Source organism: Lepisma saccharinum, chromosome 1, assembly GCF_977018435.1.
Source record: "Lepisma saccharinum chromosome 1, izLepSacc3.1, whole genome shotgun sequence".
Taxonomy (NCBI): domain Eukaryota; kingdom Metazoa; phylum Arthropoda; class Insecta; order Zygentoma; family Lepismatidae; genus Lepisma; species Lepisma saccharinum.
Window position 1 is genome coordinate 118,094,683 of NC_139229.1, and position 144,179 is coordinate 118,238,861.

A 144,179-nucleotide genomic window follows, 5' to 3' on the forward strand; every position below is an offset into this window, starting at 1 on the left:
AAATGGTAATTTGGTAATTACAAAATAATTATTATCCACCTTTACAATTCCAGTGCCCCCAGAAAAAATCCTGCGTATGGTAGTGATTTGACACGTAGTTGTCGAATACCCTTAGAGATGGGATTTGGGGTTGGCAAGGAACGAGAAAATTGGTCACCGCCAAGTTATGAGAAAATACGGTAAATAATTTACATGAGAATCACTATATTCGTAGCACATAGTAATCCGGAACTCAAAACATATTTCTTTCGATAAATCATGCGTGCATTTTTAGAACGAGCAGTTTGTAAAAAAATGTAACGAGACAGAGAACGAGATCAACTTTCTCATTCCCGAGACAAGACGACCACCATCCCTAATTTTAATGAGAAACGATGAAAGCTTCGTTGTTGTTACACCTCAACAAAAAGGCAATAGTATGTGAAACGGTTTCTGTAGTAACAACCAAATGGGATACTAAAGGTTAAATTGGAAATTGCTAAAAATTGTTAGCTCCAAAACAAAAGAATTAATGAAATTGAAAGTTGTGAAAATTTGAGTTTCTGCGTTTACTTGTGGAAAGGGAAGCTGAATTCGTTGAAAGATAAGGAAGCCATGTTAAGCTCTAGTGGTCCAAACTGCTCATCATCGGATGACTCCCTACAGGTTCTTGTCGAAGAGTCAGGAGGAAAAGGCAAACGTAAAGGTGAGATAAACTGCAATGTATAACAAAGAACTACTATAGTTCACGAGGTAGAACTATACCTTTTCCATCATAGGTGCCGACTTTGTGTGTGTGTGATCAGGCACGTAGTCGGGGGGAGGGGGAGGGGGATGTAGACCCCCGAAATCCTACAAATATCTAATTTAAATGTATAGTGATAACTAATTTTACTTCCTTAGCAGAATTAAACATCTAATGTAATAAGTTGTAGCATACAAATAAACTCATCTTGAGGGCCTCTACCCCCCCTTTTTTATTTTTAAATGGTGGCTACTGATAAAGGATGAGCCACTCGCGAAATAAAATCCTGGCTACGGGCCTGTATGTGATTGAATGTCTATATACGGTGCTCCAAGTGTTGTGGATGCACGAAAGAATGCTATCATATCAACCCCAGTTAGAAAAATGTATGTGTAGCTTCATCCCCCACAAAACTATCTAACTGTCACCATATAAAACTACATACCCAACAGGTTTTAATAAAAAGTGTGCATTTTCTATGTAAAAGTACGGAAAATGGTAAGCTTGTTATTAATAGCTAATTAGTGGTTTTAAGCTATGTAGACATCGGCAGAATGCACTTTGAACCACCATATAGGAAAATGGTGGCCACAAGCTGTTTTTAGACCATGACTTTAGAATGGATGATCGGAATTTATTTTTTCTCTTTTGGTTTTAAAGCTCTTTTTAAGACAATATTTCCTTGTCATCTACAAACTTTTTCTAAATGGTAAGGACTGTACACAATTTCCAGAAATTAAACTATGTAGTGTATGTAACATTCATAACCTTTGACACATTTTAAGGACTTAATACGACTTAATATTTTGTGCATGCGCACATACACAAGTAAATTCGTTCTCATGAATTCCGCAAAAGGGAGTTACTGCTTCCTCTTTTAGTGGCTAGCGTGATTCGAATAATGGAGGAAGCCACGAAATTTCTACCCTTCTCTGAAATTCCTTTTCCCAGCGTCTACAGTTCTAACAAAAATTCCCAACCGGTAGAAATAAATCTTCGTCTCCTCTGAGAATAAACACTACAATAGTTATATTTTATTATTTATCAACAATTTTCAGCATGAACTTAATTTTAAAATGGGAAAATTGTATTGCTGGTGTGTAGAGCTTAACCTATACCCACACCAATGAATCGGTATCGAACAGTATCAGTTTAGATTTATTCACCGAGAGTGGATGGAATTTTTCCCGAGACCAGGAATCTCGCGGGTCAGCAAAAATTCCACGCTACGTTTTCTCGGAGCTTGTCCTGCATAATTTTCATTACTTTGGACACATCATTGTGGGGAGGACATTGATTTTGGAGTTAAATAATTATAGATTACGTGAAATTATGAATATTTTAAAAGCAAAACATTGGCACTTTTTATATGGTATAGTTCCAATTAAAAACTATATTTAAACATTTTTATATCTTCTGAAATACTATAACTTGTTTCAATTTTATATATTCTGAAATACTATAACTTGTTTGTTTCAATTTCTAAGTATCCGCGTCGGTATGGTGTTAATAGGTGGGCATTAGTATCGTTATCGGTTTGGTTTATTTTACTTCGCTCTTGTGTCAATTTTGGCTAATTGATTGATGATATGATGAAATTAATGAAGAACACCCATGCCCTTGCCGGGGTTAGAACCCGGGAGCCATGGCATCGTGGCGCTCTATGCTAACCACTCCGCCACGGAGGTCGGCTGTGTTAGGTGGTCAATCTTTTATCTCGCCTCCAGAGTTCCCGAGTTCGAGTTCCGACATGAGAGTTCTTTCCGAGTGCATTATCTCATCGTCGCGATTAATAAAAAAGGCAGGGAAACGACATAAAATAACAAAAATGCAAATACAAATATTGGCACATTTAAATATCTTAGTACTATGTTTAGCTATTGGACCACAAATATAGTGGTACCTCCATGAGCAAGAATTTGAATCTTAGGAGATATTAGGCGCATCCAGAAAGTAAGTTTCCCTGAGGTCGTGCACAAAAAGGAAACATTATTTCATTCAATTATTTATTGCCATAGATACAGCACTTGTCCAGTTACTTGTCAACATAATTCCCCCCGGAATTCGCGGACTTGTCATAGCGTGGGACCAACTTCTGTATACCTGCGTCGTAGAAGTCCGCCGCCTGGGCGCCAGTACATGTACAGCCGTTCTCAACGGTGCATAGCCATGGGAGGGGACTACTTCGAAGGACAGTAAGGTAGGTTTCATTCAGAATTCGTCTACTTTCGATATTCAGGATCATTCACCGAACTTTATTGTCAGAGGTTGTATTTTACCATCCTTGTATGTCTCTGATGCTCTATTTTTCAGGGCGTGCAAGGTGGTAGAGGGTTAGAGAACGTAGGAAAGGGTGATTGTACTTCTTGTGCAAAGGAAAAAGTATGTACACTATGTACACTGTAAGGGGGCTCTGGAGGCAGAAGCCCTCCCCGAAAACCTACAAATATCTAATTTAAATAGTGTATAGTGGTAATTAATTTTATTTCCATAGCAGGATTCAACATCATGCATAATAAGATATAATATACTGAAAAATTGTTAAATGCACCTTTAGATGGCTGCCGATAAGGGATGAGTCCCCCGAAATAAAACTCTGGCTAAGGGCCTGTACACTGCCAATAAATTGTTTATGTTTATTTTCCAGGGATCGTACCAAAGTGTGTGTGCAAAACTCAAAGTAGGCTGAGACTACAATTTCGGAAAATAGAAGAGTCAAAACTCGACGAAGATTCGAAACGATGTGGTCCGGTTCTGAAAATGACAACCATGCACCATCCGTTTGCCACTTTTGATTACACACCACAGGAATCAAACAACAAATGTCAAGGCAATGAAAGAGTGTCATTACGTGGAGTCGCATTACGAGAAGTCGCATCAGTTATCATACCTAAGGTCCACAATAACGTGGAAAGAAAAGCAGTACGAGAAAGTTCAAAAAAATTCGGAATCAACGCTGCCCCCAGCTTAGGAAACGTACCAGTGGGCAAAGAAGAATCTGCAGGTAAGTTTCATTTTGAAACTGTATCTGTCTTCATTTGTATTGTAGACATTTGAGGGGTTCAGAGCACAAGCGCCGTAACTCCAATCAAGACAGTTTTGAGAAATAGGCACATTTAGATAGCTTAGTACTACGTTTAGTTATTGGAGCAAGAATTTGAAACTTAGGAGATACTTACTTCTAGCCCTGAAATGTTGATACTTCACACTTCTAAGTTAAACCTGTAACTCAATTTTCATGAAAAGTGGAGTTACACCACTTATGCTCTGAACCCCTCATTTATCATTAAGCAAATTTGACAGCTACTTTCTGCGTTCAAGAACGTTAAACAATTTTAATGTTGTTGATTTCGATTGTTTTTTTGTTGAAACCAATGCAATTCATCTAATGCAGTGGATGATGTTAATGCAAATTGCATTTTGTACAGAATATTAATTTCAAAGAAATTGTGCTGCAAGAAGCATTTATTGTGTTTTAATATGGCAAAATCCAGTTGAGCGCTAAAATGTATATTTTACGTGTATATGGAAAGAAAATTCTGCTCATCATTACGTGTAGTGAATTAGAACAGAACCGGCGTTAAGAGGTGCGAGGGTGGCCACCTGAAGAATTCAAGGAATAGGTATTTATGAATATCCGTAGGCTTTACTAAAGCAGTGTATGAAGCTGGTCTTAACTCCATGTATATTTTACTTACACTAGAAATGTTCCCAAATTATCTTGTGGCTTTACATTTGTTTCTGAATAAGTTGAAAAAAAATTCCTGGTCCTTAATAACTACTTCTTCAAGCTTCCTTATCATAGCAACTGCATATGACTGATTGGTTTTTGTTTTATTTTACGTTTAGTAAGGAAAAAATATAATGAAAGACAAACTTAAGCCTGGAGGAGAGGGAAAGAGATAAGGGGGAGTTATAACAAAAGCAGACAGAGAAAAAAACGTAGAAAAAGGCAGGTAGGAAGGCATGGCGCATGAACAAACAAAAATATTGAAGGAAGAGAAAGGAGAATGAGTTAACAAGGAAGTCGGAGTAAAAAGTGAGAGGGGATACATGTTTATAAAACTCATGTGTACTCCATCACTTATCCATGTATGCACCATTGTTTATCCTGTTCATTTACTCGTTATTGTTTTTGATAAGAAGAGCATACAACTTCCTCATTGTGATCGTAACCGCTGCCTTTGCTGAATTCTATTGTTCACTTTGATGTCTAATAATTGTACGGATAATAATTAGTTTACCTAAAGTGCTGAGTCATACTCATTTTTTAAACAAAATTTTAAAATACTTCAACTCGTAAAACATAATTAACAATATTTAATCGCTACTTACACTGGACCCCTCCCACACAGCACACAAAAGACTCACATATTGCACACCAATCGATGAACTCTGGAACTGACGTAGCATTTGCATTATATACAACCTTGGTGACAATGAAGTTCGACCAGAAAGAAATACGTGATTAAATGCACAGAGGCATAGGCGGTGGAATGGGTGACCCGCAGAAGTGACGCATGTGTGTAAGAGGAGGCGTGTGAGCAGGCAAGAATCGTGATCCCAGCATGTTGCACCCAAGGTCACGTAAAAGAACGAAAACGGGGAACTATACGCGTGACATTGAACTTCGACCAGGCACCAGACCCATACGGAAAAATTCCAGATAGTGGCGCATTCGACGGAAGCATGACGATAAGGCAGTCCGCCGTATATAAGCGCGTGCTGTGCACCGAGGAACCGCAGTGCATCATCACCATGGCCAGGGGCAAACCTATTGACAACACCGTGAGGAGAAGAGTGGTGGAGTTGCAACGGGATGGACTCAGTGAACGGGAAATAGGGCGCCAACTGAACTTACCCAAGTCAACCGTCCACTGCATCATCAAACACCACCAAAATATGGTTACTACAGAGCCAGGTAAGGCCCCCGGTCGAAAACGCCTGCTGAGCGTGCGTGACCTACGGATATTTAGGCGCTATATCCAGACCAACAATCATGTTTCTGTGGCCGAATTACGACTGTGGACTCGAGAACGCTTTCACATTGAAGTGTCAACCAGAACCATTCGCCGTTACCTACAGCGATGCGGTTACCGAGTGTACAAGGCGAAACGTAAACCCTTCCTTTCCATGTTGAACAAAGGCAATCGGCAGTGGAACAGGGTTTTGTGGACGGACGAATCCATTTTCAATGATGTGTACGGGAAAATACGGAAAACAGTCATTTGTCGGAAGGAGGAACAGAATGAAGCAAAATGTTATGCACGTCGGGTACAGAAACCTGCGTCAGTGATGGTATGGGGATGCATGACGGCATCTGGGGTTGGCCCACTACACGTCTGTGAGGGCATTGTGAATGCACACGCCTATACCCGCATACTGGAGCGGCGTCTTCCCACAGTGCGAAGGCACCTGTTCCACAGGCGGCGTCTCATCTTTCAACACGACAATGCCAGGCCTCATACAGCGCGGCTGACAAGAGAATGGTTGACTCGCCATCACGTGCGAACTCTGCCATGGCCACCATCGAGTCCCGACCTCTCGCCCATTGAGAATGTGTGGCGTGTTCTTAAGCGACGTGTGCAACAGAGGGGACCCACGACAGTGGCTGCTCTTATCGTCTGCCTGCAGGAGGAATGGCACCGCATCGATGTGGAATTCCTTGAACGACTCGTCCGCAGCATGCCCCGACGCATTGCCACAGTTATTCGCCGACGGGGCGGCGTCACACCATGGTAAACAGGATCCCCTCTAACAGTGGTCGAACTTCAATGTCACGTGTAGATGGACGAAAATGTTTTATTTTGTGTGGACACCATACATTGCTGCGTTGCAGCGGAAATTTATGTTTTCCTTTGTTCCATGTAGCCTGCTGAATAAAATATGTTCAGCATATGCATGTGTTCTCCTTCTTTCACAACGCACTCCTATATTTGTGACTGGTCGAACTTCATTGTCACTACGGTTGTACTTGCTATATTACTCTAATTCTGAGTAATGTACAGTGCAATGTGTTATATTTGGAAGATGATTTCGTCATTGCGCGTGAATATACGTATTGAAATAAATTAGTTAAGAATTGCTTTTTGCTTTATTGAATATTTTTTATGATATTAACAAGAAATGTCCTTTCTTACAGTTGACGAGGAAAGAGGCAAGCTGCTTTACCCAGTAAGTAGCCTATTAGTTCCTGTAGATACAAATAAACAAAGAAAGTCAGAAACATTCAAGTATGCATGCTAAGAAAGGCAGCATCCTTGTCTGCAGGTCATACAGGAATTTCACAAAAATATTCATAAATTCATCCTGTATCCGTTTGTGACACATAACAGTTGGGCTGAAAAGTTCGTAGGTTAACATAGTAAAAAATATTTTTTTGACAAAATTCGATTTTATTATTCAATATAGTTGCCTTCGAGGGCGATACAACGATTATAGCGGTCATACAATTTTTCGATGCCATTTTTATAGTACGATTTCTCTTTAGCCTCAAAATAGGCCTCAGTTTCGGCGATTACCTCTTCATCAGTGCTAAATTTCTTTCCAGCGAGCATTCTTTTAAGGTCTGCAAACAGGAAAAAGTCACTGGGGGCCAGATCTGGAGAATATGGTGGATGGGGAAGCAATTTTATGACGGTTGAATATCGCTAAACATTGCTCCGAATCATCAAAACGTTGTTGCTTTTGATCGATTGTGAGCACGCGCGGCACCCATTTTGCACACAGCTTTCGCATGTTCAAATATTCATGCACAATATGTCCAACACGTTCCTTTGATATTTTTAAAGTCTCAGCTATCTCGATCAACTTCACTTTACGATCATTTAAAATTATTTTGTGGACTTTTTTGATGTTTTCGTCGGTAACAGCCTCTTTGGGGAGTCCACTGCGTGCATCGTCTTCGATGCTCATTTCGCCTCGTTTAAATTTAGCAAACCACTTCTCAACGGTTGATTTTTCTGGTGCAGAGTCCGAATAATGTTTATCAAGCCAAGCCTTGGCTTCAACAGTATTTCTTTTCGCCAAAAAGCAATGCTTTATTGACACACGAAATTCTTTTTTATCCATTTTTTCACAATAACAAAAGCTGCTTCACTCACAATGCTATATCTCACGAACTAATTATCCGCCAGCTGTGAAATTTATACACGTATCTTTTGAAGGTTAGTACTAAGTAAAAATCACATGGATTTAATTCTAGTAACGCCATCTATGAGTCAGCCTACGAACTTTTCAGCCCAACTGTTATTTAGTTGAGTTTTGTACATCATTTTTCTACCTTTCTAGATTAATGGCTGCGATGAGGATGAATAATGAATTGATGAATAAGATGAGGGTCAAACATAATTAACTTCCGAGGAGAGACGAAACGAGACTTGGCTTGGCAGTGTCACGGTATGAATGCAAGGACAAAAACTTGTTCCAAAAAAAAAAGGTAAAGTGTTCCCCTGTGCATAGCACCACGCCATGAAGGCATATAGGGGGTGTGGCGGTAACGCCCCACACTTTCTTGATCCGGTCGTGAGCGGGGGTGATGTGATCAGCATCACGCCCCTGACCGCCTTTACCCCCCAGGGTTTCCCCCAGGTACCCATGTTATTCGACGCTGGGTGGGCGCCGGGGCCGCTTCCACCGTTAGAAAAGTTCCCGGATTTGAACCGGCCGGGGATCGAACCCGGGACCTTTAGCATGGTAGTCAGACGCGTTACCGACTGAGCCACCGCGGCCAAATATAATACATTGGATTATACGAACTCGTCTTGAGTTGTAAATGCCTGGATCGTTCTCTTCTCATTGGCCTTCCGATGGCGCAGTGGTAGCGTCGACGCCTTGTAATCAAGAGGTCCCGGGTTCGATTCCAGGTGGATGCACTTGGTGGTTCGGATTCCACTTTTAACTGTAGTCCCAGTCCCGATTAGCTTTACTGTGCATAAAGTGGACTTAAAACATCAAATCAATCAATCGTTCTCGTCTCTGTCTCGAAGGACAAGTCTAGGTTTGGTTTGAGTTTCGTTTTCTAAGTTCACTTTTATGCACATATTGACTAATTGGGACTGGACCTACAGTTTAAACTGGGATCCGAACCACTGTGTGCTTCCACCGGCTATCGAATCCGGAACCTCTCAATTACAAGGAGATGGCGTTACCACTACGCCACCGGGGAGGCATTCTTTTTTTTTCAGTCTTACCAGAGAAGATGTAATAGGTTTTTTTTCATTTGCCAGTTATTGTTTACTACTATTTGTTTCATATTTCCAATTAAAAAAGGGAAAAAGGGACAAGAATGAATTTGTAAGAGAAAATTATTGCACACTGAGTAGTTTCAAGACTGTCAACTCTCTGCCAAACATGCATTCATTTATTTCAATCCATCATAAAGCAAATAAATCAGTTATGTTTAATTGACTCCTATATATCCGTTATGCATGGCCGCTTTCGGTACATATCCACTCTGTTTGAATGATCGAAAGCGAAGGAGAGAAGAGGAGATTCAGTACCAAAGATCTAGATGCCGTTCCCGGGATTACAGTCCCCAGTCCAGAAATCCCTAGATTATACATTCTACTCGGGACTGTGTTCCTTAGTTTTAACCTCATATCCTGGACTTGATAAAATGAAAGTTTCAAAGAAAAATTAATGTAAGTTAAAATATTAAATATTGGAGTCAACGTGAAAATATTCTACGTTCGCTACAATATTTGTGTCGTAACCTATCATTCCATTTCAAAGAATCTTAGCTAAGATCTGACACAGTGTCTTTGATTACAGGTTACTCTTTATGGACAACCCTCAGGAGGTGAAACCGGTGCCAAGAAGTCTAAATTCAAGTCACCAGATTCCGACACAACAAATGTCATCGGTTCCTTCCAAAAATGTAGAGTTACCAAGCCACGTAAGAAAGTAAATGACAAGAAACCAGCCTATACTGACACCGAAGATGACTTCTCAGATATGGGAAAAGTCTGGACAAACAAACTGAGGAAACTATCAACTGTCAATCCCCAGATGGCAACAATCGCCGAGAAGCTTATAAACGATATATTCTTTGAAGCTGACATGGGCACCCTGACCAGAAGTGCTTCCATAAGTATCCCCCAGGAAAAGGAAAAAACATTCGTGTTTGGAAGGAATTTCTAAAGAAATGGATTTGTAATTTGTACCCCCTTACAAAATACAGTTTGTTGGCAAGACCGTTGAACACATGTCGGGAATCAAAAACTCAGCAAAATTTCTCTTGTACATGATAGTACTTAACAGGTGTTATTTTCGTTTCGTGTACCTAATTTACTAGTAGCTATGTAGGAACAGTGTTCATCAATCACAAATTCTATTACCAATAAAGTATGGACAAATAATATTAGTTTTATTATTACCTTTCTTGGTGTAATTACAAGATTTTTTAGTATTAGTATTAGAAAAGTGATGTCAAATTGTTTGCAGAAAAGTTTTAAATTTGCAAGACTGAAGGTACTTTAGATATAATCTTCCACATAAATACAAGCGTGAAAATCCTAGCCGATGGGGAACATGTAATTACCCTTCGGAATTTGAACATAATCTACTTAATATTATCTACTGTGCTCAAACATCTGTGCCAAAACGCCGGGGTATTTACCGGTCAATCTTCATAAATGGCCACAATTGAACCTTTGGACCTCAAACGAGTCATTTTTTTCCTGCTGTTATTGCACACAGGTTGTGTCAAGGAGGCTATTATTAGGTATATCGTGATAAATCCTTTGAACTTATCAACAAAACCGAAATTTAGTCAATACGTAGTTGTGAGAGTCTTCTCTGTTTTCATTGCTCGAAGTTGGGGAAAGCACATTGCATAGTGGTTCGAACTCTGCTTTAAACTTAGGTCAAGTCACGATTATTCTGTGTATAAAATGAACCAAATGAGCTCTTGCGAGGGTGAAGACTTGAAACAGAACGTCAAGACTCTTGGTGACCTTCTAAAACTGTTAATTTTAGACGTCCCGGCAGATGGTGTAGCTGTGTATGTGCGTGTGTGTGTGTGGGGGGGGGGGTCAATCAATCATAGGCGTGCGCAACGAGGGAGCCTGGGGTGCCTGAGTACCGTTCTCAAAACAGGAAAGAATGTAGAAACCATAGAGAGCAGTGGCGACTCGTGGTTTTCTTGAAGTGTAGGAATAAGTTATGGTAAACTGAGGAAGGTTTGAAAAATGCATTCAATTACAGTCGCACAAATCGCTCGTACTATCCACTGCATTTAGGATATTACCTGCAGGCCCACGCACAAGATAGGGCAAGGGGCCCCTGCTCCCTTGAACTATGATTTTTTTAAATGTAAACCTATAAAAAAACAACGAAAATACATGACGATATTTCAGATTTTGCAAGAATTTCGATTTTGCCCCTCTCCCTGTCGTGTGGATTGAGGATAATAAAAAGTCCTGTTTAAACTCTGAAATTATGATAAATGCTTCTAAATTATGCTAGGATTTATTATTAATTACTTTTTTCTGATAACTACAGTTTTAAGTTCAATTATGCATATATTTTTCGAGTTTTGAACTTGCGTTACTTATTATTCACAACACAAAATTGTGTAGAATGGCTCAACAAACGAGATGGGTTGAGCATAGAACTTGAAACTGTTTGAGAAAATGGTTTGTTTACCGCCAACCTTCTATAGATTTACTGCCGTAAAATCTCCTCAGGAACAAAATCGACAGGATAAAAAAAGATAGAGGATGATGGATCGTCGCATGGTTGTAAAAAAAAAGCGTGTCGCTGTGTGTGTATACTCCCTTTTATTTGAAACAAGTCCGCTGGTGAAGTGTAAATAAGATTTGAACGTAATTTTATTTCTACTTCCTGAAAACCTATTCCTTTGAATTCGATTTCCTTCTCCAAGGGATTCGCGTTTGCAGGTATCACCAGGTCGTACTCGGGAAATTATTTACTAATGCGAGTTGTAACATGAAGGGTAGTAATCCTGGCGCCGCCGCTGGTGGGATGTAAATGACAATTATGTTGTACATACATACATCTAACCGCACCCACCCCTCCCCGCTCCCTAACAAGCTTCCGGTGAGTAGTGTTATGATTTTCAGTTATGAAATATAGGAACCCTAATTGTACCAAAAGTTGACCCCCCCCCCTTTACGTGAACTATATATACGCTCATGCTGTAGACACATAGCCTTGTAGTTTATTAAAATTGTTAGAGTTGGTTATTATGCACCAATATTGATTTTCAATTGTTTACTTTCATTATTTAAATAATATATAAATAGCGACGCAATGATAGGAAAGTCTATGCTAAAGTGATAACGAATATACAGAGACTACAATTGTGAAAAGGGAACATGAAGTTACGACAATTAGGCTTACATTGTCCGGATAGGCAATTGAAAATCCTCTTGAGGCACCCCCAAAATAAATTAATCTGTGCACGCCTATGGGGCCAGTTTAATTTACTCTTCATTTATAATTTGTTCTTAGTTTTGGACGCTTCTGAGGAGCGATTGGATCTCTTAATCGGCTAATAATAGCCTTGTATAATAACATTGTTTCACCGTCCCGTTACAGTAGGTAATGAAACTAATAATTAGTACTCATTAAGTTAGACGTAGGATACTGATGACCCACACAATCATCTTGAAAAGAGAGAAAGACGATAAAAACCAGTCCAGCACAACCGGATCTTGGCTAGTTTGTCCCGTGCTTCTTCCCTCGTTTTGTGCATTCTTTCGCAAGGTGGAAAGCATTAGCATCTTACTTGTGAACAATGTTGCCAAACGCAACAAAATTCTACTAGACGTGTACGTTTTTTTTATTTTGAGACTTCCCTTATGTTACATACTGGGTGCGTGACGGGGCCGAAGGGGGCAGAAGGGGTGAATAATCTCTCCGGTCTGCCCCAGTAAACAAGGGAAACCAGATAAATAAATATTCATATGAACCCAAAACGCATTTTTGCATGTTATACAGGTGTAGGGTGACCAGACATATAAATTCAAAAAGAGGACAGAGCACGGCGAAAAAGGCGGACAAAGTCATAGAAAAGAGGATACCAAAAAATTACGGCAACTCATTTTGCCATTACTCATGTAAAAACAAACTACCAACACTTTGCTCAATATAATTCTGATGATTTCTTCAATACTTTCCTCTTACCTTTAAGCAACGAAAGCAATCTACTAATCTAACACATGGCAATCATAACTAGGAATATACCTATATAGCCTCAAGTACAGAATTTTAATATTTTTCCAATTCTTGGAGATTAGAATGCAATATCCCCATAAGAAAATGCATATGTGAGAGTAAGGTTCGCTTTAACTATTTTCCAAAACCGAATTTAAATTTTAGGTAGTTTAGATTGGGTCAAGAAATATGATTTTAATGCCACGAACATTTCTAGCACTCTTTCAACAGCAGGGGAAAGTGACAGCCACATTACACTTTAACCTCATATTCGTTCCTTCCATCCTTTAAAAGCTGGATATTTTCTTGCAAGATCGCTGAATTGAACTGGCCGACATCTGTGGTTAGCACACCGATCCAGAACGCCAGAGGTCCCGGGTTCGAATCCCAGCCAGGGCATGGATGTTCTTTGTAAGTGTTCCTTCATCAAATCATTGCTCATCCTCATCTTCGAGATTAGCCAAAAGTGAATTAAAATACACCATATCAATCAATCGAAAAGGAAGTGCTCAGATTACATGGTATTTCGTAAGTCTCAGATTGCGAAGCAACGAGTTAGAATAATACGTAGATGACTACGGGTGTGCGCGACAGAACTTGTTTGGTTGGGACGGGAATTTTTTTTAAATACCGACGTTCGGGATGGGAAAAATTCGCAATTTCCCGACCAAGCTGGGAAAATTTCGGAACGAGAAATGTTAAAGATTTCCCAGTGCTGGGGAAATCACGAATTTTACACGTCATTTTTCCATAACTTTTTCCTCTGAAATTTCTGAAATAAAAGCTAACCATTTCTGAGAAGTCAAGACACTACAATGCAAAAAAACATCAAGAACTATCCACTTTTAAAAATGACTATTTGGAATTTTCGGACTGTTCGGGATCCCGAAAAATCTGGAAGTCATTTCCCGAAGTCGAGATCGGGACGGGAATCTTTTTGCCGATCTCGGTACCGACTCTTCTGGATCCTGCGCGCCCCTAATAATGACTCAGTCGGGAAAGTGATCGTTCAGCCCCCAGATGCTAGGCGAGCATTGCTCGAATACTTAACGCGCCCCCAAGTGATATGAAGATCGTTATGTGTGGAAGCATTCTCTATGCAGCACATTTGCTACGGTCGATGCTATACTCTTTCCAAAAAAGGAGGACATTTACCGATTTCTAAAAAATCCGCCCGGACGCCGGACAGACACCTAAAAAGAAGGACATGTCCGGATAAAAGAGGACGTCTGGTCACCCTATACAGGTGTATACTAAATTGACTCCCCTCGAAAATATTCCCGACCTCTTTCCTTCCAACTGCCGACCTCCGTGGTGAAGTGGTTAGTACAGCGCGCTACGACGCCAGGGGTCTCGGATTCGAATCCTGGCCTGGACATGGGTGTTCCTTGTGAGTATCCCTTCATCAATTTCATATCATCACTCCTCCTCATCTTGGCATTTAGTCAAAAATCAAATAATTATTACAAATTTATTTATAAAAATACGAATTAATAAATATAAAATAGAAATTAATAAATTGTGTACGTAGAAAATTTCAGCGAAAAATGCAGGCTCGATCAGGGCTCGAACCCGGGTCTCTGCTCTAACCACTGAGCTACCGAACCGGCCTGGCCTCACCTGATTTTTCGCTATCGCTGTTTTACCTGCGTGGAATCGTCTCTGCTGAAAATTTCTACGTAGTACATCTCCTGTGTGTGCCTAATCTACAAAAAATAATAAATTGTGTATCAACTTGCAGCTCACTGCTCCACATGCAGTTTATTATATATGTAACATTACATTGACAAGGGTTAGGTGGCAGAGCAGCCTATAGGCTGAACCTCGCCTGCTTACCTAATAAAGAAATGTATTATTATTATTATTATTATTATTATTATTATTATTATTATTATTATTATTATTATTATTAACTTTCCACAACCACATCATTGTCTTTTTTCACTTTCACTCAATGAAGCGTAAGTTAAGCAATTTATTTTTAAATGCTTGAAATTATTATCACTTTATATATTTTATTTACATAAGATACAATTTACATAAAATCTACAAACAAATTTCAAATACACTCATATCTATATCAAACCTTAGAAATATAGTAAGAATTTACAATATAGAGAAAGTCTCCAATTTCGTTAATTTTCGGTATACTAACTAATTTTGGCCTCCTAATCACGAATCTGTTGTAAAAAACCGGGGTCACTTCTGGAAATTGTACATTTTGATGAAAAATTGTTCGTTAGCGCCAAAAACCATCCACGGGTAGTCCCACAAACCATTGACGTTAGCCCCAAAAACCATCCACGGGTAGCCCCACAAACCATTGACGTTAGCCCCAAAAACCATCCACGGGTAGCCCCACGAACCATTCACACGAGGTTAGGTTAGGCCTGTTAGGTTAGGTTCCATTAGCAGTTATTTCACCCCTAAATTCATCGAAAAAATAGGGATCGTACTAGAATTGAACATCATAAATCATTTTCTTGTAAAACAACGGCATGGTTGGACACAATGACAGGAGATTACATTTTTGTTTGTAAAACTACGCACATACACCTATATAGCTATAAAAAAATTCAATCGGCTTTTTTTCAAATTTTCAGACGTGACCCTCGGTTTTTTTTCAACAGATTCGTGATTAGGTCAAAATTAGTTATTATACCGAAAATTAACAAAATTGGAGACTTTCTCTATATTGTAAATTCGCTCCGAAATATACATTACCATGGTATATTATTTTGTCTAAAAAAAATGTAAGTAAAATATATTCAATGCGCATGCAAAGAATTTTCTTCTTTTTTTCTGACCCTATCAAGTGTTAGTCGATTTTAGTCATATTTCTGAGTTTTTTGCTTCACTATGCACTTATTTTTCACAAGAAAGAAAAAACAAACAAAAACACAGAGACACACACACACATATATACAAGGTGGTTATAATTAAAGTGACGGTGTTCAGAGTGGTATAGCACGGGCTGTAATGAGAGTAGCAGTCTGAAACTTCGTAGATATGCTAATGAAGCAATGCGCTCGCGAATTATGCAAAAAAAAAAAAAAAAAAAGTTCCAATTCTCGCCACCAGGGTAAAAAATGGCGCTGTAAGCAGTCAAAACGTGGTATAGTTACAGGAAAAACACTATAAATCGCAGAAAACAATACTCTTTGTAATAAAATATCGCTACAATTTCACTATTCGAATTACATGAACATTACTAAAGGAAAAGGCAACAAGCGTCACCAACCACAACCAGGGAGCTCACACAATGGTTAGTCAATGTCACCGACTTTGACGTCAGAGTTACGGAAAATTCCACGTTTTGACGTTCTACGAAGTTTCAGGCTGCTACTCTCATTACAGCCCGTGCTGTACCACTCTGAACACCGTCACTTTAATTATAACCACCTGGTATATATACTGTTTGTTAGATCGTCAAATTACATCTTCTTGCATATCCATAAAGAAGCCATATAGTGGGAGGAATGGGATCCGTGAGCAGGGCAATTAGAGATGTAGGGAATGGAACTCCATGGCGAGGCAAACCGTTATATAATTTATCTCGTTCTCTGCAAAAAAGAAGCCAAATTTATGGGAAATTATTACTGGTGCAAGGAGTTAACCATAAAGGTGAAGCAATAAGTACAAAGCATTGGGTTTAAAGTGAGACGTTATTTGCGGCAGCGTATCCCATACTACAAATTGGCCGTTGTTTTACCTTACGTAATGAATCCTGTAACAACACTGGATTTTCGTGTGGATTACCTATTTTACTTCTATGAATTTGCAATGCTTTCTGCATGCACGTGGTTTTGTTTACAGAAGGTCTCAGGGTTGGTGATTTACACTTTAGTTATTTGGTAGTTGGTAATACTGCTTCAAACTTTTTACTATTTTTATTATTATTAGTTGTGTTCAACAGAAGAGGTAATTGTGCTACTTCCGTGACTTGAAGCTGCGCAGTAAGATTCGTTAATAATGACAATTGATGATTTCACCACCTGTTCTTCCCAGCTTTTTTCTATACTTTGGCCATAATAGAGAAAAACCCGCAAGCGACTTTACGTAATTGTCGATAATGATAAGTTAAAGATAAAAATGAGTAGGGATTGTTTTCATGATACTAAAGGTGGGGAAATTTTGATGTAGCTGTCCACCAATGGAAAAACTGCATCACGGAAGCGCTTCCTGGCGAGATGATGACGTCAAAACAACACGATTTACCAGTACGTTGTCCCCTCCTGCGAACTAGCTTTATCCTCTACAGCATTACCGGCCTTCAACTCGGGCTAAAACCACAGATTACTAAAACTCTCATGCACTGGGCGTCCCTTATTTGACTTGCAGTTTCATTGCTCAAAGCTGAAGCCCCGGGTTATCTGGAGGTTGATAAGGTACCGAGGGTCATTCTGGTGTCAAAGACGAGTTAGGTTACCGCGCCGTCCAAAGTTACATGCGCATATGTTGCAGTGATTACAAAAAATGATGTCTTGAGGGTAAACAAACATTCTGAAAGACAGTTCTGCTAGGAACACTGTAGTTGACGGACAAGAAGTGAGGTTGCTTTCTAGTTAAACCCGTGGGGGGAAGGTGGAAGCGATTGTTTTGATTTCGGACTCGTGAACTTCAGGGTTTCTTCTGTACTAGATTTCCTTCCCATCGCTAGCGTGTGAGTGTGTGTGTTGTGTCACTATGGAGAAGTATATGCCTGTGGTATCAACATTCGATGATTTACGAAGGGAACTTCATTCTGTGTTTTCTGAGGACAAAGTGAACGTTGAGTATGTTCACGAACTCATGTCCGCCTATAAGAGTAACCCGATCGAATGGAGGAGGTATGCGAAATTTGATCGCTTCAGGTAAGTGTCCAAGGTTTCACTTGTTGACTTATTTACTCGTACACTAGCCTCATTTAGTTATACGGCACGCCTTGTAATCAAGAGTCACGGGTTCGATACCAGGTGGTCCAGTCCCGATTAGCCTTCTGTGCATAAAGTGAACTTAAAACAAGAATTCAATGAAAGTAATACGGCAGTTCATTTCTTTGTAAAGCATGCTTACAAAGAATGCAATTCAGCACAGATATTACTCTATTGTTTTTTAAACAAAATTCTCTATTTTGGAAAAGTACACTTTAATAACTTAGTCGGGACCATTGGCGCTGGGAACTTACCCAGGGCTACGCACCCCCAGAAAGGGGCACAAGCACAATAGGCCTATATTGTAACGATGCTCTGGCATTTGGACAGTATAATTCTCTGTAGGGCCTGTGTTTTGTGCTGTCCATCTACAGTGTGTTTGTGATTGTCCTTTCATCAATTTAATCTTATCACACTTCATCCTCGTGATTAGCAAATCAATTAATCAATCAAGCCCAATATATTGAATATAATGACTTAGTTTATCCTTTCTCCATTGAATATCGTAACTTTTACAACTACAGCTTATCCAAAATTGTTTACCATGATTTCGACTGTTTATAACTTATATTGAGTGAGCAGTCTTTACTTTTGGAAATCGACATGGCACCTCCAGTGATACGCAAAATGTCCAGCGGTATGCAATCTCCCGCCAAACATTGGTCAACATGGAGGGAGCGACAACTGTAACTGCAACAGCTTGCGAAAACATGAACGCAACGTATACACATCGGACACAGGTGAGGCATACACCATGTCCTTAACGTATCCCCAAAGGTAAAAAAAATCCAATGAGCAATGCCAAAAAGAACACACTGTGTATATATTTAGCTGTACCGACACTATGTATTTCACACACATTCAACAGCTACAGCGCTTCTAGCGGCGGATTGAAAACTGGAGCACACAACGGCCAAAACTTGAAGATAGCACTAACTTAACTGCAGGAGTGCGGAGGAAAATAACAATCAAGGGTTCGATATCCGGTGGAGGCACAAAGTTCAAATCACAATTTAAACTGTAGGCCAGTCCCGATTATCCTTTCTGTGCATAAAGTGGAATTCAAACAAACAAGCAGAGGAAAATAAAAAATCAACGACAACTGTGAAAAGCAATAACGATCTGAAATCAGGGCAATGATTTTTGGACACGCTGTACTTTATAACAATTCCGCATCGTGAGTTGAGTACTCTTTTAACCGCATGCTGAACAACAGGGGTAAGCATAGGAGGCGCCAGAAGGAGGCTACCTCCAATTTTCATCTCCACAAAAATAAATAAAAACATGGCATCATGTACATTACAGAACACATTACAACAAAACTATCTTCCACCAATTCTGGTGCTGATACCCATGTCCAAAATCTAATTCATATTGAACTATTTTCTGATCTGTTACAACTTTCTTTCATTATGCAGTATATATTATTTTAATTGCATTCTCGGCAAACATTTTATAGTTTTAAAAGATGCGAAAAATATATTCGAGCGTGAGAGTAACCTTACTGCAAACAAGAGACATTACTACTAATACACTAAAATAATAATAATCTGAATCGCTCTGTATAAAACCAAATAAATATATAAGTGGAGATGATTTTGACTAAGTAAGCATTACACCCCTCATTGCAAGCTCTGCATTCCGTGTGTACACCTATATTTCGTATCCTGAAAGGCATGGGCGTCCGGAAGAGGGGGCAAGGGGGGGCCGTGGCCCCACCCTGGAAAATTAAAGTCAACCAAAAATTATGTATTTCACACATATCATTTCATTTTGGCCACAATAATATGTGTTAATTATTGCATTAACACCATAAATTCAAATTTAAGCAATGTTTTTTTTTTAGGGAACTACACTCTTTTGGGGGAAAATGTGACTTGTTTTCCCTCCTTGGAAAAAAATACCTTCCTTGCCCCTCCCTGGAAAAAATCCTGCGGACGTCCATGCTGAAAGGTCTCACCGATAGGGTTGCCTCGTTTTCTGTCCAGTCTCGTTTTCGGAACGAGACGGCTCATGAAAAGTCTCGTCTCGTCTCGGAAGTCTCGAAAAAATACAAACAAAATAATTAATCAGTTGCAAATAATTATTTACTCGGAATAAAGTATGTTTTGTTTGAATCAGCTGTATTACATCCAAAAAAGGCTATCCTACTTATTTTTAACACTCTTTCGAAATCCATCATTACTTCCATTTTTCAATGTATTCAAGCTTAATAATTTTGTTTTAATAGTACTCCAGATTCAAGTACATGACTAAAATACCGATTCAGATATCTATTTGTAAAAATATTGTGATAAGAGAACTGTTCTCGATAATTTCTTTGAGTGAGAAATTTATGAATATATTGTAAACCTTACGAAGAAAATTGCGGGCTTTGTTTGCTTTTCCATACTAATGAAATTATTTGCTTATCCTTAAAACAGCTGGAATGTTTTTAACGCTTTCAAAGTAAAAAATACTACTGTTACAACGCCTAAGCTACAGTAAGGCAGGCATACAATAATTGTTATCGTCACAACACGATACCTATATTCCCACATAAAATCATGTCATCTAAGGAACTGACCAAAAGCAAGGTCTGTAATCTGCTTTGCTGTTTGTAATCCCTCCCCCACACCTCGCGGTCAGCAACTAAAGATGGAGCAAAAGAACACCTGAATCCAGTGAAGAGATATAATCAATTACTGTAAAAGTAACGGACTGGTTTGTGGCATAACTTCACTGGATGATCGATATCCTCTAATGCTTCTCGCGTCGCTTCTGTTCGAAAGATTGCATTCATTACTGTAGGTTCGTTTCCAAGCGACACTTCTCGCTTTTGCCTATTTCTTGTTGCATAGGTCAGACCGAAGTAAGAAGTGACCAGACCAAAGCAACAACCCATGTTGCTTAGAAATGAACCTTCGTTAAAAAAATACCACATTCCGAACCGAAGAAATACGACAAGCTGCACGTGTCGCTTGTCGCTTTCGTGTTGCTGAAAGCAGTTGTTCCCTATAAGCATTCTCTCATTTCTCTATCTCGTATTTCTGGATGTTCCAACATATCTTCGATTTTTTAGCAAGCTCTTGGTAGTTATATTCTGCAAGATTCCCCCTCGCAAATCCGAATTCGTCGCACGTTGTCCGTAACGAATCTGCCTCGTGTCCCAGCTATCTTTACTTCCAAAGATCACTATCTTCCTGCTGAAATTTCCTCCGAATACCTTAAATCTGCCAACCATCTGCTACCCCAGGCGCTTCTTTCCATTCATCCTTGCGCAAAACGATGTGGAGGTAGTCACTACCATTATTTACTGTAAGTCTTTGTCCAGCCATGCTGGGAACAATCGTCATAAAATTCTTGCTCGTACAAACAGTTATTTCATTGCGACCCCTCTTCTCAAAATCAACACACCCTCCTCGCCCCCCTCAAGTATACTGATTGCAAACTCCAAAGATTTCGCACTAACAAGCTAGAAATTGGCTCTTTGATTGGTTGATTCAATTGGTGTTTTAAGTCCACTTATGCACAGTAGGCTAATCGGGACTGGATCTACAGTTTAAAGTGGGATCCGAACCACTAGGTGCCTCCACCGGGTATGGAACCCGTGACTCCTTGATGAAAAAAGCGACGACGGTACCACCATGCCATCGGGGAGGACCTAGTAATAGACAAATAGCTAAGGCCGAATCACACGGAACTGGATATCCAGTTAGTTGGCGCTGAACTGGCTACCTGCCCGGATGTGATGGCTACCTCGCTGGCTGCTTGACTGGTTTCGAGGAATAGGACATGTTGTAATTGCTACTGGCTTTCCTCGACTGGATTCTGTGAAACAGCCAATCAGAGCAAAGTTTGGCCATATGAAGATAATCTGAGAGTTTGCAAAGATTTTTTTGTCTGTGGTTTTCGAGTGCTGGCTGTTTTTGTTAGTTCTCCGTTTCTCGAAAACGATAACGCCGTAGCCTTGTAAACAAAGGGTCCCGGGTTTGGTACCTGGTGAAGGCACAGGGATCTTACTTTAAACTGTAGACCAAGTCCCTATTGGCATATTTGTGCATAAAGTAGAGTTAAAAGAACAAAATCTCCAACTCCAAACATTGACGCAGCGCGTAGGTGTGCTAACATGATGCTCGAGATAGTGGATAAATGTGGATTTTATAGAATTAGCTTGTTAAGGAGCAAATTTCAGTTTATTCTGAAGAGAATTGCAGTTAACAACCTAAAATTCCATATCATCAGTCTCTTTTATCGTTCTCATGCCGTTCAGCGACCTTTGCCAATGCACGATAGCGCTGTCGAACATTATTTCGCAATAAACTACGATATTCTGGGAATTACAACGCCCATTTCTCAACAACTGACTTTCAGCATCAACTGCAAAATAAATTAGGAAGAGAAACAGAGAAAAGGCAGGGGAGCATAAAAAGGTTGCAGGATTACAGAATTGTTGTTAGTGACAGCTGATCAAATGTACCTTTGATATGTAATAATCTCCCACCGTAGTAAACATTTAAAATAATTCTGACTACAGTTTATATATTTAACTACACTTTCAGATTTGACTGAACCGTATTGATATGTCACCTTCGTAGGATTTGGTTCATATCATTTTCTGGAAAGACACACTAGGATCTGAATGTGGATGATAGCAAATACAAAACCATAAACACATAAAAATAACTCAATTTTGAGCTAGTTCGACAGCACTTACTTTTTATTAACGTCAAACAAGTTCGGAATATTTAAATCAAACAAGAATGTATGTAATCCATTCACATTTAGGACAGCGCCACTCTTTTAGAGGAAGGGAGGTGCTGCCCAAGTACTCTCTAAATATGAACTTGCTAACAGTGGGGGACGTAAAATGTTCGAAATTTTCCAACTGTGAAAATCTCGAATTCTACATCCTATTTCCCCTCTCAAGCATGGTCACAGGATTTTTTCCCCAAGAAGGGTCAGGTAAGGTACTCTTTTCGTGGGCGGGGCAAACGATATTCACCCCATAATAGTGTTGACCTCTCAAAAAACACTACTTAATGTTCCTGCAACACCCTTAATTGTTTGTTTTTTTCATTTCTGGAATAAATACTTCTATTTTAAAGAAATTTCAGAGATTTATAGTACAGAAAACATCTAGAATTAGCTAATTTTAAACACGATCATTTGGAATTTTCCGATCCCGCATGCCCCTAGTATCAGGTATAATACCAAAAACGGGCTTCGACCGAGAGCATACTTTGCCATTAACTTCGATTAATATCGAGAAGCGAACTAGTGGCATCATTACAAATTCTACCAGCCACCTCAATTTCTATCTCCCACTGTCGACCTTAGATTTCACACCGAAGTGAAAAGCGGCACATGTCACCCTGGAACGACAGCAACGTTTCACACTGTAGCGGCATGATACGTAACACAAGCCTTTCATTCGATTGATGAAAATCCTCGAGAGACACGCGACACGTGTCGTTTCTGGGTGAAATCTCTCTGAAAGCAGGACGCAGAGCGTACAATGCATTATCGTGATAAGGGGTACTGCATTCAACCTACCTGCTTGTTCGGTTTGTTATCGATTCGAACCTTCTCCCTCGGAAAGCAATTTTGTAAATATTTTGATATTATTCTATTTTTACTCCGATGTAATTCAAAGGCAACAAGGTCCGTTGAAGCTTGATAAATATTCTACTTCACTCACTTATATTTACTGGTTTTGATTATCAGTATTCTGGAAGTGCTCGGGCGATTTCGAGATTGTAGAAAAAGATGACGCCGATCGCTATTGACATTTTACCTATCACATGAAAACGCATGTACGTGACTTATTTACAAACAGGTTATATTTTAACGGCGCAAATTTGTATGCATCTCCATTACACGTCCTAGGTAATTATATGCGTAGTGCATTACAAAATAAGATTTCTTTGTCAACAAGTTATGATAAAACATTATACTTATTATTTGAGGGGCTTCTAGAATAGTTCTTCTTTAAATGCAGATCTATATATGCAAATTAAGCTTTTCATTTAGGCGAGTACTTCTGTAAAAAAAATATTAGTTTTACGAGTCAGCACTTACTCTCTCCCTGCATTTATGTGCTTGTCTCTGTTCTTATATTAATAAAAATATGATTTATATAGAAATGCTTGAAAGTACCCAGCGATCTCATTAAATGATCCCTTTTGTAAACATGCTTACTCTTCTCTGCAACACACAATTCTCGACTATGGTTCTTGAATCAAATGTAGATATTTTCGACACCTAGAAATGTTTACATGAATATGTTAATATATTAGCCAACATTAAAAATAATGATACATTGAAGAGAACAATTGGAAAGAGAAAAATCTTGTTTGATAGATTTGAAATTTTAAGAACGTGGGCAGATCGAAAAGTAACGCACAATAATTTTTTTCGCAAAAAGTTTAATATGTAACAAAAACCAAACAAATCACAAATGAACTGACATCTTTGACCTACTTTTCTACATAGTCAACAAGTTTCTCAATACATTTCTCCCATCGTGGTACCAGTTTCAATATGCCCTGTTCGTAGAAGTCCGTTTGGTTGGAGTTTAGCCATCTGCGGACTGCTGATTTCACTTCCGCCTCTGTCGCAAAGTGTTGGCCGGCCAGGAATTCCATCTTGGGACCAAACAGATGAAAGTCCGATGGTGCCAGGTCCGGACTGTATGGTGGATGCTGGAGCACCTCCCACCCAAATTCGATGAGTTTCTCACGAACAGGAGCAGCAACATGGGGACGGGCATTTTCACGAAGAAGTTTGACACCATCAGCATGAATGTTGCGGCGTTTGTCACGAAGGGCACGACGCAACTTAACCAAAGTTTTAATGTAGGCTGCAGCATTCACAGTGGTCCCGTGTTCAGCAAAGTCCACCAATAACACACAAAACATGTCCCAGAACACTGTCACAAGCACTTTCCTAGCAGATTGAGTCACTTTGAATTTTTTTCGTACTGGGGAACCAGCATGTTTCCACTCCATAGAGGCCTGCTGGTTTCGGGCGTGTAGTGGTACGCCCACGACTCATCACCAGTGACGATTCCTTTCAAAAAGTCATGCCCTTCTGCGGCGTAACGCGTTAAGTGATCCATGCTTGTCATCATTCGCTGGCCCTTGTGGTGGTCTGTCAGGATCTTAGGCACCCAGCGAGCACTAACTTTACGGAATTTCAACGTGTCATGAACAATATGGTACACCGCACTAGGAAATGTTGAATGTATGCGATAAGGTTCGCAGGTGCACACGCCGGTCGTTCACAATTGCTGCTTCAATGGCGCGGATATTCTGCGGAGTTGAAGCTGTAACCGGCCGCCCGGAGCGTGGCGAATCACTAAGGTTCACACGGCCCTCTTGAAAGAATGCACACCACCTGGAGACATTGCTACGGTCCAGACAGTCGCCCCCCCGCATGTCCCTGTGAATTTCACTCGGTGTATGGTCTTTGGATCACAAAAATGGAACCACACTTTGCTGCTCTTCACACGTGGACGACAGTAACATGCGCGCCATGTTTGTTTCGTAGTTCAGGCTTCTCTCGCTAGAGCTGCAGAGGGAAAAAAATACCCTCTGTGGTGCAAACTTCAAACTCTCTCGTCGTACAATTTCAGCATTCCAGCTGCAATATCTGGGGAGAAAAAAAATATTGTGCGTTACTTTCCGATCTGCCTAGTATAAGGAATTTTGTAGGATGAGAGAAACATAAGAATACTGTATTTGAAAATAAAATCCTTAGAAAAATATTTGGACCTAAAAGGGATGAGGAGACAGGTGTCTGGAGAAAGTTACATAAATTAGAACTGCACAATTTGTATTCATGTCCAGATATTATTAGAATGATTAAATCAAGAAGACCTAGGTGGGCAGGCCATGTGGCACGAATGGGAGAGGAAAGAAAAGTTTACAGATTCTTGTTGGGAAACCTGATGGTGAGAGACCAGTAGGAAGGGCAAGACGAAGTTGGAGAGATAAGTTGAGATGAACCTAAAGGAAATCGGTAGGGATGGAAAATAATGGATAGATCTTGCTCAAGATAGGGACAGATGGAAGGCCTGCAGGGGCGTAACTTGGCTGGGGCAGCCGGGGCGGGCCCAGAAACGCCGAAAAACTGTAATTGATTTTCCTGACTTATCTTTTTGTCAGATTGGCTCACTGCAGGCAAGTTATGCTGACGTGTAAGCCCCAAGTGGTGGTTTCGTATGGATGCACGCCTGCAGTAATTATTCCACGATTTCAAACTATGCTAACGGGGTAAAATTATGAAAAATTTAACACAAGAAAAGATTGCAACCCTGGCCTCTATATCGGTGTTCCTACAAAAAAGAACCCAACATATTGCACATTAATCCCCTAGCATACGCAGTTTTTTTTATTTTCGGAAGGACCTGGAATTGTAAAGTCGGATAATACGTACGCGTTGTAGAGAAGGCGAGATACGATACGAAATACACTTCATACGAGTGTATGAATTACGTAATTACGACTTTTGACGTTGGTTTCAAAACTTGTTCCAAGTAAAAGATGGCAAACAGGGTTCTTTTTAAGGGGGGTTCATTTAGCACTTCGGTTTTCCCAAGTTCTTTACTGCTTGCTTTTGAAAATTTTGATTTTCTAAAAAATTCGGGAGGGACTCTAGCCCCAACAGGTCCCCTCTGCGTAAGCCAGTTCCTTAATCTTATTACGTACATTTCGATAGTCATAATTGAAATTTTGTTCTTAAAGATGCTGTAGAAGGCAAGGAAATAGCCCTGTTCACAATGTCTATATTTTTTTGGTAAAATCCGTGAACAAGAAAAACCAAATATGCCGCAAGAGCTGGTTCAATGTATCAATATTTTACCCGATGATAGACACAATTTGCTAACAACTGGATAATCGTATTAAAGGCATGAAAGCAGTTGTAGACACATAGAAAGTGAACCTTCTTTTTTTGTGCATAAATATTTCCAAACGTTTATTTCAGCCACAAAAATTATCATTTGGAAGTACGAAAACAATGACTTTTCGATTTGCCCTCGTAATTTCAAACACATAATGAAGGATATGAATTATGTGAAAGAGCTTGCTGATCTAATTGTGATACAAAATAGTCCATTGACTTTCAGTTATTCTGATGTGTACACGGCTTATTTCATGTTCCTTACCGTCGCTGTCTCAGTAGCAAAGGCAGAGAGATCTTTTTCTAAATCGAAAATTATAAAAACCTATTTACGCAGTAAGAAAACAGGAACGCTTTAGTGGTTTGGCTTCTCTGAGAGCTAAAAAATTGCATTTAAGAAAGTAATCGATGCTTCTCCAGACAGAAATCAAGAAAGAAATTATTTAAGTCTAAAGTCTAACTTTGTAAATTATAATCAATTAATCAATAACGCAAGCATTGTAATTAATCATTACTCTTAATTTGTTAGAGTAAAGAATGTATATTGTATTTAACAATATCTATTTTATTAGTTATTTGCTACAATTCTTATTATTTGATTCTAAAATTTGTCAAAAACACACACATCTTTAATCATAATCAGGAGAATTATACCAACCCGTTGTATACCAGCCCATATTCTAAACTTACGCATATCTTGTACTCATAGATCCTCCCACTATATTAGCTGTTAATGGGGTCCCCACCTAGGTAGTCTGCCCTGGGGCCCCATAAATCTCGCTACGCCCCTGAGCCTGTGTTGCTGCAGCCATAAACCTTCGGGTTTTAGAAGGTTGGAGAGTTAGTTAATTAAGAACTGAACGTAGAATATTTACTGTGTTAATCTCATATTGTTAATGTTAGTATAGTAGCCAAACGAATACAGATATCCTATAGGATCTAGTCCTCGATACCTAAGGCATTGACTTTGACGTGTCATTGTGATTGTTCCTTCAATTTTCGGCTACCCCGATGGCGTAGTGATAACTTTATAGCATTGTAATCAATAGATCTAGGGTTCGATCCCGATGGAGGTATGTTGCAAGTTCAATTAGTCTATTCAAGCATAAAATGGAATTGAAAGAAACTTGGCCAAAGTTTTTACCCTCACCTCTTTTGTTAACTCCTCATCCTTCTTGCTTGTTGTCACAATTTACCTAGAGCGGTCGAAAAACGAATAAAATAACTAAAGTTAAGAAAGAAAAGGAAAATGCAAAAGCAAATATCCATTCTCTTTGACGAAAAGAATTAAGTCCAATTCTGTGCTCCGATAAGCGGAACTGGGTCTACAGTAGATCTGAAGTACTGCACTCATATTCCCTTGGAATATGCATGCCGAGGTGTTCATAAAGCATAAACCCCGATCTTTGGTACAATCTGACCTTTGTCTCCTCAAACCAAAAACGTTGGCTACATGAAAAATTGACAAAATATAGAAGTCTTCTTTGACATCTAAAAAAGGCAGATTTTCTCTCATTGACGTCTAAAAAGGTGATTGTCTTTGACATACATAAAATTAAGCAATTACTCGCTCGAGTCGTTTAGATAAATCATAGATTAAGAGTAAGAGTATACGGCGACCATCTCTTGATGTCTAAACTTAAGTGTTCACGTTAGCAGACTATGTCGAGAACCACTGATGCACCATAGGGGTGCTCCCAAAATCTTGAATGTAAATCAATTGTACGGTGGGGGCAAACATTGACGTACGTAAGAAGAAAGGCAATTGGGGAGAATTTGAAATTTACGGACTGCTCAAACGTAAAATTGAATAAGAAATTTATTAATCTTGTTGGCGGAACGTTTCCTCACAAATCCAATAAATATTTTGGAAAGGAACCACGTCGAAGTGAAGAGTTTTGATTTTTACAAAAATACTTGTAGCTATTTTATTCATATTTGATCGGTAAGAAACATGGAGATTGTTGAAACCGCACCCCCAGATAAAAATTTAAGGTGGTTGCGCCTCTGTTTAGAACTAACAATAAAACATCAATGAATGAGCGACAACTAAAACGTAATGCACTTCTTGAGAGAGAAAAAGCAGCAAATCCATCACTGATCTCTGGCAAGTCACCGCTTCGTTCTCAGACACTAAACCGTTGCCATGAGGCGGTTTGGAATTGTCTACGCGTAGAACATCCAGCAATGGAAAGAGCCGGACGCACAGGGAGATAACGAATCACAAAGTCGAGATGATTAATTTATGTTGTATATTTTCATCCAAGTCTGAAAATTTCCCTTCGGCATTTGCTTACTCAGTCGCGCGGCTATCAATGTCACTTTTGTGTAAGTTAAGATAACCCGGTGACCGAAAATGCGATGTTGAAATGTTTTAAGTTGTTATCAGTTGTGAACGAGGAACAAAAATGCACTGCAAGTGGCTAAGTTTATCTGAAAAACAGTATGCTTTACATGTTGGAATGTGCAAACCGGAATTAATTGGATTGGGAAAAAAAAGCTGAAAGAGTTTGTTTAGCGTTCTTCATTAAATCAAATCAGCACAAAGGTACTGGGGGCGGGTGTTCTCTAGTCTCCCCTGACAGACATAGAAGAAAAAGAAAAGGTTCGGTTTTAAGTCCATTTTATGCTCTGATAGACAAATTGAGACTGGTCATACACCTTTAAGTGGGATCACAATCACCGTAATATCTTGCAGACAATTAAAACATGATAATTAATATCGAAAAATATAAACTTGTACTGTATCAAACAACCAGACATACAGACTTATGGCCGCGAATGTTCTTCACGTTGGGACCTTATTTTCAGGCTATGAGTGCTCGAAAAAAAAAAGAAAAAGAAAAAGAGGGGTATTCTATATCCTACACGTATGCAATTTCGAGGAAGAGATTCGTGGATTTCACATATAGTATTTTTCTTTCGTAATCTACGAAAAGGCATAGTACATACAGCAGAAGGTAAGGGTAATAGTAGGCGAATTGTCCGTCACCATGTTAATTTATTTCGTTTTCTGCAATACCGGGGGTGGGGGGATTATGGCGCAGGTTGCGTCATCGAGATTTTTGAGGGGGATTTTTTCCCTTCAAATATTCAACATTTATATATTTTTCCAAAATATATGTAACATTTTCACACCATATTTAATCCATTAGATGAAGAAAATAAAGTGTGTAGGGTATTATTCTGGGGGGTAGAAATATCCAACTCTTACATAGTAGGCCTTAATTAACACATGGATTCTGGGGGGGGGGGATTCTGAATTAAACGTAGGGTGGGTGGGCAGTATCCAACTCTAGGTCTTAGATTATAGCGGGTATTTTAGTTAGGGGGGATTGAACATTAAATTGAGGGGGGTTATCCATTTCTTGTGTATTACTTTTGTCTTAGACTGTTGCGGAAATTCTGGTGTGGAGAATGAGAATATTTTTTTTGGAGGAGGCAATATCAACAGTGAGTCTAAAATTGGCATTGACATTTTGGTGGTATAGGATTGAATATGAACAAGTGGATGTAAATAAATCTATATCTATATTAAATTTAAAGGGGGAGATAGGAAGCTATTGATAAAGTGTTAAATCTTAGATTGTTAAGGGATTTCTGTAGTGGAGAGAGAGTTCGAACATTAAATTTTCGACCCCGAACGTGCCAAAAGAGAAGCTGGAAAAGTCTAAATATCTCTGGATCCTAAGAAAGTATTGACACCTCATTAAATTAATATTCTTGAAAGCGTGCAAAGAAATGGATGTAAAAATTTTCTTGCTCGCTTCGCTCGCATTCATTTGTTTCAAAAGTGCGTTGGCGTTTTTCTGGTGTGGATGTGAAGTTGTATTCTAGAGGCGCATTACAAGACATGAACTATATTCTCGATAGCACCACTTCTTAAAATATAATGCTTAATGTTGGTATACTGCTTAATTTGGAACAAAAATATATTGAATCCGCATTTCTAACTTCTTGTCACAGGAAAGTCTTACTTTAACAAGTTAAATTCGCACTGAAGATAAATCCACGTAACTGTTGTTATGGGTTACTAAAATAATTATATTTACCCCGAGAAAACGGGGGAGGATGAGTTATTTGAAAGAAGAACCGTATTACATTATTGCCCTGAACTTAAGAATTTCTAGCTAGGGTTCTGTAATGTCTTCTGAAACAATAATTGAATCGGTCATACTTCTGGGGCATGGCCGTATTTAGAGAGAGGGTTAGGATTCAACCCCCCGAAACTTCTGGCATGTTGGATTAATAGAAGTTCAGAAACCAAAATTTGTAACACACTTTCAAGAAATTATTCTCAGTTTTACAAAAATACAAAAGGGAGACCATGCTGAAATGATCGAGCTACAATTTTCAAACATTTTGATTTATTGATTTATTTATTTGGTGTTTTAAGTCCACTTTATGCACAGTAAGGCTAATCGGGACTGGACCTACAGTGTAAAGTGGAATCCGAACCACTATGTGCCTCCACCGGGTATCGAACCTCGGACCCCTTGATTACAAGGCGACGACGCAACCACTGCGCCATTGGGGAGGCCCCCTCAAACATTTTGAATTCTGAAATTTGAGGGAAACGGGTTTAATTCTTGCAGCTCACCTGAAACACCTTCATTTTCACTTCTGCTGTCCTCATTCCAGTGCTGTTCCTGGATCTGACTGAAAATTCTCAATGGTGACACTGTTAAGCCTTGTTTCCATGTTAATAAAACATTCAAATGCTGACCAAGGCAAATTTATTGTATAATAAAATATACACTAAAAAAGTAACGTTTCCACTCTCTAACAGGATCTTCTTCAGACAAAGATCTCTCTCAATTTATTGTGAATCTTTGTCTCAAGAAGATCCTGTTAGAGGGTGGAAACGTTACGTTTTTAGTGTATATTTTATTATACAATAAATTTGCTTTGGTCAGCATTTGAATGTTTTATTTTTTACGAAAATTCCAGTTCCAACTTTTTTAATTCCCTGTTCGATGTGGGTTTAAATCCTCCTTGATAAGAGTTCAAACCCAGGATATCCAGCTTCGTAGCGCGTTACATTCACTAACCTTCACCCAGCTGTCGATATAGTATATCTCTTATTTAACCTATAAAACACATACTTGTATAGTGCATAGTGGTTTTATATAATGCTGTTTCGTAAGCATAGGAACAATATGAGCGTCGGAAAGTGGGATCGAACTGGTCTATAGAACCTCCCCGAATTGAGATCGTTTATTGCAAGTTACAGAATAGCAGAACGTTTGTTAGTTTAATCGTTAATAATGGAAATAAAGTCCAGTTAGTTAGTTAGTTTGAGTTTGTGTTTTAAGTCCACTTTGTGCACAGTAAGGCTAATCGGGAGTGGACCTACAGTTTAAAGTGGAATCCGAACCACTATGGGCCTCCACCGGGTAACGAACCCGCGACCCCTTGATTACAAGGCTACAGTTAGTTACTATTTGAACAGAATAACCAAAGAAAAACAGCGTTAGAACGAAAAATTGAGGTTACAATACAGACACCAGGTTACGTTTTACCATTAAATCGAAAGAATAACTGGTTCCACACTTTTCAAAATTCCAAGAATTAAGAGCCCGTATCACCGCTGGTGACGATACCTAAAAAATAGGTTCTTGCGTCGACCTTCCGTGCTCGAACAGTCAAGTGTGTGGCATTTAAATTTTACTGAGTTAAAGATCAAATATGAAATTTGTTATGTTTTTTTAAAATTATTTATTACGTAGTTTTCCTTATCTCAATTTCGTAAAATTCACTTGCTCGCCAATTGTATGTAATAACTTAAATCAACATTTTGAAGCACAAGAAAGCTTCAACTGTTCTTCTACAGCAAAGAAATGAAACTGATCTTACAGAATTTTCTTTAGAATGTCTGTAGCTTTTCGCCGTACAGAGCAATGTATATAAATTTTAACTTCGACTTTTCTAAGCTGGTCGCGCTAGCCCTTTCCCCCTCTGTACCGCTGGCGCTCCTATTGAACCCCCCTCCTCACTCCTCGGCCGTCCCTTTTTTCTTTCACAATCGGCCAGTCTTCCCTCCCTCAAGTGACAAGAAAACCGCATGCTGAGAGCTAGGAAAAGAAAAAAGAAGGCAGGGAAAGGTTTTGGGGGAGAATCAATGGTTTGGGCTAGGGACGGCCAAACGGATCCGCATCCGAAAAATCCGGATCCAAAACTTACGGATCTGGATCCGGATCCGAAAGTTTCGTATCTCAATCCAATTATAATATTACCATACCTTAAATGGTATTATGATCTTCTATTACAAAGAAATTTTTCATTAGTTAGTCCTACAAGAATTTTTTTCAAGTGTTGTTCCTAAAGTACTTTGCTACGCATCGGCTAACACACTCGTGCACAAAAATAATCTTACTTGTTTAACATAAAATGTCAGAGGTGATTTGTAAATGCCATTGAAACGAATATGTATTCATTCGAATGTATTGGAAATGAAAACACACATAAATGTGAGACATTCCATTCCAGGTTGAAACCTTTAACACATATAACAAGATAGAAATGTTATACAAAAATTATATAATTGTTCTACAGTTACAGTTTTACAAATTAAAATAAAACATTATAATATATGCAGTGTTATATAATTACAAAGTGTAAGACTAACAAAAGTGTCCCCCTCCGATTTCCATGAAACTTGGCAGGTGTATAGAGGGGCCCAAAGGAAGAAACACGTGTTTTTTTTGTTTCAGCTAAAAACTGTTTTAGGGGGCAAAATCCCCTCAAATATCAAGATGAGGACAAATTGAAGTGGGGATCTGACCCCTGTGTCCCCCTTCGATTTCCATGAAACTTGGTAGGTGTGTGTATAAACGGGCCCAAATAAAGAAATACGTGTTTTCTTGTTTCGGCTAAAAATCTGTTCTAGGGGGCAAAACCCACTCAAATGTCAAGATGAGGACAAATTGAAGTGGGGATCTGACCCCTGTGTCCCCCTCCGATTTCCATGAAACTTGGCAGGTGTGTGTATAAACGGGCCCAAATGAAGAAATACGTGTTTTCTTGTTTCGGCTAAAAATCTGTTTTAGGGGGCAACCTCCTCTCAAATGTCAAGATGATGACAAATAGAAGTGAGGATCTGACGACCCCTGTGTCCCCCTCCGATTTCCATGATACTTGGCAGGTGTGTGTATAAACGAGCCCAAAGGAAGAAATACGTTTTTTTTTGTTTCGGCTAAAAAACTGTTTTAGGGGGCAACCCCCCTCAAATGTCAATATGAGGACAAATTTAAGTGGGCATTTGACCTATGTGTCCCCCTCCGATTTCCATGAAACTTGACAGGTGTATAGTGGGGCCCAAAGGAAGAAACACGTGTTTTTTTTGCTTCAGCTAAAAAACTGTTTTACGGGGCAAAACCCACTCAAATGTCAAGATGAGGACAAATTGAAGTGGGGATCTGACCCCTGTGTCCCCCTTCGATTTCCATGAAACTTGGTAGGTGTGTGTATAAACGGGCCCAAATAAAGAAATACGTGTTTTCTTGTTTCGGCTAAAAATCTGTTCTAGGGCGCAAAACCCCCTCAAATGTCAAGATGAGGACAAATTGAAGTGGGGATCTGACCCCTGTGTTCCCTTCCGATGTCCATGAAACGTGGCAGGTGTATAGAGGGGCCCAAAGGAAGAAATACGTTTTTTTTTGTTTCGGCTAAAAAAAACTGTTTTAGAAGGCAAAACCCGCCTCAAATGTCAAGATGAGGACAAATTGACGTGGGGATCATCTGACCCCTGTGTACTCCTCCGATTTCCATGAAATTTGGCAGGTGTATAGAGAGGCCCTATGCCATATTTGCGTGGTTTCGGGGTCAGATCCTTACTTCAATTTCTCCTCATCTTGACATTTGAGGGGGGGGCTCTATACACCTTTCAAGTTTCATGGAAATCGGAGGGGGAGACCTAGACCTCCCTTGCAAGTGTATTAATTAATTACAAATCGCGCACGCGCGCACACACACTATATATATATATATGTATGTATATTATATATATATATATATATATATATATATATGTATGTATATTATATATATATATGTATATTAGCAGGTAACAATATGTTATAAACATCCTTACTTTCCTAAAATTTTTCGGATCCGGATCCGGAATTTTCAGATCCGGATCCGAAAAATTTTAGGATCCGGATCTGGCCATCCCTAGTTTGAGCGATGCTTGTAATCAGTTCTTCACTACGCGATGTCCCCAGTATATTTTTCACAAATGGGAAGGGCTGATTGCACAGACTGAAGTACACCTTTACAAAAGGTTTGCCCGCGAAAGAAAAATTGTGCCAAATTATAACTTTTTTTGTGAGAACAAGATAGGGATTTTTTTAAGGGGGAAGGTGACTGTACCCAAAGTTTTTAGGTAAATATGTGTAAATTCTATCTGGCGGTGGATTATCAACCAGTCACGCAAATGAATGACTTTTTAGCTGTCGATCATAAATAAGTTCAATGAACGTTCAATGTCAGTTTGAGATATTTCTGAGTGTCGATGGTAAAAAATACTTGATGATCTGTTATGGAAATAGTGCTATTTTTAAACATTTTGAACGTCCGTTCAATTTAATTTCGATTTGACTCCTTTCATGATTTTTACTTTACTGCGTTATTTTTTCACCAATTACATATATATATAACAGTCAGACCCAAGGATAAATCACAACATAAGATAGTTCATATACAAAAGTACTTTTAGGCATAGGTCTTATGTAAAATAAAATACATTAATTATGTTGTTTTTTTCTTTTCCAAAGACATTATTTAGTGGAATAATATGACAGACTTAAAATTGATAATGACCATACAAAACACACCATAAAAATTTCATTCACTTTCAACTTTCTGGGTCCGGCCACCATGGGGGAGTGGTTAGCACATCGCGCTACGACGCCAGGGCTCCTGGGTTCGAATTCCGTCTTGGTCGCGGATGTCTGTGAGTGTCCATTCATCAATTTCATCATATCATCAATTCATCACTCATCCCCATCTTCGCAAATTGGCCAAAAGTGGCACAAAAAGCGAAGTAAAATTAAGCAAATCAATCAATCAATCAACTTTCTGGATATACGACAAATAACACTATGTAATGTAACACTATTTCTGTATAAGGAATTTTAGGCGTGCTCAGATCCTCCGATTATGGGGAGCAAGGGCCTTGATAAAAGTTTAACTGACGAAATAAAGCCCTCATTCCATCTCACTGTTTTTATTACATTGATGGGCACAAAACAGGGTCGTGTGTGTCCCGACGCACCTAAAATCACTTTATTAGATGAATTTCAACTTCAGTGGCACCATTGTTCTCTGCTGGCGCTTTATTTTCCATCTCTGTCGTTCAAAGACTAATTTACGTATAAACGTGGATTAGTACCGCAAATTCAAAACAACTACACATAATTTATTCATGTGCAATATGGACAATTTATTCTGCAGACACATACAGATAATACAACTAAAGAATAAAATATGGAGGTGTTAATAAGAAATTTGCTAGTGGGAGAGTCCAATTACATAGGAAGTAATACATTACCCTTCCCCTACGTAGTTACTTGGAACTTTCGTCGGTTTGAAAATAGTATTTACTTTTATTTCTATAAAAGCATAATGTTGTTTAAGAACGGTTATAAGATTCCTCTGCACTAAATTTCTAAGTGAGACTATTAAGCAACTTCTCCCTCACCCCCTCACTTACGCAGCGTATGCAAAGAGTGTGAATACTTTTTTGCTGAAAATGGAAAATGAACGACAGCAAGAAAATAATGAAATACGTCCGTTTTTATGAACAGCTGCAGAATTATCTACAAACTTGTTGAAATTCACAATTTTGCTAGCTTGTACTCATTGGACAAAATACATAGAGACAGGGACGGCCCTACAAAGACGTTAGGGGGGGATGAAACCCCCACAACAGATCTAAGCTCCCTATAGCTCCCAGATTTTTATAGTAGGCCTACGGTAGACGCCTTTCGATCGAGAATAAAAGAACTAGAAGCTACGTATCTTACGTAATATTTTCCATTATAAAACTTCCCTTAGGGCAAGGCCATTGCAATGTTCAAGTACATTTCCTGCTTTTATAAGATCGCAAGATTATTACAACGTGTTGTACGTAAAATCGTGGTTGGAGGTAGCAGCTGCAGATCTGCATGGATCAACAACGGACATTGATTATTTAATACGTACTAAGTGCCAAACTAACTTGCCAAAAAAATTTACACATACTCTGCTGCCTACCTGGTAGGTGGATGTGTTCAGTGGCTGTGGGATTGCTGTTTGGTTGTTGGAGGGTCAAACGATGATGATAATACGATGCCTACGAAGCTAAATGTGAACAATTATTATCCTAATCATATCACTATTTTTGGAACGAGCGTGAAAAATTATTTTTTATAAATTGGAGGATGTTACTAATTCTATTGCGAAGGCAACACTGAGAGAACAAACATATTTTCAGTGCAAATTCACCTACACTATGAGACAAAAGCATTGACTATCAATATCATTGACATAAATCAATGGATACAGTTGCAGCTCTCGCACTGAGTAGAAGTGATTAGTAGTGAAAATAACTACCAATAGTTTTATATGTGTTTCACATCTGATTCTTCTCCATGCAATAGTAATTGGCCACTCGGCATAAATTATTTTCCAACGTCATAAATAATAATTTATCAACATGTAGACCTAGGCTTTCAAGGAATAAAACTGACCAAGCTTGCTGATTTTTGCACTGAATTGCAATGTTTAGTTGCACAAAGGCTAATCGGGACAAAACCTACAGCCTATAGTGGAATTCGAGCCAGTTAATTAAATGTGCCTAACCGTGGATCGAACTCGTGACCCCTCGATTACAAAGCATCATTATTACCGCTAACCGAGGCGGGGAGGTTCACTTATAATCTTTCTAATTCTTAAGATTTAAGAGTTAGGTAGTTTCTGTAGTTTTTTAATTCCTTAAAGTCGTATTTTTGCCTCTCGGATGTTTTCAATAACGATGTAACGATGAAAGGATTGAGAAAACATCGCTGACAATTATGTTCATTGCAATACTCGAATGAGAAACTACAATCAGAAAAGCTGCCCCCCGTTGTGGAGTGGTTAGCACATCGCGATACGACGCCAGAGGTCCTGGGTTCAAATCCTAGCTTGGGTATGGGTGTCCCTTCATCAATTTCATCATATAATCACTCATCCCCCATCTTCGCAATTAGCCAAAAGTGACAGAAAAGCAGAAAAGCAATGTAAAGTAAACTAAATCAATCAATCACTACAAAGAGGAAAATAAACTTGACGGTTCTTGAGATGTTGAACGTCCTCCAACTTTCAAAAATTCATTTTTCACACCTATTCCGGAAATTGGAAACACTATTTGTAGAGGATAATGATTGTACACATTTAACTCTATATATAACCTATAGAACCAAATAACAATCTCACAGGCACTGAATAAATCCACCTACCAGGTAGGCAGCAAAATATCATGTCAATTTCGTGACAAGTTTGGCGACTCATGATTTAACAATTTCTTAGTATCAAATGATCAGTGGCCATTGTTGATCCAGGCAGATAAGCAGTTGCCCTGCCCTTTCAAGATTTTAGAACACATCGTAATAAAGTAACATCTTCCTGAAGTAGAAAATGTACTTGAGCATTGTAATGACCTTTTATGAAACTTTTATCGAAATGCGTCTACTGTACAATAAAACAATATTATACTCTAGAAGGAAATGGCGCAACCACAAGGAGACAGGGGGCATTGCCTTTTTGCCTTTTTCCAACCTTGGACGGAAATAAATTATAGGGGGGACATATATTGAAGTAAAAGAAAGCAAGACTAGCAGAATCTACTAGTAGCAGGACAAAAGGATACTCAAGACGGAATTAGTTTTCACGTCCATCTTGCATTATTTCTTCCAGACGGCCAGGATCACCTGCAGGGGGCACAGAGGGGCAATTGTCCCCTCGACTTTAAATTTTATAAAAAATAAAAATACATTTCGTAAAGTTTTCTTTTTCGTTTCGCTCGCCGTACCTGCTTTTCTTGCAGTCTTGTCAACTTCCGAGCCGAAGCTAGGAAGTAGCGGGAGTTGGCCCTGGGAGCCGAACAATCTGATTGAGAAAAAATGTAAAAGAGAATACCATGGCGTCCCATGACATGTTTTGTGCCCTATTAAATCAATAATGTTTAGAACTTTCAAAAAATTGAATCGAAAAATTTTCTTGCTCGCTTCGCTCGCAGTTTGCCAGTTGCTGCTATAACAGTTTGGTTTGGAGGAAAACGAACGCTCACATATCAGAGACAATTTATATAATTTTTGCTGTTGGTTTGTTAAGGGGCGGATGAATAGATTACGTAATGTATTTAAATACTATGTTAATACCTAGGTATATATATACTGTGTGTGTATATAATATATACGCGCGCGCGCGCGAACACACATATATCCAGTGGTGGTCCCTCCATGGAACAGAGGGGACAGGCTGTTCTCTCCTACTTATCGCCCATTGAAGCTATTTAAATTATCTATATTAACATAATAAGAACACTTCTTTCTCACGAAATCAACATTTCCAAAAGTAACGCCGAAGAAAAACTTTCACCGTGACTGGGCGTTTGTTTACTTCACGTACCCTCGTCGTTCCACCCTCTACGGCCTGATGCCGAGTATTTCCGACCACACGCGAAGGTAAACGATCCTCACCACGGAAGCTGAACTCTCTATATAGCTGTTCCCTGCGAGAGACATAGCGAATTCCTTTTCCTTCGAATTTTTGCTAAGTGCTAAAGTTTAATTGCGTCGTAGTGATAGTTTTGAGTGTAGTAAGTCCATATTTTCCTAATTTCATTGCAAAATTGCGTCTTGTCATTCATAACGAACTGGAAAATCTTCTACAGTCTAAGCGTCTGCTAAATGCCTTGGCTAACTAACTCCCTAGCCTTCTTAAACCCGAAGGTTCATGGCTGCAGCAACACAGGCCTTCCATCTTTCCCTATCTTGAGCAAGTTCTATATACTCTTTTCCATCCCTACCGATTTCCCTTAGGTCCATCTCAACGTTGTCCCTCCATCTTCGTCTTGGCCTTCCTACAGGTCTCTTACCATCAGGTTTACCAACAAGAATCCCGTAAACTCCTCATTCCTCTCCCATTCGTGCCACATGGCCTGCCCACCTAAGTCTTCTTGATTTAATTATTCTAATAATATCTGGACATGAATACAAATTATGTAGTTCTAAATTATGTAACCTTCTCCACTCACCTGTCTCCTCATCCCTTTTAGATCCAAAGATTTTCCTAAGGATCTTATTTTCAAATACTCTCAATTTATGTTCCTCTTTCAATGTAAGGGACCAAGTTTCACATCCATATAATACTACAGGCAAAATTACTGTTTTGTATATTTTAACTTTTAGTTTCTTAGATATTAAACGAGAAGACAAAAGTTTATGAAGAGAAAAGTAACATGCATTTCCTGAATTAAGCCTACTTTTTATTTCCTCTTTAATATAATTTTCATTTGTTAATATTACTCCTAGTGTTGCCCACGAGACGAGACTTTGGCCTGTCTCGTCTCGTGGAAATGCTGTGAAATGCTGTCTCGTCTCGAAAATATTCGTTTGTCTCGGGACACATGATCAATCTCGTCTCGTCTCGAATTTTTAAAAGCCTGTCCCGTCTCATCCCGTGGGCAACACTAATTACTCCTAAGTATTTGAATTTGGAAACTGGTTCAAACGAGTTGATATCAATAATTAGATTTTGATTATTACCTAACACTTGGTTTCGGCCTGTAAGCATATATTTAGTTTTCTCTTTGTTAACTTCCAAACTTATCTCTTTAGCGGTTTTGAGAAATATTTTAGCATTATTCTTAATTGTATTCACATCATCCCCCAGTAAGTCTACATCATCTGCATATGCTAACAACTGAGTCACACCATTTAATTTTAGTCCTTCTTTAGTTTCTTTTACCTTCCTAACAGCATATTCTAAGGCAAAATTAAAGAGCAATGGAGATAATGCATCTCCTTGCTATAACCCATCATGAATTGTAAATTTGTCTGACATATTAATACCCACACGAATTTTACTTTCTGTTTCACTGGTGCATATTTTTATCATAAATGGCTTGGCTAAATGCTGCGAAATAGCTTCCGAGGGAACAGCTCGCGTCCACCTGTTCCACCCAAGGAATCGAGAGTCCCAAGCCAAGACGCACACAGCGGCAGGACAAGAAAGCGAATGTTGCGAGCGTAGGGTTGCGAATGTTGTATGATCGACCGACTGAAGACGAAGACAAAAGCTTTTAGTTCATTGAACTGGACAGAAAAGACAGCAAACCAATACCTATCCTAACTGGATTAAAGACTAAGACGAAATCATACACAAGTAGGGTTACCAGACGTCCGGATTTTCCCGGACATGTCCTACATTTTAGCCTTATGTCCGGCGTCCGGGAGGAATTTGAAAAATATCATAAATGTCCTACATTTTGAGCGTCACATAATATTAATTAGGAAAATACGTAACAGAAAAAAAAATCATGCAAGTTACAAGTCTATGGACTGCGCTTCCAAACTTAATAGTGAAATTTATTTTGATTCAGTCATTGCCCAAAAAGAAAGAAAAAGTTTGTCCTGCTATTAAACAAACGGGAAAACGGAAGCAATTAATAAACAAAGTTTTGGGACCACTTTCTGATAACGTCACTGTTCAATGCCTGAGCAGAATTTCTTGCCTTAGGGTTTATACTGATGGAACAAGGTGTTGCCCATTCTTATTCACTATTCAATATAATTTGATTGTAAAGCAGGGGTATAGAGAACAAAGTTATTCAGGGTGCCTGCCAGTCAAGAAAGTCATGGTAGTCAAGAAGAAGTAAAGAAATCAACAAATAGGTCAAGAAGTCAATACAAAGGCAATAAATTATTCTTGTGGTCAAGAATTTTTGCTATCATAATGACTGATTGGTTGATTTAGTTTATTTTACTTAACTTTTTTCTGTCCGTTTGGTTAATCGCGAAAATGATAATGAATGGCGGTAAGGTAAGATGGATGAAGGGACAGTCACAAACATATAGGGACAACCGACACAAGCCCCACATAAGATTATACTGGCTTGAGTCCAGACGCCAAAGCCTTTGCTTGTCTGAAAAACACAGTTCAGGATGCAGTAATACGAGACAGAAGATCTCATTCTCTTCTTAAATTCAGCTTCAGTTTTCATCTTAACTGGCCCTTTGGTAGGGGTTTTCATTAAATAAATATTTATTTTCTTAATTACTAATTTCCAATTTTACCTAAGTAGGGGTCGGATAAATAAACGTTAAGAAAGACGGGGAAAAGGTCTAGAAAAGTCCAGAAAAAGTCAATAATTCTGGATGTGTTATTTTGGTAGACACCCTGTTATTGAACTAAAGACTACCCAAAATGAAACTTCTCGAATTTTAAATTACGGTAATTGCTGAATATTTGATTAACATTACAGGTCATAATTCAAATGTTCAGAGAGTACTTTTATTACCATCAGCTTAACAGACTAACGAGAGAAATTATTTTTTCATAAAGTCTGTAAAATGTTTGTTATGGTCCCTATAATTTCAAAGAGTTTGACTGTCCACTCTAACATAAATATAGTTTGACTAAACCTGAAATTTTGATAAAAATTGTCTCCTCAGAGAAGTACCACTTAAATCATGTAGTAAGAGGTGCATTGATTAGTATGATTGCAAGTCTTGAAATTTTGCATTCAAAAATTCATTAGGAATTCATTTATTTAAACTGAAAAGTGTAATTTTTCAACTACTTTCTAACGTGCTCTATAGAAATGTGTATTATTTATTGAGAATGTTTTGTGTCCTACATTTTGACTTAATGTCCTACATTTTGGGACAGCATGTCCTACATTTCCCTTACAGCGATCTGGTAACCCTATACACAAGGCATTTTCAAACAAGTTACTACAACTCTTTAAAATGATTAACTGGATACTCTTCCAGCGGCAAATTATTGTTGTCCTTGTTTGTTCCTGAGAAAGGAGTTTGGAACAGTTCGGGTTTTGTCACCATTTCTACAAATCTAGCGAACGTCATGAAAAAACTCAGCCATCTGAATGTAATTATTTCATTGAGGACGTTTGAATTACAAGAATACTCAACTCTACAAAAATTTTTTTAAAAAAATGCCAAAGTAATCTACAAATAGAGAGATGAAACAGGTTTCCACCAAACATTTATTTCCTCTGATCACTCATAAATTGCTTTCATTATTTTTTTCTTTGTTGTGCATCAACAATTTTGTTTTTAATGTTTTCTTTACATTATATCATATTTGCTTTAACAATGTTATTGTCATAATTTTAACGTGCTTCGTGTATGTCACTTCTGACAATTTGTAACATATGTATCGTATATTTATTTGGTTCATTTCAGTAAGGGTTGAATTTTACTTCGTCAACTGCATTATATTACGACAGGTATAGGAGCTGGGGGCAAGTGCAGGTCACCTGTTCCCCTGCCTGATTTAGCACCGCACGTCACTGCATATATCACATCAATGCAAAAAACTAAAACAGTGAGATAAAATGAGTTTTTTCTTTCCCGATCTGACATAATTTTCAAGGCTTTTGCCCCCCCCCCTATCAGAGGGTCTGCGCACGCCTATGATGTTGGTACCTTCTTCTAATAATAAAAACAAATTAAAATAACGGTAATATTAAATTAATAATATTAAAATATTAATTAATATTGTTATCACATATATGGGAAAAGACGGCATAAGAATAAGAATATAACAGCACGTATTCATTATCTAGCTCATGAATAGTTAAGATGGCTTCAATTCAACAACAGCCCTGGCAAGGTGATTGTGAAACAGATAAGGAATTGAATATTTATTGAATAACGGAAAAGGATGTTAGATCCATTTGACGAAAAGTAAAGCTCTTAATTTATTATTTAAGCATATTACTTAGGTAGTGGTGTGCATAAATCTTCTTTGATACAGTCATCCAAAGTTGTATGACCCCAATGTAATCCTTCCCTTACAATAAGTTTGACGGAAATACACCTCTCTCTATTATACGACAGATGCTAAACAAAACAAGCATATTTACATTATTTAATTTTAGTACTTCGTAAGTCTCTCGTGGAAGATTCGGACTCCCTGGACACCCCACCCCGCCTCCCCTAAATAGTCCTTGGCTCTATTACATGTAAGTTGTATTGCGATGTTCTACAATGTGTGTTTTTCTTCTTTCAGACACTCTGAAAAAGTGTTGTCTTGTCACAGAAACCCTCTCGGCGTTATAAATGTGAAGCTGAAAAGAAAGGTATGGTCAGACTCTGACCTGCATGAGTGGGGGGTAGAGTAGCGGGACAGGGAACCTTGTGGTCTGCTTCTTTCGACAGAGCAACCCTCCCTCCAGCAATGTCTCAATAGGTCTCCCATGCAATGGATTTGCGTTCGAAGGGGGAAAATGGAATCAATATTGGCAACACTAGGAAGATTAAATGACATCTGTCCTGTGCTTTTTTCGAGTGACGCTGATACGGGCTCTTAAGTTTTGTGAATGGTCAAACAACATAAACTTTATGACTAAAATTTCTCTTACTTTTAAAGATTTTTTCTGAAGGTATCTAAAATTTAATAACAAAATATAATAACTGTGCATTTCAGTACACACTGCATGAAACGTACAAAAAAGACAGGGACGGTGCCAGAAATTTTTCATCGGGTGGGCAGAAGCTGTATATTCATAGATTAGGGTGGACCGGTATAAATGTAAGGCCATATATATGTATGACATATACGTATGTATATATGTATATGTATCCCCTCCTCTCTTACACTCCCGATTTCCCTACACTTCTTTTCCCTTTACTTTTCATCTTTTCTTTTTTACCCTTTAATGCCTTTTTATTTCTTTTCTTTTTTAACTTGTTACCTCTTTCTCCCTTTCACTTTCTCTCGTTCAATTCTTCAAATGTTTCTCTTTCTTTTCTAATCTATTATCGCATCTTGTTCCACTTCTTTGTCTCCGATGGACACAATTATTTCAAGGAAGTGTTTGTGTCTGCGCAGCCATACGTTCTAATCACATTCTTTCATTCATGTCAATGTAGTGAAATAAATGTCAATCGGTTGCATCACATTTTGTCCTTCAAGTGCAAAAAATACAAGTCACATACTCAATTTTATATATCCGGCGACAGTGATAGAACGTGTGATGGTAGACCAGGGGCGATTCCTCCGTGTAGGAAGTGAGCAACTTCCTACAGTTCATTTATACTTGCTTCCAGTTCTCTACTTTTTAGGAGTTTAATAATAATGTGCGTTATAAAATTATGAGCGCAATGTACGTACAATTGACTAGGTTAGCTACAGTGAAGAGTCGATTGGTGCCGCTCCTTCCAGCCGCAGCCCAAAGACGATGGACACACAGGCTTGGCTGCCGCTCGCTGAGGAACATCGGCGGTCATCCTAAGCACCGAGGGGTTCCTCAACAGTGATGCCAACCCCATCAAAATGGTACTAAACGTAGCACAGTTTGATTTTCGTTGGCCCCTAGCATCCTGCTTTTGGCATAATGGTCAAATCTAGCATAATCTGCAAACGCGAGTCTCTGGGAGAGGGAAATCGAATTCAAAGGAAAAAGTTTTCAGGAACTAGAAATAAAATTACTTCAGTGTCTCATTTATACTTCACCAAGCGGACTTGTTTCAAATAAAAGGGAGTATGTATACACAGCGACACGCATGATTTTACAACCATGCGACGATCCAGCCTCGATCTTTTATTTATCCTCTCGATTTTGTTCCTGAGGAGATTTTACTGCAGTAAATCGATAGAAGGTTGGCGGTAAACAAACCATTTTCTCAAACCGTTTCAAGTTCTATGCTCAACCCATCTCGTTTGTTGAGCCATTCTACACAATTTTGTGTAGTGAATAATAAGTAACGCAAGTTCAAAACTCGAAAAGTATATGAGTAATTAAACTTAAACTTAAAACTTAAAGCAGCATTTTTATTATCCTCAATCCACACGACAGGGAGAGGGGACAAAATCTAAGTTCTTGAAAAATCTGAAATATCGTCAATACTATTTTCGTTGGTTTTTATAGGTTCATATTTAAAAAAATCATAGTTCAAGAGGGCAAGGGTCCCTTGCCCTACTTTGTGTGTGAGCCTGCACTTAATATTCTAAATGCAATGGATAGTACGAGCGATTTGTGTGACTGTAATTGAACTCATTTTTCAAACCTTCCTCAGTTTACCATAACTTCTAACTACACTCCAAAAAAGCTACGAGTCGCCACTGTGGTAGACAATGGTGAAGAAATAAATTACTTTCTCGTAATTTAAATGCATGTTCCTGATCATTTTATTTTCATCATATGAGTTTTTGACTGAAACTTGGGGGTTAATGTTCACTTTTCTTGGCTTACAAGGTTATTGCAACTGACAAATGTACTATCTGAATGTACATATGTTTGCAGAAACTGCGATCGGGTGCCAGAACTAGTGGTAGAAAAGTCTTAGCATTAAGAGGTCATAGTGCGGGTGCAACAAGTGGCAAAATGTGGCGAGGGGAAACGTTCCCCCCTTGCTCCTCCAAATCGCCGGCACTGAATATTTTGATTAAAATTAATGTCTTATTGGGAATGTACACACACACACGCGCGCGCGCGGAAACAAGACAATTCTTTCTTTATTCTGCATAAAGTAACCCAAGGCTTATGAAAGGCTATTTTGACAAAACATCGCTTAAAAGTAATAATCTGTTAAGAATTGAAGAGATTATTTGCTAAGTTGCTATTCGTTTTCTGAAGTTAGTCTTCGTTACTCATGCGGGAGAAGTAACACACGTATGGTTAGATGAACACATGCCATGAGGTAACAAATAGTTTACATTTTGTAGAATGTAATTTTGGACACAAGGAATTTATCGAAATTGATCACCATACCCGATAATTCATATCTTTTTCATAGATGACTTGGGTTGTATGCCGCGACCTTTTCGAAAGCGCTCAAATGTTAACCTCTATCCTGCCCAGTTTACCCTGGAAACTTTAATCTTGCAGGTGAACGAATCTCTGGCGCTGGAACCACAGTCAAAATAATAATTTAATTGTGTGGGGTTGTATTTTCAGTGTCTGCGTGTATTTGTTTTCGCCCTTCGTCACTTTCACCTAATCACCATCGAACCTCATCGTCGCCATCAGCCAAATTAGCAGAAAAGTTACTTCACATAGAACAAATCTGTTGAACCAGCAACAACTTACTCTTCCAAAAGTGGAGTTTCATTAGTTCATACCCCTTCGAAAGTTGAGGTGGTAGTTTCAATTTTACATTGTTTCATTCTTGGATCAAGGCAGCTAACTCCGTGAACAATAACGTTGTTTTCCGAAAGTCTCAAATATTTGTCTCTGGCAATACACGCTCGCTCTTAAATGAACGCATCTTCTGTGGTGATAAAATGACACGTTTCCTGTGAGTTCTTTCTGCATATTTTTTTCTCCAATGGTATAACGTTGTCGCCTTATAAATAATGAAGAGGGTCTGCTTCTTCTGCCCCCTCCCCGGGTGGAAGCACAATGCACACTGGTTCGGACTCCACTTTAAACTGTAGGTTTAGTCCCGATTAGCCTATCTGAGCATAAAAGTGGATTTAAAAACAAACAAACAAAGTTTTCTAATGGATACTTTGCGACACCTTTTTTCTTTACTTCATCTGCATCTACAGATTCTGTTGACCTTTTCGGTTGAACCTCTGATGCTTCTAAAGTTTATACCATTCTTATCGTGATTGATTAGTTCCCTGACGCCCCCAAAACAAAGCTTTCCTACCAACCCCTTTCTTATTTTAATTCTACGTAAGTTAATCAAGAAAAATTGCATGATTACATAACTGATAGGCTATTATCAATTCAATAATTCTGTAGCTTCTTCCAAACCCACATAACTGTTACATCAAAATTCATACACCTCGGTATTGTAGTGATTATTGTGATTACTTCTTATTAGTATTTATTAGTTTGGTTTGGTTTGATTTGGTGTTTTAAGTCCACTGTGTGCACAGTAAGGCTAATCGGTATTGGACCTACAGTTTATACTGGGATCCGACTCACTATGTGCCTCAACCGGGTATTGAACCCGGGACCCCTTGATTACAAGTCAACGACGCTACCAATGCGCCATCGGGGAGGCCCTAGTATTTATTAGTAGGACGAATACAAAGTCGTTGTTTGTATACCACGTAGATATTTGAAGATGACAAAAGTTGTAATGAAATAAAGAAAGAGACACTTCTGGAATTTCACTGTAGACCTAATTAAAAAGTCGAAATAATGTATTGTGTTGCTGGAGAACATTGTTTATTTAGAGATTACATGCGCAGGCCGGGATTTACAAAGATGCTAGGGTGACCAGACGTCCTCTTTTATCCGGACATGTCCTCCTTTTTAGGTGTGTGTCCGGTGTCCGGGCGGATTTTTTAGAAATCGGTAAATGTCCTCCTTTTTTGGAAAGAGTATAGCATCGACCGTAGCAAATGTGCTGCATAGAGAATGCTTTTACACTGGGTAGATCAATGATCTTGGAGAGACTGTCTTTGGTTAATTAATATATAATTTTACTTTAAAGTGAAAAGGCTTTGTTGAATACGATCACTTTGCCTGGGTGCAGATTTATAGGCACTAAAAACCTCTGAAATAGGCACCAAAATGATGAAAATATGCACTTAAAAAGACATGAAAATAGGCACTAAAAAGGCACCCTAAAATTTAAAAAAGACATTAAAATAGGCAATGAATGTGAACTTATTTCAATTTTCTTCTTACAATGCACAGTTATACTGTATTAAAAGGTGCGCTAACGATTAACAAACTATTAACACTCTTTAGATCGAAATTTACATTTGCTGGGAATCGTCAGTTAATTAATTCTCACAAAAAGAGCTTGTGCTAACGACTGAACAAATCATGAAAAAACAATCTGCACCATTGTAACAAAAAGAAATATATTTTAATGAATGTTCCAATTGAGACCCTCAAATCTGGCGAATACCAGATATCAGTCAGTAAAACATCAACAAAGCCTCCTTCAATGTAGGGAAAGCCAAATGCACGTAAAAAAGCTGAAGTATTCCAAAATTGCAGAATAGCCATTTTTGGCACGATAAGCAAAATAGGCATTTATAGGCACTATAAAAATGCGTTTTTGGACTAGAAATACCATGAAACGAACTTTCGATTGATTGATTTGCTTTATTTTACTTCGCTTTTCTGCCACTTTTGGCTAATCGCGAAGATGGGTATGATATGATATGATGATTTTGATGAAGGGACACTCACAAAGAACACCCATTTATATTGCTTAAATTATGAGTAATAGCAAATGTGTTGCAATTTTTTGCACTGTCCTCTTTTTTATGACTTTGTCCTCCTTTTTCGCCGTGCTCTGTCCTCTTTCTTGAATGTATGTGTCTGGTCACCCTACAAAGATCCCACCCCAATCCCCTCCACAGTTTCAGTTATAACTTTTGCTAAGCTACATGAGGTGGTTAGTTATACGTATTTTACATTTTTTTTTATCACATCCGAAGTACCTCCTTTTCTTCTTTATGCAGTACTTTTCCAAGCAGTTTTCTCCAGTGCAAGCCCAGAGCTGCAGCTGTCAAGGTCACCCTTGACCATATCCTGCATAATTTTGTACCTCCTAAGCCTACTAGCTGCTTCTAATGTAGAAGTATTCAATTGATGACAGTTTATTTTGTTACAAGTTCTCCAGTAATAATTTTTTGCTTTCTAATGACAAAGTTAAGACAGCTTTTTATGGGATGATGATATGTGAACATTTCTAGTATAGATAATATTCATGAGTAAAATATACATGTAATGAATACCAGAATACAATTATTTATTGAAACATTCATATATCCCTAAATATATGTACTTAGAGATTTTGATTAGGTGGGCAATTGGGTGGGCGCTTGATAATAAAAACAGTTGTGCTGCATATTCACACTTCTGATGGATAGAGCAGAAAAGTCTCTTCAAGGATATAAGGACAGCAATAATAATAATACATTTGGAAATAGTTTATTATTATGATATTTTAATCATTATTTAATAATTATTATTGTTATTATTTCTATTATTCAAATTTCTTGCGACGCACATGGGAACAATTATGAGTGAACCCCCCCCCCCCCACCGATTTTTTTCCTGCCTACAGCCATGTTCTGGAGCATGTTATTTGGTTTGGCCAGGTTGAATTTTCTATCTTTATCTTAAGTTGTGTAACAATTTGTGTTAAATACTCAAATTGTGAGTTTTATAAACCTACTCACACACACTATTTATATGCATAATTTAATTTACTACATTTAACCAATCAATGTGCTAGCTTTAAGTTTCTTTCGAAGATCGAACAATTAAAAAATATGGACAGTTTAACATGGCATTCAAATACATAAGTTATTACGTATTCATCCAAACTATTTTAGGGGGTATGATAAACGATTTTAGGGGTGGTCTTGAGTAATGAGCACCCCTGATTAGAGAGGAGGGGCACATCAACCCAGTTAACTTACGTGCTATCTGGGAAATATAGTGTCCAGTAAAGCTAAGAAAAAATTTGGTAGACACGCTGTCATAATAAAATACTTTGTGGGGATTACGATATGGTTTGAGGGTGGGAATGATATGATTTGGGGGATATGAGTGCAGCCATTGGCCTTGGGGGGGATGGGCACCCTTGTGCAATACGATGGTCATGAATTGGAACAAAACGCAAATAACAAAATGCAAGTACCATTTCTTAAACCAACATAGAATGTTTGAGTTTTAAGTTCACTTTATGCACAGATAGGCTAATAAGGACTGGACATACAGTTCAAAGTGAGTTCGGCACCATTGTGTGCCTCCACCGGGAATCACATCCGAGATGTCCTTGATTACAAGGCCACCACGTTATCGCTATGCCATAGGGCAGGGGTTTTCAAACTCTTTGCTGTTGTGGCTCCACTCCGCTGCCAAAGTCTGCACGCACCTCCCCTCATAATAACAGATTAATACATGCGATGTGACCATGTAAGATGAATGCAAAATCTCCTCATGTGTTTATTTATATAGATATGATATGGTATAGATACAAGTAATAAAAATATAATGTGTGTGATTAATGCAGGTGGTACGCAAGGTTTAAATGTTTATAAGCTGGTCTCAATTCATTTAGCGATACAATATTCATGAGATAAAAAAGGATAAATACAGACAGTAAAAGAAGCTGGATAATAGATGTTAAAAGCATGCATACAGCAAGGTTTAGATTTCCCCATTTAACTGTAGTCCCGTTTCTTCTAACAACATGCTCAATGGGTTGGCCTACATGGTGGAGTTGTTAGCACATCGTACTACAAAGCCAGGGGCCCAGGGTTCGAATCCCGGTCTGAGCATGGGTGTTTGTGAGTGTCCATTCATCTATTTCATCGTATCATCACTCATTCTCATCATCGCAATTAGCCAAAAGTGACACAAAAGTGAAGTAAAATAAACCAAAGCAATCAATGAAACAAACATGTTCAATATACAGAAGCAAACACCCACCAATGCTTTCATCTTTAATCTTCCTCTTCCAAAGCAGCAATATCCATTTGAAGTATTGTCTGATAGTTGCAGGATTTCCTTGTACCCTGTAGAGATATATACAGTTTGTAAAATATCAGAAAGATATGCCAATTTCTGTACAAATGCACTATCAATTAGGGTTTTCAGCAGGCAAGGTTTTCTTCTACAAGGTACAGTACCAATGCAGTTTCTGTCTCAGTTCAAAAACACGGGAGATGACATTACCGATGGACAGGGACGGCGCCAGAAATTTTTCACCGGGTGGGCAGAAGCTGTATATTTATAGATTAGCGTGGGCAGGTATAAATGTAAGGGCATATACATATATGTATGACATACATGTATATGTATCCCCTCCCCTCTTACACACCCGATTTCCCTTTTCTTTCTTACTCTTTAATGCCTTGTTATATCTTTCTCAGCTTGTTAACTCTTTCTCCGTTTCACCTTCTCTCGTTCCATTCTTCAAATGTTTCTCTTAAGTGGCACACACACACGCGTATGTGTGTTTGGTGTCTTTCATCTTTCTTTTCTAATATATTCTCGCATCTTGTACCACTTCTTTATCTCCGATGGATACAATTATTTCAAGGAAGTGTTTGTGCGTGCGCAGCCATACGTTCTAATCACATTCTTTCATTCACGTCAATGTAGTGAAATAAATGTGAATCGGTTGCATCACATTTTGTCCTTCAAGTGTAAAAAATACATGTCAAATACTCAATTTTATATAGTTATCCGGCCACAGTGATGGAAAGTGTGATTGTAGACAATGGTGAAGAATTAAATTACTTTCTCGTAATTTAAATGCATGTTCCTGATCATTTAATTTTCATCATATTAGTTTTTGACTGAAACTTGGGGGTTAATGATCACTTTTCTTGGCTTACAAGGTTATTGCAACTGACAAATGTCTGAATGTATGTTTGCAGTAACGGCGATCGTGTGCCAAAACTTGGGGGCAAGGACAGTTTACTTTTTTGGTAGAAAAGTTTTAGCATTAAGAGGCAATAGTGTGGATGCAACGAGTGGCATAATGTGGCGGGGGAACTTTCCCGACTTGTTCTTCCTAATTGCCGCCACTTGATATTTGCATTAAAATTAATGTCTTATTGGGAATGTGCGCATACACTCGAAAAAAAATATCTTTCCTCATTCTGCATAAAGTATCCCAACGCTATTTTGACAAGACATCACCCAAAAGTAATAACCAAGTAACAATGAAAAATCTGTTAAGAATTGAAGAGATTATTTCCTTGCTAAGTTGCTATTCGTTTTCTGAAGTTAGTCTTCGTTACTCATGCGGGAGAAGTGATGCACGTGTGGTTAGATAAACACATGCACTGAGGTAACAAAATAGTTTACATTTTGTAGAATGTGATTTTGGACACAAGGAATTCATCGAAATTGATCACTATAACCGGTAATTCATCTCTTTTTCACAGATAATTTGGGTTGTATTGAGCGACCTTTTCGAAAGCGCTCAAATGTCAACCTCTATCCTGCCAAGCATACCCTGGAAATCTTGCAGGTGAACAAATCTCTGGCGCCTGGAACCACAGTCAAAATAATAATTTGTGGTGGGTTGTATTTTCAGTGTCTGCGTGCATTTGTTTTCGTCCTTTGTCACTTTCACCTAATCACCATTGAACCTCATCGTCACCATTAGCCAAATTAGCAGAAAAGTGACTTCACATAGAACAAATCAGTCGAATCAGCAACAACTTACTCTTTCAAAAGTGGAGTTTCATTAGTTCATATTCTTCGAAAGTTGAGGTGGTAGTTTCAATTTCATATTGTTTCATTCTTGGATCAAGGCAGCTAACTCAGTGAACAATAACGTTGTTTTCCGAAAGTCTCAAAGTTGTTGTTTGTATATCACGTAGACATTTGAAGATGACATGTATGTAAAAATTGTAATGAAATAAAGAAAGCGGCACTTCTGGAATTTCAATGTAGACCTAATTAAAAAGTCGAAATAATTTATTGTGTTGCTAGAGGAAGCAACGCTAAGATGGGGTTTTTATTTTTATTTATTAGAGATTATTTTAATCATGCGCAGGCCAGGATTTATATATGTGAAGGCCCGGAGCTTACAACACGAAGACCCCTCTCCAATCCCCTCCACAGTCTCAGTTATAACTTTTCGCTAAGCTACATGAGGTGGTTAGTTATACGTATTTCTACATTTTTCATCACATCCGAAGTACCTCATTTTTTTATTTATGCTGTACTTTTCCAAGCAGTTTTCCCCAGTGAAGGCCCGGAGCTGCAGCCCTCAAGATCACCCTAAATCCTGATCTCATCTTGACCATACCCTGCATAATTTTGCACCTCCTAAGTCTACTAGCTGCTTCTAATTATAGAAGATTCAATTGATGACAGTTTATTTTGTTTCAAGTTCTCTAGTAATTCTCTTATTTTGCATTCTAATGACAAAGTTAAGACAGCTTTTTATGGGATGATGATATGTGAACATTTCTAGTATACATAATCTTAATGAGTAAAATATACAAGTAATGAATACGAAAATATACTTATTTATTGAAACATTCACATATCCCCAAGTGTATGTACTTAGTGAATTTGATTGGGTGGGCAATCGGGTGGGCACAGGATTTTTTGGGTGGGCGCTTTTTTATTTATCAACACATTTCAAGCTTTCAGAAAAAAGTAATACTTTTTAGGAAGAGCTCGTGCCTCCCCTGCGAAAGTTCGGCACCTTCCCAGGAAGGTGAGCCTCACGTTTTTTTTTAATACAACTACCATAGGGAAAGCCCAACACAGTGTAGAATAACAATGTTTGAAAATAGCGATGTTACCATTGACATAGCGCAGATTGTACGCACCATTAATTTATTCACACGCCCCGCTAAAATTGTTTACAAAGGCTCAAAGCAACTCTATGGTTCTTATCCTTGTGCATCGCAAAAACCTTTTTGATACTGTATTGCTGCAATGTGTGCGTGCGTGTACAGTGTGGTGTGATACAACACCAACAAACTTTCACAGTGCATACAATACTTACTGGTAACATTTTGCTTGTAGAGTACTCAAAAAATTGTGTTTCATCCTGTGTAGATATGCAACCATGCAACACAGATTCACGGTTGCCACTATCATTTTGTCGGAAAATGACAAAATTTTTAGTACGCATAGTGCGAAGTAAGTCTCCTGGTGTGTGAATATTTCTGCACAACACTTATGAAGGCTTTTTTAATGTGAAACCATGAAATAGGATGTGCATGGTTTCACATACATATAGATGGTGATACTCGATCAGTGGCGTGCGGTGCTAAATCGGCAGGGGAACAGGTGACCTGCACTTGCCCCCTCCCCTCCCATACCTGTCGTAATATAATACAGTAAACCAAGTAAAATTCAACCCTTGTTGAAATGAACCAAATAAACATACGAAACATATGTTAAAAATTTTCAGAAGTGACATACATGAAGCACGTTAAAATTATGAAAATACCAATGTTAAAGCAAATATGATATAATGTAAACAAAACATTAAAAACAAAATTGTTGATGCGCAACAAAGGAAAAATTAATAAAAGCAATTTATGATTGATCAGAAAAAAAATGTTTTGTCGAAACCGGTTTCATCTCTCCATTTGTAGATTAAGTTTACATTTTTTTTCTAGACTTGAGCATTGTAATTCAAACGTCCTTAATGCAATAATGGCAATCAGATGGCCGAGTTTTTTCATGACGTCCACTAGATTTGTAGAAATTGTGACAAAATCCGAACTGTTTGGAACTGTTCCAAACTCCCTCTAGGGAACAAACATGGACAACAAAAATTTGCCACTGGAAGAGTATCCAGTTAATCATTTTACAGAGTTGTAGTAACTTGTTTGAAAATGCCTTGTGTACGATTTCGTTTTAGTTTCTAATTAGGTTAGGATAGGTGCATGTCTGCTGTCTTTTCTGTAAAGTTCAATGTACTAAAAGCTTTCGTCTTCAGCCGTTCGATCATTCAACATTCGCTTTCTTGTCCTGCGCTGCGCTTGTCTTGCTGGTGGAACAGGTGGATGCGAGCTGTTCCCTCGGAAGCTATTTCGCAGCGTTTAGCCAAGGCATTTAGCAGACGCTTAGACTCTAGAAGATTTATCCAGTTCGTTATGACTGGCAGACGCAATTTTGCAATGAGATTAGGAAACTATAGACTTACTACACTCCAAACTATCACTACGATGCAATTAAGCTTTAGCACATAGCAAAAACTCGAAGGAAAACGAATTCGCTATGTCTCTTGTAGGGAACAGCTTGAGAGTTCAGCTTCCGCGGTGGGAAGTGGCTCCATGAGGATCGTTTAACTTCGCGCGTCGTCGGAAATACTCGGCGTCAGAACAGAGGGTTGACGAGGGTAAACAAACTTCCAGTCAGGGTGAAAGTTTTTCTTCGGCGTGTTGATTTCGGAAGAAAGAAGTTTTCTTATTATGTTATTATAGATAATTTAAATAGCTAAAAAGGGCGATAAGTAGAAGGGAACAGCCTGTTCCCTCTGTTCCATGGAGGGACCGCCACTGTACTCGATGTAAGGGGAGGGGGTGACATCATCCTGTCAGATAGCATCTCTGCTAGCAACATATTGTTTCCAAAAAGTACTATTGATTTACTTTCTTCTTTCTACCGAAAAAGTCATTGACAGCTGGCAACCAATGCTGCATGACTGCATATATACAAGGTAAAAACTGCAGTTTTTAAAGGGCTCGTTATGTTGAAATGAGGAAACCGTTACCAGCATATGTTGAATGACTTGATGTGAAAGTTTGTATCTTTGATCCATATCCCCCACTTACTGTATATTGGAATATGCTTCTACATTGAAACAGTAATAATTTTATATTATGCAGTATTTTTTCACCCTCCTCTCAAAAGTAATTAATCACTACCATATGAACATTATCATCCTTTGTACTCTCACAAATAAAAAATCATAATGCTTCCAGCATATCACTACTTGCCTTCGTTTCAGGGAGAGCTACTGCATTATTGCTATGCTGTATCCCTGTTGGAATATGTATGTTGCCTAATGCCTAGGCGTGAGTGATTAGATTGCATTTCTGCAAAAGTAGCAAAAAAAGTTGACCTCAAAATTGTCAAAACCCAAATCTGGCTATCAGTTACAAAGTCCACTGGGTTTTAATCTTCCTTCAGCACAATAGCATCCTTACTAAAACCTAACCAGTGATATCTCACTCTGTATCCGTGTCTTGTATTTGTAACATGACAAGTAATAGCTGGTGTCAAGGAGAGGACTTCAATTAAAAAAATATTACATCAAGTTTGCATCAATAAGAAAAATAGAAGAATAGCAGGAAAAATGTAATTTGCATTCTGTAGGTTTTGCAATCATTCTCTGAAACCCGATGTTGTTGCATTACTTAGACTTGGCAGAGGTCAGGCTATAATTTGCTGATATTTATATTTTCCAGTCTTTCCTATAACAAATGGGAAAAAACAATCATATTACTGTTATCTCTGTGTATGTGAAAGTTTTCATACTATAAAGGAAAGCCACTATTTCTAGTAAATGGTAGCTTGGAAGAAATTACATTTTCCTGGAAACAAATTTAGTATTATTGACTCTCTCTATATACCCCTTTAATACAAGTTATGATATCTGAAAGAATTCCATTGAGGAAAATTATATCGCCAAATTTAGGAAATACATACATTACAGAAAGTACAGCAAAGCAAAGGTTGAGTTGGATCATGCTGAAAGAACAGTAGTAACTGCAGAATAGTAACTGAAGTACTATTTCCAGAATATCACAAGGAAGACTAAAGATCAGATGGGTAGATAATGTTACAAATGACATAAAAGGAAATAATAGAAGAATACAAAATTAGAAGAAATGGAAAAGTGTGGTGTTTGTGTCATTGTTGCTTATTTTTTAAAACTTATTACCTTCAATACTTCCAACAGCATATGGCAATGCACTTAACTACATGTACAAAAATTCAGTGAATGTGAAAATAGTACACATTCACTTTATGAGAATTTCCCTACATTAAATTACATCTAGCTTTTTTTAGGAAATTTATAATATAATAGTTTTATGCCATAACGATGGTTGCCTCATAACTGCTCTTGTCCTGCATAATGTTCTTGCTACTATAAAAAAAAAAGTAGAATTGCCATAAGACAGATCTTTCCAAAAATTAACTCAACTCTAAATAAGAAGTATGAATATAGTTTTCTTTATTTACTTTATCATACATATGTTTAATTACTTTCATGAAGTAATACGCTTTAATATAATGTAATGTTAATATCAATGATTATTTTTTAGGTATACAAGGAATTTGGTGGATGAAGGAAATGGAAAATTTAACTTGATGATCCTGTGCTGGGGCGAAGGTCATGGGTCCAGTATTCATGACCACGCTGATGCCCATTGCTTCATGAAGGTAAGGAACTAATTTACATTTACATTCATTCAAATGACCAGAAATGCTTCAGTAGCAATTACTTTATGGCAGTGGTACCATGGAGCAAGTGGAGTATGATGCACACGTGCCAATTGGTTGGAGGACCAGAGTGTAATCAACCCAAAGTAAGTTCAAGACCCTGAATCTCCCCAGTCCTATTGAATTGTAATTGCGAAAATTACAGGGGAATCTGAAATTTTACTGTCCCACACCAATCCTGCAGTACTAGATTTCAAAGGAACTTGGTAATTGTTTTACCTGCTGTTTGCTTAGGTATCACACTCGATAGAATAAAGATATCTGATTTGACCAGTATGTGAATAGGTACATCTTGAAATATATGTGACCAATCAAAAGCTGAACAAGTGTCTTAGTACAATAAGTAGCATGAGAGCTTTGACAGAAGAATGCACATAGCCAAATTATCAGAAATTGATATGTATACGTATAGGTCTCGGAAGTTGATGACCTAAAAATTCTCAAAAACTGACCTATAGAATGACCTCAAAATCAATAAAAAAGACCTAAAAATTACAAAAAATGGCCTTAAAATTTCCACCCTCAAAATGAAAGCTTGATTTTCTTCATAAATTACAAGAGACTAGTTGAATAATTTAATAAAATCTGTTGTATGGTGGTTTGAACTATCTAAGCAAAGGAAATAAAAACAAGTGCTAATGTACAGCCCACCGCTCAGGAGAAGATCCCTGCCGGAAGTCGAGTGACGTAGCGGCAGGCGACTCCACTATTAGGGTTGGGGGAGTGCACCCTGGGTCAGAAACAAGCGCTGTCGTCTCGCTGTAAGGCTTGAGTCTCATCTACTCTCAAGCAACGCTCAAATCACTGTCCACGCTCGGTCAGGGGGTATCCTCATTAGCGGTCAAGGTATAATCATCGTCAATCTGGTGTTGATTTCTTGACAGAGTACTCTCATTTTCTAATTATTTTTTTTATAAAGAGCCTGCCGATTGTACTAACTACAATGTTTAAGATATTTTCAACGACGGAATTGGCTATTACAGCACTGGCGTTCGAAGAAAATTGTAAAGAAAAAAAAAAGAATTGCGAAAACGAGAATGTTTATTTGCACTTACAATGTGCAAAGCTACAAATGTAACAATGGTAAACATTACTTTGTCGGTCTAGGTTGGCCATGAAAATTTTCGGGCTGATTGTTTCATATGGACATTGTTGATCATTTCTTTTATTCGAACGTTTCCGACACTACACGGCTGAATAATGTACAGGATAAGCAGTACAAAAATATGCTGTACACTGAAGATAGAAAAAAAAAACAATGAAAAATAAACAAATTCATAACTCAAAACTTAATAAAGAAAATCAATATTGGCCAAACTTACTGCATCTATGAAAGAGGTTGTGCCAGATCATCATTCTCCCCATCATCCTCTTCATTGCAGCTTGTGGTGCTTTCTGAAGAACTGTCGCTGTCGCTGTCCTCTGCTCCTCCAAAAGAAATAATTATTCGTTCGACCTCGTCTTCCATCAGTCCGTCCTTTTCCCAGTACTTTTTCTCAAGTTTTTCCACGTGCGCGCAGTATCCCTTCCAGTCCTCTTGGTTGCAAGAAGCAATTCCCTGTATAGTGAGATCATGTAGTTGAGATACCGACAGCGATCCCGATATATTATGATCCCGCACATATTTTTTAACTTTCGCCCAAGCTAATTCGATGGCGTTCAAATCGCATGCATATGGTGGTAAACGGAGTACTGTATGGCCATACTGCTGCAGAGTCTTGTCCACACGAAAGGTTTTCTCTTGTGGCTTATTAGCCTGTATTAGTTCGTGCAATTCGACTTTCCTCATGCTTGCGTCGAACGGGATGTAGCTGTAGCTGTAGCTGTAGCTCGAGGGAACCTTATCCACCTGCACAGTATGATAAGGAGCATTATCTCTGATGACAACGGACCGATGGGGTATATTCGGGACCAGCTTCTCTGTCAGCCACTTCTCAAAATTTGATCTGTTCATTTGCCCATGGTAGTCTCCTGTGGAGCAGCCTGCTTTATAGATCAGGCTTGCATTGGGAATGAACCCATTACTGCAACCTGCGTGGACAACAATGAATCGATGTGCAGAACTTGCGTTAGATATCACACCCGGAATATCATTTGACTGCCAACATTTGTTTGATATTAGATTGGTGTCCACAGCCGTTTCGTCAACATACACAAGCGTGCGATTCTCTTCCCGAAATCGTTTTATGGCACGTAAATATCTGCTCCGCCATGTCACAATGTCCGGTCTCTCCATTAAAATTGTCCTTTTGTTTCTGCAGGTCTTCCATTCAAAGCCGGATCTTCTCATCAAACGACGCAAAGAATCCTCCTTCCACGGGAAATTAATTTTTTGTCGTATGACAGACAAAAGTTTACCACAGGTCGGTACACTTTTTTCACTTATGTACATGTCACGAATTGAATTCCTGATTACATTCATATCAAAATCATCGAGAGTCACATTACGGTGAGGTGGCCTTTTCCTAATCTTTCCAGGGGAAACTAGTTTTCTCATCGGTGACCGCTCATTTCGTTCACGCGATTCTTTCCGAATCCTCTTGATTGTCGGCTCCGACAAACCTGTTGCTGCAGACGCACGCTTGGTGCTCTGTGTAATTGGCAGCAAATATTGCTTTTCTTCAGATTCACGATCGCAAAAGTCAATTACTTTGCTGACAATATTACGCACTTCACTATGCACAGTAGCACCTTTCCTCCTTACACCTGCCATAACTCTTACAACACCACGAACACAACGAAAAATCACAATGAAACACCCACGCAAAAGCACTTCCACAACAACAATGACCGCAGCGGAAGACTTCCTGCTACCCCTAGAATCTGCAAATAGACCGGTCTTCCCCTGACCCTCCGCTCGTCCTCGCCCCTCATTTAGGGATCTTCTCGTGAGCGGTGAGCTGTAGTTATCTATATTCTTTTACATCAAGGTTACATAATATACTCCGCAAGGTTTTTCTGTTCAAGTCATTCACCTCCTTTCAGCAGATGAAAATACAGTTTTCTGTCGTGTGCATAAGATTATATTTTTCTATGTTGTGACTAATTTTACTTTAAAATCACAGATTATTAAAGCGATAATAGTGGCCAACAAGGGGAACTCAAAGTAGGCTTTACCCAAATTGTTCTAAGTTTGCTAAAAGAAAATTAAATTTACCACAATTAATTACATTGCCAAAGATTTCAGTTAAATATAAGGTAAGAATTGACAATATAGAGAAAGTCTGTAATTTTGTTAATTTTCAGTATACTAACTAATTTTGGCCTCCTAATCATGAATCTGTTGTAAAAAACCGGGGGTCACGTCTGGAAATTGTACATTTTGATGAAACATTGTTTGTTAGCCCCAAAAACCATCCACAGGTAGCCCCACAAACCATTGACGTTAGCCCCAAAAACCATCCACGGGTAGCCCCACAAACCATTGACATTAGCCCCAAAAACCATCCATGGGTAGCCCCGCTTTTGAATTGACCATAATTACGATTAATGGCATACTTGCTTAAAATACCATGTTAGGGAATTTAAAAATGTAAGTTATGCTAGCCAATTCATTTACAATTTCATGAAACAACTGGGAAGGAGAATAAAGAAACTTCAAAAATGATATAAAAAGCAAGAAAAATGACCTTCAAACCAAAAAGATTGAAAAAAAATCAAAATCAAAACAATGTTTTCTGCTTCTAACTGAAGTGTAACAGACTACTATCAGGTTTAACATTGTCTTCAAAGCCTAGAAAAAAAAATGATTTGTCATCAACTTCCTAGCCCTATATACATATTTAAACAGTGTTAACTACTATTATAATCAAGTTTCAAATACACTGAAAAATTATGAAAAAAGAAAGTTTACATTTGAAGTTTAACAAATCTTAACTAATAACGATAAACTTGATATAAATATCTTTACTAAGATTAACTTGAATCATTTTTCAAGTATTCTGTAGCAAATACAATAAGATGATTATTTATTATGGATATGATTTTGGAAGACTTTTTAGCGTTAGAATTAGAAATTCTTTATTCATGGGCAAGGTTCAGTCTGTGGCTGCCTGCTCTACCACTATGCCTTCAATTATTTAAAGTTGATAATTCACTTTAAGTTTAATCGTGATAAATATATTAATCACTCTACAAATGTGTTAGTAAAGAACACTAATCTTGTCATTATAAACACTGATCATCATCTGTGCACAAGGATGCTTATGGATAATACTTAGCTGCACATCTTCAAAGATGGTGATTTCAAGCTCCCATTGCATCACAGTAAGGTAGTTCATATGAAGGAAAGAAATGGCAATTATAGCAGCTCATAATGCTTTATCTGATGTCACCAAGTCCTACTTCTTGACATAAAAATGTAATATTGTGTTGTGAAACAAACCTTTCTACTATAATTCTTTAGTTTCACGACAAAATAAGGAGCCTATAAAATATCAAGATTCTGTTCTTTCTCTCCATTCATCAACTACTAGTCCAATATTACCAGCTCCTCACAAATCACCACTAACAAGCATATGATAAAAATACTGATGTTCAAATGTTTTAAATGTTAAGCATGAAGATTTTGTGAAAAGTAGCACTATTGAAACCGATTTAAATACAAGTATTGAAGATAAATTACATAATCTGTCACATATTCAACAAATATTTCATTAGATAAAAGAATATTAGAATTTCATGTATCCTGTCATAAATTCCAATATAAGAGCTGTGCTTTTATGAATATGATGTGCAATGATTATAGGTGCACCAGAATATACGTATCATAACACATTTAGTTGAAATATACAGTTTCCAATATAATATTTTGCTCATTTTCTGCCACAACAATATAGATGGTCTTTATGATCTCAGGAAAAAAAGACATGTTACTGTGCTACACCAGGGGTTCCAGGTTCGAATCCCAGCCTGGGCATGGGTGTTCTTTATGAGTGTTCCTTCATCAATTTTATCATATCATCACTCATCCTCATCTGAATGTAAGTTACAAGTGATATTGCAACATGCTACGGGGAGGAAGACATTGGGGGGGGGGGACTCCATTCTATTCATCTCCCACATGGTCTCCTTTTTGTGTAACTACATGGATACAGGATCATTTATGAACATAGCACAATATTTTGAGTAGTTCACAATGATGAAAACCATAATAAACCAATAGAATAACACAGGTAAAAAAGATGTGTTATTCATAATTTTAACATCTTGCAAACAAATGTCATGGCAGCCATATTTGCCAAGGTGTATCATAATTATGCAAATTAGTTCAAAATAGGATAATTCGTGTACTGTGACATTAAAAAATTGTAATCTGAGAATTTTCAGCCTAAAATAAAATTTAAAAGTTTCCAAATTATAGGTTCCTTGAGAAATATACTTATTTTCATACTTGAAAATACATTCAAATATATCAGGAAACTGTTTGACTGTCATAGAAATGCAAGCTGAACACTATTGGCTGAACAATAATAGGTCGTTCATCTGTTCTTAGCTTCAAACGATCAGAGAGGAAGACCTAGCAATGAAACGCATCAGCCCAATTACTAATTACCAGTATTGATTTCACATTGAATTTTGAAGTTTAGTTTCAACATGTAAAAAAAAAAGTAAGTTTCCAGATGAAGTTATATAATATCTAGCATTTTTTCTTCACTGCAAGTGATATGATTAAAGGAAAGGCTGTTGTTCTTGAAGATAATTACATAGTTTGTAACATCAGTAACACGAAGGTTGATGTGAGAAATTGAATAATAACAGTATTAAATAATGTAATATTTTTTATACCAAGTAGTGGCGTGCCCAGGATTTTCAAAAGGGAGGGGTTATGTATACATTTTCTTGGTAGTCAGCTCTCATTTTGTCATATTTTCCTACCTTTGATGTTCTTTTTTTTTAGGAATACTGGGTGAAAGGAGGGGGGTTATAACACCCATCAATTCCCCCCTTGAGCATGCCACTGATAACAAGATATCACATTTGCAGATTTCTCCGGTAATAATTCGTCAGTTTTTCTGTCTTCCTTAAAATCATGAAAGGTTTATTATCATAATGTGATACATTTGAATGTGGATCATGTAAAATATTTTAAGTTTTATGAGTTTTATACAATGGGCGATATTCAGCAAACTTTCTCCACAATTCATTGCGCAAAATCACCATATTTTGGGCAAACAGATCAGATCCTGTGTTGAAAACATGCCAGGTAAGAATCGTGTGTGGGGGTCTGCTGAAGTGATTTAAGGTATAATTATCATGATCATGTATATATAAAATATCACAAATGTTCTCACTGTAAGAAGGCTTCTCATGTACTTTCCTAAACAGGCAGACTTCACGTGGTTTCCTTCCAAAGTACAATGCGTGATGTCAAGCTGAATATCATTCATTCATATTTGTTTTTACATCATCTAAAGTTATTTTCTCTATCAAAATGTTTGAGGGGACTCTTTTTCGTGTAGCGTGTAAGGTATTGTTGATTCTCATTAATTAAGGTTGGATAATTATTACACCTTTGTCATTAGGAAAGTGACTATTACCTGTCGAAAGAAGCACTTATTGCATATCAATTTAAATTCTGCGACAAGCATACATTCTCAATCCAAAAGTTCCTAAATGATTTCCAAAGTGTAAGGCTTAAATGTAACAAAAGCTCTCGAAAATTTTATACCATGCTCCAGTGGCTACATGAAAAACAGTGGAAAAAACATTGCCTTCATTTACACCAAGCCTACATATAAAATAATTAATACTCTTTGTGGCTATTCTTAAGCTGCGTAAATATTTGGACATGTAAAATGCAAATATATAGTGGTATTAATCACAGCATTTTTTTAATTAATCAATATTCAATTGAATACTCCCATACACACACTGCACTGGAAAAGTTGCTTGCTACTTGCTGCTAATGATAGGTACAGGGCAAAGAAAGTGCATACCGTTACACACACATCTACATAAAAACCAGGCCATGCTAGAATAAAGAGGTATTTTTTGTTGATGTTGCTGATATTTTCTACTACGATTAGAAAGCAAGGGGGGGAAATGTTGGAAGTCATTATATTGAGGTAATTAAAGTCTGATAACTACTCACACTGTCACATTTTCTTTAATGCAGGTTCTCCATGGTGGTTTGAGTGAAGTGAGATTTGAATGGCCCAGTGATTCTGAAGAGAATCAGGAACTAAGAGAAATATGCAGGACTCAACTTAATACAAATGGAGTATGTTACATTAATGGTAAGTTAGAAGTTTCAGCATTCTCTGTGGAATTGTATATCCTTTTTACAGCATAATATACAGAGCTTTCAAACTGACTAAAATGAATCAATAATTGTTTTATATGAATTTGTTTGTGAGAAGATAACAACATGGCAACAAGAACTTCTTATTTTCCTGATTTGTAAAATCATTATTGCATAATACTAATATGAAACATAATCACAGTCCAAACAGTATTAAGAAATTAAACTTTGGCATTGACAATAGGTCACAGATCAAAATGATAGTATTACATCCAGATAGGAAAATGCCCGATATTTGGAGAAACAACTTAAATTAATTATCATAAATGAAGGATAAACATGATGAAACTTGTTTAAGTTTCATACTAATATCTCTATGTTATTTGGCTTTAAATAAACATCTGTGCGCAAAGTCTTGTGATATATTTTAGAGAAGATCTCAAATTTTTTTACAATGGTAAAATGGTAGTTATCCTGTTGAAGATGATACCTTTGTTTCACAAACACCAGCACAAAAGCATTAGCTGCCAGTTGATTATATCACAATGATATATGGGTCATTTCTTATGAATTATATATAAAACTGACTGGAACACCTTTCTTAAAACATAACCAACACTTCATATAAAAAATATAATGATAATACAAGCACAGCTAAACTTTTGTAGTCTACAATTTCCTGATGCATGTAATTAATTTCTTGTTGAAATCTCGATTGTGAAAAATGCGTAGCTTCACCCACTGGAGAACAGATATATAAATAGAGGCATGCAAATTTCGTTTTTGATGAAAAAGTGAAATAACATGCTGTAATGTTAATTTTTCATGTTCTTGAAAGGTGTGAGGTGCATTTTCCTACCCTGTTTTGTCACGAAATGAACTGCAAACTGTGAAATAGACTCAAACACAAAATTTAGAGTTTATTTACAGACACGACACTTTCTGAAGTTTGAATTATCCTGCGAGTTATGCAAATCACGGAAAAAAACTCTCAGGATAATTGATTAGTTCCACTTTAAATATTTCAGAAGCAAAGATGGACCTCTTTATACAGGAATAAACTTAATACTCTGGTAACTACATAAATGTGCTATTAGAAAGGATATGTTTATTTTCTGTAATAAGTGCAGTTTGTAAATCAATTTTAGAACCAAAATGACATTTGATATACCACTTTTGATCCGATTTTTCACCACTATAACAAAATTTTATTTTACTTATTGCTTTTGAACACAAAATTGAGTTTTTTTAACCAAAATTTTACTTTTTTATTTACCTAAAATATGTGCCTATATATATATATATATATATATATATATATATTATTATTATTATTATTATTATAATAGTGACTTACAATGTAGTAGTTGAACATACCGATTTAGAACACTGGACCAGCAAGTTTATTGTGACTTGATATGAACAAACATAACTGTCAGTTTTAAATTCAGAAGTGTTTCTAATATATGAGCTGATTTGGATTTTTTTTGTTATAATTGTAATATTATAATATATATATATATATATATATATATATATATATATATATATATATGGGTTGTATATATATATATATATTATAATATTACAATTGTAATATTATTATATATATATATATATATATATATATATATATTATAATATTACAATTGTAATATTATTATATATATATATATGGGTTGTATATATATTTATATATATTATAATATTACAATTATATATATATATATATATGGGTTGTATATATATATATATATTATAATATTACAATTATAACAAAAAAAATCCAAATCAGCTCATATATTAGAAACACTTCTGAATTTAAAACTGACAGTTATGTTTGTTCATATCAAGTCACAATAAACTTGCTGGTCCAGTGTTCTAAATCGGTATGTTCAACTACTACATTGTAAGTCACTATTATAATAATAATAATTGAAATAATATTTGTCTGTAATTGGTAGGTAACACTTGCAGGAAATCAAAGCTAACTGACAAGAAGCCTGGAACCAATGTATAAACTTTTAGAAATGCTTATAAAGTTTCATCCTGAAATGCTCCTTATGCATAGAGCAGGGTAGCTACGATTTTTTGATTATGAAATTCCCTGACTTTTCCAGGTTTTCCAGACCAGAAATGAAATTTTTCCAGACATATTGGTCGTAATGATTTTTGCTTTTTAACCTCATGTTTTTCAATTAAATATGCAGGCACGTTAATTATTATGAATATGAATATACACAGTTATTAGCTGAAAATTTACCAAGTGATTAATATAATGCTATTCAATGAAAAAATAAATAACTATTGTACTTCCCCATTTACTAAGTCATTACAATTAAGGTGGTGTAAAAAATCAATAAAAAATGTGGCATATATCAAAGCTTTGCAATGTAACTTGTATACAAGCTCAATTATATCAATACAAATGAGAAACAACACAAAATTAGGTCGTGTACCTTTAGAAAATATGAAATAAGTTTAATGATTATATTTTTCAATTTATTGAAAATAGTACATATTTCGGAAATTCAGAACGTAAATGGGGCCGGTGACCAACCATACACCTAAAAGAAATATATATGCAGGCCATACTTTGGAATCAAATATCTCCATTATTTGAGTTTTCCACATGCTGGAACCAATTTTATATTACGGGAAAATATCGAAATCTGTCTACTAAAAGCAGGCCCGTAGCCAGGCAGGGGCCAGGGGGGGCTCAGCCCCCCCTGACAAGGTCACCAGCCCCCCTGGCACTTCCGCGAGCCCCCCTGACATTAGGTAAAACTATTTTGTATTCTAATTTGTTTGAGGTGAACAGTGAAAATGTAGACAGAATATATTATTTTGTTCACAACTTCGTTCGTTCATCTTGTTTATGAGCAGAAGTCTAAGCAGCGGCAAGTGTTTAGAAGATTATCTAGACTTTAGAAAGTTCTTTCATAGGAAGTCTTCTTTATCTGTACCATCCGTGCTCCTATTGCAGCCTCTCGCTTGACAGAAATCTGTGACTTTGATGTCATTATCCACATTCCTTCCGCATCTGCGTCAAATGTGAACAAATCCCAAGTTTTAATGCTTTGGCCGGGGGTGGAATGTACGGTAGGCACTATGATTGAAGTTAATATTTACATTTTAACATGTATGATATAAATATCTGTATCATCAAAAATAGTATGGAGTGTGTATTAAGGGATGGTGTCAGTGGCAGTCATTAGCACTTTGGCAGTCATTAGCACTTCAAGAGAGATATAAAAAAACTGTAGTATTTGTACATGATATTTCTAAATTTTATATTTTAAATTAACTTAATGACCATCGACACAGATAATTTACCTTCATTTAATACTATTAAACTTTTGAAAAATTGACTTGGTTTACAAAGCCGCCCCTGATATATCATGAGCCCCCCCTGGAGGTCGGTTCTAGCTACGGGCCTGACTAAAAGGTAACAGTTCCGAATATATATATTTTTTTTTTCAAAGTTTCCTAGCAGGAAGACTAATTATCATAGAATTTTGGCATACATTGTGACACGAAATTTGAACCTTCCTTAAAATAATGAGCACTATTTGGATTGGAAAAAAGTTATTTATGTTGAAAAAAACAACTTCAAAATGACCTTACGCAATCATACACGCTTCCCACGGAAAGGTATTCTCCGGTTGACAAGCGACAGTAAGTATCGTAAACTAGTCGGATTGAATGTAAAAATAAATCGGATCCTTAGTACAGGGTCTTTATTTTAATTGTAAGACAACCAAACCTGACCTTCCTAACCTAACCACAAAAGTGTATTTGACAAAATCTTAAGTAATCGCTAAAACTCTGCAGTATGCGTTAACAGACATAAATCGAAATCGAACCATGTAAAAGTTGCATTTGAGGCATAATGAAATCATAATAAAACAAAAGGAACTTGGGCCCATTTTCACCACTTTTCAGCAAAATTTCATTTTACACGCAAAAAATACGTAAAATTACTATCGGCATCAAACCAACATTCCTAACCTAACAACGATGTGTGACCAGCGTACGTTTAATTCCTCTATTTCGCACCAGTTTTTAAAAATAAATTCGTTCTACATGCACAAAACATGTGCATATTCAAATAATGACGTCACAGATACTGCATAAAATCACTAATTTATCGGGTGTAACACATCTCTGCAATGTAACAACTAGAGTCCAGCGCAGATAATTCTGCCGTGCGATGCGCGAAACAACTAAAGAAGCAGTGTTGCTAATGGAGCAGGTAGAAAAATCGCTGCAGTGCGCCGATGCACAGCTGTTACGTACAACAATAAAATTAGAGAATTTAGGTCTATCTAACGTTGAGTTTTAAACGTCATGCATTATACCAGGACTAGGATTAATATGTACTAACAAGTGGCTTTGTATGTAGCTACATACATATGGACTAAAAATTCGCAAAATATGAACTAACACATAAGTAAAATTACCAAAAATGCTGCAAAGAAGACTTCTTCATACGATTCCTTATTTGAGTGATTTCAAACAAAATAAAAAAATATATATATTATTTTTTATTGCATTAATGCACTGGTGGCGTTCTAACTTTTCACTCCCAAAACCCGTATACACTGGTATGGACTTGCAACGGCAGATAATAACATGCCAACGTGTTAAACCGCTACAATTGCACCATAACACTCCTCCTGAAGCAGTATTATTATTTCCTCTCTGAGATCGGCGACAGTCGGTTGCCTTTGTTGTACATTTACAAAGGATGCCGGCTTCCACAACAATAACAAGTACATATACTGCCACTAGACGATAAGCTGCGCGGCTTTTTCTTTTGTTATGAACCAGGGCCGGCGCTAGTCATTTTGCCTCCCTGGGAGGTGGCGGCAGATGCCGCTCTATTTCGACCCCCCCCCCCCACCCGGTCATTACGCAGCAACGGAAAATTGAAAATCAATATATTCCTAACTAAAACATCAAAATATAAAATAAATAATGAGACTTCTTATGCTATTTCAATACTATTCAGCGCAAAAGAATATCTCGCTCGATCACAGTTTTCAATAGGCTTATTTTTTTCTTCTCTTCAAATTTTGCCGCTCTGGGCGATGGGACGGTTCGCCCTCCCCTTCCGCCGGCCCTGCTATGAACTTGGTCACCCATCAAAGCATGGCAATTTTAACACAGAAAACAATATGTATCGCATTAAGCAGCAAAAATGACAGCCTCCTCTATGCAATTTCTACAAGAACACGTGCCGGAGCCAGAGTTGAAATTATGTTGGAGCCACATAATTTATTTATTTTGAATAATTCCAAAATTATGAAATATGAACAATTTGTTGCTGCTGTTCGCTGCTCTCTTGCCAAAATGCTTTATTGGGATGCTAACACCATGACTGGCTTCCTCCTTCATGAACTCGTGCACGTTGCTTAGAATTTCCCGAGCTTGGCTATGCAAGGTTTTTGATTTCAACTTCGACAGAACTGGAGGCATTATGGAATTTAACGTTCATTAGCAAACACACACTTTTACATACACACACGCAATACACGCACACAACGTCAAACCGGTCAAATATTTAGTATAAAATAAAAATATGGTGCTTCCAATCCAACAAAACTCACCGCCACTTTACCTGCCTTTTCCCCTTCCGTGACAGAAATAGTGCTTCATTATTACAGTTGGCAACACTAGTTACTAGCTAGCCAATGAACATGCACTGCATAAAAGAAGCAAGCACTACGCCGTGCTATATTGCCACATTAGCGTCCCTACCGAACGGTGGGAACCGCGAGCTGGAGCGCTATTCAATTGTTTTCAATGAGGTTTGCGCGAGTGTGTCCAGGAATGGAATGACAATGTGGCAACAATAGCGAAGGTTTTCGAGCAGGGTAGAACACATGATGCTAAGAGAGAGGGAGACGAAACGAAAATTCGTTTCTACGCAACGGCAAATTTACGTGTGTGGCACTCTACGACAACGAGCAAATGAATCAGTTGATCAGGTTGCTTCTGAACGGGTCGCAAACGAAGGACTCAAATTCACAGAACGGGTTCATGGGGGTAACGAAGTACTGAGTCCCTTTGTTTTTACTCGGCATCTGCACCCGTCCAGTGTGATGTCAACCAGAGCCAGTTACGTGAAATTCTGCTCTTCAAGCTTTATTGCAGATCCAAAACCAATGAACTGTACGAACCCCAACCTGCTCCGCTTCACGTATCAAAAGAGAACGGGTTCCGAACGGGTGTGTTCTTGAAGAAAGAAAATTTCCTCACCACACACAAAGCTAAAGCAACATTTTTCCTTAAGAAATTCTGAGGATGGCTGGTGCGTAGGTTTCGTCTTGAGTAGCTTGTTCTCTAAGGAAAAATCTCACGCCTCTCCAAATTCCGGTCTTGAACAGGTTCAGAAGAACGAGTCGCAACATGAACGGATCCAAGATCCGAGAGTGAATAAATATAGAATCGAAATGCGAAGGAACCATAATTTTGTACGTAACAGACTAGAAGTTATAATGACGAGAGGAACAAGTTTCTGAACTGAATCTTTTGGGGGCACTGGAATCACAACAACCGAATTCGGAACTGCAAATGAACCGTTCGTTCATTTTGTAACTGGTTCTCCTGCAACTCCAAAATGCTCGTAAATTCCAGAAAATATGCAAAATTCCCTGACTATTCCCTGACTTTTCCCTGACCAACCAAATTCCCTGACTTTTCCCTGACCAACCAAATTCCCTGACTTTTCCCTGTTTTCCAGGTTTTCCAGTCGCGTAGCAACCCTGATAGAGGCTACTGGACCACATCTAGTTGTAGTCACGGAAACTTCTGGCTTGTAACAGCACCATTTATTTTCAATGGTATCATTACCATTCATTTTTTACAAATTAAATTGGGATGTAAAGAAATTAGTTCAGCAATATATGGATTCAGTCATCCATAAAGGTGAGGGTATGAATTCTACAAAACTATTGAGAAAACTACAAAAGTGGAGGAAATTTCATAGTAAATCTTTTTTTTTTCTCCCTTTCTTCCAGATTCTATAGGATTACACAGAGTGGAAAACGTGAGCAACGTGGACAAGGCTGTGAGCTTGCATTTATATTGTCCACCCTTTGACTCTTGTAACATATTTAATCAGCAAACAGGGCGAAAGACCAAGACAAATGTCACTTTCTGGTCAAAGTATGGAGAAAAGAGAAGCAAGGTAAGATTACGTTTTTTTAAAATAAAATTGCGAGTTAACACTTAGGCTTTTCATTGAACAAGGGTGTAAGATACAGAGGTGACCTATCTGGTAATAGTATGGTGGATATGTGTAAAATCGTGCATTTTAGTGATAAAAGCATGACACTTCCAATGCAGTTTAATAGCAGTCTTAATACCATTTTAAAGATTGGAGGCATTTAAAATACTCCGTTGGTCAGCAATGGTGGACGTTTTCAAAATTGCAGCCAATTTATTAGTATATATTTTGACACATGCGGTGTAAATGAACTTTCGTTAGATTTGTTTGAAAATTTATCTATGTTTTTGGTCAAAGGAAAGAAAAACTTTTCAATAAGGCCTACAAAAGCACTCTAAATGCATATTAGTGATGAAAAATACCTTCATTGCCTAGTTTGTAAGGGCACATTTTTCAAGATTGTTTATAATAGAATGTTGCCGTTCAAATAGCTTCTGTATTGAAGTCTAAAGTGTAATCGTTAATTATCAGCACTGATAGTTACTAATTATCATCTCTCATGGATGTGGATATATAGGTTGTATAAACTCCAGGGGTAAAAACTCAAACAAAGACTGAACCATTTAATACTATTTGAAAGAGTCTCTTGCAAATCAATGTTAAATGTTATCCATTAATCAAATTGCTTTAATTTTCAAATTATTGCTTATAATCAGTAATGACATTCAGTACCTGAGAAAATATCAATACAAATCAATACATGCCCTCAGTAACATCACGAAACCACAATTAATATCTGAAAGGGTGTCTTGCCCTTCGTCATAGCCACCACATCTGCATAGTTGGGTACACAGATTTTGTAGGAAATTAGGGCATTACAGGGAATTAGTAAATGATTAGAAAAATGATAGAATTGATCTCTTGTGAAGCTTGAAAGACTAGGAAGACAAGTTGCATCAAGGAGTCAAACACAAAAACGTCCACTTACTCATACTCGTGCTCCATAAAGCTCAGCCTACAGAGCTCCCAACTGAACTTGAATGCCGCAACGATCGGGTCTTTGCTGGAAAATCATTGCACATTTATCCACATAGTCTCACTTCAAAATGTCCAAACGTGCCTCGCTCTCTGGTGGCAGTGTTTGCCATTTCAGCTTCCATTCGCAGTCTTTAACAAGTCTGGGTAGTTCTGGAGACTTTTCCAGGACTCGACCCCACTTGGCCCACCTAGTAGGCTACTTGAAGATGATGATGGTGTAGAGCATCACTTGTAGGAGAAATACAATTGTATGTTCAATTTATCTTCCTTTTTAACTCTTGGGTCATCGTTGACATTCCCCTCGGGTCTCCACCGATCGTACTGAGCTACGATTTAATGCTCAATATCTGGAAGAAAGTCGAAAAGTACTCTCAGCAGGTGGTGCCATTAGCATTAGACAGCATTTTCACTAGACGAGATGAGACAGACGAAAGTCCCGTCTCGTCAGCAACGCTAGCTAACACTCGCTTATGGCATGGGGAGCTGAAATATTACTGCACATTGCCTCACCCCTGTCCTCCTCCGTAGCCGAGCGGGTTAAGGCGTTCACTCGTCTTGAGATCGTTCGCTGCAGGACGGCGTAGGTTCGAATCCGGCTTTGGTCGGAATTTATTCGGCCTACGTATAGGGCCGGTGGCAACCCACCATCGTAAGGAAATTGGGGAGCTCCGAGTGAGTGAGCGTAATCCGGTCACGGAGACCTACTATAATGGCTGGGGATACGTTGGGCAGACCCCCCCCCGACTATTCCAATACTGGTTGAAGATCTCCACGCTTAGATGTGACGAAGGAAAGCGTGGGAGGGAGACCGGCAGTCGGTAGGTATGCCTAGGCCCTTCATGGGCTGTTGCGCAACGGATTATATATTATTTTTATATTGCCTCACCCCTAGGTTCGTCTATTTTTGTGGCATAGAGATATCTGAAATTTTTTGCAAGTTCCGCTTGCCACTATCAAATGTTCACATCTGAGCTAAGTGAAACTGATGGCAAGGACGATCATGACTGTGTCCATTATTGGGAGTTCACCTTTCTAGAATTTGCAGGCAACACCATCTCATGTGTACAGGAACATAGTGTCTGCTGTTCCTGAGAGCAGGGTGAAAGTCAATCTGTGTTTGTGTCCACAGTGGCCTTCCCTTAATCTGCACGTGCAGATACAACAATTCGAGGAGACTGATGCTTTATGAGGAAGTTTAGAGAAAATTTGTTTTCTTTCCTCAACAACACGAAGGAACTCCAGCCAATTTTGGGGAACATTCCTTTGCTCGTCTACACACCTTCTAATTATCTTTCCTCTTTTGCTGTTTTGAGACTCATGGTGTGATACATGACAAAAAACACGTCTACTCGTCAAACTGACTTGAATTGTGATGTATGTCAGATGCAAACAAAGTTAATTACTGCCGCATCATCTATGACAAGCATACCTACTCTATTTCAGGGTTGTAGGTAAATTTCTTCTTGCAATTCCTCTAGACATGGCACAAATCGGGCTTAGGTCCCAACTTGAATCAATTTACCAACAAACGAGACCATTCGTCACTTGGAAAGCAATATACATAACAGAGATCAAGTTTCTATGATATTTTACAGAGACCAGGTGTTCCTTTTTTTGCAATTTTGTTCTCACAGGAGGAAGACTGAAGAAGATTGCTTTCTTAAGTAAATTATTGAATGACACTCTTTGATGTATTAGATACTCTTGGAATAAATTATTGCATTTATTCAGTCCAAGTTCCTGGATGTCTCTTACAGACTGAGCAACTGCTGCATCTGCCACTATTTGTGTGTCTAAAATAAGATATCGGTGCCATTTCTGGAAAACAGGTTTCCAAGTTCTCTCATAGTCGACATGTAAAATTTAACATGCTTCACAAAAGATGCTTGTATGCTGGATTAATCTTCGTGGTGCAGATTCTTCTCGGTTTCTTCAGTTCAGGTACCTTGATTGAAGCGAGAAATTCTTGGATGACCCATGCTATTTTTGGTCAAGTAAACATTCACTTATACTATGTCTGAGGAGTCTGGGGGAACAATTGATTGATTGATTAATTTGTTGTTTTAAGTCCACTTTATGCACAGTAAGGCTAATTGGGACTGGACCTACAGTTTAAAGTGGGATCCGAACCACTTGTGCCTCCACCGGGTATCGAACCCGGGACCCCTTGATTACAAGGCGACGATGCTGCCACTGCACCATCGGGGAGGCCCTCTGGGGGAACTGCGACAACATGGGTTAATTATGGTGGTCGACAGCAAAAAAAATAAAAAAGGTAAAGTCCTCCCCTGTGCATAGCACCATGCCATGAAGGCGTATAGGGGGTGTGGGGGTAACGCCTCACACTTTCTTGATCCGGTCATGAGTGGCGGTGATGTGATCAGCATCACGCCCCTCACCACCTTTAGCCCTCAGGGTTTGCCCCAGGTACCCATGTTATTCGACGCTGGGTAGGTGCCGGGGCCGCTTCCATCATTAGAAAAGTTCCCGGATTTGAACCGGCCAGGGATCGAACCCGGGACCTTTAGCATGGTAGTCAGACACGTTACCAACTGAGCCACCGCAGCCACAGTAAATATCCACATTAAATTAGCCAAAGACTCCACGTAGAGAAGAAAGTGAGATCGCCTAACTCTAATTGCAGGAGGATCTCCCGAAAAGCAAAGTGGGACCCTCCTATCTTTTTTTTCACTTCAGGTTTCTAAAGTTTTGAAATCTTGATTGTTGTTGATCTTGCCTATGAAGGTCATAGGCTTTGTGTTGAAGTTGCCTGCGGAAGCTGTGACTTGATGTACACGAAGTGTTCTCTTAACATGTTTAATGAATGAGTACGATGTTCCACTGCTAGCCACTTTGAGCCAGTGTTCAACAAATCACCATCAAATCCACTTTCACCAATCTGCCAAGTATATAAGCACAGTAGATACACTCGTTACAGTTTGCACTCTGCATCACTTTTATTGTTCTGCTTCCAAGTGTGTCGTGCCAATTTTCTGCAAGGAGCTGCCTCTTACACCACACTTGTTCGTTTGTCAGACTACCAAGTCTGTGGGTGGATTAGGCTCCTCCTCAGACAGAAAACCAGGAAAATGGAAAATATACATACTAGAAGTCTGTAAAGTGTCAGGTCACACGAAGTGTGCTTATAGTCATTTCCCCCAGGATAGGTACAATAATAAAATGTTAAACAAACAATGACTTTGATTCATGATTCATAGCAGATGTAATTAATGCTATTACTATAGTGCTCACCAAAGATTAGATTTGGTGATGCAATCTATTCTTCTCATTGTGATACTATACAGGCATTGTAAGTTATAGAGTCAGCAGGTCTTTCATACTGCTGCTGATTATAACGTTATCATTTTTCTATAGGGTCCTTCGCTGAAGTAGCGTAAAAGAATATTTTATTTATTGTTAAAATTTCAACCACTTCAACTGTCATATGAGACAGGCACATCATAGGGTGTCAATGTTCTAGAATCGCCCCTGCAATTTAGGCAATCAGCATTTACCTGTTATCAGGCATCTTTGTTACAATATAATAATTACATTTATAGTCTCTTCCACTATTTTCCGTGGCGACAATGTGAAACAAGTGACGATAGAATCAAAATATAGCCCATAAGATGTATTGAGGATCCCTATGACAGCCATTTTGAAAATATCCCCTCTCCTTCCTCTTACAGGGTATTTTCAATGCCTCCAATCTTCAAAACATTTGATATGATACGTGGGTGAATCAAAAAGTAAGTTACACCCGAGCAGTGTTCCTGTACTAAAAGAGAAAATAAGCACGCTTGGTGGCAACACTGTCCGGAATGTATTCTCCCCATACTCGAAGCAGCCATGCTGCAGTTGCTTTAATATGAGAGTAGTCACCGTGTCAGTATGGCATGTCATACTGAGGTGGCATCCAACATTGAGTTGCGCTCAGTCGTTCTTTTTTTGTGAACACGAAAGCATAATCAGAGTGAAATCCATCACCAAATTGTCGAGGTGTATGGTGAGAATGCAATGTTACAACCCATGATCAGGAAATGGTGCCAGATGTTCGAAGAGGAAAGAATGAACGTGAACGACGAACAGTGTGTTGGGCAATCTGCAACTGTGAACACTATCAACAAAATGGATCGTGTGAATGCAATCATCTGTGCCAACTGCCAAGTGAAAATTAAAAGAGATTGCAAGTGAACTCAACATATCCTATGCTAGTGTGTCTATGCTGATTCATGACCAGTTGGATGTATAGTAAACTGTGCTCTCACTGGGTGCCGCGATTGTTAACCAATGAGCCCAAAAGTCAACTCAATTGAAATTGGATGGAATTTTTATACAAAAGAAATCAAGAAAGTTGTCGCACGATTCAAAAAGTGCTTGGAATACCTTAGTGACTATGTCGAAAAAAGTTAAATGATCATACATTTTTCTCCAATAATTATTTTCTATCTAATGTGCCTGGTTTGTTTTGTACAGGGGGGTGTAACTTACTTTTTGATTTACCCTAGTATTACTAATTTACTGACAAATTTTTAGGTTCTTATCACAAAAATGCAGAATTCAGCAAATATCTGCACATATAGGCTGGACTAAAAGTACTCGAGTGACAACCTCTCTTCCATGTGGTAAATTCTGAAAACTGCATTTTTGCAAGCAAGTGCATGTTATTCCTCTGTATATCCACTGTCTTGTCCTTCTGTGTGCCGAATGTCACTGAATAGCCTGTTTATCAATGTAGTAGTGACTTTAGTTCTTCCACGTGTTTTGCTTGTGGTAGAGAGTTCTGTTTATGCCGAGGGGTTTATGTCACCATATTAGAAGGGGCAAATAGCCTCAGTGGTCATGTGCCTATTATAGTTTTCAATAATCAATCACAGAACAAGTGGATCCTAAACATTACATACAAATTTATATTACATTGCATTTAAAAAAAAAAGTTATATTAATGCAACTGCAATAGATTTTGCTTTAGAAAAAGAAACTACATTTCAATATTCACATTATAAAACCAGAGAACATTAATTGCATCTTTATATTAATTAAAAAATAACAAAATGGTGGAGCTCTGCATTAAAATAAAGGTTATTTTTTAAAAAATATTGGACTGGTAAAAACATTGGCAAATTCACCAACAAATCAATACACAAAGTACTGACTAGTCTGTCCCATCTCTATCAACTAAATTTGTAAACAATATCTTCCAATTCTAATGCTAAGCTTATTGTTGAAGGTCAACTCAATAAAATATCTGTATTTTCATTACAGGAAGTTCGATCTTCATGTGACCCTGAAGATAACTAAGGAAGTTGTGACATGTAGATGTTGGTGATTCATGGTGATTCATTACATTGGTATTGTTTTTAAAGGTGTTAATAGACAAAGAAGTCAAATGTTTGTACAAGAGCAGCTTTTTTGGGGACTAAGTTTTGTAGTTAATTATTTATTTGTGTTTGTATAGATTTTGAAGTTTTGTTTAATCCATTTTATACCTTCTTTTTAACAATTGCTTCATGCCTCAAGATTTGATCTATAATCTAACATTAAAAAATCCATACTAGGGTCACACAAGGCAAACTTTGAACACTTTTCTAAATTTGGGAAATTACTATTAAAACAAGATGGGGAAAAACTGTGTTTAAATGTAAATAAGAATTCAGGATATTAATTTTAAAGTTGACTGAGTATTACGAAAAGAGACGCAATGCACATCAGTTGCATGAAGTTTGGATGTCCTGGGTCAAAATCCGCTTCAAGGTTCATAGATCATATCTTGTACAGCCACGGACACTTCTGGGTTGTAACAATCTCATTGACTTCCAATGGGATCGTTACAACCCAGAAGTGTATGTGACTGTACATAGGGATTTTCTTTCTGAGGCTAATGCCTAGCGAACACGACTCATCTTCCCTACAAAACATTGCTTTTCTAATTGCAAAAACAGTCTCTACATCAGCAGGCAATCATAATGATTAGAGCATAAATATGAAATAAACACAACTTTATACTAACTAGTTCAACATTTATAGAGGAACAAAACCATTTTTCAGATTTAATCTCATGTTCAAATTTGTGTACCTTTCCATAAAACAAGTCAAGGCTACTGTCAGATACATTTGCAAGTGAAAAGTAAAGTTTGCATGACATGCAAATATGTGGCTACAAATGACATCAATTACATCATAAATAATAGATGTTTCTATTTTCTAAGATTGTAATAAGAATATGACTCATTCACGTTTGAACATACCTTGTATGTGTGATGCAAATATTTTGATTTGATTATTTGTATTATACATGGGAATCTAAACATTAAATGTTTGTTCTCTTAACTACCCTTTTTTGGAATATAGGTTGTCTTGATTGAACTAGATGGCTGTTTGTTGTTGGTTTTCATGTCCTGGTGGGAAATGAAATATGCTTGTTATACACAATTAACTACTATAAATCGGCTGATGTGCTGAAAGAAGAATACACACTTCAAATACATTCCATATAATGGGGAATTCTGAAAAACACTATTTTTGAAACCATCAGATAAAAATGAACGGTAAAAAATGATCTAAAACTTGCACATAATTTACTAACACAATGTAACCTGAAAAATAGTAAACAGAATTGTAATTCACAAAGAAGCATACCACATGTTCTTGTTTTGACACACAAATCTATGTAACTGTGGTTTAAAATTTTCAATTGTTTGCAGTTCCTTTGAAAGATCAACTTGGAAATAGGAACACCACTGAACTATTATGAAATAAATTATTCAAAGTGAAAATAATAGTTATAGAAGATGCATGAAAATTTTTGAAACTTCGTGTTTCGAAACTCCAGTTTCAGCCAAATTTGTTTTATATGCCTCATACAATTTCCAACTTCACAGTGTGTTTCAAAACAGAATTTTCAGAATTTCACATTTACTATTTTATACATTCCATTTTTAAAACTTTTTTTTTATTGTATTTTCCCTCTTTCTTAAGTGTAAGGACATGAGATGCATCTTAGTACTGTGTATATATTTTTAGTGATGAAAAGATTGCATTTACATTTTATTGACTGTATGGGATGGCTACTTGTTATGAATTAGAAGCAGTAATAAAGTATATTTATATAACATGGAAGAGGTTATTATTTCTAATTCTAAGAGCAGCTATTCGGTATTTCATGTTGGGAAGGAACAAAGCATTGTAAATAAATATGCATGAATTGGGATGCTAATAAACATGGAACCATTTACTTTTCACTCCAAATAGTGCAACAGCTTCAACTACACACATACACACAAAGATGTTACTGAGAAAAATGTGACCCCAGTGGTAAAGGTGTTGCCGTTGCAGTAAATGAGAGCAAGAATAGTGTTGCTGGGTTATTACTGTTTATTATCAAGTCACTGACAAGGGTACTACCTGGGTGGTTTCTTTGAGTAAAGGATACAAAATTTTGTGGTATACAGAGAATGTGAGCATAATTTTTACCAGCATGGATTTAATAGGAACAGTTCAAATGAATCTATAAAAGAAAAATAATGATTACTCTCTGAATTAAAACACTAATGAACAAGAAAAATATTTATTTTCTGCATTATATAACAACACTTTCATACCTTGTATAGCTGTAAGATGAAAAGCAACACTTGACCAAAAAATGACCTTCATTTCCATTTACAATCACAAAGACGTTTATGTTATAATATGAAGGAAGAGCCGTTACGAAAGTCCTCACATTTTTTTGAATTACAGTAAATACCATACATTTACACATTAATTCTGTTAAAATATGGGCTCGGTTTTTATATATATATATATGGGTAGAAAATAGTTAAATGCTCTTGGCAGAGTAATTTTGTACAACGTTACTCGTATCTTTTTAAAAATCTTTGTCATAGTTTGAAATGTTTGTTCTCTAGCCACACACTTTTGATGCATTAGTGTGTCTTGGCTGTTTACTGTGAAATATTTATACTTCTTCCTGTGTGTATTTAATCAGAAAATTCAGTCGCAAATGGTATGTTTAAGTGTGTAGGAGGCAGTGCCACCATTATTTATCTCTGCATGCAATATCTTGCTCACAATCTATGTTCAAATACCTTTCTGATGACCAAGGTATGGGGCAAAAATTAGCATCATATTGGAAGACAGAAAAATGTCAACAAACTTCATAAACATACACCAGTCCAACAAATTATCAAAATTTGAGAATCACAACAGCAAACATTTTTTCTGCCTTCCGTTCAAAGACATTTCTCACGAAATTCTGTAACATGTTTGTGGATGGAAGTCCTTTCTATGAAACATTAAGTCTGAGACATGCTGTATATCGGTGACGACATATATATAGATATAACTATACTTCATGCAAATTTAATGGGTGCAGATATAATCTTATTTACAACTTATGTTTCTTCACCAAGTTTCGCCCAATGCCTATGGTCTATCCTACTACCTGAAGATCATTCCTTAGAGGTAACTTTGCTGGCAGATAGATGCGGCCTCATCCGCTTCTTGAATATCAACGTGTTGCCAGTGATCCTGTAGCTGTCAGCTCGCCTCCTGCCTCCGAAGAGCGCTTGGTCAGAATTTCAGGTCCTTAATGGCCTGCGGCAAGTCTGGAAGCTTGATGTCCTTGATCTGCTGTGGAATGTTCATGTTCTTCATGGCCGAGACAGCACGTGCAGGTGCTGCTGCAAGTCCAGCCTGCAACGAAATGGAAACAGCAATGAAAATATGTGAACACTGCCCTGAACCATGGTCAATAAGAATTTTCTACCTGTTGGTGCAAAGTGAGAAATACACAGCTATGCCCCATCAGTGTAGATGAAGTTACCGACAATAGATCTCACATTATGAAGAGATATGTGTGTCATTGGACAATAAAGTGGACCATCAACTTATGCTTCTCAGGGACTAAGGGGGGGAGGGGGAGATAGAGGGGGAGGGGGAGATAGAGAGGGAGAGGAGGAGGAGGAGGTTCATAATCTAGGAAAAGTAAAAAAAAAAATCATTTTGCTTTACTATGACAACAAGAATTGAATATATAGGATAGCTGGAAAGTAACCCTTATTCAAAAACACTTATAACTTTTATAAATAGCAAATTGCATTTGCATAAAGCAAAATGATTTGTGATCCCTGAAGTGGTAGAATAAAGCGAGAAGTTAACCGCATGTTTAGAAGTAAAAAAAGAGATTACTTGAAAAGCAAAATTAACGATATTGAAACAAACAGCAAAAACAAAAATATCAGAGATTTATATAAAGGTGTAATGAATTTAGAAAGGGGTGGCAACCTAAAGTAAACTTGATTAAAAGATAAAGACGGTGATTTTCTAGCTGACCCAAGCGATATTCTAAATAGATGGAAGAACTACTTTAATGACCTTTTAAATGTTCATGTAGGAGATAAATCAGAAGTAAATGAAGTCCACACAGCAGAACCTTTAGTTCCAGAACCTAACTTGACTGAAGTTAAAGATGCTATTGAAAGGCAAAAGAATAACAAAGCACCTGGCATAGATTTAATACCAGCTGAGTTAATTAAATATGGTGGAAATTCGTTAATATGTCAAATTCATAAATTAATTTGTTTAATAAGGAATAAAGAAGAAATCCCTCAACAGTGGAAAGAATCCATAATTGTTCCTGTGTTTAAAAAAGGTGATAAAATAAACTGCAATAATTACCGTGGAATTTCTCTACTCTCAACAACATATAAAATATTATCTAACATTCTTTTAACAAGACTAACCCCATATGCTAATGAAATTATAGGTGATTATCAATGTGGATTTAAACGTAACAGATCAACTACAGATCAAATTTTTCACATCAGACAGACACTTGAAAAAAGTGGGAATATAATCAAAATGTGCATCAGCTATTCATTGATTTAAAAAAAAGCATATGATTCGGTCAAAAGAGATAAATTATATAATATATTAGTAGAGTTTGGAATACCTAAGAAGCTTGTTAGTATGATAAAAGTATACACCAGTGAGACAGTAAGTAAAATTCGTGTGGGTATTAATGTGTGACAAATTTACAATTCATGATGGGTTAAAACAAGGAGATGCATTTCTCCATTGCTCTTTAATTTTGCCTTAGAATATGCTGTTAGGAAGGTAAAAGAAACTAAAGAAGGACTAAAATTAAATGGTATGACTCAGTTGTTACCATATGCAGATGATGTAGACTTATTAGGGGATGATATAAATACAGCGTGTCCACAATGAGACTCGAACATTTTGAAAGTCTATAACTTTTTCATTTTAAATTGTACAGCTGTGATTCCGGAAGCAGCAGAAGCAGAAACTCAAAAAGTTTATGTGGTAACGTTTTAGTGCGCGCAATAGCCGCAGTGGCGCTGCAGCAATCGATTGTTTGAAAATTGAGATTCCAAACGAGCGTGCACAGGTTGTGTGGTGGTGTGCAGAAACGAAATCACTTATTCAAGTGCAACGAAACTTTCGTCGTGTGTACAATAAGGATCCTCCGACATTCACGACTATAAAGAAGTGGTGTGATCAGTTTTTGGCGACCGGCAATGTTTTAAAAGGACACTGTGGTGGTAAACCCAGAATCCAGGAACAGGTTGTAGAAAATGTGTGGACTCCTTTCGAATGAACCTGTGCACGCTCGTTTAGAATCTCCATTTTTAAACAATCGAGTGCTGCAGCGCCACTACGACTATTGCGTGCACTAAAACGTTACCACATAAACTTTTTGAGTTTCTGCTTCTGCTGCTTCCGGAATCACAGCTGTACAATTTAAAATGAAAAAGTTATAGATCTTCAAAATGTTGGAGTCTCATTGTAGACACACTGTACAATTAAGAATAATGCTAAAATATTTTTCAAAACTGCTAGAGAGATAGGTTTGGAAGTTACCAAAGAGAAAACTAAATATATGCTTACAGGCCGAAACCAAGTGTTAGGTAATAATCAAAATCTAATTATTGATAACAACTCGTTTGAACCAGTTTCCAAATTCAAATACTTACGAATAATATTAACAAATTAAAATTATATTAAAGAGGAAATAAAAAGTAGGCTTAATTCAGGAAATGCATGTTACTTCTCTCTTCATAAACTTTTGTCTTCTCATTTAATATCTAAGAAACTAAAAGTTAAAATATACAAAACAGTAATTTTGCCTGTAGTATTATATGGGTGTGAAACTTGGTCCCTTACATTCAAAGAGGAACATAAATTGATCCTTAGGAAAATCTTTGGACCTAAAAAGGATGAGGAGACAGGTGAGTGGAGAAGGTTACATAATTTAGAACTACATAATTTGTATTCATGTCCAGATATTATTAGAATAATTAAATCAAGAAGACTTAGGTGGGCAGGCCATGTGGCACGAATGGGAGAGGAAAGAGGAGTTCACAGGATTCTTGTTGGGAAACCTGATAGTAAGAGACCTGTAGGAAGGCCAAGACGAAGATGGAGGGACAACGTTGAGATGGACCTAAATGAAATTGGTAGGGATGGAAAAGAGTATATAGATCTTGCTCAAGATAGGGACAGATGGAAGTCCTGTGTTGCTGCAGCCATGAACCTTCGGGTTTAAGAAGACTAGAGAGTTAGTTAGAAGTGGTAGAATTGCTAATTTGTGGTTTCTCCTCACGGTGACACTCATAATGAACCAATGTCTGACACTGCGTGAGTGTGTTCAGCTGGCATTCCATTACGAAGTGTGGCAGTCAGTAGTACATGTGTAGAGTGGTGGCATGGTATTCACAGACCTCATGCTTCAGTCGAGGCCAAGACCATCATAAACTGTCATTCCAAGCTGATGACTAATGGATATGTGGTAGATACTCGCAGAAGAGGTCACCCCTCAACATCCAGATTGAAGGAAAATTTGCAGGTGGTGCAGAATATGTTTCTTTGAAGTCCCACAGCCATCAGCTTGGAATGGCAGTTTCTGATGGTCCTGACCTCCACTGAAGTACAAGGTCCATGAATACCATGTCACCATCTCTGAACCTGTACAATGGACTGCCACACTTTGTAACGGTACGCCAGCTGAATACGGTCACGGAGTGTCAAGACATTGGATCATTATGGGCTGCTCGTCACCATGAGAAGAAAGCCGAAATTAGCAATTAAATTCTACCACTTCAGGGATTGCAATGCATTTTGTTTCATGCAAATGTGGTGCTATTCACAAAAGTATATGAATTTTTGAATAGGGAGTTACATTCCAGCCACTCTGTAAAAGGTGGGAAAATGTAAAATCATGAATGTAAAATTGGGGTTCCATTGTACCAGTAGAAATGCACAAAGGTTCATATTCCCAAAAGATTGATATTGGAAATGTTAATGTGTATCAACAGTGAAACTGCAGTATGTTTTTGTTTGCAATTTTCAATAATGAACCAATAAGACTTGGTCCCCACCCACCCCCACACACACACATACACACACAAAACTTATCTAACAGGCATATTCAATAATATAAGCACACACTATTCAATATTTTAAAGTATTTATGACATACTACAATTATGATTCTTTAATACTATTTACTGTCTTCAATTCATTAAATTAAATTCTCACATATGCATTAAAGCTAGTAATTAAAAATGCAACTGCAACCTTTCATTTCCTGCAGCTGAAAAGAAAAATATAGCTCCGCTCTACATAATCTTACCTGCAAAATACAAAATATTTTAAGTAAAAAATAAAATAAAAATAAGTAAGTTTCAGAGGTCTGTCACTAGCAGATATTTAGCATACTTGAATGGAACCATCACTGAAACTTGTTATTAGTCATGTTGTTTATATATTTATGTTTTCCTTAGCATATTATTACTGTGAAAATATGCAAGATATTATTAATTTGAAGCAATCTCCTATCTGCAATGAAAACCAAAATAGAGTCTACTATTCTTTCTAAGCACATGAAGTAACTGATTGGCACCATTTGTACGTCACTTGCTGTTGATGGAATGAAATGTAAACAATAGTAGTTTTGAGAAAATGATATTCTCTTAATCAAAGACATTTTCAGGAAAACTGGAGAATCAAAATTAAGCTGGTCAATAAATGTATTAATATCAGTAAGAGCTAAACCAGGGTGGCCACTCTACAATCATGATAAAATTCCAGTATAATCCCCGGTTTTCAAGGTGAACTTTCCAAAAATTGAAGGGTACAAGGAGAGGATTTTGCAGTAGAATTCCCAAATGTTCCTGTTTCACACAAGAGACAGTGCTCGGATTTTTGTGAACAAATTGAGATAATCAGGGTCTGTTCTTGATAAGAAGCAAAGGGTAAAACAGCTTGTGCTTAATGAGGAGAAATGTTGAAGTACTATCAAAAATCTCTCCAGTGCCTTGCACAAGAAACAGACATTTTCATGACATCTGAGTGGCGAGCTACCAAGCTTTCAAACCTGAAACCAGACATTAGAAGAATTGAAAAAAATATCAGGAGAGAAAATGAAGCAATTTTGGAAGAGGAACTGACAGGTGTTAGTAAAAATTTCCTTTAAAAAATGCCGTAAATTTGTGGATCAGGGGGACATCATTTCCAGCACCTTGCGTAACAAGGTACGTACTCATTTTAATTGTAACTGTCAATGTAATTGTACGAACTTCTTTCATTACATAGCTAGCGACCTCAGTTACGTGCATATTGCATACAGTTTGCCTGTAGACGCGATCTTACTTTCCACAGCGCTAACTGCCGTTCCGCAGACGACTTGCCAAAGAAAGGCACTGTACATATTCTGTAAAGTACACTAACAAAGTAAACAAATTGAGAGAATTTTGTTTTATTTTCCAAGCAGCTTTCTTTTCCTTCATCGAGAAAAATAAAAGCTAAACTGTGAAAAAAAACTTGCCTCAGACCATTATTCATTATATTTATAAATTCAATTTGATTTCGATTAATAAAAGTTGCAATTTTTCACGTCTACGGAGAAGTATAATTCCCGGAGCCAATAATTCATGTATAATTCCCGGTGAGTAGCCACCCTGTAAACATAAATCTCCTACCCTTAATTTGGTTCATTCCATGAACTGTGTGGGATAACTCTGACTGATGTAAAACAATCATACAAAGGTATTCAGAAAGTAAGTTGTGAGAATCTTTACACCATACTTCTTGATATGTTGAGGCAATAGCTGCATCCAGAAAGTTTCTAAGGGGTGGTGGCTCAACCCGCTGCAAAAGCTTTTTGAATACCATTATGGGTAAGAAAAGAGAACTAAATAAATTTCTTGAAGAAAGAAAAAAAAAAAACAATATAAATAAGTCCAAAGGGGGAGTTCTGGTCCCCACAAACCACCTCCCTTTGGTAGATTGAGGCACTTGTCAGACCAGGACACAATCTTTTGTAGATCCTTGTTGTAGAAATCAGTTGCATGATTATTTTTAGTCACAAAACGCAAAAGTAGTAAAGTTTCCATCCGCACTGTGTATGTCGCTGTTATTTCATTGAGCTTAAGCAGTGTAGATACTGTAACCTATTGGTGAAAATTTCATACAGAAAAGCTCATGGAATTTTGGGAAGTGAGTTTCAAGCGTGGCAAGACAAGGATAGGTCAGAAATTGTGAGATGTCAGCCCATACGATCCTCTTGTTGGCTCTGCACCTTAGAGAAAACACACCTATCACCACCACCACTGCACAACTGATCCTACTCATACACTGAATAGCATTTGTATCACTGCACAATGTGCATAGCAAATGAAACAGAAACATGTGTTGTGAATGCAAACTCATAATTGCAACAAAGAATCAGGCAATCGATTTCTATCAGAAGGGTCTACAAAAGTTTGTGTGCCAGTCTGGCAAGTGCCTTAACAGTGGTGATGAAATCAAAAAGTGATTTATGGTGTAAGGATCCTGGCTGTAATCAATTTGTATCAAATGAGTGTGTCCTCTTTCTTTAGCAGCTTACCAGAACTTACTTTCTGAATACCCCCTACTATTTCTACCAGCAATAAATTTTGGAAGAAGAAAGAACTCCTTAGAAAGAAAATAATTCATCATCAAATTAACAAACTACATTACATTACTGTTGCACATTCTTTGCTATCCTTTCTAGGTTAACCCTAGATTGTTGATGGGGGAGGGAGAGAGAGAGAGAGAGAGAAATTCGCTCACACTTTCAACTTGTATTTGTAAAGGGACCACTGGTACTCGTAAAACAATGTTAGTTTTATGAATGTTATTGCAAGTACTTAACATTATTGCTATTTTGTAAATTTAAAGAAATGCATATTCACGAAATAAAATTATTATTTTGGAAATGTTTAGTTAGTTTACGAAAGTTAACATGCAATGTTAATTGTGCATTATGCACTGTATGTGTTTCTATCTGTTACACATATTCTAAACACTACATTTCGATAGAACATCCTTTGCTTCTTCTTCAGGTAAACCAAGCAGCAGTAGACAATGGGAATTAATGTTCAGGGGTAGAAAATTACAGAGCATTTGGTCGCCATGGCACCTGAAAATTTTCACTGGGTACCTGAATTTTCCATTTTTTTTTTTAAGTTTGCTTACGAAAATTTCCGCTGCCTTTTATTAAATAACGAGTAGAGTATGTGTTTTTTAAATGTTTGTGTGTTGTCTGTATCTTGTGCATCATTATTAAATCAGAATAATAAACATTCCATTATAAATTTTTGCACTGTTGCTAGTCGAATTTAAAAATCTGCAGAGATATGGTATAGTTGGTCATAGTTATTCAGGATGTTACCAGTTGAGTCTACTTTAGGAAGGCCACTTTGCACAAGAATTAATTACTTTTAATCCAATATTGTAGGAATGGGTCAATATGAAATTTTGGCCGATATCGATAAAGTACCGATACCGATAACTCATATTCTTCCAATCTGATATAAAATGTCCTTGAAGAATCTAAATGGTGCATTCACTTTATAAGTAAATTTGTGTTAGCACAATGCAAAAGAAGCTGGATATGTAGATTTAGTTTCAAGAAAAGTAGGAAATGGAGATTGTATGATTATATCCATAAAAATTACAACAAAATGGCAGAATATTGCACTAAATTATAAGATATTTATACATATATTGGATCGGTAAAATTATCGGTAATTTTACTGACACGGATAGAGTACTGATTAATCTGTCCCATCCCTACAATATTGTATTAATTAATAAATTAAAAGACTGATGGCTTTCTTAGCCCATATTAAAAAAAAAAAAAAAACAGCTGGCTAGTGAATTATTTTCAGTTTTGTCTACTCCTGTTAATGCTAAGAAAGAATCATCTCGCTATCATTCTAGAAGGTTCCCAATCTCGTCACCTACCAAGTATTCATGCAGCAAAGTAAACATCTGTTTCATTTGCCTAGAAATTGTACATTCCACTGTTACTAACCTATTGATAGTGATTGAAAGCACTTTACGGGAAAAAAGAATCTCTTTATGAACTGGATGTCAGGCACCTGATTCCTCCTCTCTTTCTATATGACAATGAAAGGTAAATTTGTTTCTTTACGTTAATCATGATGATGAGAATGAATGAAGAATTGATGGAAGATTAGTAATAAAGTATTTGACCCTAACAGTTAACATGTTGTTGTGAATATCAACATATTTTTCAATTGAGTTCAAATGCATGAAATATAATTTAAAAGAATGCTTGTTAGTAAACTAACTGTGTTAGGAAACTAATTTTGGGTCAAGAGAGTTCTTTGAAGAGCAATGCCTAAAGGAACTTTACTATACATATATTCAACATTATCACACCACTCTTCCTATTTTCACCATACTAACACTATGAACTGAAAATAAAGAAAGGTTTTACTTTCAGTTGTTTATGAATTTTGCCTGATAGGAAAAGCCTCAAAAATATATCTAATTTGTAACACATGATGGCTATCAGTGTAAAATAAATGTTTTAAGTTAGTTTCAAATCATCCCTGCTAGCTCTTCTTTTCCTCTGAAGATTGCAACACACAGTTTTTCATCGTCATATTTATATGCGTTGAGATAAACTTAGTTTAACACATTCTACAGGATGTTAGCTAATGAGGAAAAGGGGGCAGAGGAGGGAGGGGGATTATGAAGACAAATTTGGGGGAAAATATTAATGGCAAGAAAATTATACTGAAATTTCTTTAAATGTTCATCTCAAGGTATTATTTTTGTATGCAGAGGGAAGGGATATTCTACAAGTTTTAAGACTTCGAGCGATGATGAGATGGAAGAAATATATTCAGGATGGAAAGTTAAAAAGGCATCATACATATTTACTGGGTGTGAAAACATGCTTGTTAGCTGGCGAAGATGAAAGAGCAAAATCACAGAGGGTAACACATTAGTCTATTCTGACTGTTCAACAAGTTACACTTAAAAGGGGTTACTTTTCACAAAAAAATCACATATTCTTTTAATCACACTGTATGTAGTGGGTACATGAAACTACATGTTTCTGAGGCCGATGTATTTACATTACTTCATACACATAGGACATGGTTCAACTGTGAAAAACAAGTGTTTGCAAGTACTGCAATACCAAGACATTACTTTCATCAACAAGCAGGTACATTTCCTATTCTACTTCACAAATTCTTTCTATGCAGACTACCTTGGACACAATGCTAAAAAAAAAAAAAAAATAGGATAATAAAATGGTGCCTCATGACCTGTTTAGGAGTATGTCAAACAAAGTCTCATGCAGGTTCACTGTGCACTGATGTTCAATCCATGCAAATAGGCTATGATGCGAACACGGTGTCAACGGGGATACGATAATGAAGGATAGTTGCAGGCGTGATCACGGGGTGCTAAAATATAACATCACATTCATTTAGGACCACACGATTACACACAAGCTTGTAAAAAAGGCAAGCCATTGATGGTGATGAATTAAAAAGAAACAAAATGACAAAAGCATATGAAGGCAATGCCACTTTGTCAAATGCTATTTTTTGGAAGATGAGACTAGCTATATGGAAACAAAGTGGCCTCGAAAAGAGCTGTTTAGAAAGAAGGTGATGAGCAAACCTCAGGTAGGTCAATAGGAAAAGAGACGTCCACGTCTTTCACGTGCTATCCTTCTCGCAAGATGGGGTGTCATTGATGACCTGGCATCTGGAGGCACAGGTGTCTGAAAAGAACCATGCAGAGTACATTGAGGCAATGTTCTGAAGGCGAAACAACACATAACCCCTCGACCGGATAACAGACGTTTCCCGCATTAAGTGTACTCATTGTGGGAAGTACCCTCCACATTTGTATTAATGAATATCTATAGAATGAAAGATTATATATTTAATCCGTGAACTAGATGGTATTTAAAAATATACTGAAGACATTGATAAAATGAGATGATAATGGATGGATGATGTTATGCTAGAGATGCATAATGAAAAAATGTGAACGAAATCTGTGCACTCACTCAACACACTCTCATCACTAAGAAAAATGCTCTATTAGCATTTACAATAGGCCTAAAACAACAATTTGTGCATTTTTAATTGGATTAAATCCTAACGAAAGTTAAAATCACTATCAATTGCAACTACTGTATGTCACAAGCAGGGATTGGAGAAAAATATTTCATAGTTTTCTTCAGTCTACATGAAACTCAATAAATGAAAATATGTGCTTATGATAATTAAAAAAAAGGTTAATTATTTTAGGGTGAATTGTGTATTATGTAAGCTAAAAAACAGCCAATTATATGACATGGGATATTAAGAACTACTTACATGAGAAGAAAAAAACAAAAACTCGTAAAATCTATGTGAGATGTGCTAAATATAATCACGATGTAGTGAAGAAAACATGTTAAGTACACCTGACACAGGAGACTTCCTTTACCCATATTACACCTGACACAGGAGACTTCCTTTACCCATATTGCAATCTTCTTAAAACCTATTAATTTCATTCATCTACCATCTCTGTATGTGACATTGGAGTCAGATAACTCTGAAATTAATAGCTTTTGATTTGATTTTTGTTATTTAGTATAGTTTATCTGCCACTTTTGACTAATTGCGATGACGAGGATGAGTGATGAAATTGATGAAGGGACACTCACAATGTTCACCCACACCCAGGCCAGAATTTGAACCCACGACTGCTGGTGTAGATTGCTGTGCTAACTACTCCACCACAGATGTTGGATAAAAAAATAACTTTTTAAGAAGATATCAAAATGGGAAAGGAAACTGAATTATCTCGGAATTCTGGAAATTAAAATGATTACTTTCTGAATGACGGAAATTTTGCAGTTTTAATTTTTAATGCTAGATGGTATTTACTTAATAGCAGTTAAACTACTGATACACTCCAGGTATCAACATGTAATTTTTATTATTTAATCACAAGCACTTATGACTTACTTATTTTATATCAGATCAGATATCGGTAAATTTTACATCAGTATTAAACAAAATTTCATATTGTTTATCCCTAGTTAGTACAAACATGAAACCATGAGCAGTTTTTGCTATGTTAAAAAGCTCCCATCTGCCTCTCCACCTATCTATGCCTTGCAAATACTATTTATATACCCAAATATTTAATTGGACACTAGTATGATTTGATTTGACTTATTTTACTTAGCGTTTCTGCTACTATGGGCTAAATGCAAACATGAGGATGAATGGGGATAGTATGAAATAGATGAAGGGACAATCACAAACACAAATGGACAACACAAGCCCCACAGAAGATTATACTGGCCGTGGGTTCAGATGCCAGAACCTCGTTAGTCTGCAAAATGCAGTCTAGGGGCATTGGCTCTCAATCTTTGTGAGCCCGCAGCCTGGTAAATTCGTATTTTAAAAGTTATGCCTCAATCTCAACAATTTTAATCATAAACTCAGCAGAGCCTGCCACTTTTCATTGAAGACTGAGTCTTTCCAACCATGTGCTTTTCAAACTTGCCGTAAAGTACAAAAAAAATCTTAGCTCGAGAACTAACTGTGGTAGAGAGATGAAATTGCTTCCGTTTTCTTCCTTAAAGACAGGGCCTTTAGTGGAGGTAAAATCCATACATTGTCCCTAACAATAATTACTGTTAAAGGAAGAAGAAAATTGTAAATTTTCAAAAAAAATTGGCATACTGCTCTCCCCAACCCCACAATAGGCCAAAGTGAATTAGAAAATGTAGTACATAGCGGTGGTACATTCCTACAACCATGCAAAGTTTCGTTGAAATCAGACAAACTTTTTGGCTAAAGGAATGACAATTTATCAGCTTAAGGAACAATTTCCGAAATTTCACCTCTAAGAATGGCCCTATGTATGCTGGATGGACCAAATTTGGAGGGAAGAATGACAAAAGAAAACTTAACGAGGATATGTAATGCCAGTGCTGCAACTCTGAAAGGAAAACAACAACTGAAATTATGGCATTCAGAAATTTTGCGAAAATTACCACCCCAACTGGGAACCGGGTCTGTCTGAGTAGTGTCTTTGCTGAGTATATTTATTGTTTTGAAGAATGAAATCAATATTCTACTAGGGCACTATACTATGTATGCTACCAACCAAGCCTTTACTGATAATCCCGATTGAGAGGATATACAGCTGTATGAGAATATGTGCTCTGTCACAAAAAAGTTGAGTGGTTCCATGCGTCAGAGGCTTGCTGGGTGCAAACTGAATGCAGTTTCCAGCATGGAAGACACGTTGACGTTTGAATGACTTCAGAAAATACCAATCCTTACAACCGAGTAAACTGTGAAAAAGAGACTTAACTACTACGTAGCTACAATAGTCAAGTTTTGATTAATTTCTTGTGTCCAAGTAGCTTGCTACAAAATGTGAACTATTTAATATATTTGAAGGCAGAATGTAGATTGTGCAGTCAAACATTTGTCTGCTGCATTAAATAGTACCTCATATTGTTCATACTTATTTCCTTGACAACAAATTATTTAGATATGGTCCAATTATCAGAAAGATACAAAACTTTTCGGAGTTTAAAATTTATAATATTCAAAAGTCTTCCCATTAATTCTAATGGGTTCTCACAAAAATATACTTGACAACTACTCTATAATCATCTCAAACACATTTTACACAAAATTTACATCAATACAAATATAACAAGTATAAATTAATATAACAAGTATTTATTCATACTTGTGCATCACAAGGGAAGGGGAAAACGAAGCAGCATGTTCAATGTTTACAGGCAGAGTTGTAGGAGGATGAAAAATATTAATAACATCATTCTTTTTTATTGAATAAATACATCAAAGTGGAAATAACTATTCACTTATAAATTTTTTCATGGAAATTGCACATTTTTTATTATGAATGTGAAATTAATCCTTGCCTCTGTTATTTGTATTTTTAAAGACAGTTGGATTTTATGTATTGTCCTGCAATGAAACTGAATGCTTGTAACACTGTGTATTGTGATCAAACGACTATAAAAAGTTATTATCAGTCCAGTCATAATGTTTGTAATTCTCAAAATACGCACAGTATATGCAAAACAAAATAAAATGATGGAATAATTCCTCAGGGCACGTTAAGTTAAAAGCTTAATGCTTTTGAAAAATTCTGTTTCGAAAAAGTGTCACACACAAACTAAATATAGAAAAACATGTGCATTTGTTATTCTAAAAAGATGGAAAAAGTTGTCAGAAAGCCCCTCAACAGATAATGAGGCAAAATAATAAAGAAGTTAATATAAGGTATGACTATCACCTGTAGATAGAGAGTATCCAATTTTGCAGTTAAGTTGCAAATGAAAAATAGCAACATAAAGAAATGTAATAAAAGTTGTTACTTTTCATGCTCTACTCTTCGACATCTACACTAGCATTGGATTTTTAACAATCATAGGTGTTTCTTAACAAAAATGAATACTGCAATATTTCTCAATTTTAAGCATTCAGGATGCACATACATGCAGTGAAAAAGAGCACTAACATAATGATTAAAAGTACACTTACTGTTATTTCTTGAGTTAGTTCACAAATGGTGATATGTAGGATATGGACCTTAACACATGTATTTGTGAATATCCTAATCATTTGCAATTTTTATCAATTATGTGACAAAAGTTGATACTTCGATCAAATGACAACTTGCCAAAAGTTGATACTTCGATCAAATGACAACTTGTCAAAGCTGATACTTCAATCAAATGACAACTTGCCAAAAGTTGATACTTCAATCAAATGACAACTAATTACCGTATGTACAAATGTATAATGTGCATGCGTGTATAATGCGCACCATGGTTTTTGATGGAGAAAAGTGACAAAAAAATTTATCTCGTGTATAATGCGCAGTATAAACCACGTTCAAGAAGTGGCTTTCTTAGTTGTAGGTCGTAAAGCTGTTGCTATGCCAATCAAAAGCTAGTGACATCATACCTATACAATGAGTCACCTGTTGCTATGTGGACCAAGAGGAGAATATCCTCTTGTATAAACAGTAAGTCACCAACCCAAGCAACCTCCCCCTCTTCCTCCACTGTGTTTAGCATCCCAAAGCTTTTACTCTTTAACTACCTTATTTATTCTGTAATAGTAGAAAGGGAGATCAAAATTACATTATGGATTTGCAGTGCTCAGGAAGTTATTTTCTGTTATTACTTCTCGCCCAACAAATACCACTGATACACATCCCATGTCATGGGAGGTGCATGCTCAAATGCTGCCTTTCTTGTCGCAGAACATTACATTACAAAGTGAAAAATCGTGGAAAATGGCCTTTAAACTTTAATGCGTGGTTTTGCTCATTTTCTCTTTACTTTTTTTAAAAAGAAAAAGCCTTCAAAATAAATAATTTTTCCATGACGGACGTAACATTTATAAGAGGCCCATCCAGGACACTCACACTAGCAGTTAGCAGAACAAGATTTCTTTCAGTAAGGCATTTACACACTCCATATATGTCATTATTATTTGGTCAGTAATAAATTTTAATTATTATTTGTACACGAGTAAATACGGTAACCCTTTGTGGGTCCTGAGAGAAAAATTACGCTGATGGTCGCGCAAGGTGCCAGAGACCAGGTTCTTAAAATATGTTCAATTAGAGGTCTAAAATGCAAAACACTCAATTATTACGATTAGATCTTTTCTTGCAACAACTGAGATTCTATAAAACTATAAAAAGGCACACACTGTTTGTTGGGCACGGAACGGCAGACTGGGTTTTCAGCAAAAAAAAAAAACTAGGTATGCCTATAGTCGAGCATGGACTCAAGGCAACAAAGGGTTTCAACAAGCCCCCCCCCCACCCCAACACACACCTAGCAGCTCAAAAAACTGACTAACACTGAAAACAAAATCATGGTGTAAAAGTGGAAAGTCAGAAAATCAGCTAGACAGAGAGAGGTGTTGACAAATCAATCATTGATAAATGGCAATCCTAAAACCACATACCCACAACTAGAGACCGTGCGCGATCAATGCAGTGTTAACCAACCATAACAATGGCTAATTACACCTTTGGTAGATTAGGCTCCTTCATCTAACTAGGCTCTGTTGTGACATGGGAGAATAACTCCCAGGATGAAGTTAAAACATGACTTATAGCAGCAAATAGGTTCTTTTACAAGACACTGATAAGACCTATGCTGCAGAAACATGGACCATTTCAAAGAAAGATGAACATTGGTGCAAGAGTGGAGAAAATGTGTTAATAATTGATATCAAGAACCTACAGCTATTGGTGAAATAAAGGTGGAAAGGCTAAAATGAGCAGGGCATGCGATTCATGAGTGATAGCGACTCTACCAAGGAGTGATGTTGGATAGCCCAGGTGGTCAGAGAAAGAGAGGAAGACCTAAATTAAGAGAGATGAATGGAGAGAATGAGGATATCCGGAAGCTCCAGTGCATAAATTGGACATTCAACAAAGCATATCCACCCGTATGAAAGCAAAAACTGACATTCACACCAGGCAGAGAGGTGCTATGGCCTGATGGCATGGATCTGTTCTCGATGGCATGTTGTTGAATAGAGTTAGCTTCACTGCAGCATTCTGAAGTGTGCTTACGAAGAGAAACTTGCCGAAACATTGGTTTGGAAAGCTACCAAATACGCTATGTGCTTGCATTGAGAGGATAGGTATATCCAATATCTCCATCAAGCAGCATGTTTCCAGATGCTATACGAGCCACATTCAAGTGGCACAATAACAAATTGAAGGCACTGTATTATTTTTAGCAACTAAGTAAATCTTCTAATCAAGATAGTACAAAATCTTAACTTTCCTTTTATTTAAAATGTAGATACATAAATAATTTTAAATACATAAAATGTGAAGCATTCCCCTTTACTGTGGCATGCAATTCGCAAGTTAATTTATGGATGCACATTTCCTTCACATGCAGAAAATATCATCAAATGTGAGAATTAAAAACTGCCAAATAGTAGATGGAATTGCACAACATGTGCACGATCAGGTAAATGGTTTCTGCACTGAAAATAAGAACCATTCACTCATATCAACACTCAAAATAGGAAAGACTACAAGGTAGCATACACAATTAACTTTATATCTGACAATGTGATGAATGTAAATGTATAGCAAGCACCAGAACCACCAAATTGAATGTCATTAAAGAATCACAATTAAGCAGTACTCTGTGCAAATAAGTTTATAACTGCCAGTAGAACTGTTATGGGACTCTAAAACTCAGCCACATGAGTGGCATTTTCTCATCTTGGGTCACTTTGCTGAGGGGACACCCATGTCCAAGTCAAGGCTTCAAGCACAAAGTTCCAGTAGTGGGATCGTGAGCTGGTTACTTGATGCTGCAAAGCACCAATAAGCTAGCATGAGCTCAAGATAAAATTTTCAGTTACACTGTACAAGAGAATGCAATCTTGGTCCATATGGTGTTTATATTGAAATGGTGGTAGTGTTTCTTTAAATTATTATTTTCCTGTTGCTGCACTAATTGAAATGGGAAGAAACAATGATGAACAAACTTTCATATGCATGGAATGTAATACATGAGTTTGTGTATGTAATATTAATCAGTAAAGCATACCTTCTAAGCATGATGTATCTGTTCCTTGTACACCTGGTCAGAAGAATTTTTTGCAATGTGCATTAGTTAAACGTAACACTGCACAGCATGTTGATACAGGCAGTGTTCACCTTGTTGACTCACATAGAATTTGCCAGACAGTTTCAAGTGGAAAGGGGAATTGTAACTGTGACACTTTGAAGAAGAAAGGATTGAAGTATTGTGGAGATTTCTATTATAAAAAAAAGTAAGTAAATAAAAATTTTAAAAGTCAGTTCCCTCTCTCTCTCCTGGTATGAAACTGATTTAATGTGTAGCTTTATGATATTTACAAATGACTACACACTACAATTTTGATGTGTACCTCACAGCAAATTTTGTTTCAAATATACATGATGGTCATTGTTCTACTTCTAGTTTTTATCCCAATCAGGGCCACAGGTATGTGTGGGTCTTAGATGAAATAGCGTGCACCTGGAACAGGTCACGCTGAAACACAGTGTCTTGGGCAAGTGGTCGAGATGTCCCAGGCTCAGCCCTGATTAGAGTAATGTTTTGCTGAAATATGGGAGCACTGATCTTTTTATTTCAGTGCAAATAAAAAAGTAAAAAGTTACATAAATTGAATCTATTTGTGTGAATAAAGGTTTTTGTATTTTCTTTCTTTCATTGTTCTTCATGACAACCTTATTTTCCTTGCGTGCATTCAAATATATTTATTTTTCTTTCGCCCATTCTCATATACCTTTATGTATATCCTTTACTGTTCCTCCTTGCATGTTATTTTCTTCTTTCCCTTCATTTGACAAAATTACTCCATCAACACCTCATCTACCCTTGGGATAGCTATGAACATTTTCGAATAAGTTCTTTTCATCTACATCTTCAATTTTTGCCATTCCTTTCATTCCAGTAGATAAATAAATAATGTGCAATGTCAGGACTCAGCACGAAAAATAAGAGACCATTAACTCATATCACAAAAAGGGTGGGGGGGGGTAAAATTGTTGTAATGGAGGAGGAAGACCAAAGCTGCAATAAAACCCTTATGCTTGTTAATTTGTATTGGAATACAAATGTTAATGATAAGAGTAACAAGCAATGTACACTATCATAAAGAACTGTTATGGAAATATCATGGAATGGAAAAGATACATACCTAAGCTTTTTAGTGAATTACACTAAGCATTATTTCACATGCAGCGACAGACATTGAACATATGGAACTAAATACAAGTTCATTGTCAACAACACAAGAGTTCAGTCATTTTGAATCCACCCTCATAAGAGTTTCTTTGAGATTAGATGGGACCCAGAATCATTTGAACCTTGCAACCACGAGAACAATTCGTAGGATATCCCAAAACTAGGGGCCTCCCCGATGGCACAGTGGTCACGTCCTCGTCTTGTAATCAAGGGGTCCCAGGGTTCGATACCCGGTGGCGAGGCACATAGTGGTTCGGATCCCACTTTAAACTGTAGGTCCAGTCCTGATTAGCCTTAATATGCATAAAGTGGACTTAAAACAACAAATCAATCAATCAAAACCAAAACTAGGGCACCAAAAATATAGCCCGGACTTTTCCATTGCATAAACCCCAGTTTAAGAGCTTCTTAAGGGCATGCGAGACAGGCTCCGCACGGCTTTTCCCTCCGACTCAGTGTTGTCAAATTAGCTCTTGGAGCCAGATCTGGCTCTTTCATGCACTCGTATGCCTGTGAACTGGGGCACCCACCCCCGTGCATCACTATGATACCATCACTGGTTCCGGCCCACATAGACCAACCTTTGCCATGATTATACATTTTGCACGCGACGTAATATTATTATATTGGCTGGGTCGCCCCATCCCCTCTTATATCCCCAGCTACTTTTTTTTATAGTGCTGTGTTTACATGAAATTGGCATAATATTGTTATTAGGGAATCTTTTATTTTCGATTTCGTACAACCATGAGATGTGTGATGCCGCCGGATCTAGATGGTGAAAACTACGAATAAATTGTCAAGTGTCAAACAAACTGCCTCCCCCCCAAATGTTAGAAAATGTCATTTTGAGTGATTAAAATACACAATTTTGACCTTAAAATTTAATATGAATGAAATAATATTTAGAAAATTACACAGAAATATAATTGTAGCCTATAATGTGCTTAACATCAGAGATTTTGTCTCATTGTCGTAGGACTTACCAGAGCTGAGATAAAAAAGTTGCCGCTGATGCTTACGAATGGAGAAAATTATGTGCACCATGATAAAAAAATGCCCACCATCTTCAAATCGGTGATAGTAAAAATAAAATATCAGTGGTTCTGAACTGTCAACATATGAGGCTCACACCACACAAAAAATAAACTACTTTAAAAAATGGTCAAGCAACCATGTTGTATGACTTCATATGGATTGACCCACACATGGTGCGTAACTGTATCTCCTCGCCATAAGATATTTTAATTACTTTAAAACCAAGAGAAAAAAAGGAAAATTTACAGGATCATTTCAAACTATCCACTTGAATACAAGTATGCCTCTATTATAATTTTTCTTTGTTCTGTAAGCTGGAAGGAAAAATAAAGTTATTATTTCCTTTCATAAAACAAATTAAAGGGAACACATACCTCCTGTTTCTCAAGTTTATTTTGATCTTCTATTCGAGTGAGGATTTCTGTCATGTTTGTTTCCAACACCATGCCACCCATGACAAGCTCATTCAGTATATAATGAACCTGGAAAAGAATAATACATGGAAGGAATGGAAATTCTACATTTTCTTTTACTAACTGGAATATTGGAAAAGTTTTCACACGCATTATTTGTTGTCTTTTTTTGGAGGAGTTCATTATCTTCTCAATAGTCATGACTGTTTTATTTCGACAGGAACATGACTATATTTTTAAAACATTTCTTTGTTTGAAATGGCAGTATCAATTTTCAAGGTTTCACATGAGAAAAGGAGATATCAGCAGCCATGCAAAATACAATAGGTTTCTCGATTTCCAATGATTTATTTTCAGGTATTGAGGATACTGCTCCCTTCCTGCCTCTAAATGGTGTGGAGTCTGTGAAACTGTCACACCAATGTGACAGTTGTTGCAGTAGAAAGGCAATTAGATTAGCACTTAAGTAAACAATTATAATCTACCACATGTATTCCAAGTTCAACGTGGCATAAATGACAATTATCCACAATTATTAATTACACCTACATGTTTTGTTTATATTTCACCAAATACTGGATTAGTTGACTAACACGTCTGGCACTACATACATTTTATTTCTGGTTTGAAAGAGGTGGTAAATAAACTAATTAATGTATCCAAAACTGATATATTGATAAACATATTTTGAACATAATGTATGTATCTGAACATATGTATAAACTAACATTTATTATACACAACAAAATATTGTTTTGTCAAGATTACGTTTACAAAAATAACAAACGCAGCAGGAAATTTCGTTGATCATTAACATCAAGTTTCATCTTAAATATCTTACCCTTTAGGGGAAATATAAGTTGCGACCCTTCTAAAATGATTAATGTGACGCTGAAATCAATACTTTAACCTATTCCCTTACGATTTTTTCATCCCCTCATTATTAATCGAAAATGAATTCAATATGCTGACCAAGGCAGAATTTATATTATTTAAAACATAAACTAAACGTTATGTTTCAACCTTCTAACAAGATCTTCTTCAGACGCTATACCAAGTACCATGGTGTAAAATAATATAAATTCTGCCTTGGTCAACATATTGAGTTTTTGGTTATCATGGAAACAAGACTTAATGGTGTTATCATTGAAAATGAATGTCATAAATAGGCTAGAGTTTTCATAATTTTGAATGTTCCTGAAATATACATATGATTACATTGTCATGAAAAATCTAATAAAGGTACTTTGTTACGGCCTATGTATGCATATTTCATCATTCTCCACTTGATAGACCGTTATCTTAATCATTTTTGGTCATATTCAGCATATTTTTACTATTTGCTCCTCTTGTCAGTCAAAGTAGAAAGAAGCTTCTTAGGTACAAGACTTGACTAAAAACATGATATGTATTATTTTAAAATTTGTAGCCATTGGGCAATGCAGCTCAGGCTCCAGTGAAAGATATATGTGAAAATATTCCAGGACATGATATTTTACAATATATAAAACAAATAGTCCTACATTATTCCAAATTTTATACTATATTTCTTAATCTTACATAAAGTAAATCACCTCATGAAGAAATCACAATTTATTAATTAGAAATTTATGAGGAAAATTTAGGTCATAAAAATTCAAATCCTAGTCACAAAATGTGAAGAAAAGAAAGCACAAATTACCTTGTCAACATGAAAAATAAGATCCAGTTCACAAACGTTTTCAAAACACTTATCCAAGGTCTCAACAAACACTTGGATAAGATCCAAAATTCCCAGTTCTGATTCAGACGAATCAACACAGAAAACAAAGTACAGAGTAGCGTAGTGTCTGTATATAAGCTTGTAGTCTGATCCTCCAATTAGACTGCAATGAAAGGAAAATAAAGCTTGCCTTAAAATGCATATTCTTCTAGCTTACAATATAAGAATTTAAACAATTGTTCTTTTGTTATAAGACACATGGCAACATTTCAACCACATGAAAACTGACATTTCCTCCCAGCTTTTTAGAAATATCACTGGTTCACCACTTTTGTCTGTAACAAGGAAGTGACATTAAAACCATTAAATAAAATACTATAAGAGACACTGAACAGTTATGTATTCCGAGTTCTTGTTACTATCAGTTCAGTTTCTGAATCAAACACTTCCTTCAAGTATGTTTACAACATGGACCTTTCCAATTTCTTAACTTTAGTATTTTTTTAAGAAGAATTAAAATAGATAAAACAATAGGACTTCCCAATGGCACAGAGGTAATATCCTCACCTTGCAATCAAGGACTCCCAGGTAGAGGCACATAGTGGTTCGAATCTCATTCTAAATTGTATGTCATCCTGTGCCTATCTGTGCATAAAGTATATTAGCAGAAGGTACACCGCAGTATCTGTTGCAAAAAATGCATTCTCGTAGGGATATCCATGTATATGTTGTCTGCAAGCGGAACAATTTTGATTTACCCCCGGGTTCGATCCCTGGTCGGTTCAAATCCAGGAACTTTTCTAACGTTGGAAGCGGTTCCGGCACCCACCCAGCATCGAATGACATGGGTACCTGGGGGAAACCCTGGGGGGTAAAGTTGGTCAGGGGCGTGATGCTGATCACATCAACCCCACTCACGACCAGATCAAGAAAGTGTGGGACGTCACCCCCACACACCCCTATACGCCTTCATGGCGTGGTGCTAAGGACAGGGGAGCACTTCACTTTTTTTTCATCATTCAACCACAGGCTACAAATCATTTTTCTCCTTCTCGGCTCCCAAAGCATGCAATGTATTGCCTGCAAACATCGCATGCATAAACAACCTCATCACATTCATAAACAACCTCGTAAGTTTCAGAGGTAAAGTAAAAGATTAACTGCTAATGAAACAATGGCAGAGTGATGGCACATATTGAAGGTATCAAGTCACAACAAAAATGATGTATTTAGAAAATGGTTTAAAGTTAAATCACAGAAGGCATGAAAGAGTATGTGGTAAAGAAGAAAGAGGCAAGAACAGTAGTAAAGGTGGAAAGAAGAAAGTGGATGGAAGAATGGGCCGAAGTGCTAGAAGATGATGTAGAAGGAAACAAGAAAGTATTGTATGGATTAGTGAGAGAAAGGAGAAGAGGAAGTGGAGACAGCTGTAAGCTAAAGGATGATAGAGGAAATGTTGTAGAAGAGGATGAAGAAATAAGGAGAATGTGGAGAAATCATTTCGAGAAATTGCTGAATGTGAAAAAAGGAAATAAACATGAAGTAAAGGAAAAGAAAAGAGGGAGGAAAAAGTGAATCTCACATGGAAAGAAGTGGAGGAAGCTCTGAAGAGAATGAAGAGAGGTAGAGCACCTGGAGTAGATGAAGTGCCAGTGGAAATGATAATAGGAGCAGGAGTGTTTGGTGTGCAGTGGCTGTACAGTGTGTTAAAAACAGCGGCAAGAAAGAGATGTGCCAAGAGATTGGACAAATTGACTAATAGTTCCCATATTCAAGAAGGGTGACAGAAAGGAATGTAAAAACTACAGAGGAATACGACTTATGTGCCACTTAGCAAAGGTGTATGAGAAAATACTAGAAAAAAGAATAAGGGAAGGAACAGAGCTGAACATGAGAGAGGAACAGTATGGATTTAGAAGAGGCAAATCAACAGTAGACCTAATATTCACCATTAGGCAAATGCATGGAAATGATTTGATTATTGCACTCCTAGATATTGAAAAGGCATATGATAGCATGGGCAGAACAAAGGTTTGGAAGGCTCTAAGAGAGAAATGAGTCGAGGAAGAGGCAGAGTGCAGAGCACGTACAAAGCCAACCAGAGCTGTGTGAAGAACGGAGTGGTTCAGTATAAGTAATGGAAATGCTCTTTGCCCACTGCTCTTCATAATTACAATGGATGCATTAAGAAAGAGGTGGGGAAGAAGATAGGAGAGGAAGAGATGAAGTTCCTGTTGTTTGCTGATGACTCAGTAATATGGGGGACAGGGAAGAAGAAGTACAAAGACAGCTTGATAGTTGGAATGAGGAAATCAGAAGAGCAGGAATGAAATTCAGTGCCGAAAAGAGTGAGGTGCTAATAACAACAAGAAACAGAGCCAGAAATGAACCAAGAATAAAGATGGACATGGAAGAGTTGAGGGTAGTGGAGAGCTTCAAACATCTAGGAAGCATAATTGAGAGAAGTGGAAGAATAGATGAGGACAAATGGGTGGTGGACTATATCAAAGCATTTGAAGATTAATATGGAACAGGGATGTACCTATGAAATGCAAGAAGGTAATATATAACACATACTATGTGCCAATAATTATGTATGGAGCAGAGACTTGGACAATGACAGAGAGAGACAAAAGAAAGATGCAGGCAGTGGAGATGGAATTTTTAGGAAGTATACTGGGAAAGACTAGAAGTGATAGAATAAGGAATGAGGAGATCCGACAGACAGTGGGTGTGGTGAAGCTTCAGGACAGGATAGATCAGGCACGAGGTGGTTCGGACACATGAAGAGGATGCAGAAAGACTACCCGTAAGACCTTACCATACACAAGGAGTGGGAATAAGGCCAAAGGGGAGACCAACATGTCGGTGGAAAGAGCAGATAGCTGAGAGTGTTAAGGAGAAGAGGACAAGATTGGAACACCGTGGAAAGAGAGGAGTGGTGGAAGACCAGGAAAAATTGAGAGGCTTGACTTCTATGCCGACTCAGCCAGGAGGAGACTAGAAGGAATAGAATAAGGAATGAAGAGATCCGACAGACAGAGGGTGTGGTGAAGGTTCAGGACAGGATAGATCAGGCACAGATGAGGTGGTTCGGACACATGAAGAGGATGGATGCAGAAAGGCTACAGGAAACTGCAAAGGATGATGATGAAGTCACAACATTAAATTGTATTTTTATTATTACGTATTACTTTGTCTTTTGTATTTGTAGTTAAATACATTGTGTATTAATTTCATTTTGTATATCTCTTACAAGCATAAATGTATTATCTTACTTGTAGCTTACTGCTCCATATGCAGTTTATTATATATGTAACATTACATTGACAAGGGTTAGGTGGCAGAGCAGCCTATAGGCTGAAATTTGCTTGCTTAATAAAGAAATTTATTATTATTATTTATTATTATGCACCCTTGCTAAAGTTTAGACAATATGACAATACTTCAGGAACAAACTATGTAATCACAGTTTCCTATTTGTTGCAACATACTTAACATTGAATAGAGAATAAAACCACTATATAAAGTGGTTACACTTTCTAGAACTCAAAACGTAGATGTTAGTTTTCATTACAGGTTAAAAAACATCTGCTTGGTGTCAGATGATCAGCCTCTCAAAAAAAATGCCAAAATGGCATTTCATTGCATCTACCATAGCAATGAAAGATTTGCCCAGTTATTAATTTTAACACTAAACTAACTTCGAACTTACCTTCCCCCTTCCAGGAAATTGCACACATTATCATCTCGCTTTGACACAAGCTGGAATGTTTCTTTTATAATCTGTTGTTGCATGTCTTCATTCTGCAAAACAATTACATATATTTAAGAGAACAAGTGAATTTTAAAAAGAACAGTCTCAAAAGAATCACATACTCAGTGACGTGCACTGAGGAGTAGCTAGTCTAGCAGAGATAGATTAATCAATCTCACATCTCTAATTATTTTCAAATCACAATATTTATTGTCTTGTTAAAGCCACAGTTCATATGCAACACTTTCTTTCTCATGCGTTTCTCGTCCCTCGGTGTGATCCGCGGACAAAACTGGCCTAGCTCGCTCTTCTTCCGCCTTAGCAGTTCCAGGTAGAAACGGGTTTCCTAAGGAAAATAGAAGATTTCTGCCTCTACTTCCCTTGCCCCCTCGCCCCCGCTGCAATGGTTGAAAGCCCGTGCTTTCAGGTCCCTCAGTATCTCCTATAGGACAGATAGGGGATTGGTTTCCATTCGATTCCTTTGTAAATCCTCTAAAGAACTCAAGGGAAAATTTTCTGCAGTACTTATGTTCTCTGTATTTACACAACATTTTACACGTTGTACAATATGTATGTATAATACATAATACCTTCTTTATTACTTTGTTACTGTTGTTTTCTGATGCAAGTAGCAAAACTAGTTCAATAATAAAATAAAATTACACTTCTTTCCATGTAATTAAGAACAAAGATGACCAGTTTTCTAGAACTTTAAACAACTCTGAAACAATTTCAACATATCTGATATAGAACATTGAAATATTTTCACACTTTTCATAGATATTTATAAATAGATACAATATCAATTAATCTGAAATGCGTACAATAATAGTTAAGACAAACAAATTATTGGAATTTTTAAAACACATAAAAATGAAGTGACAATTATTAGTACCGATGTAAAAAGGAATAATAAGTTTCTGAGACTGAAATATAAAACAAGAAATGTATGTAATGTCTGATACAGCAAATTAAGAAACTTTACTTCTCAGAAGCTTCAAGTTTTTTTCATTGTTCTACAATAGTCTTTGCTTCTTCTTGCATCATTTGTTGTTTGACTTGTAAAGCACGGATCTCACTTGCTTTACGTTTCATTTCTTTTGTCTTCTTTGTGATCACATTTCTTTCTCATCTTCTGGAATGCTTCCTCGTATCTAAGATGTGCACCTTTAACACTCTGGATCATATCTTTGCTTACTTCTACATTTGACACTCCTCCTACCACTTTCACTGCATCATAAACTTGCCGAATAGCCACAACAGACTCTTCTTTCAAGTTTTCTATTAAAACCTGCTTATTTACAGAAAACCCACTTTCCACATATATATTGTCATGTGATAAAATCAAAACCACTTAACCCTAGAACACTACCGTACGTAAAATTTACTTGTGCTTCGTGCTCATTTCCCTCCATTACCTCCCACATCGCACCCACCTACCCCTCCGCCTATGGTATTCCTCTATCATTCTGTCAGGCACGTGGCAGCACTGTGGTAAGGAGGGCGGAAGCAGTGAACGACTTTAGTTTGTGCGTTATGTGGGACTCTGTACGTCAATAATACGTAGCGATAGTAACAGAAGAAAAATCTTGCACGTAATTTTGAAGTGCATGTAGTAATAACGCCATTTGTATTCACGTAAGATTTGCGTGAACTTTTCTATAATATGATCAACATAGCAGCGATCAATGGATACATTATTCACACTCACAACTTCTACAACAATCAGGGCAACTCAGAAAAGAGACTATTCTCACGAATTCAGTTCATGCTTTTTGAAGGTACTGGGGAAGGAAGAGACAAGTACAGTAGCAGCCACGTCACAAGGGAACAGAAAGTATTGCAGTTTCTGCAACTACAAGAAAAGGAGGATGACAACTACATACTGCTCCTGTGGGAAGCCAATTTGTGGAACACTACCGTACGTAAAATTTACGAATGCTTTGCGCTCAAATTCCTCCCCTACCTCCCACCCACTCATCCTTCTGCCTAGCAGTGCCTCAAGTTATCTGTCGGACATAAGGGAACACATAAGGAGGGTGTAAGCTCTGATGGTCTTGATTTGGTTTGTTATGTTGTGTACTGTACATCAATTTTACTTATCTGTGTAAAACCAGAAATATCTTTCGAACGTAATTTTGACATTTGTAAATTTGATTTGGATACTTAGATTTTGAAAACGAAAGTTTAAAAGCATGCACTATTTTCTTGCAAGACTTAAAAATTACATTTGTTCCTTATTTACAGCGTTATGAATATTATTATTGTTTGCTTTTCATTGTTCGAACTTTTCGCCTTCATTGTTAATGTAAGAATGGGCTTGTCAAGCAAGACCTCTTAAAATATTCTATGTTTAATAAAACCATGTTTATACATTTTAAAATGATGAATAAAATTACAATATAAGGAAAAATAAACAAAATAATGTTCACAATGAATAGAAATTTGTTTTCATGATGTAGAGGTTGTTTTAAAAATAGATTTCTTCATGTACGTAAAATTTACGTAGCGGTAGTTATACTGTAATATTGAAACACGGTAGTGTTCTAGGGTTAACAGTGCTCCATAACTCAGAGAAGTCATCCTTGCCCTTCATGACACCCATAAAAAAAGAATCTAGTGCATCAGTTTTGATTGATAAGTTACAAAACTTTTCTTTCAATTCCTTTTCACTACTGACGTTGAGCAACAATGTCTTAAACTGGCGAATTACTTTATCACCAGTTGCAGCCTTCATTCTCTTTCTCCTGAGAAGTTCCTGTATCAGGTCTTACATGCGCTGAGCACATCGCATGTATGTCATGTAAAAGATCCAAATCTGTTAATTAAATTTTAAAAAGTGCAAAATTTATGAGGGTATACACTTGGTCACCAGCCCTGGAATCACATTTAAAAACAAGAAACAAACAAATAGATATGAGTTCTTGCTGAAAGATAAATGCTACAACAGCTTGGACTATCGACAGACAGGAGCATATTATAATCCCTCAGTTTTGCTTCATTGGGAACCATTAATCAATTACAAAATTTTCCCTGAGATTTGTATTTTTTTCAAATTCCTTGAGATTTCCAGGTTTTCCAGGTGTGTGGGAACCCTGTACGATACCTAGTATGTCTCAGTGCATTCTTTCAATCAACTGCACGCCCCTCCCTCTGCATGACGTAGTTCCTTCGAGTAGAAACTGCACAGGTTGCACACCTGTCTGCAGTGTTGCCAACTGCAATAGATTTCCACTACTTAGAAAGGGAACTCAAAGATTCGTAAGCCACATCTCCAATGAAATGAGATTTAAGAATGTTGCTACTTTTCCCCCCACACACATTGAAATAGGTTTTCCGTGGTATAGCCTCCATAAGAATGTGTCGTAAACAACCAATAATCCAGGGCACTACTGGAACATGTCACCTTCGATGCCAAGGTCGCGAGTAGAGCAACACACTGTTCTGCTGCGAACACCAGAGATGTAGCCAGGCAGGAGCCAGGGGCATTGCCATTACCCTCCCCACCTTTCTGAAGTTTGGTAAAAAGGGGGTGGGTAGAAGTCGGTTCTAACGCATTTGTGTTGAAACAAAGGATTTGAAATATTTTTTCAACACGTTAATTTCATATTAGCTAAGAATGGAAAACAAGCAAACAAACCTTTTTTTTTTGAAAGAAAGAAAGTTAATGATAAATGCATTCCCAATGTACATATGGCATAATTTTCATGTACAATATTTTATTTTCGCATATGCAACATGCAACAACGTAAAATAAGAAAATACATATGAAACATAAAAAAAAAGGTAAAGCGCTCCCCTGTGCTTAGCACCATGCCATGAAGGCGTATAGGGGGTGTGGGGATAACGCCCCACACTTTCTTGATCCTGTTGTGAGTGGGGGGTGATGTGATAAGCATCATGACCCTGGCTGCCTTCACCCCCCCCCCAGGGTTTCCCCCAGGTATGCATGTCATTCGACGCTGTGTGGGTACCGGGGCTGCTTCCAACATTAGAAAAGTTCCCGGATTTAAACCAGCCGGGTATCGAACCTGGGACGCATTACCGACTGAGCCATATGCAATATGTTAACACTAAATTGTGTACGTATTCAAAGTTTTAATGCATATTTAAATACATTACATAATCAATTCATCAATCTCATAACAAACCAACATTGATAGCACTGTTGGCATGGGCCACCATGGCCTTCTCTGTTTTAAAACGTTTTTCATTTAGATGGTTCGGCTCCCAGGGCCGACTCCCGCTACCCCTAGATACGGCATTGAACTTGATGATACTGTATAATATATTATATTTCTAGTTTCATAAAATTTGAAATGAAGGGGTTGCAATTGCTCCTCTGTTCCCACTCTGTAGGTGCTCTTGGCCGTCTGGAAGGAAAATACAAGAAAAATATGAAAACTAATTCCATCTTGAGTATCCTGTAGCCCTCCTACTCTTAAATTCTGCTATACTGGTTTCTCTTGTACATTAACGTTTGTCCCCCACCCCTCCCACTAGACTTCATTTCCCTCCAAGGTTAATGAGCAATGTGAGAAAGTCATGTAAGTCACCCCTATAGTACCAGTGTGGTAAGAATTTACAATATAGAGAAAGTCTCCAATTTCGTTAATTTTCGGTATACTAACTAATTTTGGCCTCCTAATCACGAATCTGTTGTAAAAAACCGGGGGTCACTTCTGGAAATTGTACATTTTGATGAAAAATTGTTCGTTAGCACCAAAAACCATCCACGGGTAGCGCCACAAACCACTGACGTTAGCCCCAAAAACCATCCACGGGTAGCACCACAAACCATTGACGTTAGCCCCAAAAACCATCCACGGGTAGCCCCACGAACCATTCACATGAGGTTAGGTTAGGTTCCATTAGCACTCATTTTACCCTTAAATTCATCGAAAACATAGGGATCGTACTAGAATTGAACATCATAAATCATTTTCTTGTAAAACAACGGCGTGGTGGGACACAATGACAGGAGATTACATTTTTGTTCGTAAAACTACGCATATACACCTATATATAAAAAAAATTCAATCGGCTTTTTTTCAAATTTTCATATGTGACCTCCGGTTTTTTACAACAGATTCGTGATTAGGAGGTCAAAATTGGAGAATTTCTCTATATTGTAAATTAGCTCCCACAAAACATCCGATTTTAACGTGTCTCCGATATAAGGAATTGCTACTGTTTTATTAATATACACATTTATATACGGTATAATTTAACAATACAGGGAATTTCTCCAATTTGTTTGAAATTTCGGATACTTACTAATTTGGGTCTTTTAATCATGAATCTGCACTTAAAATTTGGCGCTCACGTATAGAAATTCCTGAATTATGGCTAGCCCCACGAACCAATGGTGCGTGGTTAGGTTAGGCTAGGTTAGGAAACATAGTTAAACAATTTTAGGGTCGTAGTAATATCAGGAATATATATATTTCGTTCTTTAAGTATTCGAAACGGAAATTCTTGCGATAAATAATGAGCAATTGTGCATTGTCGGTTGCGATGACTGACCCTTTTATTTTGCAAGTTTTACACGTGAGCGCCAAATTTTAACTTCAGATTCGTGATTAGGAGCCCTAATTTAGTGAGTATGCCAAATTTCAAACAAAATGGAGAAATTCCCGGTATTGTAAAATCGCTCCTTATATACTTCGTGGTTGCTAACGAAAGGCGATGAGAAATGGAGAAGAAATAAGTCGGTCTAATTCCTGTGTTCTGGGGATTGCTGGCAGGATGCAGTTTCCTAAGAGATGAGGCTCTTTGTTGTCCGTTATGTTATCGATATTATTCCAGTCAAGTATATTCAGTAACATTATCGTATAAGGGAAACGGATTCCTTCAAATTTACAGGGGAAAGTACTTACAGAAATCATTTTCTTTAGCGTTGTGGAAGTTCCTGAATGTAGATTTGATCCATTTTAATGTGAATGCGTGTTGTTTTCTGAGAAAATCTCTGTCCGACACGCTGTTTCTGCTCCCGCCATTTGCTTTCTGCGCGAGAGTGCAATGTTCCGTGTGTTAAGATGATGCAACCCCGTAGCCAGTGTTTCAGCCTTGCCATGTTTTCACTAGAACATGACGTGTCGAGTATTTTTATATATATATATTTTTTTAACTATGCTTGCCTAACCTAACCTTACAGAAAATGGTTTTTGGGGCTAACGTCACAGCGAATTTACAATATAGAGAAAGTCTGCAATTTAGTTAATTTTCGGTATAACTAATTTTGACCTAATCACGAATCTGTTGAAAAAAACCCGGGAGTCACATCTGAAAATTTGAAAAAAAGCTGATTGAATTTTTTTTATATATAGGTGTATATGCGTAGTTTTACAAACAAAAATGTAATCTCCTGTCATTGTATCCAACCACACCGTTATTTTACAAGAAAATGATTTATGATGTTCAATTCTAGTACGATCCCTATTTTTTTCAATGAATTTAGGGGTGAAATGAGTGCTAATGGAACCTAACCTAACAGGCCTAACCTAATCTCGTGTGAATGGTTCGTGGGGCTACCCGTGGATGGTTTTTGGGGGTAACGTCAATGGTTTGTGGGGCTACTCGTGGATGGTTTTTGGGGCTAACGTCAATGGTTTGTGGAGCTACCCATGGATGGTTTTTGGCACTAACGAACAATTTTTCATCAAAATGTACATTTTTCAGACGAGATCCCCGGTTTTTTACAACAGATTCGTGATTAGGACGCCAAAATTAGTTAGTATACCGAAAATTAACGAAATTGGAGACTTTCTCTATATTGTAAATTCTTATCCTAACGTCAATGGTTTGCGACGTATTAGCATAATTTCAAATCCAGGCACGAAAGCAGATATTTTCCGGTGAACACTGCATAAATCGACAAATCACTCTCAGAACGCCCCCTAAACCAGTACGCTATCACGGCCACAATGTGTTACAGATTCGAAACAATAAGTAACAGTAAGTACTCGTAAATCTAAGAAATAGACATTGATATGCATTATTTCACTGTAGGAAATGTTCCACATTCGAAAATAACACCTTAGCAATGTAAAGAAGTCCGAAATATATGATTCGTAGGTGTTTCCCTCATACGATAATAGTACCGTATATTCGAATCCCAAATTAATTGTTTGTGTTCGTTGTTAAAACAAAAACTCTCCCCCCCCCGGAAGAGTTTGGTGGGGGGATTTCAGGACAAGATTGTTGGTGGGGGGAATTCCCCCCCTATGATTTTGCACCCTACAATAACACATTTCCGCGAGATAAAAAAAAGATTGAAAACTTTCAAAAAACAACATAATCTTCGTAAAACATGCAAAATATTTCTATCTCGAAAGGGTAAAGATGGTCCGGGTACCAACATCTGTACAAACTTTGACTTCCCTTCATTCTTTTATTGAGCTACATAATTTACATGGACATGTTTTTGTATAAACATGATAGGTAGAAAATATTGTGAAAAAAATAAGATTCTTATGTAATAGTTTAAAAAATACTAATTGATTCATTGTAATTCACAAACGACTACTTTCAGTAGCCAATGACCTCATGCTATGCACTTCGATAATACTTACAAAGTATTGATAAAACTTGGAGAGCCTTGGTTTCCCATGATTATTGAATACTAATATTGCTTTAATCATCTTCTAACTAGCACTAAAACTGCACTTAAAACACTGACAATCGCCATACGAAATTGGACTGATTCACCAATTTATTGACAGACAAACATGATTGCAGCCGACTGCACACCATTTCTCACTGTTGCCAGATAAGGAAAAAGAAGTGTTCACAATACAAAAAGTACAATATTACTTTTGACGTCTTCATCAGTGCAGAGCTACATGCTCCGTGCCTGTGCACAGCATTTTACGATTTGATTTGTGAGAAATTAAAACGCAAACTTTCATTTAAGATTCGAACATTATAAATGTAAGAAACAAATTGGTTTTCCCACAGTTCGCCATCCAATACATTTCGATGTAACACGCCGCGACTAACGCTTTTTATAGGGGTGTGCAGGATCACGAAAAGTCGGGACTGGGATCGGGGAAAAAAAATTTCCCTTCCCGATCCCGATTTCGAGAAATGACTTCCCAACTTTTCTGGATCCCGAGCACTCGGGAAATAACGAATAGTCATTTTAAAATGTTGTTATTTCTCGACGTTTTCTGTATTGCAATTGTCTGGAACGTATCGGAAATTGTTTGTTTTTATTCCAGAAATGCTAAAACAATCAGTTAAGTTGAAAATGACGTGTAGAATTCGAGATTTTGAGACCTTCGGGAAATTTCGAACGAATTTTTCCCGTCTCAAATGTCGGGATTAAAAAAAAAATTCCCGTCCCGACCAAACAAAAAAATCTGTCCCGCACACCAGGGGGTGCCCACAGGGAAGGTTCATGACGCGCCTGCGTCATGGGAATTTTTGGGAGGGGCAAAATTTTATACCAATTATATCTTCACACAAAAATGGGGGGGATCGTATCGTTTGATTGACTTGTTATTGATTTTTAGTTTTGATCATTATGTACAGCGTATCTGATAGGGTTGAAATGAAACACCACCTCTTATATCTTTAGAATTGGTTTGGATTGAGGGGGGCGTGGAATTGGCATTAATATAAGCATAGGCGCCGACTCCATGGGGCTTGGGGGGCTCGAGCCCCTCCAATGTTAACGATGTGGGGGCAGAACCCCCCAAATAATTTTGCTTAAGAGGATCTAATGTATTATTAGATGTATCTAATGTATTATTAGACCGCTAAACCATCAACTTTGGGGGGCTATGACCGGAGACAGCAAAACACATGACTTATTACTATATACTAAGTATATAATTATTATTTACATATATTAATCAGAGACATAATGAATTTAGCAACGACTTGTTAAAGACTGTTTGGGAATCCCCTAAAAGACTGCAAATATTTAGGAATATTTTTCATGTGAATGAGAAGGCTGACCATACTGGACTGCGACCAATTTGCCCTCGTCGGTGGACGTTGAGAGCCTCCAGTATGCAACAGATCTTAAGGAACTATGAAAACCTTCTCAATTTTTTTGAGAAATTTTCTGAAGAAGATTCTACTGACGCAGCATCAAAATGTTCTGGATACCTGGAGACAATGTTTCACTTCAAGACACTTTTCTTTCTCTCCCTCTACTGCCATGTGATGGGTCCAATAGAAGAGGTAAACTGTAATATTCACTTTCCACTCATTGGTGCTAAAGGAGTGGAATCAAACTAAAATACTTGACTGACATCTTTCAAGAAAAGCGAATGAGTTTTCAACAGTTCTGGCAGAAATGCACAAAGGGCAAACCCAGCCTCGTTGATGAGCCAGAATTGCCCCGGCAACATCACGTCCCTAAGAGACTTGAAAATCCTGATGCTGCCAAAACTCACAAGTTCTACACTCCAAAATAGCATTATAAATCAATATACACTGACGTCTGTGACACACCAAAATCATGTGTTAAACAAGGACATGAATCTACAGGACTACAAAAAGTAACAGCCGTAGACAAAGAATGCATCTGAGCTGTGAACAGTTGCACAACAAACTTTCAGCAAATGCGAGAATTCTTTCGCCAAGATTTGGATGCCGATAGGCTCTCCTTACACATGTCCATGCTTGGTGATATCGCCAAACAGAAGAAAGTGGTTCTAACTACCATGCGTGACATAAGGAAGTTTCTTTTGGAAGATAGCACCCTCCAGGAGCTTCTGCCTGAAGTTGCCAAATTCATGATGGTCCTCCGCACTGTGCCAGTGACGACAGCCACAGCTAAAAGGTCATTCAGTGCTATTCGCCGACTAAATACATATTTGAGATCTACAATGGGGTAATGTAAATACATACTTTTCAATAAAAATGTTAATTATCTAAAAAACAAATGAGCGGACACAAAAGACATAAAGAGACTTTGAAACATTTGCATGAGGAATATAATAGCTGCTTAAAAAACTAATATACGAAGACGTATTTTTTATTTTTCAAAAAGGGAAGGAATGAGTCATTTATTCATTTATTTCAGTGATCAGAGCCCCCCCCCCCAATAATTTTGACAAGTCGGCGCCCCTGAATACAAGATTAGTCGAGCAGACAGTGCAGAATAAGGTGACTAACAATGGCAGTGAACCTAAGGTATTTACATATATTGCTTAAATATGTCTGTCTTATACAGTGATGTAATAACAGGGGGCAGGGGGTCATTACCCATCCAACCTTCGCCGGAAGTCAATTCTAGGGTAGGAAGGGGGAGGAACAAACATTGACGGCCAAGGGTTCCTGCAGGGGGCACAGAAGAGTAATTACAACTTCTATTTCAAATGTTATGCAAATATAAATTCATTTTGTAAAATTTTCTTGTTTGCTTCGCTCGCATTGTCTGCTTTTATCGTTTTCGTCAAGTTCAGAGCTGTAGCTAAGGGCGGCGGGAGTCGGTCATGGGACGCCGAATGATCTAAAAAAAAAGTTGTAAAAGAGAGAATGCCATTGCGTCCAGTGAAATTATTTGCGCCGTATTAGATCAATATTGTTTTCAATCATAAAAATTGGATCTAAAAATTTCCTTGCTCGCTTCGCTTGCATTCTACTTGTTTTCAGCAATGTAATGCATTTTTGTATTGCATAAGCTTTGAATACGTACACAATTTAGTGTTAGCTTGTTGCATATGTGTTTTCTATTTTATGTCGTTCCATGTTGCATATGTACGTATGTTGTACATGAAAGTTTACACATGCATCTTCAGAATGCATTTATCATTCATTTTCTGCCATTGAAAAATACAGTTTGTATGCTTGATTGACGGTGTTGAAAAAATATTTCAAGTAGTTTGTTCCAAACAAATGCTTTAGTAGTGTAAACGTGTTGTTTCAAAATAATACTTTGTAGGTATCCTCTTTTTTTATCAATTGAATATCAGTTTTTGACATATTTTGACAATTTTTTGTCGATGTTTTAGCGTTTAGCGATGTTTTAGTACAATTTTCAATGCACTTCTTTTTTTCCCACCTCATACTTGTAGGTATATCACGATCTTACGTGATATAACTTAACCTATTCTTTTTTCTTACGATTCTTTTTTTTTTACGATCTTCAGTGATATAACTTAACCTAAACTGCTTCCACTTACCGGCAGTTATTGTAGAAGTAAAGTTTTGCTGTTTACACGTAATGCTACTGTTCGCTCGGAAAAAGCTCCTCTTCTGGTGGTGGCAAGCATCGAAAACGTGAGAGACAGCAAGTGATTTTCTCCTCAAAACATTTTCAGTTTTGTAGTAAGATTTGACCCAAATAACGAAATTGATGCAAGTAAAAAAATGACCAGGATGTATAGACGATAGCCCCGCCTGCTGAATGCGCATCCAACAAACAATGGAAAAACGGTACGACAAATCCAAACTTCTAATTTTTCTGTCGTCGAACAACAACGGGGGAAAAAGGCTTGCTCTGCATGTGTTTTCTGGGTCGCGATAATTTTCGCACCGACAAAGACTCCCGAGGAGAGTCGATTCCACACGGATGAGCTTCGAGTCCGAGGGGAAGCCGATTCCAAACGCGACCGGCGAACGACAGCCCGAACTGCCGGCGAAAGATCCTATCATCTCCACCATCCACCCAGCACGAGCTTCAGCGGTGATCTTTTTCTAGGTCGGAGCAATTTCTGCGCCGCGAGTTCCACACGGATGAGCTTCGAGTCCGAGGGGAAGCCGATTCCAAACGCGACCGGCGAACGACAGCCCGAACTGCCGCCGATAGGACTCCCTCGCTCTTTCTCTCCGCCTCCCAGTCAGCCAGCAAGCGAGCAGCTCTTTTTCCAGTTTTCTAGGTCGAGACAGAACAGCGGTCGGTGACGATATCCGCTACCGGCGAACGGCAGCACGAACCGCCGCCGATAGATCCCTCGATTCTGTCGCACTACTTTCGCATCGCCTGCTTGTTTTTCTGGGTCGTCAGAAATTTTCGTACCGACGGTGCTGCGCAGTCGAGTCAGGATTGGTAGCAAAAGTGGTGGACGAGCATCGAGTCCGAGGGGGAAACGCAACCGGCGAACGGTAGCCCTGACTGCCGCCGATAGATCCCATGATTCTCTCGCACTTTCTCTCGGACTCCAAACCGTAAGCGCGGTGGAAAAAATGAGTGGCTGCAGAATTTTATCGACGTTTGGCGAGTTGCAAGTGGATTGGAGGGGAAGCTGATCCCGAAGGAGATCGGCGGACGGCGGCTCAGGCTGCCGGCGAAATAAACTTTTGATGCCCCCGTACTTTTTTTTCTTCCACCTAGCAAACTGTAGTTTTGTTGCATGTGGTGGACAAGACGAGAGGGTAGATGCGATAGTCCTGTGCGCGTGTGTGTCCTATCATTTTTGCGAAATATTTTTTTTTTCTGTTCTTGTGTGCATGTGTGCCCTCTCGTCCCTCTGGGAATAAAAAAATATTGTGTACAGTCATGTAGTTTTCGCATAAAAAAGGTATAATTCTGTATTTCTTGTTCATCTCACGTCTTATGTACTTCACTTTCCGGTGATGGTGAGGATACCTAATAGTCTAAGGTTTTCTTGGTCATCGTGATGGATTCTGGTTTACAGTGTTAAATAACTTGTTTTTTTTTTTAATAAAAAATAACATGGGGGTGGTGGGTGCGTTTACTTCTGCGATCGCTCGTGCTTCCTCTCATCCCTTATCTATGTATCTTTGAGTACTATATATATGTAAAAAATGATGACACAGAGAGTGCATCAAGTTGTTATTTTTGGGGGTGTGATGTGTTTGTTTTTGTAGCAGACGTCCCAAATTGTTTGGTGTTTAGAATCTCGAGCGACCTCGGAAAGGTAGCGGTTTGAAGTTCAAAAATAACCCTCGGCAGTGCACTCGAGTTTTCCACCACAAATCAAGAACTTCAAGGGCGTAAACAGTTACGGAAGCACCGAACCTTTTCGGGCCTTGTTGGAGAAGAAGTTAATGATGCAGCCCGAGGCTGCCGCGTCATTTGGATGCCGCCGTTTATCCCGCCTACCTTGTTTCGCGGACCATAGGCGGGGAGATAGCTTAGTAATAAAGACCGTCATCTGCATGGGCCGTAGGCGGGGAGATAGCTAGTAATAAAGACCGTCATCTGCGGCAACCCTCTTTTTCCCCCAGCCGCCGCGCGGCTTCTTTTCACGCTCGGAGGAAGAGGAAAAGTTCCTTGTTACCGCCTCTGGAGCTGCAATCAAGAGATATTATATCTCTCTTAATCTCTTAATGAGGAAAATTGCAGGCGCCGTGCCTGCTGTGTTTTTCTTCAAAAAAAATAATAGAAGGAAGAGAGTCAACTTGAGCATGCTATACAATTTTTTTTTCTTTGAGTATACGCTGTATAGAATACAAAAGCTGTGCATGAAAGTAGTTTCAACAATAACCATGCAATAAGAGAAAGAGAGCATGAGTGGTGTGTATCTGTTAATATTATAATTTTTTAATAAAGAGGGAGAGGATAATAGAAAAGAACTATACGACGACCTCGATGCACACCCACACGCATATATGATATACGTACAGTAACTGTAGTATGAAAGCTTTTTGTTTTCCTTTTCTTGATGGTGACAATATTTAACCCCCTTTTCCACGCTTAGTCTGGTGCTCTCTCTCCCTCGAGTTCCCGTACTACGTTTGCGGTTGCGACATGTAGGACTTAGTTTGAAATACCTGCACTCTGTATTGCCCCCCCCCCCCCCCAAGCGTGTAATATACTATATGGTTGGAAATCAAATGTTATGTAGTGCATACCACGCACAAAATAAATCAATCTATCTAACAACTGCAGTAACGAGGAGGGACAAGGGAGGTGGGACTCTTTCTACCGTTCATTTCGTCTTCGAGGCGCAGTCGTTTCCACGTTCATACAACTGGAGAAGAAGGGCCGTGCGTGTAGTGTTGGGGGTTTGTACCATATTTTTTTTTTGACTAGCGATCGGAAAATAGTCGGGATTCCCTAGGGCGTATGTTTTTGAGACGCAAACGCATGTCGGTCAGGCGATGGTACCTGAGATCCTTCGGGTAGAAAGAGATCACCAAGCAGGAGTAAGCGTTCGCCAAGTCCATGATGTCTTGACACCCCGAGAAATTCTATATAAAATAACATACCTGGAAATTATATTCACGTTAAGTTGAATTTTGATTTTTGTAATCACCCCGAGAAATTCTATATACAATAACATACCTGGAAATTATATTCACGTTAAGTTGAATTTTGATTTTTTGTAATCAACCCGAGAAATTCTATATAAAATAACATACCTGAAAATTCTATTCACAGTAGATTGAATTCTTGAGTTTTGTATTCACACCCAAGAAATTCTATATAAAATAACATACCTGAAAATTGTATCCCTATATACTAGACTTTTTGATTTCTGTGATTTTGGAGAAAGCAATGGCATCCACCACCAGTTTCAATCGTAAAAATGATAAAACTGAATGTGTTACTTGTGGGAAGCTAATCTCAAGGAACAATTTATCGGTACACAGGGCAAGATGTAGCGAAACAGCTTCGAGAATTAATCGTTCGTTACCTTATAAGCCTTGTGCTCGATGTAGAAAGATGATCAGCATTGCAAATTTAAGTAAACACATCAAAATTTGCAAACCATCGACCGGACAAGCATCGAAAAGGAAAATCGATAATTCAGAAACGGAAGCTTCCACTTCCAAGCAAATTAAATTATCTAATGAACGCAAACCAATTAGATCTGCATTCAACGACCAACTCCAGGATTTTTCAATTAAGTCAGAATCAGGCCGTGGCATCCTTAGTTTCTTGGATGAAACGAAAACATCTGTACTAAATATTTTAAAAGATAAACTTGAAAACAACTCTATAAAAGTATACGTTGTTCTGTTTTCTGAATACGAGAAAGTTGATGGCACAACGAGTATTTTTTATCATCGTACAAAAAACCAGACTCTTCATTTGGCGGACGTCGAAAATTTAGACAACTTCTATTATAAAGTTACCAATGAGCTGGTTAAGAAACATGACGATTTCGAGGCTAAAGGGTCGGGATGGTCTCTGTGTGGAAGTCCTCACACGTTAACTGTTTACGTGAACCAATTCTCGCCTCTTCGCGCTTCCAGCTACGTTCCTCTTCCACCGAACATTCAACACAAGAGGGCTGTGTTAAATATACAGAACAGCGATAACAAGTGTTTCCTTTGGTGTATATTGGCTGCACTGCATCCTGTTTATTGCAAAAATAATCCACAGTGGGTTGGACATTACAAACAATACGAGTCCGAGTTGAAAGTGTAATGTCTGGCATCGAATACCCGGTGATATTGTCGGATATAACAAAGTTTGAAAATCGTGCAGGAAAACGCATCGCTATTAATGTATATTCCTTCACGTCAGATAAATATCTCGTGCATCCCGTCAGGATAAGCGATATCGACGATGACGATGCTCGTGTAATAAATCTTCTTCTTATTTCCAACGAGGATGTTCATCACTACACGCTAATTCGTTCTCTATCACGTTTGGTCAGAAGTCAAACTAACAAGCATGCAAATAACATCGAAGTTTGCCCGAGATGCCTAACCACATTCAACGATAAAGAACAAGTCGATTATCAAAATTACACCGGACGTCAGATTGCTATCGATAAACTTGTTCAACATAAAATTTATTGCGGTGACAACAGTAAAAAAAAGTAAAAGTAAAGTGTTCCCCTGTGCTTAGCACCACGCCATGAAGGCGTATAGGGGGTGTGGGGGTAACGCCCCACACTTTCTTGATCCGGTCGTGAGTGGGGGTGATGTGATCAGCACCACGCCCCTGACCGCCTTTACCCCCCAGGTTTCCCCAGGTACCCATGTTATTCGACGCTGGGTGGGCGCCGGGGCCGCTTCCATCGTTAGAAAAGTTCCCGGATTTGAACCGGCCGGGGATCGAACCCGGGACCTTTAGCTTGGTAGTCAGACGCGTTACCGACTGAGCCACCGCGGCCACAACAGACCGGTTCGAATGTTGATGCCCGAAAAGAACGAAGTGGAAGAATTTAGGATGCACAAGGCATTGTTGGAACATCCCGCAATCATCGTTGCTGATTTCGAGGCGTTCCTCAAACCACTCTCATACTGCGATCCGGATCCCGAAGTTTCTTCCACCACACCTTACCAGCTTCACGAACCAAACAGTTTCGGTTACGTTGTCGTGCGACAGGATAAAATAGATGAACCGTACGTATACCGAGGACCCGATGCAATCGAACGCTTCTTCGAAAAGATGATCGAGGAGGTTGGGAAAATTGGATGCATGCTGCAAACATCGAAACCGATGCTTCCGTTATCTGCTATCGAACTTCAAAATTACTATGACACTGTCAAGTGTCCTGTGTGTGATAACCACTTCACAGACGACAATCGTAAAGTGTTTCACCATTCGCATACGGACGGTCGCTTCATAAGCGGAATCTGTAATGCATGCAACCTCAAAATCCAAAAACCAAAATTCGTCCCCATATTTTTTCACAATGGCTCTAATTACGATTTTCATCTCTTAATTAGGAAACTCGGATACGACACTCAAAAAATAGATATTCTTGCTCAAAACGAAGAACGATACATCTCTATAAGTAAGAAAGTTATGATTCCTGAGACTAAAAATACCATCGAGATGAGGTTTCTGGATTCATAAAAATTTCTCTCTGCCAGCCTGGACGCTCTTGCCAGCAAACTTTTAGACGAACAATTCAAAATTACTAAAGCTAGTTTTCCCAACGTAGACATAGAACTCGTTAGACGTAAAGGGATTTATCCTTACGAATATGTTAGTGATAATTCTAAATTTAATGACGACGCTCTCCCACTTCCAAGAGAATTTTACAGTAGACTCAGAGAGAAAGGAATTACGGACGAAGAATACCAACACGCGCAACTCATGTGGGATAAATTAGAATGTAGGACACTCGGAGACTACCACGATGCCTACTTAAAATTAGACGTAACGATACTCGCGGATATTTTTGAAGCGTTCAGGAAAACGGCAACGAATATTTATAAATTAGATCCAGCGTATTTCTATAGCCTACCGGGATTAGCGTGGTCAGCAATGTTATTCCAGACAAAGGTCAAGCTGGAACTGATATCGGACGTGGACATGTTACTTTTCATCGAGAGGGGGGTTCGGGGCGGGATGGTACAATGTGTACAGAGATATGCAAAAGCCAAGAACGTGCACATGAAAGATGATTATGATTCAAATCGAGCATCGAATTACATCTTCTACGCCGACGTTAATAATCTCTACGGACATGCCATGGTACAGAAACTTCCTTACGGGGGATTCGAATGGGCATCAATAGATATAGAAAATTTCGATGATAGTGAGTATGGCTTCTTCGCAGAGGTGGATATCGAATTCCCCGACCATTTACACGATCTGTTCAGCGATTTACCACCGGCATCCGAGTTCAAATCTTCGCCTCATTCTAATCAATGCAAGCTTTTATTGACTCTAGAGGGGAAAAAGAGATACGTTATTCATTACTCGAATCTCCGATTCTTGATCGGGAAGGGTGTTAAGGTAGCGAATATTAGAAGAGTCCTCAGGTTTAAACATTCCGAGTGGCTCAAACCGTACATTGAAACAAACACGCAACATAGGACAGTTGCCACTTCCGATTTAGACAAAGATTTTTTTAAATTGATGAATAACGCGGTGTATGGCAAGACGATGGAAAACGTGCGGAATCATGTAGACGTGAAATTGGTTTCAGATAAAAATAAATGCATGAAGTGGGTGGCCGATCCTAGATTCAAGTCGAGAAAAATTTACAATGAGAATTTGGCACTTTTCAATCTAGATATAAAATTGATGAAATTCAGAAAACCAATTTACGTTGGCGCAACGGTTCTCGACTTGTCGAAACTTTACATGTTCGAATTTCATTATGACGTGATGAAACCCTTCTTCAATGATAAGATATCACTTTTGTGCACGGACACCGACAGCTTCATTTACAGCATACAGACACCTAACCTCTATGAAGACATAAAAAATTCTTCCATGCTTGAGTATTTCGATACTTCTGCATATCCTCAACCCAACAGATTTGGGATTCCTTCCCTCAACAAAAAAGTCCTAGGTAAACTGAAAGATGAATGTAACGGTGATATTATTGTCGAGTTCGCGGGTTTGCGTTCGAAAATGTATGCCATGAGAACAGAAAGTAGCGTCACGAAGAAAGCAAAAGGTGTGTGCAAGAATACGGTGGAGAACAAACTCACCTTCCACGATTACATCGATTGCCTTTACTCACAATCGACGATACTAAGTATAGAACAAAGAATCCAAAGTGTAGACCATGTGATTACAACAAACAAAGTTAGGAAAGTAGCATTAGATCCGCATGACGATAAAAGATGTATTTTGTCTTGTGGAATCCACACGTTGCCTTGGGGGCATTATCGTTTAGAAATTAGTAAAAATTGTAGGCAATGCAAATGAAAAAAAAAAAAAAAAATTTAACTGTCTCAAATTATCACACACACAATAAATAACTAGCAAGGACAATGAATCTCTTTGGTTTCCGAAAGCAAACAATGGAGACTGTACACCGCACGACAGATCATGAATTTCTACCTTCCGTGTTAACTAAACTCAACGGTCTACTGATTATTCACCTCAACAGCATTTGGACAAAATTGGACGAGGACGTGGGCAAGATTTTTTATGTCTTCAATAACAATTTACATTTTTACGAGATTCCGATCGACGGGAAACTTCGGATCACCGTGAATCCGGAGAACGAAGGGCGAAAAATCAAAATTTCTACCGGCAAGAATATTTTTCGAATGAAGCACGACAAGGTGCTTTCTAACATGGCGTACGATGTGTCTGCAGGCGATTGTTTATAAGTGGAACTCCTCGGAGATTACGACAAACTCATTCCTCTCTTCGTAGAATTACGAATCACCTATCATATTATAAATAACCGTTAACAAAAAATGCCTAACGACATTTTCGGCCACACCAAGCGTGTAGACCACGCAGAAGAGATTCTCATGCTCGATGCTCGAGTTAAAAAGTTGAGGAGCGATTTGATCGCTTTGCAGGAGACCTTAAACAAAAGTTTAGAGTCGGAAATCGCTACGCTCCAAACGCAATGTCTCGATCCTATTCTGAAAAATCGATTCCGAACTGAAAACACTCATAAAAAATTATGTTGACGTACCTTCTTACGACAACGTTCAAAATATACAGTTGAGCGTGGATTCGCTTCAAAATGATTTGGCCAAATTACAGCAATTTCAAGCGAAAGATTTGGAAAAATTGAAACTCGAAATCGAAGAACGAACTTCCGCAATTGAAAAGAATTTCTCTGAACATCAAACCGTCGTGAATGATATCGATGTAGAACGCTTGCATGTCGTCGTTTCTAAACTACAAGAAGAATTCACCAGCACGTTGGAAGGAATTAAATCCAAGTTACAGACTTTGGAAGATACCATGACAAACCTACCATCGTCAGACGAACTGCAGGTCATCGGTAAAAGCGTTGCGAACATAAAAATTCAATTGGAGGCTTATCAAGATTTCGAACACATTCAAACCACCATCGCTACGCTTCAGGCGTCTTTGGAGTTGATCAACGAAGAAATTAAAAATATTCACGTTCAAGCAAGCGCGTTGACGAGTATTCAAGACACGTTAAGCACGGTTCGGCAGAAGATCGAATATTTAGAAAATTTGAACGTGGAATCGAACGTTGCTCATTTTCATCACGTACTGAACAAAATACAGGGTGACTTGGAATCGTTACAGACGAGCGTGCCTTCGAAGGAAAATTGAAAACGGCAGTGACGGCATTATCCGATTCGAGTGACATCAAAAGTTCATTGAGCGATCTCGAAAGTACTGTGGCCAATCTCCCCACCTCCAAAGAATTACACGCTTTGAAAAGGAACATATCTCGAATGCTGAAACGACTAGAAACGGAAACGGCAAACGTGGAACAGATTCGAGATGAAATTACTTCGCTGGTGTCGACGTGGCCCACTTCGCAGAGCGTCACGGATCTTCATACGCAGTTTACCGAGATGCGAAGCATCGTGAACGATCTTACCGAGAAAAGTTCGAAATTGAATCAAGTTGAGAACCTTCAGAACATTGTCGTCAACATCAGAGATCAAGTTGGAGTGCTGGAATCCACGCAGGAATCGACGCTGGCCTCTTTCGGTGCCAAGTTGCAAGAACTGAACGAAAACTACAAGCAGTTGAACGTGGAAGTGAAAATCAAACCGTCATTTTCTGCCGTAACGGATACCATAGTCGAGCATTTGTTGCCCATTGAAAATAAACTTGGACACGTTCACAGTAATTTGCTCAGCGTCGATACTAAAATCGCCAAATTGTTCACCTTGCAAGCCATCGAAATCAACAGCATACCCAATCAACAGAGAATCTCCACGTTCGTCGAAGGTAACAAACTGTACATGTTACATCCTTATCATCCGTATTACAAGTTTCTCCTCGATGGCACGATTCAGATAAACGAATTTTCGTACTGGTCTCACGGCAGAAAAGCTAGCGTTCCCACCATGACCTTGATATCGAATCATGGTGTCCAGAAAGCAGAAAACATTCCTCTGGCACGTTGGAACGAAACGCACAACATATATGAAATACACGAAGACGAAGATCTTACCGTTTTCGACGTGAGTGCCGGCAATAAGCTGATCCTTCAAAACACGAGCGAGGTGCCACCCTCTTTGAATCCCATCACGCTCGTGCTTCTCTTCAAACGTAATCTCTAAAAAAAAAATGTCTAGGCAAGCCATCGTCGAAGAATTGCATAAACCTGCACGCCGCAACTACGAACGTTTTGCGGTGGTAACCAAGGGCATCGATGACCTCTGGGAAAGTGACCTCGTGGAAATGAGTATAGCTGGACCACAAGGAAAAAAACCTTCCGTTCAAAGCGTTCGCGCATCTTCACTGCCGTTATCGGTGCTCGGGACAGTGTTGCCAGGTCAGACGTGAAAAAATCTGAAGATTGTTCCTTGGGAAACCAGAAGATCTGGTACAAAATCCGATGATCTAACGTTCTCGGGGGCGGCATAGGCGTGCGCACTGGAGGGCAAGGGAACGTCCACACAGATTTTTTTCAGCGAGGGGGAAACAATGTATTTTTATCAGGCGGGTAAATGAGGCATATTACCCCGTAATAATGTTGCCCTCTCAGAAAACACCACTTGAGTTTGAAATTATCACGTTCCTACATCCCTATTATAATAATGGATGTAAATTACTGTGACTGAAATCAACTCATACGTCTGAAATAATAGATACTTTTATGTCAACATTCATTTTCCAGAAGGGGAGGGGAGTGGCGACCATTCTTGCACTTCCTTCTGGACGTCCATGCCGCTATATAATTTTGTAGAAAATTAAATATTTAAGTATAGAATAGTATATTAAGGATAGAAAATTAAGTATTTTCAAGCCGATGAAAGTTCCAAGCAACTACGGGGAGGGGGTGCATTATTTCCTTTGTAATTGAACTATGCCGCTTCGTTCTTTAGCAAATTTATTGTTATTAACACTCACATGCTTTATTCGTCAGTTATGCTGCCTCTATGTTGCTGCATTTAATATATAATAGACACACACACACACACACACATATTCATGTATAAAATAATTTGCCCATGCTACGAAGTCAGTGTTTCTACCTCGTAAGGCAAGGACATTTCACTGAGTTTGTGTCACTTCATTCATTTCATCTGTTTTTCATTCATCCATATTGTCGTACTTACCCGTAGAGGCACAAAAGCGATGTAAAATAACTAAAATAGAAATAGATTTCCGGGCGGAATAAAATACAACCATCTAAAATAGTAATGTACAGTGTCTCTCAAAAGTTTTAGGACAACGACATTTTAAACTAGGCAACCCAATTTACACAAGCCGTTGGTGGGTTGCGTGCAGAGTTAGGCTCAATTTCAGGGTTGCCACGTGCACAATAGATATTTATAAAATACGCGAAAGAAATATAAACAATTATTATTGTATAAAATTATTAAAAATATCACTATTATATCGCAAATGACAAAATTCTTTCTGAAAGAAAAAAATAGGTTTTCTAGTATATCATCGCTGATGAGTCTACAGTAAGGAAAAGAGGTGAGAGGAAACGAAAGGTTACAAAGGAGAGGAGAAAGAGAAAGCGAAAGGAGAAGAGGAAAAGTAGAGGAGAGAAGAAATATAGGATAGACGAGGAGAGGAGATGTAGTGAGGAGAATGGAAAAAGATTCGAGGAGAGATGAGAAAAAAGAACAAAGAAGAGAAAAGAGGAGGAAAACGAGAGGAGAGGAGGAGACGAGAAGAGGGAAGTGGAGAGTAGAGTAAAGGAGAGAAAAAGAAAAGAACGAAAAAAGAGAGTGCAGTGGAGTCGGAAATCTAAGACAGGAAAGGAGATAAGAGGAGTGGAGAAGAGTGGGATGGAGATAAGATGCGAGAAAAGTAGGGAAGGCGATATGAGATAAAAGCAGAACAGAAAGAGGGGTGAGAAGAAGGAGAAGGAACTGGAGAGAAGAGGTAGTTGCAGAAAATATCGTCTGAGCGTCAAGAATGGATGCATTGGTCAAATTATCGACATGAAACATTCAATAACATTTTGAAATGTATTGGAGAATATATTAGATCGGTGCGAAATGCCTTTTGGTTGAGTTCAGAGCAAATTAAAATCTTCCATGTAAGATCTTTGATTTTACCTGCGATTACACCACTAAAAAACTGAACGTAATTTTTAATATTTATAAGAATTATTCAATTTTTCTCCACTTCTCGGTTCGTTGAAATTGAGATTTTGTAATCCAATATTTCCCCTCCCCCATCGTTAATTCCAAACTGAATCATTCCGTTTCACACGGCGTGAACAATGAATACAATGGGATATGTCTAAAACTTACGAAAATTTTCTGCCACCGGAAGGGTTCGAACCTACGACCATCAGATTGACAATCCTGAACGGTAGCCACTACCCTACAAGCTTTCGTTCCTTAAACCAGGTAGAAGAACCGCTACACCACGCCTTTACCTTCGAATGAAACAACAATTTTTTTTAAGTATTCTGTCCCTTTAATATTGTAAATGTCGTTTGGTATACGTGTAGTTGAACTTTTACTTTAATTTTGATTTGCTTTCTTGTAGTATAACCGATATCTTCGAGAAATAATTTTCGAAGTAATTAAAAATGAGAATATTGGTAGTTGTGAAAATGCGAGTTATTTCTTTTAACTTATTATTGTGATTAGACATTACTAATGGAAAATATCTAGAGGCTTGAACATTACAGGACGATGTTCTTTTCCTGTGATACTGTAACAGACAAAATGCTTGTTTACTGATGCAAGTCTTGTGTCCAGAACAGTCTTATGAAATGTATTTGCTGTTGCGTAAGGTAACACGAAATAATTACACCGTGTGCGAACTACCAAATCTGTGCAACGTTATACGTAAACAGGCGGAAAATGTTATTCATAAAATCATGTCACATTTGACAGCATTAGTCAAGAGAGACTTTTGGGACACTGTGTTAAGGTGCTGGACTAAATCCTTCTAATTTTTTTACTCGAAGAACAACAATTTCTAAGGAAGAGCAACAGTGATGATCTTTCTTATTTCTCTTAAATGCTTACACTTTCCTTTAATTTGGTTAAAAATAAATAAGAATATTGCTTGTATTTCTGTCATTGACGGAGACAGACAGACAGACAGATATTACAAAATAGTTCAAATAGTGCGAGCGCCATTAAAAAGTCATGATAATTCTATGTTGCGTACTTAGAATTATTCATACAATAAAGAACATGTCTAATTGTGAGTTAACAAAAAAAACATAATAAAGAGACATTTTCGCATCACGATTGCAGTTCGAAAAAGTCGGGACAGGTATTGAAAGTTGGTCACTGTCCTGACTAAATCGGTGAATCGGACGTCTGGTAGCCTTGCATCAATGATTATAAAACTAAAACCACCCAATATTGCAGCCTGAAGACTTTTACGCAAGAAACAGATTCATTTATGCAAGAGCAAAATTGAAATTTTTACAAATTTCAAAAATCGACGATGTTATTTTCGTATTTATTTATTTATAGGTTCACATTTAAATATTTTAGGGTTCGAGGGGGGAGCATGGCCCACATGGCCCCTCCCCTGGGTACTGACCTTACGTAGACAGTGGAAGAGAAATTTTGGAGAACCTTTCTATTAAATTTAGTTTTTACATTCACCTTATGCTCAGATAGATTAAACCGTTTATTGACAATCGTGAACTTTTCGCTTAATAGATAATATTTGGTTTTAGACGAAGGGAGAACATTGGTCGAATTTCCTTTCTTGCTCTTTTGAGAGAATATATACTTCTATAATAGCAATCGCGTTCGGAAACCGTGAAACAAATTACTTGGTTTTCAAAGGCAGACAAGCTTGGTAGTCTAGCTTGCTCGCGATCAAAGTGACTCACTCACGCTATTCAAGGCCTTTTCTTATCGCAAAACACTGCGTCGATGCACAGTGTCTGCACTAGGGATGGCCAAACGGATCCGGATCCGAAAAATCCGGATCCAAAAGTTACGGATCTGGATCTGGATCCGAAAGTTCCGGATCTGGATCGGGATCCGTATCCGGGTCCGAAAATTCCGGATTTTTTGGATCCGGATCCGAGAGTTTCGTATCTCAATCCCATTATAATATTACCACACCTTAAAAGGTATTATGATCTTCGATTACAAAGAAATTTTTCATTAGTTAGTCCTACAAGAATTTTTTTCAAGTGTTGTTCCTAAAATACTTTGCTACGCATCGGCTAACACACTCGTGCACAAAAATAATCTTACTTGTTTAACATAAAATGTCAGAGGTGATTTTGTAAATGCCATTGAAAAGAATATGTATTCAATCGAATGTATTGGAAGTGAAAACATACATAAATGTCAGACATTCAATTCCAGGATGAAACCTTTAACACACATAACAAGATAGAAATGTTATACAAAAATTATACAATTGTTCTACAGTTACAGTTTTACAAATTAAAATAAACATTATAATATATGCAGTGTTATATAATTACAAAGTGTAAGACTAACAAGGGAGGTTATCTAAGTGTCCCCCTCCGATTTCCATGAAACTTGGCAGGCGAATAGTGGGACCCAAAGGACGAAATACATGTTTTTTTTGTTTCAGCTAAAAAACGGTTTTAGGGGGCAAAACCCCCTCAAATGTCAAGATGAGGACAAATTGAAGTGAGGATCTGACCCCTGTGTCCCCCTCCGATTTCCATGATACTTGGCAGGTGTGTGTATAAACGGGCCCAAAGAAAGAAATACGTGTCTTTTTTTTGCTTCAGCTAAAAAACTGTTTTAGGGGGCAAAACCCCCTCAAATGTCAAGATGAGGAGGACAAATTTAAGTGAGGATCCCTGTGTCCCTCCGATTTCCATGAAACTTGGCAGGCGATTAGTGGGACCCAAAGGACGAAATACGTGTTTTTTTGTTTCAGCTAAAAAACTGTTTTACAGGGCAAAACTCACTCAATTTTCAAGATGAGGACAAATTGAAGTGGATCTGACCCCTGTGTCCCCCTCCGATTTCCATGATACTTGGCAGGTGTGTGTATAAACGGGCCCAAATGAAGAAATACGTGTTTTTTTGTTTTGGGCTAAAAATTTGTTCTAGGGGGCAACCTCCCCTCAAATGTCAAGATGAGGACAAATTGAAGTGGGGATCTGACCCCTGTCTTCCCTTCCGATTTCTATGAAACGTGGTAGGCGTATAGAGGGGCCCAAAGGAAGAAATACGTGATTTTTTGTTTCAGCTAAAAACTGTTTTAGGGGGCAAAATCCCCTCAAATGAAAAGATGAGGACAAATTGACGTGGGGATCATCTGACCCCTGTGTCCCCCTCCGATTTCCATGGAATTTGACAGGTGTATAGAGAGGCCCTATGCCCCCTGTTTCTTTCTATGTCATATTTACGTGGTTTCGGATCCCCACTTCAATTTCTCCTCATCTTGACATTTGAGGGGGGGGGGGTCTATACACCTGGCAAATTTCATGGAGATCGGATGGGGAAACTTAGACCTCCCTTGTAAGTGTTTTAATTAATTACAAATCGCGCACGCGGGTACACACACTATATATATATATATATATATATATATATATATATATATATATATATATATTAGCAGGTAACAATATGTTATAAGCACATTCTTACTTTCCAAAGAAGCGCATGTGGGATGGCAAAACGGATCCGGATCCAAAAGTACCGGATCCGGATCCGGATCTGAAAAATCTACCATTCTTCCGATTCTCTTTAAAATTCGACTCGGGTAACTTGTAACGTGCTGGGTGCAGACTAGGGATGGCCAGATCCGGATCCTAGCGGATCCGAAATGCGGATGTTGGTTCCGGATCCTAAATTTTTTCTGAAAATTAAAGATCCGGATCCGGATCTGAAAATTTCGGATCCGAAAAAATTTAGGATCCGGAACCAACCGGATCCGCATTTCGGATCCGCCAGGATCCGGATCTGGCCATCCCTAGTCTGCACCCAGCACGTTACAAGTTACCAGAGTCGAATTTTAAAGAGAATCGGAAGAATGGTAGATTTCATCAGAAGCGGCTAGGTAGGCACCAGCTCAACATGCAATAGTTTAAGTGATAATTCTTGACAAACAAAAAACCGTATTGAATAATTATTGGGATAGTAATACGTGTATCCGCTCCTTTTTAACAACGTAAGCTCGAAGACAATCTGTATTCCATGTATTTATATTGGCAACTTGGTCAACCGGAGGTTATTTTATCGCCTTCGATGATCTAATTGTCTGATCGATTATTTTTTGTTTACCCAGGAACATGCCCCATAGGAGATTTCCGAGACCGGGTTACGCTACTCACTCGTAGCTCCCCAATTTCTTCACGATGGTGGGTTTCTACCGGTCCCATACACAGGCCGAGAACCTAGAGAGTGAGCATAGGCGGACTCGAATCCATGCCGTCCTGCAGCCGGAGTCCAAAGCACAGCTCCTTAGACCGCACGGTCACGGAGGAGGACTTTTCTTATCTTACCTTTGGCTAATCGCGACGATGAGGATGAATTATGAATAGAAAAAATAAAGAAGGTCACGCACAAAGTAGAGGACGATCTTCAACCTCTTGGGATGACGAGTTCAAGCCCTTAATATGAGGATTTCAACCTTAGACGACCTCAATTTCAAAATTATAAACAAAATGCCTACTTACACTAAACTTCTCATCAAGGCCAAAATAGTTTGTAACTGTGAAACTACCCCTGAATACAAATTGACATTTTTTTTCCATGTGAGTAAGAATTCAATGTGTGGCATACAGACATAGATGATACCTTTTGAGAAACAATTAACTGTACCCTGTCCCAGCATCTCTGGAGCAAAGCCGCGCATAGCGGAAGAGAAGTGGAGAGAGGGGAGAGGGGATCGAGTGGACAGAGCGAATCAGTGCACGCTGCTGGGAAGGCTGGTAACTGCAGTGGTTTTCCTCCCTCCACGCAATCCCATTCCTCTCACGTGTTCATCGCTGCTCAGATACTTGTCTTCGTTCACCTGCTCCAGAGATAAGTGGGGACAGAGTGTAGTTCGCATACATGTAGCAAGTAAAGAAACTTATCCCAGAATGAAAATTCCACGTAGTTTTAAAACGTTTGTTTAAGCAATTAATGACTGGAAACGGATCACACATAATTCCCTTGCCAAAATCTAGTGGTCGAAAATTAATTTCAAGACATTTCATATCTATTCACCATATTCCAAGTTATAAGGAACTATTTCGTAGATGTTCATGAAACCGTTATAAAATTACAAATAAAATATATTCACAAACTTAGATATACTAATACGAAGAAAGAAATTGAGAGTTAAATTTCAAATGCATGTGTATAAAGTAATTCTAGAAGTACAGAGCTATATCTGAGTATTTAACTTCTTTTTTGCAGATAACGTTTACAATATTGAGGCGACAGAATAATTAGGAACTGTAGCTCAAAGAAAACAAAGGGCGTAGTGTATTGGTTAGAGTTCTTGAAAGCATTGCGGTCCCACGTTCGATTCTCCATACTAGATGTTCCTTAAAAAATAATTCCTTCCATTAAACAAGAGCATGGTAACATTATTTGTAATAGCAGTATACAGTGGCTACATTGCTCTGCATATGAAATTTATAAAAAAAAATAAACAAATAAATGAATTGACACACGTTCAACGGAATATTTTTATATATAAGATCGTGAATTATGATACACTAACGATAATTGTGTACTGCTTCAAAGACATTGACAAATATTAATGAAATAACTATTTATATGTGTGGCAATTCAGGACATGCTAATTTTACCCCTTTTCCCACTTGAGTTCAATGCAAGGATACCTCCGCAAATATCGAATGAAAAGTTCTCACCATGTGCAATTCTCCATTAAATGTTTTCGCCGAGTCTTACTACTTTCGTTTTCTTTGTTACAAACAATACTTGTTACATGCAGGAGAGTTACATCTATATTTCACATTGGTCAACTCCTTCTACCTGGCTTAAACAGCGAAAGCTTGTAGGGTAGTGGCTACCGTTCAGGATTGTCAATCTGATGGTAGTAGGTTCAAACCCTTCCGGTGGCAGAAAATTTTCGTAAGTTTTAGACATATCCCATTGTGTTCATTGTCCACGCCGTGTGAAATGGAATGATTCAGTTTGGAATTAACGATGGGGGGAGGGGAAATATTGGATTACAAAATCTCAATTTCAACGAACCAAGAAGTGGAGAAAAATTGAATAATTCTTATAAATATTAAAAATTACGTTCAGTTTTTTAGTGGTGTAATCGCAGGTAAAATCAAAGATCTTACATGGAAGATTTTAATTTGCTCTGAACTCAACCAAAAGGCATTTCGCACCGATCTAATATATTCTCCAATACATTTCAAAATGTTATTGAATGTTTCATGTCGATAATTTGACCAATGCATCCATTCTTGACGCTCAGACGATATTTTCTGCAACTACCTCTTCTCTCCAGTTCCTTCTCCTTCTTCTCACCCCTCTTTCTGTTCTGCTTTTATCTCATATCGCCTTCCCTACTTTTCTCGCATCTTATCTCCATCCCACTCTTCTCCACTCCTCTTATCTCCTTTCCTGTCTTAGATTTCCGACTCCACTGCACTCTCTTTTTTCGTTCTTTTCTTTTTCTCTCCTTTACTCTACTCTCCACTTCCCTCTTCTCGTCTCCTCCTCTCCTCTCGTTTTCCTCCTCTTTTCTCTTCTTTGTTCTTTTTTCTCATCTCTCCTCGAATCTTTTTCCATTCTCCTCACTACATCTCCTCTCCTCGTCTATCCTATATTTCTTCTCTCCTCTACTTTTCCTCTTCTCCTTTCGCTTTCTCTTTCTCCTCTCCTTTGTAACCTTTCGTTTCCTCTCACCTCTTTTCCTTACTGTAGACTCATCAGCGATGATATACTAGAAAACCTATTTTTTTCTTTCAGAAAGAATTTTGTCATTTGCGATATAATAGTGATATTTTTAATAATTTTATACAATAATAATTGTTTATATTTCTTTCGCGTATTTTATAAATATCTATTGTGCACGTGGCAACCCTGAAATTGAGCCTAACTCTGCACGCAACCCACCAACGGCTTGTGTAAATTGGGTTGCCTAGTTTAAAATGTCGTTGTCCTAAAACTTTTGAGAGACACTGTACATGGACGTCCGCAGGATTTTTCCAGGCAGGGACAAGGAAGGTATTTTTTTCCAGGGGGGCAAACAAGGCACATTTTCTCCAATAATAGTGTTGTTCCCTCAAAAAACATTGCTTAAATTTCAATGTATCATATTCGTGCAATAATGAACACACATTATTGCAGCTGAAATGAAATTATATGTGAAAAATATATAATTTTTGGTTGACTTTCATTTTCCAGGGGGGGCACTGCCCCCCCTTCCGGACGCCTATGGTGATGTAGTAATAGTAATAAAATGATAATAATGTACTAGCATAATTGAGTATCGTTTGGCATAATTTCACAGTTCAAACAGCACTTTTCATGGCTGAGTGGAGTTCCACTCTACCTCTCCCCTCCATGTTCAAGAAAGATGAGCAGGATATGTGTTTTTGAGCAGGCCGTTGGAGGTTCCATAGCAATAGTTTATTAAGGAATTCTCCCGAGAAATCAATAGGTCTGGCAACACTAACGTGAGCCGGGCTGAAGGCTCCTTCCCCCTGTCTTTTTCCCCCACCCGCCAGCGCGATGGGGTCTGCGCAGGTTTCTTTCCTTGTGGTTCAACTATAGCGGCAAGTTATAAAATGTACATACATTGAACAAGGGCAACAAGTACCTCCTCACCGTCATAGACACATTTTCGAAATTCGCATGGGCAGTACCTTTGAAAGCCAAAACGGGAACATGCGTCACGGAAGCATTCAAATTAATTTTTCGCGAAAGCGGCAGACGACCTCGGTTTCTGCACACGGACAAGGGGAAGGAATTCTACAATGCCACGTTCAGGCAGTTTATTCGGAAACACGACGTTCAACATTACTCGACCTTCAGTGACGTCAAAGCCAGCATCGTGGAAAGATTCAATCGGACTCTGAAATCGCGCATGTGGTCACGCTTTACGCTTCAGGGAAGCTACAAGTGGGTCACCATTCTTCCGGAACTCGTTAACGACTATAACCACACATTGCACAGAACGATAGGCATGAAGCCAGCTGACGTTACGAAGTCCGACGAGCAGCGTTTAATTTCTACCGTTTACTGCCCAAAGTACACACCCACGACAAAAAGACCTAAATACAAAATTGGAGACCAGGTGAGGATCAGTAAATTGAAGCGAACGTTCGACAAGGGTTTTACCAGAAACTGGAGCACGGAACTTTTTACCGTAGTTCGAGTTTTACCCGGGAACCGTCACACGTATATAATAAAGGACAGTGGCGGTGAAATTTTATTGGGGCGCTTCTACGAGGAGGAACTCTCTAAAACTAAATACCCCGACACGTACCTTATCGAAAAAGTTTTGCGTAAGAGAGGTGACAAACTTTTGGTGAAATGGCTGGGACTTCCGGGAACGAGTTGGATCGACTCGAACGAAGTGATTCTATGAGTACGTGGAATGTTGTGAAACGTCTACCTGATTCGGAAAGTCAAACGAAAAAAAGGAACGGCGAATTGCTCCCCGACAGCATACGATGCCTGATCGTAGGACCTTCGGGGTGCGGAAAGACGACACTGCTCATTGATAATTTTATCCTCGCACCCAATTGGTTAGACTGGGAAAACAGACACCTCTACGTATTTTCGAAAAGTCTCGAACAACCGAAATACCAGCAACTTATGAAACTGTACGAGGGACTGGGCATTGCAACTTTCGCATCTGAAATCATTCCACTGGACGATTGTCTCGAGAATTCCGTTGTGGTGTTCGACATGATCTTGGAAAATCAAAACGAGATTCGTAATTTTTTCACTCGAGGTCGTCACAAAGGATTAGATTGTTTCTACCTGGCACAAACTTTTTCCAAGGTTCCGAAACAACTGCTACGCGATAATGCTAATTTTATTTGCTTGTTTCGACAAGACCACACCAATTTAAAACACGCACATGATGATTACGTAGGGGTTGACATGAATTACAATCTATTTTCTAAATTCTGCTCCCACTGTTGGAACCAAGGTGATTTCGGATTCGTGACCATTGACATGACTCGAAAAGCAAACCATGGAAAGTATAGGAATAAAATAAACGTTTATCTAGACGTCTCAGAGTATATTCATCACCCTGAGGCTAACAAGAGGAAAATTTCAGATTTGCAACGAGAAGAAAAAAAAATAAAAAATCAAAGGTCGAGAATCTAAAAAATAAAATTTGAAAAAAAAAGTTCTTTTTTTTTTCAAACGTCTCAAGCGTATATATAAAATAACCATCATAACAAAAAAAGTGAGTGTTAGAAAAGTGGATAGTCTCAAGCGGGTGACGGCAAGAAAACTACGAGAACCGAACGTATAGGCTGAGAATTCGACGTATATAGAAAAATGTCAAAACGTCAATTTCAAGAAGACGAAAATCTCAAGTTGCGGGATTACCTTGCGAAACGCTTCAAAGGTTGGAAATCCGAGAATCGCGGATTCTACGAAGAGAAGAAACGTCAGGATCAACCTGTGATCGACGCCATCAGCGGTCTAGGTAAAGAAATGAAAAGTGTCACGGAACAAAATAAAAATTTGATCAACGAACTCGTACCACTTGCAGCTAAAATTTACGCTGTATCCACGCCCATTTCGAGCATTCCTTCGACGCCGTTCGAACTGAAGGAAGTACCGGCACGACGTCAAGCCATAGGTAGCACCTTTGGCACGAGACTACCTGAGCACGGGGAAATTCGACAAGGATGAAGTGTTCGGATTGTATCCGAGCATGGAAACCAACGAGGGTGTGATTTGGAAGATTGGAAAATCGAAAGTCACCTTCGAAGGCAACGACATTAAAGTTAATTTAGGCGATAAAAATAGTTGGACCAGGTATCCGGGTACGGTGGGACTGTGGGAACTCGTTGCCAAAAAGCAGCCGAAAGATTACACGGACGAAGATTACCAGAGTTACAGGGAAATTCTAATCATGACGGATGCCATGTACCAGAACAACGATGCCTCGCAGAATAGGGTGAAATCGAGCAGCGGTGAGAAGTACAGGAATCTCATCAAACCGATTTGGAACGAGGTGAAGAGTGGAAGCGGCGTCAAACGCTACAACACGTTACCCAAAGAATTCGTTTGGGTGGACGACGTGAGGAAACTCATCGACCGATTGTTAGTGATAGCCGGTGAAGAGAATGCAGGCAATCGTAATTTCTACAACGAGAAAGTTGGCATCGTGGACATGATCAGCACCAAACTTTCCAACTTCATCGTGAACGACGACAAAGGCATAGGTTACCTGATCAAAATTATCAACACGCTGCCTCGGATATTCTGGAACGTGGCCGAAGGAAAGGGACTCGTGAACGACATCATCAACAAGTTACCTTTCGAGATGCATTTACCTGGCTACCAGTACTGCGGACCGGGTACCAAACTCGAGAAAAGATTGGAGAGAGGAGACAAGGGTGTGAATCCGTTGGACGCGGCATGCAAAGATCACGACATCGCTTACAACACTCGCGCCGATCTGGATGCACGTCACGAAGCATACAAGAAATTGGAACATGCCGCTTTCGAAAGATTCGTCAACAGAGACGCTTCTTTGGGAGAAAAAGTTGCAGCACTGGGCACCACCATCGCCATGAGCACGAAACAAAAATTTGGATGGGGTATATAAATAAATAACATACAGTAAAAAAATAATAACAACATGTCTTGTATAACATACAGTAAAAAAAATATGTTGCAGACTTGTATAACTGATTTACCGTCCGAACTGCTATATAAAATATTCAAACACACTTTAAACGGAGATTGCGAGGATGTTGAGAAACTTGTAATCATAGCAAGAACAACGCCAGAATTTCGTATCCCATGTGAAATGGTTTTCAAGGACCATCTTCGGGAGATAAGCGGCATGAGGTGCGGTGATCTCGACACTCTTCTTTCAGCTGCAGGGAAAAAATTAAACGACAGGATGGACGAACTTCACGAGGCGAGGCAGGGGAGAAGACGATACACGGATGATTGGCGCAAGTCTAAACAGGAGACTGAAGATATCATCACACACATCATCGCGTTTTCCAAAGCACGAACTTATTTTCTTCCTCTAACACACACACACACACACACACACACACACACACACACACACACACTCACAAATATATAAATCACACACTGTGAAAACGATATATAAATAACATATTGTGAAAAATTAAAATTCTAACACACACCCTGAATTTCTTCGATATGACTGAAAAAATGAGTGACCTCCAAGCATTAAAACAAATGCTAAATTTGTCAGTCGAGTATATAAAAATTCAGGAATTGGAAGTCGACAAACCTTACACGATAACTTCAGGTTCAATTGTTTCTACCCAGTATGGTCCCAAACTACGTCTGTTGCTCAACGGACAATACAGTCTATTTTTACCAGATCGATACGCTAACATGTTATCCGACGAGAAGCTATCTATTTTAATCGAGAACAAAACTCGAATCGTGTACAAGGGGACAAAGGAACTTCTTGGTAAGAAAACGAAGCATGTAATAGAATTTGTTTAATCACAGACACCCCCGGAATATATATATAAATAACATACCATGAAAAATGACAACTTGTATAACTCAACTTCCTCCCGAAGTGTTGCACAAAATATTTACGTTCACGTTCGACGGGGATGTAACTAAACTCATAGACTTGTGTAAAGTAACACCAAAATATCGTTCACCGTGCAAAATGATTTTAATGGATCACCTCCGAGAAATAAGCGGAATGAAATGTTCCGATCCCGAGACTCTCTTTCGAGCCGCAGACAAAAAAATTGACGATAGGTTAGACGAGCTGCACGAGCGGAGGCAGGGGAGAAGAATATTTACCGAAGACTGGTACGCGTCGAACATTGAAACTGACGATCTTGTAAACCACATGATAGCATTAGGCGAAGCAAAAACTTTTTTTCTTTCTCAGAATACATATATATAAATAACACACCGCCACCTATTCTCAGTTGTGTTGAGTGAGACGATATAAATAACACACCGGTAAACCTAGCGGAAAAAAAAAGTTGTTCTCTTTCCCAGATAACATAGAGCATCAAAAAAAATGAAGCCCAAGGGTGTCGTGTACCAGATACCATATTCGAATCTGAAAACGCTGGGTGCCCTCGATGGGTTACTCACCAAGAAACAACGCGAGAAGAAACGTTCTTGCCTGTCCAAAGGACACGGAATGAAATTGCTGCTCAGCACTCCTCAATTGAGACGGTTGCAGCGTTCGCGAAAACAGCAAAAGACAGGGGGGTTCATATTCAGCATCCCGGCCATCCTGGCAGCATTGGGGGCCGTTGGAAGTTTGGCTGGGAGTAGCGCCGCCATCGCGAAAACCGTCATCGACTCGAAGAAGAACAAGGCGGAATTGGAAGAACAGAAACGTCACAACCTGGCCATGGAGAAGAAGGGGAAGGGGGTCATGAGGAAGTTTTAAAAAAAGAAACAGCACTCACCAACCGAGACATTGAATCTCTGATCAAACCGTTACAAATCAAACACTTCAGAGGAGTTTTCATGTCCGACTCGTTACCTTCAACCGTTAAAAATAGAGAATGTGGAGTAGTCAACTTGGACAGTCAAGAAAATCCAGGCACGCATTGGATATGTTACCACAAAAATACAAACAATAACAAAGCATTTGTTTTCGATTCTTTCGGAGGTGTTCCACCTACAAATTTAATTCATTATCTGAAAACGAACAACCTATAGTACAACGACGAACGCATTCAAAATTTCGGAGACGTGAACTGCGGTCATCTCTGCCTCTCCATGCTCGCGTTTCTCTCTAAAATAAATAAGCCACAGGTGGAAGATTTCCAGAAAGCATTGTGGAACCTTAAACACGATGGGCGTGTTCCATCTCACGAGTGAATCTTCGATCTTGAAACTCACGCTGCACGACGACATCGTCTATCCTTAATCCGTAGCTTTACGTGCATTCTACAGCATGTACCTCATACCTAACGTCACGCAGCACAACAACAAAATTAGCGTCGGAAGTGAACATATCGTCGTCACGCCAGGTCAATACAATCTTTCTACTTTGCAAGCTCAATTACCCAAAGGCACGTACCTTTCTCAAAATTCGGTCACGCACAGAGTGGAAATCGTATCGGCGTCGGAGACGGTGGACCTGGGCACCATAGGAGAACTTTTAGGTTTCGAGAACAACCACCCAAAACTCGAAGCTGGCATCAAGCACACGGGAGCAAACATTCCTAAATTCTTGGCCATCGAAACTTTGAACGTTCACTGCAACGTGACGGAAGGAATGATCACGAAATCCGACGGATTGCTGGGAAGTCACAAGCAGACGAGAATCATAGCCACGTTCAAACCCAGTTCCGAAATCATGGAACCGATCATCTACACACCCTCTTCGCCGATCTATTTTCCAGTATGTCGCAACCGCATAGACATCATAGAGTTGGTGGTCACGAACGAGAAAGGAGACGTGGTGGATTTCGCAGGTGCCACGACCACTGCCGTCCTGGAGATCGACGTATAATAAATAACACATAGTGAAAAAAAAATGGAGCAAATCGAAAGTTACGAATTGCAATCTTTCCCTCCCAACCGTCGCACGTTCGCAAATTTGAACGAAGCGAACCGGGAGATCGAATACGACGTGGACGTAGGCGACGGGTTCGTTCATCCTCACAGAGCGGACCTTTACCTTCAATTCGACGTGGTGAAGAAAGAAAGCGGAGACGCGTTCCCCGCAGCAGCAAATTTGATACTCGTGGACAACTTCGTGCCTCACCTGTTCTCGCAGGTGGAGGTGAGAAAACACAGCACCGTCATCGACAGAATCGATTATCCAGGCATCACGTCGACGACAGTGGGAACATTGAAATTATCCAAAACGGACGCCAGTTACTATCAGGTGGGAGGTTTCGAAGCGGGAACCAAAATATCGACGAGAAGTCACACGGTGCTCTTTCCCATGCGTCTGCTTCCGGGATTCTTCTCGGACTACAAGGAGATCATGTGGAAGGGAGGACTGAGAATCACATTTCGAAGAGCGGCCAACGACAACGACGCACTGATGCGATACAGCAACTTGAACGCGGACGGTATCACGCCCCTGCCCAACACTTTACCCGAAGCAGCCAAGTGCGTCATCCGGAGCATGGAGTTGAGAATGCCGATCGTGGAATACGAAACGAACTACGCCCTCAAGTACAAAGCGGAGATCTTGAAAAGTCCACAGGTGCCCATTCACTTTCACGGTTACCAGTGCGTGCAGAAGATAGCGTCGGGAAGTCACATGGAATTCGACGTGACGACGCAGTTCAACAACATACAGTTCGACATGCCAGATTTCGTCGTAGTGCTCTTTCAGACCGGGCGCAATAACAACTAGGAAAAAGATTCCAGCAAATTCGACGACTGCAAGATCAAGAATGTTTATCTCAAGAATGGTAGGAACGAAGTGTTCCCGCGCGAAAATTACAACCTCGACATGACCAAAGATGATTACCTCAAACTTTACGAAGCTTACACCGCTTACAAGCGCGTGGCCGAGGGAAACGTGGACATGTACTACACACCCAGCGAATTCAAAACCCACAGACCCATGTTCGTTATCAACACGACGAAGCCGAAGCAGGTCGTGCTCAACGATCGCACCAACATCAAGATCGTTTGCGAGTTCCACGACGCGCTGCCCGAGGACACCGTGTGCAGCGTCATCCTGGTCGCCGAGAAGTCCTTCGCATACGACGTGAAGAACGAGAGGGTGATGGAACAGTTTTAAAAAATTCGTAAAAAAATTGCCACATACTAAAAAAAAAAATCAACACATTTTTAGGTTATATAAAATATGTGAAAACTTTAAAATACTGAAATATTAAAACAAACGGAGTCCAATGAAAGTTACTTCGGTGCGTAAATAAAAAAAATGATAGGTCACTGAAGATCGTAAAAAAAAAGAATCGTAAGAAAAAAGAATAGGTTAAGTTATATCACGTAAGATCGTGATATACCTACAAGTATGAGGTGGGAAAAAAAGAAGTGCATTGAAAATTGTACTAAAACATCGCTAAACGC

General features: G+C 38.2%; 3 protein-coding genes across 4 annotated transcripts; 2 read left to right on the top strand and 1 right to left on the bottom strand.

Annotated features, from left to right (window-relative positions):
* The first annotated feature begins 454 nt into the window (after positions 1–454).
* LOC145987123 (uncharacterized) lies at positions 455–10,058 on the top strand. The gene is made up of 4 exons (XM_083121616.1): positions 455–685; positions 3,372–3,728; positions 6,867–6,898; positions 9,497–10,058. Exons 1-4 carry the CDS (start codon positions 595–597, stop codon positions 9,863–9,865), a joined length of 849 nt encoding a protein of 282 aa, XP_082977742.1. The 5' UTR covers positions 455–594; the 3' UTR covers positions 9,866–10,058.
* Positions 10,059–17,212: 7,154 nt separating this feature from the next.
* Positions 17,213–80,409, top strand: LOC146000107 (cysteine dioxygenase type 1). Its single transcript, XM_083137451.1, has 5 exons — positions 17,213–17,757; positions 57,658–57,775; positions 64,953–65,073; positions 72,104–72,273; positions 78,556–80,409. Exons 1-5 carry the CDS (start codon positions 17,591–17,593, stop codon positions 78,589–78,591), a joined length of 612 nt encoding a protein of 203 aa, XP_082993577.1. The 5' UTR covers positions 17,213–17,590; the 3' UTR covers positions 78,592–80,409.
* A 432-nt stretch (positions 80,410–80,841) lies between these two features.
* On the bottom strand, positions 80,842–114,130 carry or (AP-3 complex subunit sigma-2 or). Of its 2 annotated transcripts, none has more exons than XM_083121638.1 (5): positions 113,924–114,129; positions 106,308–106,399; positions 102,572–102,755; positions 100,852–100,959; positions 80,842–81,981 (listed from the first exon to the last, which is right to left on the bottom strand). In XM_083121638.1, the coding sequence occupies exons 1-5, from the start codon at positions 113,990–113,992 to the stop codon at positions 81,859–81,861; spliced, it is 576 nt and encodes a 191-aa protein (XP_082977764.1). In that variant the 5' UTR covers positions 113,993–114,129; the 3' UTR covers positions 80,842–81,858. The 2 variants fall into 2 exon arrangements, with proteins under 2 accessions (XP_082977764.1, XP_082977772.1); XM_083121646.1 differs by lacking the exon at positions 80,842–81,981 and adding an exon at positions 97,524–97,679 and having other exon boundaries at positions 113,924–114,130.
* Between the last annotated feature and the right edge of the window lie 30,049 nt (positions 114,131–144,179).

Coding starts and splice junctions, on each gene's coding strand:
- LOC145987123 (XM_083121616.1), top strand. CDS start 595: ATGTTAAGCTCTAGTGGTCCAAACTGCTCATCATCGGATGACTCCCTA. Junction 3,729..6,866: donor GGGCAAAGAAGAATCTGCAG/GTAAGTTTCATT, acceptor CCTTTCTTACAG/TTGACGAGGAAAGAGGCAAG. Junction 6,899..9,496: donor GAGGCAAGCTGCTTTACCCA/GTAAGTAGCCTA, acceptor CTTTGATTACAG/GTTACTCTTTATGGACAACC.
- LOC146000107 (XM_083137451.1), top strand. CDS start 17,591: ATGGAGAAGTATATGCCTGTGGTATCAACATTCGATGATTTACGAAGG. Junction 57,776..64,952: donor ATGCCCATTGCTTCATGAAG/GTAAGGAACTAA, acceptor TCTTTAATGCAG/GTTCTCCATGGTGGTTTGAG. Junction 65,074..72,103: donor TGGAGTATGTTACATTAATG/GTAAGTTAGAAG, acceptor CCTTTCTTCCAG/ATTCTATAGGATTACACAGA.
- or (XM_083121638.1), bottom strand. CDS start 113,992: ATGATTAAAGCAATATTAGTATTCAATAATCATGGGAAACCAAGGCTC. Junction 106,400..113,923: donor CCAAGTTTTATCAATACTTT/GTAAGTATTATC, acceptor ATTGTTTTGCAG/AATGAAGACATGCAACAACA. Junction 100,960..102,571: donor TTATTTTTCATGTTGACAAG/GTAATTTGTGCT, acceptor ATTCTTTTCCAG/GTTCATTATATACTGAATGA.